The 112,770-nt window shown below is 51.5% G+C and overlaps 6 protein-coding genes across 13 annotated transcripts in view; 3 read left to right on the top strand and 3 right to left on the bottom strand.

The window, feature by feature from the left end:
- Baz1b (bromodomain adjacent to zinc finger domain 1B) overlaps positions 1-20,174 on the top strand; it is a 63,353-nt gene extending 43,179 nt beyond the window's left edge. The window contains exons 9-19 of the mRNA XM_070033663.1: positions 208-341; positions 2,875-2,980; positions 4,280-4,378; positions 5,672-5,849; positions 6,545-6,727; positions 12,515-12,662; positions 13,427-13,574; positions 15,313-15,440; positions 17,461-17,612; positions 18,373-18,476; positions 18,585-20,174. Of these exons, the coding sequence (XP_069889764.1) occupies positions 208-341; positions 2,875-2,980; positions 4,280-4,378; positions 5,672-5,849; positions 6,545-6,727; positions 12,515-12,662; positions 13,427-13,574; positions 15,313-15,440; positions 17,461-17,612; positions 18,373-18,476; positions 18,585-18,942 (1,738 nt within the window). The 3' untranslated portion in view covers positions 18,943-20,174. The remainder of the gene's footprint in view (positions 1-207; positions 342-2,874; positions 2,981-4,279; positions 4,379-5,671; positions 5,850-6,544; positions 6,728-12,514; positions 12,663-13,426; positions 13,575-15,312; positions 15,441-17,460; positions 17,613-18,372; positions 18,477-18,584) is intronic.
- A 2,897-nt stretch (positions 20,175-23,071) lies between these two features.
- Fzd9 (frizzled class receptor 9) lies at positions 23,072-25,149 on the bottom strand. The gene has a single exon (XM_070033118.1). The coding sequence runs from the start codon at positions 25,147-25,149 to the stop codon at positions 23,362-23,364; it is 1,788 nt and encodes a 595-aa protein (XP_069889219.1). The 3' UTR covers positions 23,072-23,361.
- Positions 25,150-48,042: 22,893 nt separating this feature from the next.
- Fkbp6 (FKBP prolyl isomerase family member 6 (inactive)) lies at positions 48,043-66,137 on the bottom strand. 5 transcript variants are annotated; one of them, XM_070033112.1, is made up of 9 exons: positions 65,814-66,137; positions 65,575-65,692; positions 64,714-64,803; positions 63,148-63,350; positions 61,799-61,918; positions 59,758-59,952; positions 59,546-59,655; positions 58,369-58,461; positions 48,043-48,402 (listed from the first exon to the last, which is right to left on the bottom strand). In XM_070033112.1, exons 1-8 carry the CDS (start codon positions 66,132-66,134, stop codon positions 58,371-58,373), a joined length of 1,248 nt encoding a protein of 415 aa, XP_069889213.1. In that variant the 5' UTR covers positions 66,135-66,137; the 3' UTR covers positions 48,043-48,402; positions 58,369-58,370. The 5 variants fall into 5 exon arrangements, with proteins under 5 accessions (XP_069889213.1, XP_069889216.1, XP_069889217.1 ...); XM_070033115.1 differs by having other exon boundaries at positions 59,546-59,625; XM_070033113.1 differs by lacking the exon at positions 48,043-48,402 and adding an exon at positions 57,235-57,269.
- Positions 66,138-69,124: 2,987 nt separating this feature from the next.
- On the top strand, positions 69,125-80,634 carry LOC138834617 (E3 ubiquitin-protein ligase TRIM50). The gene is made up of 7 exons (XM_070033111.1): positions 69,125-69,199; positions 70,405-70,816; positions 73,400-73,495; positions 75,759-75,989; positions 76,075-76,097; positions 77,451-77,575; positions 79,837-80,634. Exons 2-7 carry the CDS (start codon positions 70,418-70,420, stop codon positions 80,424-80,426), a joined length of 1,464 nt encoding a protein of 487 aa, XP_069889212.1. The 5' UTR covers positions 69,125-69,199; positions 70,405-70,417; the 3' UTR covers positions 80,427-80,634.
- A 1,279-nt stretch (positions 80,635-81,913) lies between these two features.
- On the top strand, positions 81,914-86,725 carry Nsun5 (NOP2/Sun RNA methyltransferase 5). Its single transcript, XM_070033662.1, has 10 exons — positions 81,914-82,006; positions 82,202-82,324; positions 82,686-82,860; positions 82,938-83,046; positions 84,562-84,700; positions 84,792-84,907; positions 85,125-85,303; positions 85,398-85,605; positions 85,693-85,833; positions 85,902-86,725. Exons 1-10 carry the CDS (start codon positions 81,914-81,916, stop codon positions 86,014-86,016), a joined length of 1,398 nt encoding a protein of 465 aa, XP_069889763.1. The 3' UTR covers positions 86,017-86,725.
- Pom121c (POM121 transmembrane nucleoporin C) lies at positions 86,149-108,272 on the bottom strand. 4 transcript variants are annotated; one of them, XM_070033658.1, is made up of 13 exons: positions 108,133-108,272; positions 100,825-101,040; positions 99,704-99,862; positions 97,361-97,441; positions 96,644-96,815; positions 93,764-93,855; positions 93,069-93,142; positions 92,632-92,756; positions 92,433-92,535; positions 92,023-92,238; positions 89,960-91,567; positions 88,077-88,199; positions 86,149-87,833 (listed from the first exon to the last, which is right to left on the bottom strand). In XM_070033658.1, exons 2-13 carry the CDS (start codon positions 100,887-100,889, stop codon positions 87,736-87,738), a joined length of 2,916 nt encoding a protein of 971 aa, XP_069889759.1. In that variant the 5' UTR covers positions 100,890-101,040; positions 108,133-108,272; the 3' UTR covers positions 86,149-87,735. The 4 variants fall into 4 exon arrangements, with proteins under 4 accessions (XP_069889759.1, XP_069889756.1, XP_069889757.1 ...); XM_070033655.1 differs by lacking the exon at positions 108,133-108,272 and adding an exon at positions 102,243-102,769; XM_070033656.1 differs by lacking the exon at positions 108,133-108,272 and adding an exon at positions 102,243-102,769 and having other exon boundaries at positions 92,632-92,750.
- Positions 108,273-112,770: the final 4,498 nt, after the last annotated feature.

Here is a 112,770-nt window from a genome sequence, read left to right as displayed (position 1 = left end):
TAAATATTAAGAGTTGTAAAATTACAGACATTTAATTTTATAATATCTTTCGCTTTGCCTTACAATTTGTCTGGAATTCTGAGCAAAGCAACTGTCAGTGTCTAGAAATGCTTATACATGCCTGAGTCAGTTTTTCGAGCAAATGAAATCATCTAGCAGTCCTGATCTAGTTCTTACTGTACTGTAATGCATGGCCGTGATTTGTAGATACTGGCTCTTCTCTGATGAAGTTCCTGGACTGTTCATTGAGAAAGGCTGGGTACATGACAGCATCGACTACCGATTCAACCATCGCCGCAGAGACCGTGCAGACTCTCCCGACAAGGATTACTGTCCGAGAAGTAAGTGGCTGGCTAGTACATGCTCCCCTCCACTTGCAGTGTGGTTGTGTCTTAATTAACCTGCATTGATTAATTAACCTTGTAACCTGTGTTACAAGGCATGGAGCAATACAGCACACTCAAGAATTGGTGTTTCTGCTTGTCATTGTGTGGCTGCCTGCTGCCCACCGGCCTACAAGATCACATTCCAAGTGGCTGTTCTGTATCTGAGTCTCTATCACTTTCATGATGCACAATTGGAAAGCTCAAAACATCTTTCTTTAAATTAGTAAGCATTAGTTGCACAAGGGGAGGTTTCATAAAGACATTTTCACTCATGGGTCTGGTCGACTCATTCTGTCTGTTAATCTCCCTTATCCCACTCCCCACTTTTTAAAACAGTTTCAGCAGGTTTCCTTATTCTACCATGTTGACCAAATTCATTCTCATTTATCATTTGTTAGCCCTTCTAAAGCTGAACTGCCTTAAGTAAAGAACTTGTTTCCTTTTTTTAGATAATATCTCATTTATGTAGCTCAGACAGCTTTGAATGCACAATCCTCATACCTTATGCTTTTTTGTTGTTGTTATTCTGATCCTGGGCCTTGAACTCGGGGCCTGGGTGGTGTCACTGAGCATTTTTGCTCAAGGCTAGTTCTCTACCACTTGAACCACAGTTCCAGTTCCAGATTCTTGGTGGTTAATTGGAGATAAGAATTTAAGAGTCTTGGGCTGGGAAGGTGGCTCAGTGGAAGAGCGCTTGCCTTGCATGCCTGAGGCCCTGGGTTCGATTCCTCAGCACCTCATAAGCAAAAAGAAAAAAGCCGGAAGTGGAGCTGTGGCTCAAGTGGTAGAGTGCTAGCCTTGAGCTGAAGAGCTGAGGGACAGCGCCCAGGCCCAGAGTTCAAGCCCCACGACCGGAACCAAAAAAAAAAAAAAGAATTTAACAGTCTTCTAAGAAGCACTGTGGCTCAAGTGGTAGAACGCTAGCCTTGAGCTGAAGAGCTCAGGGACAGCCCAGGCCCAGAGTTCAAGCCCCATGACCGACAGAAGGAAAAAAAAAGAATTTTAGTCTTTCCTGCCTGGGCTGGCTCTGAACCTTGGTTTTCAGATCTCAGCTTCTCAGTAGCTAGGATTACAGATGTAAGCCACAGGTGCCTGGCAAACTTGATGACAGCTGTTGGAAGTCAGATCTACACTAGCCCCCAAGAGGATTGGACCTAAATTCCTTTGCTTATAGAGCATCCCAGGGTTTGTTTTTGACACCAGGTCTTGCTCTAGCTCAGGCTACCAAACCTGATATGTAACTTAGCTTGGCCTTAATTCTTTTTTTTTTTTTTTTTTTTTTTTTTTGTCGGTCGTGGGGCTTGAACTCTGGGCCTGGGCGTTGTCCCTCAGCTCTTCAGCTCAAGGCGAGCGCTCTACCACTTGAGCTACAGCGCCACTTCCGGTTTTCTGGTGGTTTATTGGAGATAGGAGTCTCACGGTCTTTCCTGCCCGGGCTGGCTTTGAACCGCGATCCTCAGATCTCAGCCTCCTGAGTAGCTAGGATTACAGGCGTGAGCCACCAGCGCCCGGCAAGCTTGGCCTTAATTCTTAATTCTCCTGCTTTAGCTTCCTGAGGGGGCACTGGATGTTCTTTTTTGCATGTTTTCTCATGTTTCTGAATGGTATTGACTCTTCAGAATTATCTTATTGTACCAAAACAATTTAAGTAGACTGTGTGTATTAGTATTTTGAGGGAGCTGATTCAAGTTAAGGGGAAGAGAATAGAGGCAGAAGGGACAATCAGTTGTAATACTAGAGAAGGCCTCAAATATTATAATACCCCCAAAATAGCCTTTGATGTAATGGCTTAAGGTATGTCTGTTTTGAGGTCATGTGATGGGATACAGGAGCTGATTTACAAAATTATTAACAATATTCCTGACCCTCGGCACCTCCAGCATCTCTCTGGAACATATTGTGTATTTTGTTGGCTGTCAGTCACCTCAGGAAACTTAGCTGTTCATGTCATATAAAAGGAATAAACTCACTTGCTCCATTGTGTTATTTTATCAATATATTCTAAGGTGAAATATTCTCAAGAGTTGAGCTGAGGCAAAGAGATGCCTCAACTTTTTTTTTTGGGTCAGTCATGGGGCTTGAACTCTGGCCTGGGTGCTGTCCCTGAGCTCTTCAGCTCAAAGCAAGCGCTCTACCACTTGTGCCACAGTGCCACTTCCAGTTTTCTAGTGAATAATTGGAGATGAGTCTCATGGACTTTCCTGCCCAGGCTGACTTTGAACTGAGATCCTCAGATCTCAGCCTCCTAAGTGATTAGGATTACCGGCGTGAGCCACTTGTGCCTGGCTGCCTTTCATGTAGGTTATGTAACCTCCAAGTCAGGTCATGTGCTGTTCATGGGCTGTTCATGCAAACTTCAGAGACATTAGCACCGACTACATGGCATCCATGTTGCAGTAGGATCTGGGTCATAGTTGTTGGGCATGGCATGGCATATGGTCTGGGTTTGAACTAAACTACAGTCAACTGATGTTTGCGTTTTTCTTAGGTAAGAAAGCCAACTTAGGCAAAAACGCAAGCAGGAATCCTCATCACAGACCAGCAGCGGGTGCTGCTGTGGAGACCACCACACCCAAGCAAGGCCAGAACCTATGGTAACGTGAGCATCATTTTGGTTGCTCTTTCTTTGACTTCCAAGTATTAGGAAAACAAGTGTTGACTGTAAGGACCTTTTGTGTTACTTTGATTTTTTTGTTTGTCAACCCACTGCGTTAGCTAGTGGCTCACACCTGTAATCTTGACTACTCAGGAGACTGAGAGCTGAGAATCACAGTAAAAAGCCAGCCTGGGCAGAACAGTCCTCAATACTCCACCAGCTACAAAAGCTAGATAGTGAAATAAGGAGACTGGGTCTGTGCATCCCCTAAACAATTGGCCCTTGATTTCCCCTGATTGTTTCCCTAGATGTTTTAAGTGTCCTCATCTGGTTTGCTTTGCACATACATAAGACTTTTGTTGGGTTTGATTTCACATACCTTTTGTGGGTTTGGCCTTACATAAGCTTTGTGCTAGCTCCATTCAGGGCTGCTGGGCTTTGAGACATGAGTCCACCAGCAGTCCTTGACTCTCCAGTAAAGACTCATAATTTGACCTTGTAATTGGTGGCTTCTCTGTTTCCTGCTACTGAGTTTCCTTAAAACAACAGGCATGGCTTAAATAATAGAGTATTAGCTGAAGAAGCAAGTGGCCCTGACCAGTGTACCAATGAAGAAAACTCACTGCTGTAAGTGGGTACAGTAGATCACATCTGTAATCCCATCCACTTGAAAAGTAGAGATGAGCGGGTCATTGTTAAAGGCTAGTATAGATAAGAAGTTAGTACATCCCATCTCAAAGAATAAGCCAAGAGTGGTGGTTCATGTCTGTTAACTCCAGCCATATGGGAGGCAAGGGTAGGAGGATGGAGGTCTGAGGCTGCTGGCCCCAGGAAAAATGCAAGACCATATCTGAAAATTTAACTAAAGCAAAAGGGCAAGGGTAATTGGTGCTCGTGGCTTAGTGTCTGCTGTGTATTATAAAGTCTTTTATGTTATTAGAAAGGCTCTTGGATCATTTTCCTGAATTGAGTTTTATTAAAGTTTGGGAATTTAATCAATTGGTAAAGATGATATCTGCATTGTTTATTGTTTATTAATTAGTATTCCTTAGTTGAACTGGGTTCCTATAGCCATTGGCCCTTTGGGTACACTGCTGCTTCGAGCCAAGAGTGGAGGTCAGGGTCATTAGGCCTCATGGAAGTAGAAAAGCAGAAAACTATTCTTCTAATTAGAGCAATTAGACCACAAGTAGGTTTGGAATTCTTTACCCCTATCTTGCTATTGCCTGTTTATCCCTTACCTTGTGTTTCATTTTGATGATGGCTCAGAGGTGTAAGATCCATTTTGTCCTCACAGGTTTTTGTGTGATAGTCAGAAAGAGCTGGATGAATTGCTCAACTGTCTTCATCCTCAGGGAATTAGAGAAAGTCAGCTTAAAGACAGACTAGAGAAGAGGTAAGGATTTTCTTCTTGCCTGTCAGTCTTCAATGTAAGTACAAATAACTGAGCAATAGGTTTGGCTTCTGTTTATAAGCTATTACATAAAAACTTTAGCCAGCCGGTGGCTCATGCCTGCAATCCTAGCTACTTAGGGAAGCTGAGATCTGAGGATCGCTATTTCAAACCAGTCTGGGCAAAAAAGTTCATGAGACTTTTATCTCTAATAAACTACTCAGAAATAAACCACAAATAGCATTGTGGCTCAAGTGGTAGAGTACTAGTCTAGAGCACAAAGAGGCTCAGGGACAGCTCCCAGGCCCTGAGTTCAAGCTCCACAACTGACCAAGGGGAAAAAAAAATAAGCCAGATGCCAGTGGCTCACACTTGTCATCCTAGCTACCCAGGAGGCTAAGATCTGAGGATGAAGGTTTAAAGCCAGCCCATGCAAGAAAGTCTGGAGATCACATCTCCAAAATGGCCAGCAAAAAGAAAAAATGCAAACATAGCTCAAGGGTTACAGAACCGCCATAGCAAAACAAAACAGAGGACAACAGTGTGAGGCCCTGAGTTCAACAAAGAAGAAAAAACAAAAATCCTGCTTTCTGAAGGGATTGCTAGAGGCTTTAGCTGAAGCTGCACTCCTCCAGAGAACCCATATTTGCAAGTTGGTGCCAAGAAACTAGAGCCACTTGAACTTCTCTGCTTAGAGCTCTTCAGACACACAAAGAGGTGGACTGGGTATGAAGCCCACACCAACATCTTCAGAAAAGTAAAGATGAGTCCTTTGAATAACCTCACCTGTAGACCACAGACATCCGTACCAAATGCAGCCAAAGCTCAGGATCTCCAGCAGAGGCAGGGCTCCTTTTTCTTAGTAACAGATTTGCAGTATCACTTTGCTGGTCAGCTGGAGATGGGGATGACAAGTGTTTCTGTTGGGACACCTTGTGTAACTAATCCTTAGATTCTTGATCCCCAGATCTCAGACTACTAAGTACAATTACAGGCATGAGTCACTGGCACCTGGCTTAAGAAGCTGTTTCAGAATGAAGGAAATTTGATATTTTGTACAAGAAAAACCATACCAAGGGAAAACAAAGAGATTTCAGTTTACTAGAAACAAAACACATCATTCATCCAAGTAATAGAAAGTTGTTTTTCTGTCAGTATTGTTATTTGAAGTCAAGACCTTGTACTTGCTAGGCAGGTGCTTTGCATTTGAGTCATACCCCCAACCCCAAGTAATTGGGATTTCCTGAACACTTTGAAAGGTTTCTTCTCTCCTTTCCTTTGCCCAAACTCTTACAGGTACCACGATATTATTCACTCCATTCATTTGGCTCGGAAGCCAAATTTGGGTCTAAGATCCTGTGATGGCAACCAGGAGCTCTTGAACTTTCTCAGGAGTGATCTCATTGAAGTAGCGACAAGGCTGCAGAAGGGAGGCCTTGGATATGTAGAGGAAACAGCGGAGTTTGAAGCCCGGGTAAGCACAGCACCCTGTGGAGCACCGTCCCAGTGTCCTGTACGTGTATTGCTAGCAGTGTGCTGGTAGATGACATGATGCTGTCCCAAAACATATATGCGTACTTTTTTATTTATCTGGATATGTGCTAAAAATCCCACATCTTCTGATGTTCAGGGGTTTTTTGTTTGTATTTCTGTAAAGCAGTATTTTTTTAATTGGCAAACCTCATGGGACTGGCAGGATAGTATACAGTATTGAAGAGGCTGTTTTTAGCTGGAGGTGCTGCGTTCAAACCCACCCCCTGTCCCCACAAAGCCCCACGATTCTGATAACATGATTTAGCTGGCTCTTGTCTCAGAAAAAACATAATGTAGATGTGAGCCTTAGAGGGGGTCATGACTGCCTGTGAATGGAAAGGCAGTACGATTCCATTCTTCTCAGTCTGTGTGCATTCAGGCAGCCCCTTGCACATAGTAGGTACTCAAGTTCCTGAAGTGGACGGGATTTGTGAATTCTGTGACCTTTCTGTGAATTTTCCTTCACTGGGGAGGAGGAGGAATCAATGATTTTAACTGTGTTGTCCGTTTTGTGAGCTCAGGAATGCTAGTGAATGGCGCCATGGCCCTTTGAACCTGGCTAGAGACATTGCATTGAAAGCCAACCACTTTCGTCTTTCTCTTGGCTTCATCTAATGTTTAAACCATTTTCTGTAGGTCATTTCCTTAGAGAAGCTGAAGGATTTTGGTGAGTGTGTCATTGCCCTTCAGGCCAGTGTGATAAAGAAATTTCTACAAGGCTTCATGGCTCCCAAGCAGAAGAGAAGAAAACTCCAAAGTGAAGATTCTGCAAAAACTGAGGAATTGGATGAAGAGAAAAAAATGGTAGAAGAAGCAAAGGTATTTAGTCACCACTAGTTCATGATGGTGCAAAAGACTATGATTTGGTTTTCAATTGTTCTAACCCTCTGTATACTTCTTAGCTGCTTCTGAGCACTAAGCCCTGAGCCTTGAGTGGAAGAGTTGTGCTGGGATTTGAACTCAGGGCCTTGCACTTGGTAGGCAAGTGCTCTAACCTGATTTTTGCTTGTTTTTGAGATAGGGTTTCACTTGCTGCCCAGCTGTGCCTGGGCGCAGTCACCTGGTGTTATATTTTCCAGTAGCTGGAATAACTGTGTCCAGTTAAGAAAGCTTATGGACCGGGCACTGGTGGCTCACGCCTGTAACCCTAGCTACTCAGGAGGCTGAGATCTGAGGATCGCGGTTCAAAGCCAGCCCGGGCAGGAGAGACCGTGAGACTCCTATCTCCAATAAACCACCAGAAAACCGGAAGTGGCACTGTAGCTCAAGTGGTAGAGCGCTCGCCTTGAGCTGAAGAGCAGAAGGACAGCGCCCAGGCCCAGAGTTTAAGCCCCAGGACCGACAAAAAAAAAAAAAAGAAAGAAAGAAAGCTTATGGGGGCTGGGAAGGTGACTCAGTGGTAGAGTGCTTGCTTTGCATGCATGAGGTTCTGGGTTTGATTCCTCAGCACCACATAAACAGAAAAAGCTGGAAGTGGCACTGTGGCTCAAGTGCTAGAGTGCTAGACTTGAGCTAAAGAGCTGAGGGACAGTGTCCAGGCCCAGAGTTCAGGCCCCATGACCAACCAAAAAAACCAAAAAGGCTTATGGACTGTCTTTGAACCAAGTCATCTTATTCTCAGCCTGCTAAGTAGTTAGGTTTACAGGTGTGAGCCACCAGTGCTGACTGGTGTTTCTTTTTAAAGTATCGCTCTGTACTGAATTGATAGTTTTCAAACTGGTATGTATCTAGGGCTATGGGTCAGAGGACTATGCTGCCTCCCACATACACACTCACTCCTACACACCAGAGCCTATTTCTCTTCTAAAAGGTAGTGATGTGGTTTTTAAGTTATTTTGAAAGTTGTATGAAATACACATGATGTAGACTTTTCCTGTTGTGTGTGTAGTTCTATACATTAACTGTAGCACTGTGTTAGCAGTCTGTCTCTATGGCTTCCTTATCTTCCCACCCTGGAGCCTGCCCACACCGCTTCTGCTCTCGGGCAAATACCCTGGAGTGCTGACACTGTTGATTTTCCCGTCTTCCTGAGTGTGATTCAGGAAAAATCATGTCAGTTCAGAGGTAAGGCAGTGCAGAGAAGAAAAGTTCGGGAGACCTAGAGGTTTTGTTCTTAGCTGCCATTGTCTCTCCTTTTCCCCTCCCTGTGACCTGAGGGCTTTTAAGCACTGCTAACCTTTGGAGTGACATCAGATACTGTAGGATTATCTGTCTCCTTAGTCAAATCTTTTCCCCTTAGGCCTTTGGTTGTAGTCTTGTTACATCATCTTTTTTCTTAATGTGTATTTGCAAAGAGTTTCTTCTCTCACCATTTCCTGTAGTTTTCTTCTGAGAACTAATAGGTACAGGATGCCCATTAGCTCTTCTTGAGTACTGAACACCATAGCAAAGCATTCTTGGTGTAGGGAGGGAAATGTGGGCCTCCTGCAGGTCTAGACACCAGGAATGTAGAAATGGAAAATAAATTAGGTCCATCCAGCACCTCCAGTGTGTGTCTTCAGGAACCTGATATTCTGCTCTGCACACCCACAAGGTCAGCTCTGCCCCAGCTCAAATATTTCCCACTGTCCTCTGCTTTGAGAGTTTCCACTTAGCAGCAGTCCAGCTATTCAGCTGGCAGCAAGCTGCTCACAGAAGCCTTTCATTCAGGCTTCAGTTTTCTTTATAAAAATGGACTGAGCCGGGCGTCAGTTCCTCACGCCTATAATCCTAGCTACTCAGGAGGCTGAGATCTGAGGATTGCAGTTCAAAGCCAGCCCAGGCAGGAAAGTCCAAGAGACTCTTATCTCCAAAAAACCACCAGAAAACTGGAAGTGGCACTGTGGTTCAAGTGGTAGAGCGCTCGCCTTGAGCTGAAGAGCTGAGGGACAGCGCCCAGGCCTAGTTCAAGCCCCATGACTGACCCCCTCCCCCCAAAAAAGTAGACTGAGCCGGGCACTGGTTGCTCACTCATAATCCTAGCTACTCAGGAGGCTGAGATCTGAGGATCACGGTTCAAAGCCAGCCCAGACAGAAAAGTCTGTGAGACTCTGATCTCCAATAAACCACTAGAAAACCGGAAGTAGTGCTGTGGCTCAAGAGGTAGAGTGCTCGCCTTGAGCTGAAGAGCACAGGGACAGCGCCCAGGCTCAGAGTTCAAGCCCCACAAACAAACAAAATAAAAGACTGTCTGCATTTGTTCCCGACACCTCATTGGATTGTTTGTCGGTACCAGAACTTGAACTCAGAGCTTGGACACAGTGCTTTAGTATTTTTACTTAAGGCTTGCGCTCTATCACTTGAGCCATGCCTTCCACCAGATTTTTTGCTCATTAATTAGAAATCAAGTCTCATAGACTTCTGTTCAGGCTGGCTTTTGAACCTTGATTCTCCAAATCTCCTGAGTGAGCCACCAGCATCCAGCCTTTTTTATTTTTTCTCCTCTTACTTACTGAACTGTTTGGATTATTGTGCAATGAGAGAAGTGTTGAGTGTGTACTATAACAAGGTATTAAAAATGACCCATTATGTATAATGCCAATGGTATTGGCTTGCAAATCTTGAGACCTGGCCCAGAGTTGGTGTGAAAACTTGAACAGACTTTGTTCCCTGTAAAGTACCAAGGGAACCCTACATGTGATCTTTCAGCAACCACAACATGGAAACACCCAAGTGTTGGCAAAAGAACAAAGAAAATGCACACAATGTGTGGTAAAATCTTATTTTCGGTAAAGTAGAATAAACCACTGTTACCCACCTTGTGAATGAACATAAAAAGGGTGCTCTGGAGAGAAGCCCCTGTTCATAGCCCACATTTTCTTCAAGTTCCTAAAAATAACAACAATGAAATTGAATGAGTTCTAGGATGCCCACATATTTTAATGGATAGGAAATGATTAGGAAGTAAAAAGCACACGGTGTGTATGCCTATAAAGGACTTTTTCAGTGTACACTACCACAGCTGTCCATTAGAGGGCAGAAAAGCCTGACTTTCATCCCTAAAATTCTTTTCCTTTTCTCCTTCCGGTCCTAGGGCTTAAACTCAGGGCCTGAGCACTGTTCTTGAGCCTCTCTGTGTGTGCTCAAGGCTAGCACTCTACCACTTGAGCCACAGCACAACTTCAGGCTCTTTCTGTTTATGTGGCACTGAGGAATTGAACCCAGGGCTTTACGCATGTTAGGCAAGCATACTACCACTAAGCCACATTCCCAGCCCCTAAAATCCTTAAATCTGTATGCTCTTGAAAAGATCTTGGGACTGTGTGGCTCAAGTTGTAAAGAAGGAAAGATGGATTTGGGGTCTGCAACCCTGGGAAGGCAAGTGAGGCAGTTGTCCCTGTGAACGCATTGCACTCAAGAGTTGTAAACAGAAAAGGAAGGAAATTGTGCTTGCTTCCAAAGCTGATCTCCAGCCAGGCACCATCTATAATCCCACCTACTCAGGAGACTGAGATCTGAGGATCACAATTAGAAGCCAGCTCCTCCAGGAAAGTCCATGAGACATTTATCTCCCATTAACCAGAAAAAGACTGGAACTGGAGCAGTGGCTTAAGTGGTAGTGTGTGGCCTTAAAAGAGCCAAGTGAGGATTTAAGGCCTTGAATCCCAGTTCCAGCGCACACGCATGCACGCACACACACAGTTTCACAATGAAACAACATTTGTGTTCCCTCAAAATGTACATTTTGTAGAGGAGAATGTGCTGTTAGTTGCTGAAATCGCCTTTCCCTGTTGTGTTTATGTGGTTGTCTTGGGGTGGGAGGAGACACAGAATGTGTCCTGCTGATGAATTAAAGCTGGCAGAAGGCTTTGTAGATACTATTATACCATTTCTGGGTCCTGGGAGCTTGGGTTGTGTGTGGCACAGATTCATGCTGCAATGGCCCTTGTTTGAACCCAGATTCTGTTAGCTGTGCAATATTGTTGTATAAATAGCACACAGAAGTCCCTACATTTAACTTTTTTTTAGTGGGGGGGTCCGGTCGTGGGGCCTGAACTCTGGGCCTGGGTGCTATCCCTCAGCTCTTCAGCTCAAGGCTAGTGCTATACCACTTGAGCCACAGCGCCACTTCTGGCTTTTTTCTTTTTGCTTATGTGGTGCTGAGGAATTGAACCCAGGGCCTCATGCATGCAAGGCAAGTACTCTACCACTGAGCCACCTTCCCAGCCCCACATTTAACTTTTTTTTTTAATTTATTTATGTGGTACTAAGGAATTGAACCCCTGGCCTTATGCATGCTAGGCAAGCACTCTACCACTAAGCCACACTCCCCAGCCCCATAACTGTGTTTTTAAGTGATGGTCCTTCATCTCCTCCCTCCCCTCAGTGTTGGAGTAGTAGTCTTGAACAAGTCCTTTGTTCTTGGGAGCCATGATTATTGCCATTTCTGGGGTTTGAATCTCAGCATTGAGCTTGCTAGGCAAGTAGGCTATCACATGAGCCATGCCTTCAGCTCTTTTTTAGATTTTTTAAATTGTTACCATAAAGGTGATGTACAGAGGGGTTACAGTTAAATAAGTCAGGTAAAGGGTTTTTTTTTAAGACAGTGTCACCCATTCCCTCCCTCTCTCCTGTTTTTCCCTCCCACCTCCACCACAACTTGTGTAAGTTCATTTCCAACATAGTGTCTAGTGAGTACCACTGCTGCATTTGGTTACCCTTTTTTCCTCCATTTTTGTGCATGTACACTCCCTTCCCCAAAGACAGATAAACAAGACAGAAAGAAATGATAACAAAACAGAAGAAAAGGCCTCTTGTTTCCATTTCCTGGGGTTTGTTTTAGATTTCCCCCTCCCCACCCCAAGCTGAGAACCAAACTCAAGGCCTTGTACTTGCCAGGCAAGTGCTCTTCCAGTGAGGCAAATGCCTAACCCCTTGATTTTTTTTTTTTAATAGGTTCTATGTTTGTCTCAGGGCTAGCTCACCTAGACTATGATTTACTGTGATTATTTACACTTCCTGTGTAGCTGGGATGATGGGCATAGGCCACCATGCCCAGCTTTAATCTCATGATAAACACCCCTGCTAGCCTCAACACCACACCCATACCTTCCTCCCCCCCCCCCCCCCAATCCCCAGATGAATGGGTGGATTTGTGCTACTCTGTTTTTGTTTGTTTGTTTGCTTGCTTTGGGGTTCCGGTTGTGGGGTCTGAACTCTTAGCCTGGGTGCTGTCCCTCAGCTCAAGGCTAGGGCTCTACCACTTAAGCCACAGCCCCACTTCCGGCTTTTTGTCTTTTTGCTTATGTGGTGCTGAGGAATCCAACCCATGGCTTCATGCATGCAAGGCAAGCGCTCTACCTCTGAGCCACCTTACCAGCCCCAAGGATTTGTGCTACTCTGGAAGGCAGTTGTCCTCAGAATTATTTCTACCCTGGGGGTGGGGGGAGGATTGGGTGTGGGGGCGAGGGAAGGCTGGGAAGGGATGGGAAGGGGAAACAAAGGAGGAAGCTACAATGCTTGATAAGAAATATACTCATTATCTTGCCCATGTAATTGTAACCCCTCTGTACAGTATGTTCACAATAAAAAGTTAAAAAATTAAAAAAAAAGAATTATTTCTACCCCTTTCTAGTCTTAAGTGTTCTCTCATTGGAGTAACACTGGCCTGCTTTGCTCTCTGTTTAGGTTGCATCTGCACTGGAAAAATGGAAGACAGCAATCCGTGAAGCTCAGACATTTTCCAGAATGCACGTTTTACTCGGGATGCTCGATGCCTGCATCAAATGGGATATGTCAGCAGAAAATGCTCGATGCAAAGTTTGTCGAAAGAAAGGTATGTTTTGATCAGATTGGTTCATCTGAGTCTATTACAGGGATGGGATTTCTGGTCTCAATTCTTGCCTCTAAATGGGTTGTGGAGCAGTTTCTCCTTCCTGAGGATCTGTCAGGTACCAGTCCACAGACCCTCCTGGGGGATAGAGAGGTCTTGGTTCCTCAGTGTGCAGCAGGATCAGCTGCTCCCTTCAGTCCAGATTGCCTAGAGACCAAAACTATTTCGTCTAAAATTGGTATTTTTCTTAAAATCTCAGCATGTTGGTCATCCCTAAGGTGAAGTGGTGATCCTCCAGCAGGGGGCAGTGTTTGTACATCATGACAGATCCAGGCCGAGTGCTGGTACCAAGCAGGCTGGGATGGGAAGGAGGTCTGTAGAGCAGTTGCGGACACTGATATAGAGGGAAGGTTAGCCCAAGACTGGCCTACCCCAGGAAATTGATGAGCTTGGTGGCTTGGCATATGGGAGCCATGCCTGACACCCCAGGGGTGGACAGGGGAGAAGACTGCACAGTTCCTTGCCATCATTCACTGTTGTCTTGTCCTACTCTTGAGTAGATTTGGAGAAGTTAGGAAGTGTGGGAAATGCTCATCCTACATTCCCTGGTGGTAGTTGGGTTTACGCCACATCTCTTTTCAAAAGATGGACTTGACAAAAAGATCTGCCGCCGTAGGGCAGCCCCTGTGCAGCATGCTTGTCCTGCTGCTTTGGCTCAGTGGCCCTTGCTGCGCTGCCGCGGGCTCACAGCTTTTATCTCTCTGCAGGTGAGGATGACAAACTGATCTTGTGTGACGAGTGTAATAAAGCCTTCCACCTGTTTTGTCTGAGGCCAGCCCTCTATGAAGTACCAGATGGTGAGTGGCAGTGCCCAGCCTGCCAGCCTGCCACTGCCAGGCGCAATTCCCGGGGCAGGTGAGACTTCCTTCTTTCCAAAATAAGTAAGCTTCTGTTACTCCAGCTAAGTGATTGTGAGGAGCTTGGCATTCTCCTTTGAAGTTCCCGGCCCACTGATTAATGGTGCAGTGGTAGGGCTCCTAGTGCATGCTCTAATTTTGGATGAATTACTGACATTCACGTTGGCCACATGGCTGGTCTTCTTGACCATACTGCCTTTTCCCCCTCCCTTCTGCCTCCATGCTGCCTCCTCTTTCTTCTTCATAGTTACTTTGTAACCAGTCACTCCTTCCCTCCCCACCCCCACCTCAGCTCTGCTTTGAACTCTACTCTTTCCTGCATGTCAGCTAACCTGCCTAGCATCCTCCATCCCACATGAGTGAGTGAGTCACCTTTACTGCTTGCCATCCCTCCACCTCTGCCCCTTACCCAGGTCCTGCATGCCCCTCCAGTTGCCCTTCCTGCCTCCTACCCGCCTGTCTCACTTATCCCAGCGCTTGTGGCCACAGAGTGCCAGGCAGAGAGCACAGATGAGGTTTGGTTTTTATTTATTCCTTTCGGTTTCAGGGCTTGAACTCAGGGCCTGGGCATTGTCCCCAAGCCTATTTGTGCTCAAGGCTAGTGTTCTACCACTGGAGCCACAGTGCCACTTCCAGTTTTTGAGTGGTTAATTGGAGATAAGAGTCTCACAAGGACTTTCTGCCTTGGCTGGCTTCAAACCATGATCCTCAGATCTCAGCCTCTTGAGTAGCTAGGAATTACAGGCGTGAGCCACTGGCAAGCAGCTCACAGATGAGTTTTTCTACAGTTTCTAGAGTTTCAGGGCCTGGGCTGTGCTGGGTATGCTCATTGCAGGTGACTTACTGTTCACACGCTCTGGGGCTTTGCTCCATCCTGGAATAGTGCCTCAGCCCAGCACTCCCCTACCGCCTTGTGAGCTGCCACCCCCCAGCCTGGCTAGGAAGGTCAGTCCTCATCTCTGCCCAGACTGCCCTCCTGCACCAGCTGAGGGCTCATCTCCAAAGCAGATCATGGCGGCCATCATTCACAGTCACACTGGCCCCAGAGACTGCAGCCAGTTCCAAGAAGAGGCAGAGCCCAATCTGCACTTGATGTGGCCACACACAGGGCCTTGGGAGAAGAGAGACACCCAATGTTTGCCAAGTGTGAGCCTTGTTTTCCACACCACAGATGAAGGTTATGAAAGGGCGGCCCAGAGGCGCCTTGATCCTCCAGGAAGGACGGGTCCCTTTGATCCTGCCCCCCCCCCCCCCCCCCCCTTGCAGGGTCCTGGGTTTTCTCACTCCATTCCAGCTCCCCTCAGATGAGGCCTGCTGCTCTTGGTGGCGGGGCTCAGTTGGGGCAGCTGTTCTGGGCTGGGATTACCATTGCTTTGATGTCTGGTCATCTGCAAGCTGTCTCCACTCCTGGCTGGCAGCCATCAAGGTAGAGGAACACCTGTCCGCATGCATGCATCCCTCCACTCTCACAGAGCCTGAAATGCCACCCACTGGGGCTCTTCTGTGAGACAGTGGTTATGTTCTATATGATTTTGTGGGGGTGTAGGTTTGCATTTTGGTCTTGATTTCTATGGAGCAACATGCTTGAGGCCTCCTGTCTTGGGACCTTATCTCTTCTGGCATCAGCTCTGTCAAGCCTGTGATGAGTGAGTCTTTCTAGGACCCCTGTAGGATGGTGGCCCTTTTCAGGCCTGCTTTGTGCAAACTGTGTTCTGACCTGCTTTTCCTCCTCACAGGAACTACACGGAGGAGTCCACCTCCGGGGACAGTGATGACGCAGAGAGCAATTCAGAGGTGGAGGAGGAAGAAGAGGAGGAGGGGGAGGAGGAAGAGGAGGAGGACTACGAGGTGGCTGGCTTGCGGCGTAAGTGTGGAGTTGTGTGGTTGCCTCCCAGTCTCCAGGCTAAGCTGCCCATGGCTAGTCCCTTAGCTCTGTGTGTGTGTCTGTGTGTCTGTCCATCTCCTGAAGCTTGAACTCGACCTGAATGCCTGTCCTTGAGCTTTTGTACTCAAGGCTAGTGTTCTACCAGAGCTCCCTCCACTTCCAGCTTCTTGGTAGTTTATTGAAAATAAATCTCACAGACTTTACTGCCCAGGCTGGCTGGCTTTGAACCACAATCCTCAGATCTCAGCCTCTTGAGCAGTTGGGATTTCAGCTGTGAGCCACGGGTGCCCAGCCTCACTGTCTTCCTTTATTCTGGGGCTGTGGGCTCACAACTGCAATGGCTCAGAAGACATTCAGGATGCCACTGTCAGCACCTGCCTCCGTGGGGTGCAGTGGCATGTGGGCATGAGCTTGCAGTCTATGCATGGGGAAGTCTGGGCCCTTGCCATGTCCATCTTGTGCCATGGTTCAGGGTGGTGCTGCTTTTAGAGTCTTTTGCCTACCTCATCTTTCTGGAGTGGCGAGTCTGCCCCTAGCTGAGGGCAGGAGGATGTGGGGTGTGTGGGGTAGGAGGAGGAGGAGGCTGAGGTCTGGGTGCTATCAGGAGGAGATGGCTTCGCCCTGTGAGTATGCCACGTGGTACATGGGTGTTAGTGATGAGTCCTGTTGGCCTGGTTGACCTCCAGTCCAGCCTTTCTGAGCCCACTGTCAGCAGCTGACCACACGAATTACCCTCACAGTTCTGAGGCAACCCCAGTGCCCACCCTGTATGGCTTTCGGTGAGGCCAGCCGTGGCGCTTCAGGTTCTGCCTTCTCTAGGCCGTGGGCATCTACAGCAGACAGTGTGTAACAGTGCTGCTGCCACCACTGCTGCTTTTCCAGCCAGGGATTGCTCTTTTTCAGAGAAGCACTTTGCTTTCTTCTCCAGACTTCTTGGCTCTGTCTTCCAAAGGTATGGGGATATTTGGTGCTTACGTATAGTCCAGAAGTAGAGTGGGCAGCTGCCTGTGGGCTCTATGCTGCGGTGCCTTGAGCATCCTTGCTGCACACCACCCTGGGGTGCCCTGAGGAATGTTGGGCACCTGCCGTCTAGCACCTGGCGCACACCGGACACAAATGTCCTCGGTGAGGCCCTGTGGGGATGATGAATGTGCCTGGCACCCTGTCTAGTGCTCAGAATGCAAGAAAACACTGGAGCCAGGCCTGGCCTTCCGGAAGATCTTTGCCAGCTTTTCTCTAAAAAAAGGTACCAGTGGCTTATGCCTCTAATCCCACCTACTCAGGATGCTCAGATCTGAAAACCGAAGACTAAAGTTTCACACCAGCCTGGGCAGGAAAGTCCATGAGATTCTTACCTCCAGTTAACTAGCGAGAAGTGGAGCTGGGCCTCAAATGGTAGAGCTCAGAGTCCCAGCCCTACCACCAGCAAGGAGAAGGAAAAAGGACGAAGTGGTGGGTGGGGTCGATGAAGCTATGAGACAGGGCCAGCATCACCACACCATATAGCTCCCCTCTCGGAGAGCACACTGAGGCTGGGCTTGGCAGCAGGAGTCCGGCTGCCATGGTGAGTGGGTTACAGTGGACTCTGCAGGTTCCTCATTTGGTGGAGTTCATTTGAGCAGGGAGGCTCAGAGGCAGCCTTCAGAAAGGGCTTCGGGTGCTCCATCCACTGGTTGCTTTCTTTTGGCAATACTGAGGTTTGAACTCAGGGCTGTATGTTTGTAGGCTGGCACAGCACCTCTGAGCCACACCCTGGTTGTGTTTTTGCTGGTTATTTTTAGGATAGGGTCTTGCTTCCTGCAGTGCACAGACCTAAGCCAAGATCCACCTATTTTAAGCTGATAGAGTCCAGCTTCCATTCCATGGAGACAAGGCTCTGAGGAATTCTCTGCCTGGGGTAGCCTGCTGCCTGACCTCTTGCTGCCTGTATGTGGTGGGGAGCATGAGCCCCACGGGGCTCCCTCCTGGTCCAGCCTTACTTACTCCTTGTTTCCTTCAGTGAGGCCTCGAAAGCTCATCCGGGGCCGGCAGTGTGTCATCCCTACCACAGCCCGGCCTGGGCGGCCACCCGGCAAAAAATCACATACCACCAGGAGACCACGGCCCAGGGGAGCCCCTGTCCCTGCCGATGACTCTGAGCTGGACGAGCTGGTGAGTGAATGCTCCCTGCCCTCCCGCTGTTCAGCGATACCCAAGGCAGCAACAGGTGGAGGCCCGAGGCTGCTGCTGCCTCCTTCTCCTCCTTCCCCCCCCCCCCCTGCTGCTGCTGCTGCTGCTCCTCCTCCTCCTCCTCTTCCTCACAGTGCTGTCATCTCCCCCCCCCCCCCCCCCCCACACACACACACAGGCAAGCTGCTGCGCTGGCTCTGCTAGTTGGGGGCCGCCTGCCGCTTGTCAAGGATTTAAAATAGTCTGCATGTGTCTGTGGTGGGCCCAGAGGGGCGGCCCCGGAATGCCAGCAATGCGGGTGCTGCCCACAGTTGTCAGGGAGGGGAGAGTGCTGCACCCGGCACGGTATGTTTAGCAGTTCTTAGATCTCACTTTGAACAACAAGAAGCATACTCTTGAGAACCCTCTTGTTTTCCCAGATCAAATTAGGATTGGGCTGTAAAAGAGGCCAGGGGATTAAAGACACCCTCCTGTGCCTGGCCCTCTTGCTGGAAGGCAGAGCTGCTCTTCTTAGCCCCAGGGAGACATGAAGCGCCACCATCCCAGGCCCCAAGGTTGGCTCTGGGTCCAGCACCCACCCAGCTGTGTGCAGCATGGCTGGATTATGGGCCCATCTACTCCACAGGGCCGGCATCCTGGCCACACTTTTGTTCCCAGCCTAGTGCATCTTGATCCGTGTCACCCCTTCTTCCATTGGTGACATCCTCATCATGCCTGCCCACACTCACTCCTTCCACACTAGGTGCTTCAGAGCAAGCGCAGCTCACGGAGGCAGAGCCTGGAGCTGCAGAAGTGCGAGGAGATCTTGCAGAAGATCATCAAGTACCGCTTCAGCTGGCCCTTCCGGTGAGCCACCTTGCCCAGCCTTCCCATCAGGCCTCCCTGCCCAGCCCAGCAGCGGGCACCGCGTACCGTGCCTCCCCGGCCGTGCGCTCCATTGGCTTTTCTCCCCAGGGAGCCGGTGACAAGGGATGAGGCAGAGGACTACTACGAGGTGATCACACAGCCCATGGACTTCCAGACGATGCAGAGCAAGTGTGCATGCGGTGGCTACGGCTCTGTGCAGGAGTTCCTCGCCGACATGAAGCAGGTGTTCACCAACGCTGAGCTGTATAACTGCCGCGGCAGCCACGTGCTCAGCTGCACAGCCAAGACGGAGCAGTGCCTGCTGGCGTTGCTGCGCAAGCACCTGCCTGGGCACCCATACGTGCGCAGGAAGCGCCGCAAGGGCCCCGAACCGCCTGCCGACGAGCCAGAGGACAGCGATCCTGAGCCCGGTGCAAATGCCCGGGGCCGGAGGCAAAGGAAATAGAGGCCAGGCTGGCCTTGGTAAGGGAGTGGAGGTGGGAGGATGGAGGACTGGTGGGGGAGACCACCAGGGGGGGAGCACAAGACAAGGGAGGAGGATTTGAAGAAGTGATGGAGAGCGTCAGACATGCCTGCAACCCCCACCCCACCCCACACAGGGCTGACTTAAGCAAAGCCCTTGGGGAGTCTGGGGTCCTGCTGGCAGTCACTGGGTAGAAAGGGGCCAGCCCTGTGGTCTGAGCACCCCCAGGAGGAGCCCTGTGCACCCCTCCCTGGGGCCCCTACGCCCTTTCCTCCTCCTCTCAGTGAGGGTGCCGGGGAACACAGTGGAGTCCCATGCGCACCAGCATCACGGGATGACAGCAGTCTTCTGAGGACATCTTGTGGAGTAGAGAGACATTTCCTGGAGCCATTCCTCAGCACCTCTCCTTTGTGAGCCCCCTCGCTGCCTCCGGAAACAAAGCTAAGGCACTTCCCCAGACTGCGGTCCTGCTTGTGATCACACCTACCTTCCCACTGGTCGCCTGGCCGCCAAGCAGCAGATGCCCGGAGCAGAGCGCTGAGTTGTTCAGAGGACTTTTCTAGTTGTTACCTTGCTTGTTTCTCGGCACACTGTATAAAGAGCACCTGTCTGCTCCTCCCACCTCAGCGCGCAGGTTTCTACGCGTGCATTGTTCCCTGCCTGCTCCTCCACAGAAACCGCTGGGGTGCCAGCAAGCAGTGGGGTGCAGTGAGGTCCCCACCTGCCCTGCTGCACCTCCTGTTCCCTGGCCCCATCCTGGCTACGCTGTGTTTGTGGGTGTCCACAGGTGGGGGAACCCAAGCCCCACAGCTGGTCCAGCCTGGGCACAGCCCTGAGAGCGCGTTTGTAGTCTCTCCCTTTTACTGCAGATTTTGATAAAAGTACAAGACAGGGTTTCATTTTCTTTTCTACCAACTCTGGGTTTAGAAAACATGGGCACCTGGGCTCTTCTGTGCCTGTCCGAAGGGAAAGCAGCCTGCGTGGGGATCTCCATTCAGGCGACTGGGTAGAGCCCGTGGACCGGAACTTGCAGGGGGGTCCCTGCCACCCCAGGTCTCCCTCTCTTCCCAAGTCTGCTGGGAGTGCGGACCCCAAGTGGCAGCCCAGCCCCCACCATTGCCCCATTCCTTTACATGGCTCAGGAGGAAGGCAGGCGGGGGCTTGTCATAAGTTGGAATTTCAAATAAACATTATGTACTTGTGTTTCTAAAGAAGCAGCAACATGGGCCGCGCCTCCTTTCGTGACGAGTGAGGCCTGGCCTCAGCCTCCCCCCATTCCACCTGGCACCAGAGGAAGTTAAGATGTGTTCCAGATAAAACTGACAATTTGTGGGGTCCTTTAACTTTGGAGCAGTTCCTAACATTCCAAAGTTATTTCCACGGAAAGTTTCAGAAAGGTGCTCATTAGTCCTACATGCTCACCCTCCACCAGCACTTGGCTTGTGGGCATGCGTATTATTGAAACCGCAGGATTTGTGGGTGCACTGCTGGGTTTTGAGGGGCCACTGGTGTGAGCACCAGCTGGCAAGCAGAGCCGCCTGGCATGGCAAGGCGAATATCAGGCTAAAGGCATATGGTAGGTAGGCCTGGTGCAGGCTCAGCCTCTGGCTGTGGTAGTGGTGCCATTTCGGCAGGGCCTGCACCTGGTTCTGTGAGCACCTGTGGTGGAACCACTCCTCACCCCACAGGCAGCTATGGGCACAGGTCCTACCCTGGCCGAAGGCCCCTGACCCCCTCTATCCCTACAGGGCTGTAACCTCACATGTCCTGGGATGGCAATGAGGCAACATTCATGTTCCACAGTACCCAGCACTTGAGCCTCCCTGGATTGAGGGCCCCAGGAAGGGGTTGAGTGAGAAATGCACACAGCCAGCCCTGAGCCTTAATAGTGGTTCACACCCAAGCCCCGTCCCACAAGAACAACATTGGGGAGTGAGCACCCCTATCCCCTCCAGCTCCAGGTTGGTCAGGTCTGAGACCTGAACCTTGGTCCAAGCTCAGCCCACAGGGATGGACAGAAGGGGTAGGCCCTTGATGCTCATGCTGCTGGCCCTCATTTCTGGCGTATTTGCTTGTTCCATTTGTAGGGAAGTCCAGTTGCAGGAGGGTATCGGTTTTCTCCCCACTTGCCTTGCCCAGCTCCTCTAGACACAGCCTCCAAAGTTCCGACCCATAGTAGAAATCCCAAGTACTAAGGAGACAGGCACCATCCCGCCCCCAACAGGCTGTGATGCCTCCCCACCAGCCAACTCTCCTTCCCTGCACCAACCATAAGTGGAGCCCCTTGGACCCTTCTCTGCCTGCCTCATGTTCTCCAAACCCTCCTTGTCTACTTGGCAAGGAAGAGGGATGCACCTATCCTCTGATGCTCAGCCTCACGCCTCTTGATTGCAAGATGTAGCTGCTCCCTTAAGACCTGGAGCCATCCTGGTACAGCACCCTCCCATACCCTCCCACTTCTGGAGGTAGGGTGGGCCAGGGCTCCTTGATGCCTCCAGGAAACTCAATCAACAAAGGCCCCGACCATGTGGGCAGCAAAGGAAGATGAAGCCATTTGCCTGCAGCTCCCTGGGCAGATGAAGTGCGAGGCTACTGGATTCCCTATTGAGTGGGCCTCTAAATGGCCTGAGACCTTGAGTTTGAGATGGTCTGGTTGGCACGAAGTTGTGGGCTGCCAGCATAAGAGCTTCCTCTCCTAGGTTGGGTGAGATGGCTCATGTCTGTAATCCCATTTAGGATAGAGTTTTGAGACCAGCCAAGTAAAAAGCTAGGAAGATCATCTCAAGCAGTAAATTGGGCATGGCAATGTGAGTCTAACCCAAAGTACAGGGCCCTGAGTTTAAACTCCAGCACTACCAGGAAGCCAAGCTCTGGTGGTTCACACCTGTAAGCCTAGCTACTCAAGAGTCTGAGATCTGAGGTTCATGGTTTGAACCAGCCTGGTCAAGAAAGTCTTGAGTTCTTGTCTCCAATGAACCATCAAACAGGCAGAGATGCCAGGATCGTACCCTGGACTTTGACTGCAAGTGGCAAGGTCCTTACAAGCACCACGGGGCAGCCTCAGCCTTCCCCAGCATGCTCTGTGTGTGTGTGTGTGTGTGTGTGTCTGTCTGTCTGTCTGTCTGTCTGTCTGTGTCTGTGTCTGTCTCTTTCTCTCTCTCTCTCTGTCATATACACACACACACACACACACCTCTGGCACCCTCTCCGCCCCATCTTTATGGCTCCCATCAGCACAAGTCCTTGGTCTCAATTTGCACTGAACTCCCATTTTCAGGTCCTCTTCTGCATTCCCAAGATACCCCATCTTCCCCTCCACCTAGGGATGTGAGGGGCATGGGAGCACCCTCACGAGGGCCGAGGGACCAAAGTGGACACACCAGCATCTTGTGTCTCCATCTCTTGGCCGCACTGAGGTTCACATTCAGCACCTCCTTGCTGAGCAATTGTTCCACCACTTAAGCCATGTGCACAACCCTGTATTTTTCAGATAAGGTCTCTTGGCTTTTGCCAAAGGTCAGCCTCATACAACAATCCTCCTCGTAACAGTCTCCCCATGGCTGGGGTTATGAGTATACACCTGGTTGAGATGGGATCTGACTTTGCCAAACTATTCTTAGTAGCTGGGATTACAGCTGGGAGCCCTGGTGCCTGGCCAGCACCAGTAATCCAACAAGGACAGTAGTCCTCTAGCTCCAGGCCTGGTCCCCAGGGAGGGGACAGAGACAAGCTGGAGACAGGCTGACGCCCTCATTTTCAACACAAACGAGGAAAGCAAAGTGTGAGAAAGGAAAAACTTACCCATGGTCCCAAACAGGCCTGACGCCCCAAGGCCAGAGGTGGCGATGTCATCTCAGGGATCTCCCCCACCCACACACACCCCTTTCCTGGCAGGCATCCCACTCCCACTTCAGAGCCCCGGGAGACACTCCCGCACATGCCATCCGGGATGCACACAAAACACGGCTGCTCACAGGGGAGCTTCCTCTTGATTGCTGGGTCCAGGGGATGAGCCCACCCCACCTGCAGATCGGCTTAGGGAGTGGGAGACCCCACAGGGCCCCCTCCCAAGTCCCCTTCCTTCCCCAGCCCAGAGTGGACTCTGCAGTAACACACAGGGGTTTATTCCAGTCACAGCTTGCAGAGAAACGCAACAATAAATTACATCATTAAATAAATGCTCTGATGGACCATGCCCTCCTCTGTCCCTTCTTCTGACCTTTTGGGGGTCGCAGCCAGACTCCTACCTCCAATTAGGGAGCATAGGAGTGTGAGTTTCACCAGGTCCCCACCCTGGTCCTCAGCCCCCTGGCTGTGCCTGACCTTGACAGCTGGGTGCTGCTAGTCAGCTGTCTCTTGGGGGGGGGGGGGCGCGCACAGCAGAGAGCCAGGCCTGTGTCGCTAGAGGTGCGTGGGGTTCTCCAGGGAGGGGTCCGTCTTAGTCATGTGCAAGACCACCGTGGGGGCCTTATAGTGGCAGTGGATGCCCCGTCCATAGCCCCCAGGGGCTCTGCAGGCCTTGGCCCGGGCCCGGCCGGCTGCCATCTTACGATGGCACAGGCTCTGCCAGGTCTGGAAAGTTTTGGAGCTCCACACCCAGACACCACTGGTGATGCCCACCACCAGAGACATGAAGATTTTGAGCATAAAGACAGCCACGGTGGGTACGGAGCCCCCCGGCAGGGAGCAGTCCCTGCGGCCCCCGGGCACCGACGCGCCAGTGCACGGCTGCTCTGCGGCCCGGAGCCGCCAGAAGTCCATGTTGAGGCGCTCGTAGGCGTAGCACACGATGACGCAGGTGGCGGGCACCGTGTAGAGGATGGAGAAGACGCCGATCTTGACCATGAGCTTCTCCAGCTTCTCGGTGTTGGTGCCCCCCGTCTTCATGATCTTGCGGATGTGGAACAGAGCCACGAAGCCCGTGAGGAGGAAGCTGGTGCCCAGCACCAGGTAGCCAGCCAGGGGCACCAGCACGAAGCCCGTGAGTGCTGCGGCGTCCATGCTGGCCACGTAGCAGAGGCCGGTCAGCTCGTCCCCGGCCACCTTGCGCAGGGTCAGGACCACGATGGTCTTGAGCGCCGGGAGGCCCCAGGCCGCCATGTGGAAGTAGCTGCCGTGGGCCTCGATGGCCTCGTGGCCCCACTTCTTGCCGGCCGCCAGGAACCAGGTGAGCGTGAGGACCACCCACCACAGGGAGCTGGCCATGCCGAAGTAGTAGAGCAGGAGGAAGACGAGGGTGCAGCCGGTGTTCTCCAGGCCCTCCTGGATCACGTAGAGCGCGCCCGCCTCCTGGTCGCAGGCCACACTCTGCGCGCCGGCCACGGCTCGGATGAGGAAGGCCAGCGAGTAGACGTTGTAGCACATGGAGAGGAAGATGATGGGGCGCTCGGGGTACTGGAAGCGGTGCGGCTCCAGCAGGAAGGTGAGCACGGTGAAGGCGGTGGAGAAGAAGCACAGCGCCGACCACACGGCCATCCAGACCAGCGCGAAGTCCTTGTCGCGCCGGGACCAGAGCACCTCGACGCCGGGCCCGCAGCGCGGCGCGCACGCGCGGCTCTTCTCCACGTACTGGAACTTCTCCGGGTTCTGGCAGGAGCCGGGGCCCTGGCCGGGGCCGGCGGGGCCCGGGGCTGGCGCGGGGGGCGGCCGCGGCGCCACGGGCAGCATGCCCAGGCCCCGGTGCGGCTCGGCGGGGCCGGCCGTGGCGTTCTCGGGCGCCTCCATGCACAGCGCGTGCGGGTCGTTGCGCGTGGGCAGCCGGCCGCAGTCGAGCGCGTCGGGCCAGCCGAAGTGGAAGCGCTCCATGACGGGCGCGCAGCGCAGGCGCGCCTGCTCGCACATGGGCCGGCAGGCGGGGATGGGCGCCGACACCTGGTGCGTGCACATGGGCGCGTACAGCGAGCACAGCACGAAGCGCAGGTGGCCGTGGCAGCCGTACTGCACCAGCGGCGCGAACTCCGCCAGCTCGGCCGCCGCCTCGCCCTGCGACGTGTGGCCCAGCAGGTTGGGCATGCGGGTCAGGTTGTAGCCGATGCCGTGGCACATAGGGATCTCCACCGCCTGGCACGGCGCCGGCCCGCGCCCGCGCTCGGGGTCGAAGCGCCCGATCTCCAGCGCCGCGACGCCCGCCGCCAGCAGCGGCCACAGCAGCGGCAGCGGCGGCGCCCGGCGCGGCGGCGCCTCAGCCATCGCGGGCGGCTCACTCGGGCCGCGCGGCCCCGCGCTCCCCTGCCCGCCCGCCGCGGCGCGGGGCGCGAGCCATCGCCGGGACGCCCGCGTGTGTCCGGGAGGGCCGCGCCGAGCCGGCCGAGCAGCCGCCGCCGAGCGGGAGCCGCAGCGCGAGTGGAGCCCGAGCAGGAGCGGGAGCCGGAGCGGAGCCCGCGGCGCTGGGCCCGTGCCGCGGCTACAAGCCCGGGGGCGTGGCTATGGGACACGCCCGGGGGCGGGGACTCACCAGGACACGCCCTCGCCCGGAGTTAAAGGCGCCGAGGCTCGCCGAGGAGCTCGGGCCGCCCCACGGCCGGAGCGCTTGGGACACGCCTCGCTTTACCACCAGGTTCCTCCCCTTCCCCTACGTCCCACCCTTTCCCCGCGACGGTGGTCTGTTCCTCATACTTTCTTGCTGCAAAAGATCATGGGCAAGACCTCGCAGGGGAAAGGCCCAGCTTGGGACCCAGAGACAGTTCAAGTACAGCTTCGGCCTCTGCACTGGACACATATGACTTCGGACTCCTCTCCAAGCCTCCCCTGCCCTGGTGTGGCCCTCAGGATATCTTCTCAGCAGTCTGGAGGTTACACTGGTCCTCTTTCCCAGGTGGGGAAACTGAGGCTCAAAGAGTGACGTACTCCAGGGCACAAGGTCACAAATTCTGCACTCCAGTCACGGGCCACCCTCTGTAGGGGCTCGGGAGCCCACTGAGATCTGCTCCAAATCTGCCAATGCTCCTGATGCCTCTGCTTATGAAACCCAGGGCCACCCCGTTCTGGGATCTCTTACAGACTGTCCCCACTGTCCACCTGTCCACCTCATCCCCCGCCCCCCGGCCTAGGAACACCCAGACAGCTGGGGCTCCGGCTGTGTGAGCCCCCAGCCCAGGGTCAGGCTCTACAGCCAGTGCTCAGGGACCTAAATGACTGAGTGACAGAGGATCAGACACTGCACAAGTGTGTGCCCAGAGCCACGGGAGTCCCCAGTGAGGTGCTGCCCCTTCATCTTCCAACTCCGAGAACCATCCTAAATCAGTCCTGCATCCACCTTCCAGGACAGTTGTGAGACCCAGAAAATAAGCTACCTCTGAGGCCAGCGGAGAGACGGTGCCACCCATCCCAAGGGAGCCTGCCCAGGTGTGGCTGCCCAGCGTACCCCACAGCTGCCCGCTGTGCAGCTTGGTGCAGCCATGGTGGTGTGGTGAGAAAGTGGAGCTGTGGTTCCCACACATGCTTGTCGTTAGTGCTCAGCACCCCTTACAATTGTACTGGAGCCAGAAGGGACAAAGGCAGGCAGATGCTGCCCCTGGCCTGCGCCCAGCCCTCTTGTCTGATGGGAGAGGCTGGGGGTGATGCACAGCCCTAGGCTAGGCTTGCCCTGCTGGGGTACCACTGTGAGACTCCAGCTTCCCAAGGAAAGGAAGGGAGGGCAGGGGTGTGGTCCCTTTGAAAAAAACAAAACAAAACAAATAATCCAGTTTAGTGGGAGCCTGTGACTCATGCCTATAATCCTAGCTACTCAGGAGGCTGAGCTGTGTAGATCAAGGGTCCATTGAATCCAGCCCAGGCAGGAAGGTCTGTGAGACTCTTAAGTCCAATTAACCAGCAAAAAGCCACAAGTGGGATTGTGAGTCAAGTAGTAGAGTACCAAACCTAGAGAGAAAAAGCTAAGGGACAGTGCCCAGGCCCAGAGTTCGAGCACCAGGACAGATGTGTGTGTGTGTGTGTGTGTGTGTGTGCGTGTGTATATGTGTGTGCGCAGGTACACACACACAATCACAGGCCAAAAACAAAAACATTTTTAAAAAAACACAAAAAAAACCTCATCAACTTTAAGTACAGCTTTCAAAATACCAGCAGCAGCTCCCCATCACACAGCCCTGGTGAGGAACCCCCTTCCCTGGCCCTCCTCTGGAGCCCGAGGCTGGAAGCCCTGGTGGCCTCTCCCTTCTTGTTTTTCCCTCACACCATCTCAGGGCAGGCCTGAGACTTGTGCAGCTCTGGATAGAGCTGCAGGCTTTGCTTGGGGGCCCAGGGTCCTTGCCCACACCCCTGGTCCATCCATCCATTCATCTGTCCGTCCATCCATCTTTCATTCCTAATTCTAGCAGCTGCTAGCTGATTGTGGATGGCCGCTCTGGCTGGAGCAGCATGGATGACAGTGAGATTCAGCTCCATTTCCTGAGTCCCCACCCTACTGGCCATCGCGGTGTCTGGGGGGGCGGGGGGAGCATCTGGGCTGCCAGGATGTCCCACAAGGACTGGCCTGGGAGCCAGGGTTTTGTGGGTTCCTGCCTCGCTCCTGGGTGAGGAGGAGCAGGGGGCTCTGTGTAGCAGCCGAGGAGGGGAGGGTGCCCCAGGGCCGTGGGATGCCAGCCCCGTCGCTAAGGCAACCGCTGGCTCCTGGGAAGCCGGAGCCGGAGGAGCAGCCGTGCCCCGCGCTGAGGAGAGAAGAGGCCTCTTGGGCCGTCTGCCCACCCACCGGGCTTTGTCACTGGATCTCGGCTTTACAAAGGCCAACAATGCCCCGGGTTTTCTCTGAAAGGGACACTATGAGGACGGGGACGGGAGGAGGTCTCATCAATGCCCACCCCCCACCAGGAGCCTCTTGGCTCCTCCTTCCTGCAAGATGCCAGCTTTTCCTGGGGACAATGGGGGAGGGGGGAGGACACCCTTCTGCCCTGCATTCCTCCTATCCTCCCTTCCCACCCTCCCTTCTTAGCCCCACCCCCTCAAGAGTCAGCTCTGATACTGATGCCCCCCCACTCCTGCTGATGCCCATCTTTCCAGGAGCCTAGGGGACCTGGGAGGTGGGTCTGCACCAGGCCCCCCACCTCCACATCAGGGTCTTGGTACCTGGTTTGGGATAGGTTACCATAAATGCCTGCAGTGGAGAAGGAATGTTGGATTGGAGAATTGGGGATTCTCCTGGGCTTCCCACTCCCAGCCCTCTTGTTTGGATTTCCTTTCTGAGATAGTCTTGCTGACTGCCCAGGATGGCCTCCAATGTGAATTTGGCCTCCTGAGTAGCTGGGCAAACAGGTGTTCTCAACCCCGTGTGGTTTCAGTAGTCTGGGCAAGTTATAAATTGTCCAACTTCTCCCCTCTGGACAGGCTCCTGGGGAAAGGGGCACCAGGAGGGGTGGAGGCATCAGTATCAGAGCTGACACAGGGCACCACTCACCCTTGAGGGGGTGGGGCTAGGGAGAGTGGGGAGGGAGGGCAGGTGGAATATGATCTGTGTGGCTGTCCCACACAGACACAGCAGCAATGTATGCATCTTCATCCATCTTCATCTGTAGCCATCAGATCCGCTCTGGCCCACTGCTTGTTACTGCAAATAAAGTTTTATTGGAACACAGCCATGTTCATGCCCGTTGGTTTATAGTCCACAGTGCATAGCTGACTTCAAGCAACAGCGGTAGATCTGCACCACTGTTGGGGAGAGCACCACCTGTGAGGCTCCAGGTATTTTCTCTCTGAACAGCAAGGCTGCCCTCCACAGAAGACTGCCGAGTCCCACATGAATCTGGCCTATTTTTCTTTTTCCCAGAGGGGACAATGTTGAGGCAATACCGAAGCTTGCTTCATGAGCATGTTACTGCTTGAGCCATGCATGCTCCCAGCCTTTCTACTGAAGTTGTTTTTCAGATAGGATCTTGAGTCTGCCTGGGGCTGACATAGCTGGGTCTATAGATGTGTACTGTTATGCCCAGACATACATGTGGGGGGGGGGTGGACCTGCCAGTGCTGGGGTTTGAACTCAAGGCCTGAGTGGTGCCCCTGAGCTTTCTCACTCAAGGCTGGCACTCTTGCATTTGAGCCACAGCTTCGTTTCTGGTTTTCTGGTGGTTAATTGGTATCTCACAGACTTTTGTGCCCAGGCTGGCTCTATATCATGATCCTCAGAATTCAGCCTCCTTTGTAGTAGGATTACAGGTTTGAGCTTGGGGTTTTTGTTTGTTGTTGTTTGTTTTAAATAAGAGTCTTGCCTGATCTGGTTGGTCTCCAACTGCAGTTTTCCCATATTCCCTTTGACAGTAGCTGGGATTGCAGGCCTAAGTCACCACAAATGGCTTCATCTGAGTTTTTAATACTAAGCCTTTAATTGAGCACATACCCTGTGCTGGGCAGGGGAGTCCAGCCCCCTCTCCGCCATGGCACTGGGGACCCTGGCTCTCCCAGGCCAGCTGTTGCTGTCTGCCAGGAGAGCAGGGAGTGAGAGAAGTCTGGGCTGGGCTGAATCTCAAAGCCACATGGGAGCCAGCGGGGAGAGAAGGAAGGGTGCTCTGGGGAGGGGACCAGCCTTTGCAAAGGTACTGGTGAAGAAACAGATGCAGCCAGCCAGGGCTCCCATGGCATCTGCCTGGCTGAGGCTGAGGGGCAGTGGGAGCCACGCGGGTGGAGGGGAGGGCGTGCTCTCTGGGATCGAAGCAGGGCACTGTGGGAGCAAGGCCGAGCGTGGTGGGCAGCCCCCCGTGGGGCAGGCTGGATCCCGGGCTGGGCTGGGCCTCATGGAGGCCCAGGGCAGCCTGGCTGGGTTTGGGGAGCCCCAGCCACCCGGGCCAGGCGGGAGGCTCCGCTGCTGAAAGCAGCTTTTGTGTGGCTCAGGGCAGCTGAGCTCCCGTTTCGTTGTCGTTGGAACCTGCTGCTTATTTACCCAGCTCCAGAAATTCAGCGGCAGAAGGGGAAAAAAAAAAAATCACCTCAGCTGCCCAGAAGCGGGGAGTGGGGAGGAGCGTGCCCCACCCTCCGCAGCCCTGCCCGGCCCAGCGGCAGGGACCCCCCCCCACCCTTTCTGCTGGGCCACCTTGAGTGGGGGCCTGGCCTGTGCAGCCAGGCTCTGCAGAGCCCCTGGCTCTGGGCCTCACCCCCCTCCCAGGGGCTGAGGGCAGAGCCCAGGGGGAGCATCCGAGGTGCAGGGGTGACCTTTACCCAAAGCACAGGGTGTCCTCCCAGGCTGGGGCAGACATGCCCAGGACAGAGTGGGCCTCCCAGCCGCCGGGGAGGAGCCTGCTCTCCTCCAGGCCTCCCGCAGGGCAGCAGGAGGGGCCCACGGGTGCCCTCTGCCAAGCTAGTGCACACTGCAAGGTCACAAGCCCAGCCCAGGTTCTTGACCTACACAGCCTCCAGAACCATATGCTTGGGAAAAAAAACCTCTATTCTTTATAAATTACCCACACAGTGGTGTTTCGTTATAGCCACAGGAGGAGAGAGAAGAGCACCGCACCCCCAGAACAGCACCGCACCCCAGCTACTCAGGAGGCTGAGGTACTCTCCATCCTAGGCCTCTGTGGAAAGAAAGGTAGCAAGATCGAATCTCAGAATCGGACTGGGTGTGGTGGTGCATAGCTGTAATCTCAAATCCTTAGGATATAGCAATAGGAAGAGCAAAATTTAAGACTGACCCTGGCAATGCCTGTAGCTCATGCCGGAATCCTAGCTACTCAAGAGGCTGAGATCTGAGAATCTCGGTTCAAAGCCAACCAGGGCAGGAAAGTGTGTGCGACTCTTATCTCCAATTAACCACCAAAAAGCTGGAAATGGAGATGTGGTTCAAATGCCAGCCTTGAGCAAAATAGTGCAGGCCCAGAGTTCAAACTCCAGGACTGGCAAAGAAAGAAGGAAGGAAGGAAGGGAGGGAGGGAGGAAGGAAGGAAGAAAGAAAGAAGGAAAGAAAGAAAGAAAGAAAGAAAGAAAGAAAGAAAGAAAGAAAGAAAGAAAGAAAGAAAGAAAGAAAGAGAAAGAAGGAAAGAAAGAAAGGGAAAGAAAGAGAGTGGGAGGGAGGGGAAGGGAAGGGAAGGGAGGGAAGAAAGAAAGAAAGAGAAAGGAGGGAGGGGAGGGAAGGAAAGGAAAGAAAGGAAGAAAAGAAAGAAAGAAAAAGAGAGAGAAAGGCGGGGAGGGAAGGAAGGGGAGGGAGGAGGGGGAGGAGGAAGAGGAGAAGACTGACCCAGGCAAAAGGGAGAGACCTTACTTGAAAAACAAACTAAAGGGCTGGGAAGGTGGCTCAGTGGTAGAGCACTTGCCTTGCAATGCATGAGGCCCTGGGTTCAATTCCTTAGCACTACATAAGCAAAAAGAAAAAAGCTGGAAGTAGCACTGTGGCTCAAGGGCTAGAGCGCTAGCCTTGAGCTGAAGAGCTGAGGGACAGTGCCCAGGCCCAGAGTTCAGGCCCCACGACCAGACCCCAAAAAAAATAAAACTAAAAATAAACTAAAGACAAAAGGGTGCGGCTCAAGCGGAAGAGCATCTATTTTAGCAAATGGGAGGTCCTGAGTTCAAGCCCCATACAGACAGATGCTCAAGCGGAAGAGCATCTGTTTTAGCAAATGGGAGGTCCTGAGTTCAAGCCCCATACAGACAGAAAATAAATTTAAAAGGTAACAGATGTGCTAGGTGCCTAGCAGCACACCTGTCATCCTAGCTATTCAGGAGGCTGAGATCTGAGGATCGCGGTTCAAAGCCAGCCTGGGCAGAAAAGTTCCCCCCTCAGACTTACCCTCAATTAACCACCAAAAACCAGATATAGAGCTGTGGCTCAAGTGGAAGAGTGCCAACCTTGAGCTAAAAAATTCAGGGACAGTGCCTAGGCCCTGAGTTCAAGTCCCATGACCCAAAAAAAAAAAAAAAAAAAGTAGCAGATGCTTGTCTCCCAATCACCCACCTGGAGCTCAGCCTCAAGCCACACCTCCCCATGGTCTCCCTGGCAAAGGGGTCCCAAGATCCAGCAGAATTGCCTGCTTTTAGCCTCTTAGGCTTCCCTTCCTCTCCTGGCCTTTCCTAGTTTTCCTTGAATATCAGACCCCATTCACAGCTCCCTCCCCTTCGAGATGCTGGGCCTACTGGGTTATATCAACAATCTTTGTGTCCTGTGAGGCTCTTTCATACATGTTTGACCCATTCCACAGGTAGAAACTGAGGCCTGAAGTGAAGCTGGGCCTGGAGCATCTGGACTTTCTCCAGCCTTGGGCCCTTTTGTTTCTCTAAGCATATATAGTCTTCTATTAAAAAGAATTGAAAATTACATAGTAAGAGGGCATTAGAGGATGGGTGTAGTGGTGCACATCTGTAATCCCAGCACTTGGAGGCTGAGGCAGGAGGATCCAAAGTTTGAGGCCAATCTAGGCTTCCTAGCAAGACCCTGTCCCCCAAAACCAAAGGCCAAGTGTGTGGATTGGTTGGTAAAGCACTTGCTGAGCATGCTTGAGGCCCTAGATTCCATCCCCACCAACACACACACACACACACACACACAAGTGACAAATCAACTAATAATCCATATGAAAACACGTGACAGAAAAGTCAGTCCACATGATTTGCTTTCTTTCTGATTTTCAAATGACATGGAGACACTGGAGGGTACCCTTTCTAGATCCCTGGGCCCAGTGCTGAGGGCCCCCGAGGAGGCCTGTCCCCTCCCCGGGGTCCTGCTTCTTCCACACGGATGACACAGGGACACCCACACACCAGCGTGCTCTCCTGCCTTCTTTTCTTTCTGGAATGACTTCCACCCCGAGCCTGGCACCGGAAAGGGAGCTTCCTCTTATAAACATGGCCCAATCTACTAAGGACTGACCCTCTGTAATGGAAAGAGCGGAAAGACATCTTTCTTCCCTCTCCCTCTGTCATGCTATCACCTCTTTCCCGTGGGTCCTGGGCTTGAACTAAGGACCTTTTGCTCTGCTCAGCTTTTTTTTTTACACAAGACTCGTGGTCTACCACGTGAACCACAGCTCTGCTTCTGGCTTTTTGCTAGTTAACTAGAGGTTAAGAGTTTCTTGGAAAGGGCTGGGATGTAGCTCAGTGGCAAAGCGCTTGCCTAGCAAGTGCAACGTCCTGGGTTCGATCCCCGGTACCAAAAAAGAAAAGACAAAAAAAATACAGTTAAAAAAAAAAACCCAAACAAAAAAAAGAGTTTCTTGGATGATCCTCGGATCTCAGACTCCTAAGTAGCTTGGGGTTATAGGCGTGAGTCACTGGTGCCCAGCTCTTTCTCTGTTGTGTCACTGAGTATCTCAGGCTGGCCCAGAGTTTGAGATCCTCCCACCTCAGCTTCCCAGTTGCTGGGATTACAGGCATGAGCCACCATTCCTCCCACCTTCCCTCCCTCTTTCCCTTCCTTCCTTCTTCTCTCCATCCTCTGTCTGTTAGTACAGTACTGAGTTTGAACTCATGTCCTTGCACTTGCTAGACTGGCCCTACACAATGTGAGCCACACCTCCAGCTTTCTCTCTTTTTTGTTATTGTTGTTTGTTATTTGTTTTTGATAGGGTGTTTTGCCCAGTCTGGCCTGAAACTCACCACCCTCCTCTCTCCATTTCTGCAGTCTATGGGACAATCTTCACTGGAAGGCAGAGTCCACGGTGAGGACCCCTTTGTGGCCTGGTGGGTGCCACCCCTCCTCTCCCCACGCTTTGTCCCCAGAGCCACTCAGTCCAGGCTGTCAGACAGTGGAGGGAAAGGGCACCGCAAAGCTGTACCCAGAAAGTGGCAAGAAGAGCCGGGTGCCGGTGGCTCATGCCTGTAATCCTAGCTACTCAGGAGGCTGAGATCTGAGGATCGCGGTTCAAAGCCAGCCAGGGCAGGAAACTCCGTGAGACTTTTTATCTCCAATAAACCACTAGAAAACTGGAAGTGGCGCTGTGGCTCAAGCGGTAGAGCACTGGCCTTGAGCTGAAGAGTGTGGGGACAGTGCCCAAGCCCAGAGTTCAAACCCCATGACCGACAAAAAAAAAAAAAAAGAAAGTGGCAGGAAGTCTCTGGAAGCCTTAGAGACACAGGTGACATCATCAGAGTGCTACTGAGTTCTCTGGCAAGGCAGGTGGGAGGACACTGGGGAGGGGACTGTGGTCCACCTTCCAGCAAGCTTCGGCTGAACAACCACTCGAGGGTGATCCTGAATGAATGACCAGCCTATCTGGGCACCACCTGTGGGCACAGAAAAGTCCATGCTTAAGGCCAGCCCCGCCCAGGTGGTCACTCAGTAACATCAAGTTCACAGGGCCTGGCTGGCATAGAACTCTGGCCCTAGCACAACACCACCATCAACCTCCAGGCCAGGCATCCTGAGGTGGACTGCCAGGCTGGGCCTGGGAAGAGGCTCAGGGCAAGGCGCCCCACGAAGCACAGGGATCTGGTTGGCTGGAAGCTGGGGTCCTAGGGCAGGCTGGTGCCTGATGAGCTTCAGCCCCACCCAGGGCCTGCCATCCCAGCCCCTGCCCGCACTCCCGCTGCCTCTGTCCAGTGGGCCGGGGGGAGGGGGGGGGAGGAGGGAAGCAGCCCTGACCCCACACAGAAGCTCTTTCACTGGTGGGCTGTCTGGGACGTTGGCATCCCCTCTGCCCCTCTGCCTGCGCCTCTTTCCTGCTGGGCCCCTGCACAGCTCCCCTCCCAGGGCCCTGAGGCAGGCCCAGGGTGGGGAATGGAGCATAAAGTGGCGCCTTGTTCCCGCTGGCCTCTGGAATTGGCCCACTTCCTGGCTGGGCTGCAGCCTTTTCCAAGGTAAATAAACAAATACGGAGAAGTTGAGGCCTGGGGCTGAGAGGGGAGCATTGGGGGTTTCCTTCCCTCTACCCCACCCATAGCTGCTCTGTAGCCACAGAGGCACCCACCCCACCCCCAAGCGGAAGCCCAGGAGCCCCAACCAGGCAGGAATTCCTGAGCTGGGAGCAGGCGCAGCTGCTGACAGGCTTCCACAGGGCCCTGGGGCAGGCGGCAAGGCCCTGGGCTCCAGGCCCAGCTGTGCCACCTTGGAAAGCTGTGATTTCAGGAAGGAAATGATGGCCCTCCAGCTGGGGACCTGGGCTCTCTACAGCCCCTCACCCCCCCCCCCTCCAGCTAGGACTTGGTTTCTGCAGCCTCAGAATAGAGGCCTGACCTCTTCATGTGTGGCGAGAGACAAGCTGTAAGCCCTTGAGGCCCCCTGGAATTTGGGAGTGGGAGACCATTCTGCCCCAGAGAAAGCCTGGAACGTGTGTGTGTGTGTGTGTGTGTGTGTGTGTGTGTGTACATGCATGTCCATGTATATGCCAGTTCTTCGAAGGTCCTAGGCACTGTCCCTTAGCTTTCTTACCCAAGGCTGGAGTTCTGTGATGGTAGTCACAGCTCCACTTCCAGCTTTTTGGTGGTTAATTGGAGAGGAGTCTCATGGACTTCAAACTTGAATTCTCAGATCTTAGCCTCTGCGTAATGAGGATTACAGGTGTGACTTACCAGTGTCCAGCTAAGACTTTGTTTCCTTCAAGGTTCAAGTGTGGACGAAGTATCCCCACTCCATCTTTGCCCAGACCCAGCCACAATTCAGCTGTAGCTGAGCCTGTCCTGGATTGCTGCTATGGAAGGGGGCATAGAATGGGAGTGTAGTATAGAAAAAAATCTGTCCTTCTCTCTTCCCTCTTCCCAACTTCCCATTACTCTCTGCTCCCCTAGAGATACAACCATCCATCATCCACCCATCATCCCTTGTCTATCCATCTCCAGTTATCCATCATGCACTTATTATCTGATATTTACCCATTATCATCTATCATCTATCACACACATATCATCCGCCCATCATGTGTCTATCATCATCCACCCATCATCATTGTCTATCCATCATCCATCGTTTTGTTTTTTTTTTTTTGGTCCGGTTGTGGGGCCTGAACTCTGGGCCTGGGCCCTGACCCTCAGCTCTTCAGCTCAAGGCTAGTGCTCTACCACTTGAGCCACAGCGCCACTTCCGGTTTCTTTCTTTTTTGCTTATGTGGTGCTGAGGAATCGAACCCAGGGCCTCATGCATGCAAGGCAAGCACTCTACCACTGAGCCACCTTCCCAGCCCCATCATCCATCATTGTCCATCATCCATCCATTTTTACTATCTATCTTTCATATCTAACATCCAATCATCATCTACCATTCATCCATTGTCCATTCACTATCATCCATTACCCTACCATCTAGCCTCTTTCCTTCATTATCCTTTTTCCATGGTCAGCTGTCATCCATTCATTGTCCATGTCCATCATCATCCATTGTCCACCTACTCTCCATCTATCCACCTTACCCTTGTCTGTAGGCACTTCTTAGCCAACAAATGTTGTTTCTACCACCCCATCCAACACCCCACTTATTCACTTTCTGTCAACTTGTGCTTGCTTGATCTTGGACTGTGTGCACAGAAATGGTCTCTGTCTTGCGGGGAGAAAGGAAGGGGAATCTGGCTGTGTGGGGATGGCTGATATGTTCAAAGAAATCTCCAAATTTCTTTAAATATTTAATATTAAGTACTTAAATATTTAATATTAATTTCAGTGATAAAATTGTGTGGGTTTTCATTTTGGAGACTGAATATCAATATGTATTCCAGGCTGGCCCTGAAGATTCTCCTGCCTCAGCTTCCTGAGTGCTGGTATTACAGGCATGTACCTCCATGCCCAGCTCAGTGATAGTTGTTTTATTTTGTTTTTGTTTGCCAGTCCCAAGGCTTGAATTCAGGGCCTGAGCACTGTCCCTGAGCTATTTCCAAGTAGAGTCTACAGGAAGGCAGGTAAATCATTGGAAAGAGGAAACTTTTTCCCAACCTGCCACCTCTCCCTCCTGTCCTTGAAGGACGTGTGTCCCAAACTTCAAAGCTAGGCCGGCACTGCCTCCAGCCTGGATTCCTAAGGTCTGAAAATCTGAGTCACACTGAGCTGGGTCAGGTGAGCAAGGACACTGTGTGGAGGAGGGCAGGGACAGGGGGGGCTGGAAGGTACCACGCGGGACAGGGCAGGCACGAGCAAGTGTGGGGCCAGGTGTATTTATAACCCGGCCCTCTCCCATAAATCACCCCGCTTCCTCGCAGGATAAAAATAGCCTAGAGTCCTGCGTCACTGTGTGGTGTGGACAGAGCCTGCTGCCCCCAGGCCCACCTCCTGTCCTAACCGCCAGACCTGCGTTCCCACCCCACTCTCCTCACCAGGCCTTTTGTCTCCCAAGTGGGGGTGGGGGTGAGAACAGCTGCCGGGATTTGCTGAGGAAGGGGGCCAGGACAAGAGACTGGGGGCTTGGAGGGGCAGGTCAAAGGGACAGGCACAAAGTGATGGCCGCAGCCCAGTGAGCAGCGGAACGGGCTTGTGCATGACAAGCCTCCTGTGAGCTGACAGCAGGGAAACTGAGACAGAAGGGGCCTGAGGATGCTGGGACTGGCCCCAGCCAGGATTCAGATGGGAGGAGCCCCATAGCCAGAGCCCCTGGAAAGGCTTGTAAGGTCTGTGGCAAGGTCATTTGGGGGAAAACCTTATAATGAAGGCTCAGGGTCCACCCAGGGCCCTCTAAGATGCTGAGGGGCTGATTTATATGAGTGTGTTGCTGGGGAACTGACCCCAGAGTCTCATGCAGGCTCATTTCCTCAGGGTCTATGTCTCTCAGGCTAGCCTTAAACTGTGATCCCCCCCTGCTTTAGCCTCCCAAGTTCTGGGATTACAAGGGTATACTTCTGTACTGGTTTAGAGCTTTGTTTAAAATAAACAGCTCTGGGAGCCATAGCCTCAAGGCCAGGCTTTCCCATCCCATTCCACTGCACAGGACTCAGAGACTGGAGGGCAGGGAGGTGAGAGGCAGGCAGGGTCAAGGCCGCCCTTCCCTCCCTCTACCCTCCCCCTCCACCCTCCCTCCCTCCCAGCCAAGGACAGGACAATTTTCCATCTGTCTCTTGGTCAGTGGCTATGGGAAAAAGTGACCAGTTAGAAAAGTGACCTATTTGGGGTCACCTCTGGCAGCCGGGCCCCTCCAGTACCCCAGCCTCTCTCTGGGGACCAGGACAGCTGGCCCTGCTGGGGGACAAGGCCCTGGGGCTGGGTCTTGGAGGAGGCACAGGGGAAATGCTGTGTTCCCCGCACTCCACATGGGGCTGGGAACCCACGTGGTCTAAGCGCAGTGGAAAACCCTGCCTTCTCCTCAGGGCCCATGCTGGCATGGCCACAGAGCTGCCTGCCGCTCTCCCTGGGCAATGGCAGGATGTGGGCGTCCAGCCACGCTCGGCCGGGGTGCCAGGCGCCTCCCCACCCTCCTTCCCAGGCAGCGGCTCTGCCCGGCCCAGCCTCCTGTGCCTGCGCCAATGCTCCCACCACACCCCTGGGGGCCACTGGGCCTCCTTCGGGGACCCATGTCTAGGAGCCCCGCAGGCCTCCCTGCGCCAGCTCTGGGCAGAGGGCAGAGGCTCCTGGGGCTGGGGAAGGCCTCGCAGGGATGCTGGGAGGATGCGGAAGGCCAGCAGCCTCCCCCGAACCCCCTACCTTCTTTCATTTTTAAGTTGGAACAGTTTACCTGGTTTTAAACTTAGAGGGACTGGTCCTTACTGTATTAAATTTAAAGGGGGCAATCCTCACTGGGCCAAAAAGTCAGAAGTGCAGCTGTGGCTCTGGTGGTACAGTGGTAGCCTTGAGTGAGAAAGCTAGGGGACAATGCCCAGGCCCTGAGGTCAAGCCCCAGTACCAGTACAAAAAAGTTAATAAAGAAATGGAAGAAGAACTAAGGCTGGATGTGATTGTACACACCTGTAATTCCATCTATTTAGGAGACAGAGACTAGGAAGATCAAAGTTCGAGGCTAGCCAGAGCAAAACTAGATAACAAGACCCCATCTCAAGTAAAAATCTTGGGGTGATGGTATGTGTCTATAACCCCAGCAACGTGGGAGGCCTAAGAAGTTGTAGATCTGAGGGCTAGCCCCAGATAAGACATCAGATGGGAGCCTATTTGAAAAATATCTAAAGTGAAAATCTCTAGAGGCACTGGTTGAGTGCTATGACACCCGATGGGCAAGTCTGAGGCCCCGAGTTCAAATCCCAGTACTGTGACATCCAAATAAAGGAAGGAAAACCTTGGGATCTGTTAATAACAGTTCTGAGGTTGCTGTGTCCCGGATCATCCCTTAGACTGTGGAGAAGTGTGGAGAAGCGTAAGAGAAGGATGAGCACTATGACACGAAGAGGATGATTACTACAGGGAGCACTGTGATAGGATGAGGCTTATGACAGGAGGAGGAGCACTATGATAGGATAAGGAGCACCATGATAGAATGAGGAGCACTATGATAGGATGAGGGGCACTATGATAGGATGAGGAGCACTATGATAGGATAAGGAGCACCATGATAGAATGAGGAGCACTATGATAGAATGAGGAGCACTATGATAGGATGAGGGGCACTATGATAGGATGAGGAGCACTATGATAGGATGAGGAGCATCATGATAGAATGAGGAGCACTATGATAGGATGAGGAGCACCATGATAGAATGAGGAGCACTATGATAGGATAAGGAGCACCATGATAGAATGAGGAGCACTATGATAGAATGAGGAGCACTATGACAGGATGAGGGGCACTATGATAAGACAGTGAGGAGCACTATGATAGGATGAGGAGCACTATGATAGGATGAGGAGCACTATGATAGGATGAGGGGCACTATGATAGGATGAGGGGCACTATGATAAGACAGTGAGGAGCACTATGATAGAATGAGGAGCACTATGATAGGATGAGGAGCACTATGATAGGATGAGGAGCACCATGATAGGATGAGGAGCATCATGATAGAATGAGGAGCACTATGATAGGATGAGGGGCACTGTGATAAGACAGTGAGGAGCACTATGATAGGATGAGGAGCACTATGATAGAATGAGGAGCACTATGATAGAATGAGGAGCACTATGATAGGATGAGGGGCACTATGACAGGATGAGGAGCACCATGATAGAATGAGGAGCACTATGATAGAATGAGGAGCACTATGATAGGATGAGGGGCACTATGACAGGATGAGGAGCACTATGATAGGATGAGGAGCACTATGATAAGATGAGGGGCACTATGATAAGACAGTGAGGAGCACTATGATAGAATGAGGAGCACTATGATAGGATGAGGAGCACCATGATAGAATGAGGAGCACCATGATAGAATGAGGAGCACTATGATAGAATGAGGAGCACCATGATAGAATGAGGAGCACTATGATAGGATGAGGAGCACCATGATAGAATGAGGAGCACTATGATAGGATGAGGGGCACTATGATAAGACAATGAGGAGCACTAAGATAGTCTCCAGAGCATTGCTTACTCCACAGCCATCCCCCATACTTGTTGGAAACGTTAATTCTCAGCCAGGAGCAGCAAGGCACCCCTATAATCCTGCATTTGGGAGGCTCAGGCAGGAGTGAAAGTTCAAGACCGGCCTGTGCTACATAGAGAGACCCTGTCCCAAAATGAAAAAATAAATTACAGAAAGCAAAGGGGACTTTGTGTACCCTCTACTCCCTCCCCCCCCGCCCCCCCCCCGTTGGAAATGGCCCCAGGGCATATAGAGAGGTGAACAAACATTTATTCAAGAGAATCCACTGAGATGGTGAGGGGAGAGGGAGGGTTCCTGTGGTTTCTGAACTGTGCCCACTCCCTGTGCTGCATCAAGTTCCACTCCAGACCCTGAAGCCAACACCGTGCTCCCCTCCCTCCTCTCCTTTCCCTCCTCCCACCCAGGAGGGAGAGGAAACCAGAATTTCTCATTCTGCCCCCAGCCACTGGTTTCGTGCCTGTTTTTCTGCGTACATGTGGCCAGCGGGCCTCTACTCTACCCTGTGTACCCCATCACTGAGAACATGGGGTCCTTGTCAGACAGAGGCTCCACATGGGACAGGAAAGAACCCAAGCCTGAGCTCCTCAAAGCTCTGAGCTTCCAGATAGGATAGAAGGGTAGGTCCGGACATGCCTGGCTCCAGGGCCATGGTGCCGATTTTTCCCAGAAACCAAGACCGGCCAGAGAGCAGAGAGCTCAGAACCTTCAAGGAACCAACTTCATTTGCAATGAAGTGCAGTGGGTGAGGAGCGGGGTATGGTGGTGCACACCTATCCCCCCAGCACCAGGAGGCTGAAGCAGGAGGTTGGTAAAGCCCAGGGCAGCCTGTGTACAGAGACTGGGTCTGGTCTTGGGCTTGAACTCAAGGCCTAGGTGCTGTCCCCGCCCCTGGAGAACTGGGAGTGCGGTGTAGTTGGGCATGACAGAGGACCCTTTCATCACGGCTGCAGGCTGCGTGCCCAGCACGGCTGCCAACACAAACGCAGCAGGAACCGAACCCGCAGAGCGGCAGCCTGCCCCAGGCCAAGGCCCCAGGCTGGCGTCCAGCCGGGTTTCCGCTCTGCTGACTCTGGAATTATAGCAGCCCATGATGGGAGGTGGGGGAGGGGGCTAGACGGGTGGAGGCAGGCCCTGGGCTCTGCCTGGCCCCAGGACTCAGGCTGCCTCCCCTTGGAAAGGCCTCCCACGGTGGGCTACCTACTGGTTATTGTTCATGTTGGGGAATTTCTTTTTCAATTTGCTTCTGTGTGTGTGTGTGTGTCTCCCTGTTAGTTCCAGATTGACCTCAAACTCTTGGTCCTTCTGCCTCAGCCTCCCTACCACACCCTGGCATTGCAGGAGTGCCCTTACCAGGTCCCGCACTGGGAAAGCTCCCAGTGAGTATAAGGAATAACTTTCCAGTCTAGCAAATAAACAAATGGTGGGTGCCAGTGGCTCACATCTGTCATCCTAGCTACTCAGGCAGCTGAGATCTGAGGGCTGCAGTTCAAAGCCAGCCTAAGCAGCAAAGTCCATGAGACTCTGATCTCCAACGAACCAGCATAAAGCCAGAAGTAGCTGTAAACTCAAGTGGTAAAGCACTAGCCCAGAGTGACAAAGCTAAGAGACGGCGCCTATGTCCCAGGTCTGATGTGCATGTACACACACACACACACACACACACACACACACACACACACACACACACACACACACACACACACACACACACACACACACACACACACTATCCTAAAATGCATGGAGAAACATAAGAACTAGGAACTGTATTTTTTCTTTTCTTTTCTTTTCTTTTTTGCCTGTCTTGGGGCTTGAACTAAGGGCCTTGGCACTCTCTGAACTGCTTTGCTCAAGGTTAGTGCTCCACCACTTGAGCCACAGCACCACTTCCGGCCTTTTCAGTTTATGTGGTGCTAGGAGTGCTAAGGGCCTCAAGCACGTGAGGCAGACACTACCACTGAGCCACGTTCCCAGCTCCTAGGATCTATATTTTCAAGAAGCAAATGAATAAAATAGAGGAGACATGGGGGCCTCAGAGGAGAAATGGGTGCCAGCACCTCTGGGAGGGGAGGAGGCACCCACCCTTCCCACCTTGGGGCTCCAGGGAGGAAGTGAGGCTGGGAACAGATCTGAAAGAAGCAGGGGTGAGGAAAAGGCTTTGGGAGGGCGGGAGGATGGACTCGCTGTTACCTGGGGGAAGGAAAGCCCGCCGAAGCCCATCCTGGGTCTGGCCAGGACCGAGGCAAGGCAGGGGAGCACAGGGATGTGATCTCAAAGGACCCGGTGACACAGAGAGGAGCGGGTGACGCAGAGAGGAGCGGGTGACGCAGAGAGGAGCGGGTGACGCAGAGAGGAGCGGGTGACGCAGGTACGCACCAGGGCTGAGCTGGCTTGGAAACACATTTAGTGGTTTCACATCTATCATGCAGAGCGTGAGAGAGAGACTGTGTGTGTGCCTGAAACACTGTGCCATTGATGGCCAGTTCCAGCAGGCATCCACCTTACCCTCCCACTGCTACCAAGCATTTGAGTAGGGTACATGGCCCGCAAGGAGTGCCAGCAGTGAGGGCCCCTGGTGTGAAGCAGCTAAGGTGACAGACACTGTTGATGGCTTTGCGTGTGCGCCAATTCTGGCGCTTAAACTCAGGGTGTGGGCACTTCTCCTGAGTTTCTTGGCTCAATGCTGGTACTCTAGCTGGTACTCTTCTGGCAATTTTCAGGGGGTGGTTACTTGGATATGAATCTCATGGAGTTCCCTGCCTGGCCAGGCTGGCTTCCATCTGTGATCCTCAGATCTCAGCCTCCTGAGTGGCGGGGATTACAGGTGTGAGCCACCTGGCTTATTGCTGTGACCTGTGAAGCTCAACATTGAGGACATCATCAGCTTTTTGTTTTGTTGGTCGTGGGGCTTGAACTCTGGGCCTGGGCGCTGTCCCTCAGCTCTTCAGCTCAAGGCAAATGCTCTACCACTTGAGCCACAGTATCACTTCTGGTTTTCTGATGGTTAATTGGAGATGAGTACCATGAACCTTCCTGCCTGGGCTGGCTTTGAACCGTGATCCTCAGATCTCAGCCTGCTGAGTAGCTAGAATTACAGGCATGGGCCACCAATGCCACCATCAGCTTTGACACCAAAGGCCAGCTCAGAGGCAATGTGTCACAGTGGAGAAACAAGCCACAGAACTGGACTTCTTGTCATGTGCCCTCTGGGCACTTCCTGGAAATGGGGACTGCCCACTGCCCACCTCTGGGGATGAGCTCACTCAGCCCAGCTCATCAATAATATTTGACCTTCAGGCTGGGAAGGTGGCTCAGTGGTAGAGTGCTTGCCTTGCATACATGAGGCCCTGGGTTCAATTCCTCAGCACCACATAAGCAGAAAAAGCTAGAAGTGGTGCTGTGGCTTAAGTGGTAGAGTGCTCGCCTTGTGTTGAAGAGCTGAGGGACAGGGCCGAGTTCAGGCCCCACAACCAGCTCCCCCCTCCAAAATAATAATAATACTTGACCTTCATCTCCTTGGTGCAGCTGATGGTGGGGACCTGTCTGGGCTGCCTGCCTGCACTGCCCCTCAGCCCTGCCCATGAAGAGGCTGTGTGTGGGCCAGGAGCCCAACCCAAAGTCTATCATTAGGCATTAGGTTCAGATTTGACCAGCATCGCAAGTACCCCTGTGGGCCTTCCAGAGTGTAGCTCCTCCTTTCCACCCATTCCATCTTTCCCAAACCTGGCATTTGTCTGCAAGCCCATCTCCTGGGGCTGCTCTTGTCTTCTAAAGACCTCAAGGCCCCATCATCCCCAGGCTCATCTCCTGTTTCAGGGTGAAGTCCTACATCTGATGCTGTCCCATGGAGTCGGCAGTTCAGATGCACACACTTGGAGAGCTGACAGAAGGCAGGGATGGGGGGGTGATCGTGAGGCCTTTCCCTCCCCAGCTTTCCTTAGCTTACAAACTTGTAAACTAAGAGGGTCATACTTTGGGCTGGAAAGGTAGCTCAGTGGTAGAGTGCTTGCCTAGCATGCATGAGGCCCTGGATTTGATTTGATTCCTCAGTACCACATAAATAGAAAAAGCTGGAAATGGTGCTGAGGCTCAAGTGGTAAAGCATTAGCCTTGAGCAGAGAGACTCAGAGATAGAGCCCAGGCCCTCCGGAGTTCAAGCCACAGGACCAGCAAAAAAAAAAAAACCAAAAAAAGAGGTTCACACTTGGGAACTGAAGCATGGCTCAAGTTTAGGGCACTTGCCTAGCAAGCTCAGAATCCTAACTTCAGTACTGCAAAGGGACTCTTTGTAAGGTAAAGGAAAGGAACAAGACATCTGTGGCTCACTCCTGTAATCCTGCTCCGGAGGCTGAGATCTGAGGATCATGTTTCAAAGCCAGAGCAGGCAGGAGTCTATGAAATTAAATTATCTCCAATTAACCAGCCAAAAGCCAGAAGCTGTGGCTCAAGTGGTAATGTACCAGCCTTAAGCAGAAAAGGACAGTGCCCAGGTCTTGAATTTAAGCCCTAGAACCTGCAGTTTTGGGTTTTGTTGTTTTGTTGTTGTTGTTGTTTTTAAAGAATAAACATTTCGGGGACTGGGAAGTTGGCTCAGTGGTACAGTGCTTGCCTCACATGCATGAGGTCCTGGGTTTGATTCCTCAGCACCACATAAGCAGAATAAAGGTGGAAGTGGCGCTATGGCTCGAGTGGTAGAGCGCTAGCCTTGAGCTAACGTGCTGAGGGACAGCGCCCAGGCCCAGAGTTCACGCCCCACAACCGACAAAAATAAATAAATAAATAAAAATTGGTTGATTCCAATATTTGCACGGCTTTATGTGGCCATGTATCTGCTGACTTTTTCTGGTGTCCTGGGTCATCAGTGTGTAGCTCTTCCTTCCTGCAACCCATCTGCCTGGGTCTAACTGTGTGTGTGTGTGTGTGTGTGTGTGTGTGTGTGTGTGTGTGTGTGTGTGTGTGTGTGTGTGTGTGTGTGTGTGTGTGTGTGTGTGTGTGTGTGTGTGTGTGTGTGTGTGTGTGTGTGCGTGCGTGTGTGTGTGTGTGTCCCCGTTGTGGGGCCTGAGCTCTGGGCCTTGATGCTGTCCTTCAGCTCTTTAGCTCAAGGCTAGCGCTCTACCACTTGAACCACATCACCACTTCTGGCTTTTTCTGCTTATGTGGTGCTGAGGAATGGAACCCAGGGCCTCATGCATGTGCAAGGCAAGCACTCTACCACCGAGACACCTTTCCAGTCCCATGGGTCTAACTCTTGACTCTTAACTCTGACACTGAGCATTGCAGCACCGCAGCACCCAGGCAAAAACATCTGAGGTAAGCCAGGGCCAATGGCTCATGCCTGTAATCCTAGCTACTCAGGAGGCTGAATGAGGATCGTGGTTCAAAGCCAGCCCAGGCAGGAAAGTCCTGAGGTTCTGATCTCCAATGAACCACCAGAAAACCAGAAGTGGTGCTATGGCTCAAAGTGGTAAAATGCTAGTCATGAACAAAAGTGCTCAGGGACAGTGCCCAGGCCCTGAGTTCAAGCTCCATGACCGACCCTCCCCCCAAAAAAAAAGAAAAGAAAATCAGGTCTAAAAAGATCAGGGGCCAGGCCAAGCGAAGCAGAACAGCCACCCAGCTCTGGAGCTGGTGGGAGAATGAAACCCAGCAGGTTCCAGGGAAGAAGAGACACAAAGTGTGTGGGTACATGAACAGAGGGGCCCCCAGCCCTACCCTTCATTCTCAACACTGCTGGGTCCCCTTCACCAGACCTTTCCAACTATCACCCCGCCTCCCTCAACCCACTTGACTGGGCTGATTGTACATGGGCCAGGCAGGGGCTGGGAAGTTGGCTCAGTGGTAGAGTGCTTGCCTCACATGCATGAGGCCCTGGGTTCAATTTCTCAGCACCTTACAAGCCGAAAAAGCCGGAAATACACTTATGGCTCAAGTGGAAGAGTGTTAGCCTAGAGCTGAAGAGCTGAGGGACAGCGCCCAGGCCCAGAGTTCAGGCAAGGCAGCTAAGTGCTGGTCCCACAGTGAGGTGTTGAGGTGGCTGGTGAGCCCCGGGACGACAGCATGAAGTGGGTTTTGGCGCCACCTACTGCCTGATGTGCTCAGCAGGAGCCAGCTGGGCTCTGCTGGCCAGCCAGGAAGCCTGCTTGCCCTCAGTTCCCTCCTGTCACCTGGGCAAGCTCTCCTTTTCCAAATTAGTCACAAGTCAGAACCCTCCTGGTCCTACCTCAATAGCGCCAGCCTCTGGGGAAACACGGATTTTTAAACGGGGACACTTCATATGCACACCTACGCAGTGCGCCCTTCTGGTCAGTCCATAGGCATCACGGCTCCTGGAGCGCTCCAGAGCAGTGGTATGTAGTTACTTTCAGCATTTGCCCATCGCCATGGGCGGTGACACCAGGCTCTACCAGAGCTCCTTTGGCAGCTCTCTGCCAAGACAAAACCAGTGATGGACAGAGGGTGGGTGGCCATTGGGGTTCTATGCACACCATGCATAAGGTTCCGGCACGTGAATGCTTCAGGGTAGAAAATGGAGATGGGGTTGGGGACAGGGAGTCCAGGAGCAAGCACTGACACTGACTTTCTGGGTACTGACACAGACTTTCTGGGTACATGTAGCTTAGAGCGACTTAGAGGCTTTGAGGAAGGAGGATCATTTGAGCCCAGGAGTTTGAGGCCAGCTGGGCAGCAGAGCAAGACCCCAACTCAAATGAAAGCGCTGTGGTGGAGGGAGAGAAGGTGACCACTGATGGGAGAGCACAGGTCTTCAGGTCTGGAGGTAGGTGGGGACCCTCAGCATGGGTCTCAGGATGTCTGCAGAAAATAACTGCTGTGGGGCTGGAGACCCTGGGAGGCCTCAGAAGGCCTGGCCTCTCCTCCAGGTGGCAGCCAGCAAGGACAAGGTTCCCCTGCAGCTGGTTCTGGCACTTGGGCAGAGGCACAACCGGGCTTCCAGGTGGGCAGCCACAGCCCTGGGCCAGGGAATGTTCTCTGAGGTGGAGGGTAGACAATGACAAGAGGGGGCACAGATGGGGCTCATCCCCATCTGTGAGGCAGGAATCCTCACAAGCTTGGGGTCGGGATGGTGGTGTTCTCCGGGCAGGATGAAGTACAGGGAGCAAGCATGGGGAGTAGTCAGGTCTGGGGACAAGGCAATGCTGCCTGCACTGCACTACCCCATGGGCCAGTGGAGAATGTTGGAGGAGGATCTCAAACAGAGGGTGGAGAGGGGAGGCAGAGACCTCTGGAAGAAGGGTACCAAGAGAGGGATGGGGCTGGTGGGGGCAAAAGAGGTGACTGGGAGGGGACAGAGCCCAGGAGGGACACCTGCATCCCAACCCCAAGAGGGGACAACAGAGACACAGAGACCAACATGGGAGCAGCGCCCTGCCCAGAGGGGGGCAGGGAGCCTCCGGGCTCCAAGAACAGGGCGACCAACTGGCTCTGTTTCCAGTGGTTTTTCTGGAAAACAGCTCCCCATAGGAGGGGTACACTGCAGGGACCTCAAATCCAGGCACACATTTTATTGTTCCTCCAAACAAACCTAAGTCCCCCCCCCTCCCCGCCAGCCCAATTCCCAGTCCTGCCAGTCCTCAAGCCCCATTCCTGCCAGTCCCACCCCTGCCATTCCCCAGTGCCACCCCTGCCTGTCCTTGGGGGGTTTCTCTCCACCTCACCTATGCCCCCAAGTCAGCTGAACTCACATCATTTACATGGGCTCTTCCGAGAACAAGGAAGTGTTTTATTTACAACAAAAACATTTGTAACCAAATTCTCCCTTCAAAACATAGAACCCAACAAAACACACAAAGCAATCTCTATCTGCATTAACCCAGGGACCAGAGCAGCGGAAGGGGGACTGGGACTGGGAGAAGTGCCAAGGGCTAATTCCATTTGCAAAAAACAAGAAACTGCTTTTTCAAAAGCCCACTTTGCTCCTTTTCATAGCTGCCTTTCCTGTTCCAGGGGGAAAACATGGCAGCCAGGTGAGGGGAGGGGCAGAGTGGACAGGAGGACATGGGTGAGGGGTGAAGGCTTCTGTATTCCTCTGCACCTGGAGGCTCCATCCATCCCCTGCCCAGCCATGACCAGAACTCGGGGCTGCTGCTCTGGCTTGAGGTTAGTGGAAGAATCTAGGGTCAAACAACAAACAGAACAGTAAAGATACACGGCAAACTCTACAGTCTCTGTGAGCAGCTATAAGTGGTGTGAGGGGAGCCAGGCCCAGGGCATTGCCCACCTGGGAAGAGGCCTGGCCAATGGCAGACAAGGATGAGCAGGCATTGCCCACTGTCCCCTGTTGGCTTCAGGAGATGGCTGCCTGTGGACACAGTGACTCTGAAACTTCAACTCATCATTGGCCCCAATCTCAGAAAACCAGGGTCAAGATGGGCACCAGTTGCTCACACCTGTAATCCTAGCTACACAGAAGGCTGAGATCAGAGGAACACAATTCAAAGCCAGCCCAGGCAGAAAAACTTGAGACTTTTTTTTGGGGGGGGCGGGAGGGGTGCAGTCCTGGGGCTTGAACTCAGGGTCTGAGCACTGTCCCTGAGCTTCTCTTGCTCAAGGCTAGCACGCTACCGCTTGACCCACAGCACCACTTCCAGCTTTTTCTGTGTATGTGGTACTGAGAAATTGAACACTCTACTACTGAGCCACATTCCCAGTCTCTCTTATCTCTTCTCTCCAATTAACCATCAGAAAACCGAAAGTGTAGCTGTGAGTCAAAGTGGTAGAGCGCTAGCCTTGAGCAACAGAGCTCAGGACAGCGCCCAGGCTGAGTTCAAGCCCAATAACCGACAAAGAAAAGGAAACCAGTGTCAAAAAGATGCCAAGGGATCATTTAGTTTTTTCAGACGAGGCCCCTAAACTCTGTGTCCAGCAGGACTTAAATCCATTGCTTTTCCCCATCTACTCCTAGGGATCGCTGGGAGAAGACTATGCCAGCTGCTTTCCAGACAGACCATGAATCCCTGGGGTGGGTCAGGCCACCCTGTGTAATGAAGTGCTGGGGCACTTACATTAACCCTGTAGTTGCTTTCCTCCTTCCCATGGGCTTCGCTTTGTACTACATAGAAAGTCAACACAAACCTGCTGACTGCAGACAGCCGGTGTGGCAGAGCTGATCTAGATCTCAACCTGGCTTTTGCTCTTGCCCCATTATTTCCTGCTGCATCATCCCTGTCTGTTCAGTGCACAGGGCAAGAGCTGGACTACTGGGAGTGCACAGCACCGCTGTCCAAGGAAGGGAATGCCCTGTTCTAGCACCTGTGTGTGGTTCCTAATGGGGCTTACTTGTGCTAGGGCCCAGCAGTGACTAAACCGAGCCCCAGACTCTACGCACCTGCAGTGAGGACGGGGCCCAATGCACACACAGCCCAGCCTTCTCCAAGCCAGGCCCCAGCCGACATCACACCAGCCTACATGACACCAGCCTACATGACACCATCTGGCACTCACCCCCCTCTCAGTCACCTTCCTGGAACACTTGCTTGGCTGCTTCCTGCCCTTGACTCATCCTCAAGGCTTGGTGGTTTGATTCCAAGCCAGGCCACTGAGGAGAGACAACCTCCTCAGCCTTAGCCGCTCTCTCCTTCCTGGTAGACACTGGGAACAGCTGGGATGACCGTGTCTGAGCTGAGGAAGATTCTGCAGACACTGCTGGTCATTGCCCTAAGAGTGAAGCCAGATAGAAGACAGCACCCTGGGCACCCAAGATGGCATGCTCAAGTGCCACCAGGTGTTAGGGGATGGTGTAAGCAGGGTTCCAGAGTGGCAGGGTGGAGCTGGACCGAGCATGTGATATAGAGGGCAGAAATGTCAGGTCTCTCTTGTCTGGCCAGAGCAGAGTGAGCGACACGACATCTCAGTAGAAGGGACAGCAAATACACTGTCTTCTATCAATGACTGTTAAAAATATCAATCTGAATCGCCGGGCGCTGGTGGCTCACGCCTGTAATCCTAGCTACTCAGGAGGCTGAGATCTGAGGATCGCGGTTCAAAGCCAGCCCGGGCAGGAGAGACCGTGAGACTCCTATCTCCAATAAACCACCAGAAAACCGGAAGTGGCACTGTAGCTCAAGTGGTAGAGTGCTCGCCTTGAGCTGAAGAGCTGAGGGACAGCGCCCAGGCCCAGAGTTCAAGCCCCACGACCGACAAAAAAAAAAAAAATATCAATCTGAGTTGGATGCTGGTAGCTCATGCCTGCAATCCTAGCTACTCCGGAGGCTGAGGTCTGAGGATTGTGGTTCAGAGCCAGGCTAGGCAGGAAAGTCCGTGAGACTCTTATCTCCAATAAATCAGAAAACGAAGTGGCACTGTAGCTCAAGTGGTAGAGTGCTCACCTTGAGCTGAAGAGCTGAGGGACAGTGCCCAGGCACAGAGTTCAAACCCCATGACCGACCAAAAATAAGAATCATCTGATATACATCTGAAATGTAAGCTAAAGCAAAAACAACTGTGCTGAAGTGGTTAATGAACAGTCTAGCAAGTGGATGGCCCTGAGTTCAGTCCCTAGTACTGCCAAAATCAAACAAGAAAAATCTTTCAAGTATAAAATGTGTAATTCTGTTTGTGGAGACCATATACCAACATCTTCGAATATTTCCTTTAAAAAAAAAAAACAAAACTTCAAGCCAGGCACTGGTGGCTCATGCCTATAATCCTAACTACTCAGGAGGCTGAGGTTTGAAGACTGCTGTTTAAAGCCAACCCTAGGCAAGAAAGTCTATGAGACCCTTACCTCCAATATAACCACCAGAAAACCAGAAGTGGTGCTGTGGCTCAAAGTAGTAGAGCGCTAGCCTTGCGCGAAATAGCTCAGGGACAGTCTCCAGGCCCTGAGTTCAAGCCCCACAGCTGACCATGGGGGGCTGTCACCTGTGCAGAGCGAGCTGGGGGCTGGGGACACACTGCTCTTTCTTTGTTGGTTTAAACTATAAACATGCAGCACTTTTATGATTTAAATAAGAGGAAAGAGCAGCAGAAATCTGGTAACTGTCAAACCAGGTTCTGATACATGGTAAGCAAATACCAGGCAAAATGCCTTTACTTCTGGACAGGTTTGAAAATGTTCACTGTAAGGCTTTGTGATAACCAAGTGAAAACAGAAAAATCCTTTTAATATGATATGTGCCCCATGAAGTGACTTCACAAAGCAACCTTGCATCCTGTCCATACCAAGCATGATGCGACAGCATGAGAAACTTCAGGGCCACCTCAGACACTGCTCTTACAAGGTTGAATTTACAAACTAGAGCCAATAAAAAGTTAATACCTTAAGCATGAAAGAGAATACTTCAAAACAGAAAAGCTCACATTTCAATTTGAAAGCCCAATATACACAGCTAGCAGAGACACAAAGTGAGAGAAAGCTGGCGTATCTGTGGCTGGAGGAAAGATAAGCTCAGAGACTGGCAAAGACAATGGCAATCCGTCTGGGGGAGGAACACAGAGAATACTAACAAGCTGCTTCCCACGGCCTCCGGAAAAGGCTCAGTGCACATGAAATCCACACTGAGCAAGGAGACACTGGTGTCCGCAGTAACTGAAGAAGAGTATGAAGATGTAACAGAGGGCACAGAAGAGTGATGTCATCCTGGAACCAAGAGCCTGGGATATTCATGTCGGAAATCAGAAGACAAAGAGCTGAGGGGCAGGACAGAGACACAGGGCAGGAAGGCAGCGCATAGGAGTACATCAAAAAAGCCTCTGGAACCTCTCAAGGTCACACAGCCCTTTGAAATCACAAGTGAAAGCTAAGGGGCACTCCTTTCATTCCCAGAATGACATTGCACATAATCATGGGAAGATGCACAGGCCTTGCTGCACCTAATTGGTCCCCTTTCCCAAAGTGCCGTCCTAACCACCCACATAATGCTGAGTTTGGTGCATCCTTGCTCTCTGGCATCATGCTTGCCCTCCACCACCATCCCACAGCTGTGTTCTGGCCTCTGGTCCTGCAGCAGACTATTCCCACTGCACCCCCTTGCCTGCCTCCCCACTGACGTGCACTTCATCCTAACACCATCACAGTTCCACAGGCCGGAGCCTCTGCTCCCTCTCAGAGCCAGGAACAGCCCTATTGGGCTTCAGCTGCACAGGTGAGCAGCTGCAGGTGTCTCCCCTAGAACCACCCTGCCTCAGTTCCCCCAGCTGCAGCTCAGGGTCAGCCCTACGGCCACCAGGCTGTTCCACGAGGCCCACATGGGACACATTTCCAGTTGCTATCCACTATTCCCTCTTTTTCTTGAGCAAGTGTGAGCCCCTCCCCATCACTGGGCAAACTGGACCCCTGGTGGCTAACAGAAGCATCTCTGCACTGTTTCCATCCCCTCTGCACTGTTTCCAGCCTCTCTGCCCTATTTCCCCTCCCCCCCCTCCCCCCCCCCCCCCCCCCCCCCGCAAAGCAACAGGAAACTGGCCTGGCAGGTTTTGTTGCTGTCATCACATTCAGTTCATCTACAAAGGTGGAACCCTGCATTGTGGGGGTGAACCAGCCCTGCCTAGAGGGAGGCTTTCTTACTGCCTCTGCTGTTCAGACTGTGATAGCTGGGACTGCTCTGGCCACAGCATGATAGATGCTTCCTCTCCTTCTTCCAACAGGGCTGGCATCCATGTCAGAAAGAACTTCTGTTCACAGCTCTTTACTCCTTGTTCATTACATGTGAAAACCTTTCTGCGGTGCTGACTCCCTTGGGCTCACCGATTCCTCTCTGCTTCTTGCTGGTCTGTGACTTGGAGGGTAAGGGAGTATGGAAATCATGAGGGCTGGGATGTGCCCAGTGGTGGAGGGCTTGCCCAGTACATGGGAGTTTCTGAGTCAATCCCCAGTTCCACAAAAATAAATTAAAAAAAAAAAAAAAAAAAAGCTGGCCTGGCTAACTCCAGCTACTTGGAAGGTGGAAAATGGAGTGGAGATTCACAGCCTGAGGTCCACCAAAGCAAAAGTTAGACTCCCATCTCAACTAATAAACTGAGTAGTGGTGGTTCAACCCTGTAATTCCAGCTATCAGGGAGGGAGAGAGAGAATTGCAATCCAAGGCCAGCATGGGCAAAAACACAAATCTGGAAACTAAAACAAACAAAAAAAAGAAGCATGGCTCAAAGTGGTTCAAGTGGTAGAGTGCTTGCCTAGCAAGTTTGAGGCTCTGAGTTCAAAATCTAATCCTGCCCCTTTCCCTTGAAAGTTATGTCAGCAATGGCAAAGTCACAAGGGCTCAGTCCATGCCCCTAAGGAACTAGAAGGAGGCAGTCAGTAATCTAGGCAGAGGCCAGACAGGCCCTCAGACACCTGGTATTAAATCCCTACTATTCAGACTCACTGTTCCCACTGTTTGGCTGGGCGCTTATTCATCTACCTTGGTGGCCAGGGGCCCCTGCTTGGATGCAGGGCTTATATAGTTAAGAGTGAACCCAAGAAATTAAAACCAGATCAAGCCAACATCTGATGGACCCAGGAATACAATCTAAAGGAATATGACAGATGCTGATACCGAGGCCCAGAAGCTGCATACATAGTCACAGCTGGAGTAAGGGTGGGTGCCTCCTGACAACTGGCTTGAAGATCAGGAAGGGAAGCCATATATCTATGCCCTGAACAACCAGTGCTGGGGCCATCACTGCTCCCTTGCCCACCAAGCACGGACTCCACTGGGGCAGGTCTCAGTGGGAAGCAGGCTTTGGGCCCATTACAGCTGCAAGAGCGGATGTGAGGAGGTGAGGGGCCAGAGAGACTCCACAGGAAGGGGCACACTGAAAAGGAGCAAGCTAAGGGAGGTATTTGTGGTCAGATAACAGAAGGTGACTTCAGTGACAACTTCTATGAGAGGAAAGGCACTTCACCGCCAGGATCCACACCAAGAGCCTAAGTCAGCTCTGTCTGCATGCTCAGAAGGGCCGGCCCTCACCTGTTAATAAGCCTTGCTGCTTGGCCAGTGACCTGCAGAAAATACGATCCTGGCTTCATCAGAAAAATCTCAGTGGGGAGGGGGAGACAGAAGAATGAACCACATACTAACTCACAAACATGCCTTTAAACAAATGGTGTTATTTGTTCAGCATGTAGATGAATTTAGCAGGTTGCATAGACCCAGTATTAGATATAAGGGCTTCCTCTCTTAATCTCTTTAGGAACAAGCAGATAAAATAGATTCCCTGTCCGATCCAGGCACATTTTGTGAGAGAAGATGATCCGCTCTGGCAACTGGACAAGAGCCCAGACACCGGAAGGCCATTCTGCATCAAGGGAGCCCAGGGTTCACCCCAGACCATGAAAGACTGCTGCTCCTGTGTGCATACTCACCAGCTGTGAACCAGGCCCAAATTCCAGGACCGGAGCTTCCAAGAGTAGACTCTCCATGGCTGGTCTTATTCCACTGGGGCCTCCTGGGAGCTGCTTTAACTTCTCAGGAGACAATCTTTTAAAAAGCCAGTCGGGGGGCTGGGAAGGTGGCTCAGTGGCAGAGTGGCACGCCTTGCATGCATGAAGCCCTGGGTTCGATTCCTCAGCACCACATAAGCAGAAAAAGCCAGAAGTGGTGTTGTGGCTCAAGTGGTAGAGCGCTAGCCTTGAGCTGAAGAGCTGAGGCACAGCATCCAGGCCCAGAGTTCAGGCATCCAGATTTCAGGCCCCACACCGACCAAAAAAATAAATAAATAAAATAAAACAAAAAATAAAATAAAAAGCCAGTCGGGCACTGTCTCCATCGTCTTCTTCCTACCCCAGCGGCTTCAGCTTCCCTTACGTATGGGAAGCATGGAGGAGGGGACCTTCTAAACAGCTAAGAGAACAGAAACCTATGGCTGCACAGGGCAGGCTCTATAAGAACTAGAGGCTAGATCTATTTAAAGCTCCACACGTGTTTCAAGTGCAACAAAGGTGGTCACTGAGAGCCCATACAGACACCACCAGAAAATGTCTTTGTTCCTTAAGCTTCTTCCCTCCCTGACCTATAAATGAGAAATAATATGAGGCTGGGGAGGCTGGCTGGCCTCAGGAAGAGCTGTGTGAACACCTTTACCCCAGGACTCCTGTCTTACTCCTTCAGGTATACCATCCACACCCCATTCTGGGACCACAGAGGAACGGTGATGCACCAGACCATGTAAACCCAAAATGCATTGAGAACTGGGGGAGGACACCCTCATACACAAGGATTCTTCCAGTGACAGACAAAATACCACAAGGGAAGCAGGGGCAGAGCATCTCAATATCAATATATAACTTGCAGAAAAACCACAGGTGGCCAGTAAATACAAAAACCAATGCTCTACCAGAAAGTGGCCAATCATAGACATGACTGTTCCTGTCACTGTCATCTGCAACAGCAGGACTCAATGACAGCAGAGAGGGTGGGGATAGCTCAGCACCAGCATGGGGTCTTCTTATCTCCACAGCCAGTCCTGCCCACCTCTCCCAGCAGGCCAGGTTCGCCCCAAGGACTTCTAAGACAGGGGCTGTGGTTGGCAGAAGAGGAGGAAGTTGTGAGGAAAAGTTGAGGACATGGGTGCCTGAGCCCTGCTTCCAAAGGGGAAGCTGCAGCAGTGGAGAGGCTGCAGTACCCCAGGCCCTCAGATCTGTGAGGTCTTTACTTGTCAAGTACTGTGTACACTTCCACTTAAGACTCTGGGGGCATCCCTTAAGATCGTATCAGTGAACCCATTTTGGCTGATGCTAAAGTATGGATTTCTGTCATGGTTAATAACATGGATCTGACTGCCTGGGAAGGAGTTAAAGTGTGGGGTATCCAAGTTAAGGTATGGGGTATCTTGGCAGTTTAGACTGACCCAGTCACCACTTATCAAGCACCAGGCAAAGTTCTCAGTGCTGGAAAATGCAAGGATGAAGATGACAAGGTCTCCAATCTCAAGTCTCCAATCTCAAGTCACCAAGCCAGAGCACCTAGCCCATCTAGTCACTTGGCCAGAGCACCTCTGAGCCGTAGGGCTAACACCAAAGACCTTACAACGGACAATGGTCCTGATTCAAATTATCAAGTAGGTCAAATTTCTTTTAAGTGATAACCCTGCCACAAGCAAGCAGAAGCAAGGGGCCAGGACAGCATCACAGAGCTACACATGTTCTAACTTTAACAGCAGCAGGCAGATTCCACATGCCATTTCCAGTGCAATCATTGCTGTTGCTCACATGACCATGGCAGGCTGGGACTACAGAACATGCCACCACCTCCAGCCTAGAGCCAGGGAAGCTGGCAGGCACAGAGGATGAAGAGGAAGCCTGGCTGACTTTCCCAACACCTGGATCTAGATGGGCTAGAACCTCACTGAAAAATGGTTAAAAATGCTGAAAAATGTCGTGCAAACAGCCAGCCCCATGTGTCTACCAGACACCAGCAGAAACCAAGGGCAATCCCTGTTTGCAGTACAGTTCACAAGGCCTGCAGTGCAGCCTCAGGTACAGTTCCAAGGAGACCATGGTGAGGGGAGACCATGTATACTCAGGCTGCAGAGTTCAGTATTCTCAAATGACACAAATTTCCCTACACCATGCACACAGCAGGCCTGGACATTTCTCCTGGAACCTACAGGTAGTAGGCTACATTGCTACCATGGAAATGACTTGTATTCACTGCTCACCCCAAACTCTCATTTCATATTCTTCACAAACTGAAGGTGACTCACTCGCTGACTCACACCACCACCTGATGGTGGGTAGAGAACATCACCTGTAACCAATCTACTTTTCACCTTTGCACTTCAACTAAGTATATGACTCACTGCTCTGTGGTTTGGGAGGATCACTACAACTTCTATCTTGCTTTTGAGGAGAAAGATTTTGCCAAGATTAAGGGCAGGGAAATGCTGCAGCTCACACACTAATTTAGCACAACGGCTTGTCCTATGGGACTAAGAGCCACTCTCGTCAGCAAAGTGGCTGAGTTTGGTCAAAACCTCATGTGACAAAGGAGAGGGTAACAATGGACAAGAAATGTAGTCATTACCTTACTCATGTAACTGTAACCCATCTGTTCAGCATCTTTACAAAAAACAAAAACAAAAAACAAAAAACCCTTGTGTGACAAACCGAAGGCAGACCAGTTTGCGGTACCCCACATCCCACAGACCTGCAGGCTGGGGTGGGGAGTCACATCAGCCAGGAAGGAGGCCTCAGGTCACTAGGCCTCTCCTCTCCTGCCCCTCCCCCAAGCCGCTCTGTAGACATGGAGGGCACTTCAAAGGTGGAACTCGTTGCCAGGAGGCCACTGAGCAGCTGTTTTCTTGTTCCTGTTTAACTTCTCTCAAGAGAGCCAACTTATCTGCTCAGCAAAGCAGGTGTTTTGTGTTCTTACGAGCTGAGCCGAGTAGAGCAGACTGGAAGGTTATCTCGCATACTTCTGGGGGCACCTTGTCCTGCCAGGGCCCGCTGGAGTGCCAGCCTGGCACCCTCAGCTCTCCAATTCTAGGTGCAGCCTGGCCCTACCCATAGCCTGGACACTGGGATCTTATCATCTTGTTAACACGTTACAGGTAAAATGAGGAAAGTTTTCAGGTTCTTAGGAAAGACCAGACTAAGTGCCTGCATCTCCACTTCAACACGCTGCTAGATCATCCCACTAATGACTACATCCCACATCTAACCCACTGTTACATATGAGCGTTTAACATAAAACACACAAAAACAGTTTTAAAAATGTGAAAGCTCACTGGGCACTGGTGGCTCATTCCTCTAATTCTAGCAACAAGCTGAGGTCTGAGGATTGTGGTTCAAAGCCAGCCCAGGCAGGAAAGTCCATGAGACTCTTTAATAAACCACCAAAAAGCCAGAAGTAGAGCTGTGGCTCAAGTGGTAGAACACCAGACTTAAATGAATTAACTAAGGGACAGAGCCCAGGCCCTGAGTTCAAGCCCCAGGACCATCATAAAACAAAACAACCAAACAAACAAAAATTCTCAAAGCTCAAGATAGTTTTTGTGGACAATCACTGTGCCATTACCCCATATAGAGGGGCAGTCCTGCTCTCCCTCCTCTCCTCAGCTTGCATGGCCACTAGTCAGCAAAGCTGGGTGAACAGTGTACTTCTCTCCCTTCCTGAACAGTCTTACCATCCCCCAAATGCCCTGCCAGCCCTCCTTACCTTCAGTCTCCTCCCACCATGGAGCCATCTTCACAAGCAGCAAACATCCGGTGGCACATTTCTTTCTCCTTGTCCATGTAGTCTTTGTAACAGCTGCAGAGAAACAGGAGGGGACATGCAATAGCTCAGGTGCAGACACTGAAAACCCAGCAGGCTTTAGCCTGAGCCAGGAAGGGGTGAAGGGATGCTGGGAGACAAAGAGACAAGCAAGGCTCCAGCCTGCTCAGGAAGATTCTTACACAGTGTCCTTTGAAAAGATGGTGGCCACTGTCAGTGAACTTCAGGCCATGTTTTGCCCAGTGACCCTCTCACTCTCAATATCTCCAACTTTCTTGCTAAGGAATAGTCAGTTTCCCACCCTCCACACTTACCATGAGAGGAAACTATTCCACACCAGAGGAAATGCCTAGATAGCACGAGAGGTCACAATGCTGCAACTGGACCCAAATAGAAGGGGTGCACACACTCATACCTTAGAGCCCAGAAACCTTTAACTAGAGCTTCAGATCCCATCTTTAAAGATGAAGAGGCCAAGAATGTCACTGATACACTGCAGGAAGATACTACTTACTAGAAGACCACTCATAGAAGGGCACTTGGTTTTGTACAACGGACATATAACCTTTTGAGAAAGGATTCAATTTCTACAAGACTAATGATAGTTAGGCCTGGCAGGCCCATTTGGCATCCTGCCAAGACCTACTGGGCACCATAGTCAATTGGAGGCAAGCAATGGAAGTGGGTGGAGAGTCTTAAGCACGAGACCTTTTTTTTTTTTTTTTTTTTTGGGTCCAGTTGTGGGGCCTGAACTCTGGGCCTGGGCACTGTCCCTCAGCTCTTCAATTCAAGGCTAGCGCTCTACCACTAGAGCCATAGCGCCACTTCCGGCTTTTTTCTTTTTGCTTATGTGGTGCTGAGGAATTGAACCCAGGGCCTCTGGCATGCAAGGCAAGCGCTCTACCACTAAGCCACCTTCCCAGCCCTGTACACGAGACCTTTTTAAGAATCTCATGGGCCCACCGCTCCAGATGGCACAGATTTGTAGGGTGACACAAAGGGAGGCAGGAAGTGCCACTATAGGGCCTTGAGCACTTTTGCCTCGGGGCAGGTTCTGGGCCACACCCTAGCCAGTCCTCTCCCCAAGCTGACAGGTCTGTCCTAAGGTCTTGGAACTCACCTGGCCAGCTTCCTAAGCTCATTGTTAATGTCCTGATTGAGGGGCTGCTCCTTCTGAGCCCGAACCAGAAAGTCCCGAGCCTGTTGGTACTCAGTCAAGAGGAGACAAGCCTGTCATGAAAGAAGGCCTTCAGAGGCTGGGGAGACAGCGGCTTGGCAGTGGCTGGGCTGAGCACCACTGCTCGCTGCCTGGGCATGGATCCTACAGCTCACCTGTCCACACCTGAAGAGGGCCTTGGCATTCCTTTGGTCAATGGTCAGAGCCTGCTGTCCAAAGCGCAAGGCAGCCGCTGGGCGGTCTAACTTCAGATACACGAGGGACAGGTTAAGGAAAACAAGAAGCTTGGCGGCCTCCACCAGGTGCTGCTCCTCAGGAGGAGCTAATCGCCGATGGAGAAGCAGCAAAGCCTGAGGAGAAGGAGGGAGAGCAGAGGCCCCATTAATTGCTCCATGCATATATAAAACACACTCATATGTCACACACACATTGAAAAAAAACTGTTAAGGGAAGCACCCAATTCAGCAGCTGGGCAATGAGGTGCACACCTGTGATGCAGAGACTGAGGTAGGAAGATCACAGGTTCCACACCAACCTTAATCAAATGGCCAGGCCCTACCTCAAAAGAAACCAACTTTACTCAGATTGCAGACCATAATACATAAAAGTCATGAAACTTCTGACATCAAAGGGCATGCAAACCCAATGTCTGCTTGAGTGAGACAAACAACAGTCATCCTGTACTCTCTCCTAACTCTAAAGGAAAAAGGCTGACTGGACTCCAACTGAGCAGAGGAAATAAAAAACAACCCATGTGTGGGAGTGGGAGTGGGTGGCAGTGTGACAAGCCCTTGAGCAACTCAGAGCCTGACACGGGAAGGGAATGGACAGAGAATAAGAGCCAGGAAGGCCTGAGGAGCAGGAGGGAAGGCAGAGGCCCCAAGTAACAATTCCATACATATATAAAACACATACAAATCTATTAAAGGAAGACACTAAAGAGTAAGGCCCTAGTTCAATCCTCACTCCTACCCAACAAAAAATATGTAAAGGTACAAACACAGGATCAATAAGGGACTGGGAATGTGGCTTAGTGATAGAGTACTTGCCTAGCATGCAGGATGCCCTGGGTTCAATTCAGTACCATGTAAACAAAAAAAGCTAGAAGTGGCACTGTGGCTCAAGTCGTAGAGGGCTGGCCTTGAGAAAAAACAGTTCAACCCCCAGGTCTTGCACACACAAAAAATAGGGTCAATGAATTTTCACAATCTAAACATGCTCAACGTAACCACACAACACTGCTATGCATCCCCGTGTCTCTCTCCAAGTCATTACTATATGGCATGAGGTTTTTTTGGGGGGGGGGAGGAGGTTGGTTGTGGAGCTAGAGCTTGAGGCCTGGGCATTGTCCCTGAGCTCTTTTGCTCAAGGCTAGCACTCTATCACTTTGAGCCAAAGCTCCACTTCTGGTTTTCTGGTGATTAATTAGAGATAAGAGTCTCACAGACTTTCCTGCCTGGACTGGTTTTGAACCATGATCCTCAGATCTCAGCTTCCTTATTAGGATTACAGGCATTTTAAGATTCTGTTTTCCTTTTGAAGTAAGAATCTCCCTGTGCACTGCTGGCTGGTCTGGAATTCTTGATACTCCTGTCAGCTGAGTGCTGGGATTAAGAAGTATGCTACTATACCCAGCATAATGAGACTTTTTGTAATGGTTTCCTATAGAGAGTAAGCAGAGCTGGGCACTGGTGGCTCAGGCCTGTAAGCCCAAATACTCAGGAGGCTGAGCTCTGAGGATCAAAGGCAGACTGGGCAGGAAAGTCTTATCTCCAATTAGCCACAAAAGCTAAAAGTGGAGCTGTGGCTTAAGAGGTAGAACTCTAGCCTTAAGTAAAAAAAAGTTCAGGGAGGGCTGGGAAGGTGGCTCAGTGGAAAAGTACTTGCCTTGCATGCATGAGGCACTGGGTTTGATTCCTCAGCACCACATAAGCAGAAAAAGCCAGAAGTGGAGCTGTGGCTCAAGCGGTAGAGCACTAACCTTGAGCTGAAGAGCTGAGGAAAAGCATCCAGGCCCAGAGTTCAAACCGCATGACCAAAAAAAAAAAAAAGCTCAGGGACAGCCCCCAGGCTGAGTTCAAGCCCCAGGACTAACACAAAAAGAAAAGAAAAATGAGTATGGAGAGATACAGCGTGTCTTTGAAGCAAAGAAGTTTTCTGAAGTGCACGTATACCTCACTGTCAGAGCATCCTTACCCGTTTATACCTCACTTTGGCATCATAGAAGCGGTTTTGGCGGAAAAGGTAATTTCCAAACTCCCTTACAGTTGCTGCCACCTTGAGGACCTTCTGAAGTGGAAACTGGTCTTGTTCCTCCTGCAGAGCAAAGACAAGAACATCTGGAAATGAAGCTGGGAGCCTATGGGCTGGAGGGGGGTTTCCCCCTTGCAGACTAAAACTTCTGCCTGTGTGTACAGAGACCATGTGCCTCCCTGCTGAGGCTGTCCCTGGACTTGAAACTGAGGAAGCTGGCTAAGCCTAGAACTAAGAGTTCACAACCACCACATGGTACAAGCACTTCTCAGGCCGTTGGTCCAGAGCCCTTGTGGTCTTTATTGTCCTGGTGCTCTACCCTGGACTATGTGGAAGAATCTTCTGCTAAGCCTCTTTTGTCCTGGTCCCAATCAGAACCTCAAGCTTCATGAGACTGAAGAAAAGTTGAGACACCTCTGGGAGTGGAGGCCCAAAATCCTGGGCTCACCTAGGGTACAGGCACCCAGTATGAATCTCTGATGAGATTACAAGCCCTGTCCATGCAGGTATTGTAAAGGGCTTTAAAGAAAAAGCAAGAGTGGGGGGTAGGGGGTGGTGGTGGTAAGAGGGTGTGGGGGCAGGGGGTAGAGAAGGGAAGGGATGGTATGGGGAAACAAAGGAGGAGGCAACAATGCTTGATAAGAAATGTACTCACTATCTTGCCCACGTAATTGTAACCCCTCTGTATGGCATTTTCACAATAATAAAAAATATATAAATGAATAAAATAAAACTAAGTTAATAACTGAAAAAAAAAGAAAAGAAAAAGCAAGATAGTCAAGATCACTTGCTACATGTTGAGAAAGACATATACACTTCTTCTTGCCCTTGGCCTGTCCACCTTAGTGGTAATTTTGTATGGCCTACAATGATGTTATAATAGCCAAATGGTCCTTGTTAAGAGGACAGTGACCGTATATAGTGGTCCAGCTTATACCTGAAGTCCTGGGTGAGCTATCCAGTCAGCAGCCCTTCACTCTCCAAGGCCTGGCTGCACGATGTTATACAGGGGCCCTGATTCTGTGCTACCAATGGCTAATCTGCTGAAAAGCCAATGCTCACTGTCTAGCAGAGAGAAATGACAAGGGGTGACTGGCCTGCTCAAACTGCTCATTTAGAATCAATACAGACTCCACATTCCCCAGCACATTTACCCAGGACAGAGAGACCCTCCATCATCACTGATCAGGCTTGGTTATCATTAGCAGAGCAGGTGATCTAGAGCACCCCAACCCAAACCCAAACCCACCCCTTTCTTGGGAAATGCCAATGCTCCTAGCTCTGGGACTTACAGCCGATAAGGCATAAAACTTGTCTGACTCAGCGGAGTCCAGGAAGTCGAGAAGCTCAATCTCAAATAGAACGGTGCTGTTGGGGGGGATAAGAGGCGGACACCCCAGTGTGCCATAGGCATATGTCGGCTTGAACAGGAACCTGGCCAGCTCTCCTCTCCGCATGCTCAGAAGGCCCAGCTCCATGCCCCAGAGTGTAATATCTGGAAGAACAGGTAAAGAAGTTGTTGGAGTGCACCCAGTAGTTTTCTCAATGCTGGTCAATCTTCTCCCCCTTCCCTATGCAAGCCTCTCCAGGTGCTACCCAGGCTTTCTGCACCATGGTCCCAACCCACTGCTCAGGCAGCCCTGCCTCCCACACTCCCCACCGCCCCCAAAATCCACTTTCTCCAGGCTCAGCAGGATTCCATCTCCATATCTCACCACATGCTGGCTGCTACCCTGACACACATCTGATTCATACTTCAGGGCTCACATTGAGTCCCCTCTTTCATGAAACCTACCATGACTTTCCCAGCTGGAACCAATTGTGACTGTACTGTGGAAACACACAACACTACTTATTCCTCCCCTGTACTCAGTCTCCACCATCCCTTCCTTAAGGGAAGGGGTGTTTTAATCAAGACCGAGCACTCTCATCTCAGCAGGCCTGGGTAGATGGCTACTTTACACATGAACAAAGACAAACATCCAGTAGGTGAGCCAAGATGTAAGACAACCTGGCCAGGTGGGCCTTGAGAAAGTACACTGGTGCTTCCCCCAAATACCAACCCTACTTTGTGGGAGGAGATGCAGGAAGAGGACTATTGAGAGTTTGAGGGCAGCCAAGGCAGTTATTGAGATTCTATTTTTAAAAACAGACCACCACCCCCCAAAAGAAAAACAGAAAGTAAAACAGGCTGGGATGGGGGAGTGATGGGTGACCATGGGCTCGAGAGGAAAGAGGACAACAGGCAGAATGATGAGGATGAATGTGGTTAGAGGCAGTCTGCTTATACAAAAACAATGAAACCTGTTGACATTGCTTTAAAGGGGAGATAGGGAGAGTGATGGAGAAAAGATACATCGTTTATATGTATGAGAATATCATACACTAACACATTAATGTATATTAAGTTTTTTGGTTTTTTTTTGTTGGTCGTGGGGCTTGAACTCTGGGCTTAGGTGCTGTCACTCAGCTCTTCAGCTCAAGGCTAGTGCTCTACCGCTTGAGCCACAGGCCACTTCCAGTTTTCTAGTGGTTTATTGGAGTTAAAGAGTCTCACAGACTTTCCTGTCTGGGCTGGCTTTGAACTGTGATCCTCAGATCTCAGCCTACTGAGTAGCTAAGAGTACAGGCATGAGCCACCAGCATCCAGTTAATAAGTTTGTTTTATTTTTTGAGGACTGGAAATGTGGTTCCAGTAGTATCTACTCCTGCACAAGGCATTGGGTTCAATCCTCAGTAGCACAAAACAAAACCAATCAACTCAGATCTGTGCTCTGGACCATCTTCCAACCCCCAAACGCTGTGCCTTCCCACTTCCCCAAACAATCCTTTCTTTTCCAGCTGTAGTCTGAATTTACCCTCTCCAAGCTTCATCAGTCGAGGAGTTTTTCTATAGCAATTTGAATCAAAAGGTTTGTCCATGTGTTCCAGGTAACCAGAAAATTTCACTAGGACAGAGAACAGAAAAAAAATGTGAGAATACACACACCAAAGAGTTGCTCATCAGTGGCTCATACCACTAATCCTAACTACTCAGGAGGCTGAGATATGAGAATCCTGGTTCCCATCCAGCTTGAATAGTAAAGTGCATGAGTCATTTATGTCCAATAAACTACAAAAAAATCTGGATGTAGAACTGTGGCTCAACTTAAGTGGTAGTGTAGCCTTGAGCAAAAAAGCTGAAGGACAGCACCTAGGCACTGAGTTCAAGCCCAAGGACCAGTGCGCACATGTGCATGCACAAGCATGAATACACACCAATAATTTACAGACTGGATCACAGTCAGTCCTGGAAACAAGGTACTAGAAACTGAGTACTGACTGGATACCTGCCTGAGGGTCTCAAGTCCAAGGGCTCTGTGTCTGTAGATGTATTTTGCACCCAGCAAAGGGGAGACAGGGGAACCTCTCCTTCCTCTGAAAAACTCCAATTTAAAAGAAGCTTTTCCAGCTGGATGTGGGGGCATCTGCCTGTCATGCTAGCTACTTAGGAGGAGGCAAAGAGTAAGAAGATCACAGCTCAAGGCCAGCCCCAGAAAAAAAAAAAAAAAAAGTTAGCGGGACCCCATCTTAAAACAATTCAGGCATGGTGGTGCACACCAGCTAAAACCAAACTGTATTCATATTTCCAGTCCCACAAAAACCAATTTCCCTTGCCCCAAAGAAAGTGAAAGTATGCAATTCCCAGAGAATAGAACCAAAGTGAGCTGCTGCCATACCCAGCACCAAGGCGTCGGGTGCCACCAGATCTCCAGCACCCTCTCGGATGATATCCTTCAGCACACCCCGGTCCCCGGAAACGTCCAGCATCCTCTGACTCAACCGCTCGTATGGAGACTGGTGAAGAGAAAGTCCAGAGCTCACAGCCCAGGCCCCACAGCTCCAGAGCCGGCCCGCGCCCCACCTCCCCGTCCCCCCCCCCCCCGCGTGGGCCCCTTGTCAGGTGTCATGGCCGCACCTGACCGGGGACTTCGTCCCTCTCGAGGACTACCAGGTTCCCAGAGCCTCCTCCCGCGGCCTCGCTGCTCGAGCTCCGGACTGCGTGCGCCCTGGGCCCGCCCCGGCCTCCTCGGCCGCTCGGGGGGCTGGGACTCTGGGGGGTTCTGAGGGCGCGGCCTGCTCCCCTCTGTGCCCAGCAGTTCGCTCCCGTGGGCGGCATTCCATTCTGGGACCTGGTGACATTGCTCATTTCACTGTGGCCCCAACCGCCACCACCTGGCTGGACTCGCTGGGTGGGAGACACTGGAAAGCGCCCTCCAGGCACGAGCCAGGGACGCATGGCGACCCGGCACCCAGCGTGGCGCACGTGAGCAGACACGCGGAGCCTTGTGGGTAACTGCGCAGGCGGGCTGGAGGGCGTGAGGAGACGCGCAGAGCCTTATGGGTAAACTCGTGACAGGGGCCAGGCGAGCGTGGGCTGTGAGGCAGCGCGCAAAGCATGGTGGGCCGTGAGACAACGCAGGTGCGTGGGGCCTGCAAGTGCCAGTCACGGTGGAGCGAGGCGGGGGAGGGGGCACATATGGAAAATTCCAGAAGGGGGGAGGGGCACACGGAAACCAGAAAGAGTGCTGGGCCCAGAATGATCCTTCAGCAGGAGACCCTCTTCCTTCCCACCTCCAGTGAGCGCTGGAGAGACTGAGGCCTGCAGCAGCCACATGCAGAACTGCCGAGGCTGGAGGGGAGATGTTCTTCGTTGGTCTCCCATTGTAGAAGAACGAACGTCCTCGACAAGATCACCGTCTCCGGGTCCTCCTCTTGCCTGGACACTGACTTGTCTTTCTAAAACCCAGGCTTAGCTGGATAGCGGTGGCTCATGCCTAGCTACTCAGGAGACTGAGATCTGATGATCGCGGTTCAAAGCCAGCCCGGGGAAGGAAAGTCGGTGAGACTCTTATTTTCCATTAACTACCAGAAAACCGGAACTGGCGCTGTGGCTCAAAGTGGTAGAGCGCTTGCCTTGAGCTGAAGAGCTGGCTGAAGAGCTGATGGACAACAGCACGCAGGTCCAGAGTGCAAGCCCCACGACCAACCAAAAAAGAAAAACAGGCTTGAAAGCGTCTGTCCCTGTTTGTGTCCACTGTCTGCCTCCTTCCTGCCACAAGTTGCCTGGGCATGTTTGGGACTAGCTTCACCAGAGGGTGGCTGGGAAGGTTTTCTCTGCTACTGTCCCCCTGTGGTCTCTTAGCTTCTGTTTAGGTTTGGTTTGGTTGTGCCCAGCTGGAGCTCTACCAGTCTATCCTCCTCGCTTCCACTACAAGGTTTTTGGTGGTTAATTGGAGATTAAGAGTCTCACGGACTTTACTGCATGGACCAGCTTTGAGTTGTCCTCAGATCTCAGCCTCCTGAGTAGCTAGGATGACAGGTGTGAGCCACCAATGCATCTACTCTACCAGGCTTTGTTGTATTCTGTAATGCAACAAATTACTACAAAGCTAGGGGCTTCAAGCAACACTTCTTAGCTCATTGTGGAATAGGTTAGAAGTTCAATGGGCTAAGATGAAGAGGTCCAAAAAGCCTTATTATTGACTAGATGCCCTGGGAAGAATCAGCTTCCAAGTTCATTCATATCGTTGACAGACTCCAGATCCCTAAAGTTTTAGTCCCTGTCTCCCAGCTGGCTGGCAGCTGGGGAGCTCTTTAAGCTGCTAGTGGTCCCCACATCTCAGAAGCAGAAACACAACTGTGGATTTATGTTTGTTTTGTTTTTTTTTTTTTTTTTTTTGGGGGGGGGGGTCTGGTCGTGGGGCCTGAGCTCTGGGCCTGGGTGCTGTCCCAGAATATCATTGAATTTCTAAGCCACAAGATTTCCCATTTTGATTTTGTTCCTGGGGTACTGGGGATTGATTCCAGGACCTTGTGTGTACTAAGCAAGCACTCTGCCATGGAACCATACCCCCAGCCCACAGTTTCACACTTTAAAACTCTGTAATTTAATGAAGTTGAGTGAAAGAAGACAGACACAAAAAGCGAACATTGCACAATTCTATTTACAAGAAATTCAAGCCAGGCACTGGTGGCTCATACCTGTAATTCTAGCTACTAGGAAGCTAAGATCTGAAGATCATGGTTCAAAGCCAGCCTGGGCAGGAAAGTCTGTGAGACTCTTATCTCCAATTAACCACCAGAAAACTGGAAGTGGCGCTGTGGCTCAAGTGGTAGAGTGCTAGCCTTGAGCTGAAGAGCGGAGGGACAGCGTCCAGGCTGAGTTCAAGGAGAAGGAGGAGGAGGGGGGAAGGAAGGAAGGAAGGAAGGAAGGAAGAGAAAGGAAAAGGAAAAGGAAAAATTCAAAACCAGGTTCCATGAATCCCATTCAGGATGGGGCTATCTCAGAGGCATGGACTCTGGGGAGACACAAGGGTTGCAACTAGATCTTGGAGTGGGGATGAATACCCATGGGAGATGTATAGCACATGCTGTGGTCCTTACTTGTGCATATGTTGAGCTAGCCCTCAATTGAAAGATCTACCTGATTTAAAATAGCTTCAGAGGGCTGGGAAGGTGGCTCAGTGGTAGAGTGCTTGCCTTGCATGCTTGAGGCCCTGGGTTCGATTCCTCAGCACCACATAAGCAAAAAGAAAAAAGCCGGAAGTGGCGCTGTAGCTCAAGTGGTAGAGTTCTGGCCTTGAGCTGAAGAGCTGAGGGACAGGGCCCAGGCCCAGAGTTCAGGCCCCACGACCGGACCCAAAAAATAAAAATAAATAAAAATAAATAAAATAAAATAGCTTCAGAGCCGGGCACTGGTGGTTCATGCCTATAATCCTAGCTACTCAGGAGGCTGAGATCTGAGGATCAGGGTTCAAAGCTAGCCTAGTTAGGAAAGTCTGTGAGACTTTTATCTCTAATAAACCACCAGAAAACCAGAAATGGCACTGTGACTCAAAGTGGTAGAGTGCTTGCCTTTGAGCTGAAGAGCTGAGGAACAGTGCCCAAGTCAGAGTTCAAGCCCCACGACTGACCAAAAAAAAAAAAAAAAAAATAGCTTCAGGATTCTAGATCAAATCCAGAAAGCAGTGTCAGAGCACATGTCTGCTCCCTTTTGGAGCCAGAAGTGTAGACACTACACTCAGTCCGCTCCACCCCCATCCAGGCCAAGGCCACCACGTGATGCTGAGCTTATCAGAGGGGGCCAGTCCCGTGACATGACCCAGTTTCCACCTGACACTAGGTGACCTTGGGGGACACAGGTGTTATTGGGAAAGGGGAGGAGGGGTGGGTGGAGAGAGGCAGTGGAGCAGGTGGAACTGTGGTCTCTGGTTTGCTTCCCCACTGGGGGAAGGAAGTCTGATCAGATCTGGACAGCCAGGCCGGTTTGAAGTCCTAGTGGGAATCTCTTTGGGAAACCAGGTAATATGGATGTTGGGGGTCCTTCTCTGGTCTGCTGCTGGCTTCAGCCTGGGGCTTCTCTCCTCTCTAACACCTAGTTTCTGTAGAGAAGCAGAGACCTTCTGTTCCAGGCCCAGCAACAGTGATCTGGGACAGAACTCTGCTTTAGAATTGCCTGGGGGATGTCTGTTTATATTAAAGATTTCTGGGTCTCATTGGAAACCCCACTCCATAACAGAATCCCTGAGGGTGGGAGGCAGGAAACTGTAGGATAGCTGAAAGTTCCAAAACTGATCTAGAGGCTGGGAAGGAACTTAACTCATGTTTGCAATGCTGGTCAAGGTGCAAATATCTGCTCAGCTTGGGCCTGCATTTTGGGGATCCTTCATATGACCCGAATATGGCCCTTTCTGTGTTTACTCCAAATCTGGGCAAAAGACAGAATCAAGCAGGGTACAGTGAGTCATACCTATAATCCCAGTTATGAAGAAGACATAGGTAGGAAGATGGAAGTCCTAGACAAAGAAAACCACTTTTGAGACCCTATCTGAAAAGTATAGCAAAAAGGGTTGAGGGTGTAGAGCCCTTTTTTGAGGCCTGGATTCAAACCCTACCACTGGAAAAGAAAAAAAAGTAGTGCCAGGCTATGGTGGCTCAGATCTATAATCTTAGCTACTCAGGTGGCTGAGATCTGAGGATCACAATTCGAAATCAGCCTTGGAAGAAAAGTCCATGAGACTTTTTTGACTTCAATTAACTAGCAAAGAGCCAGATGGCTCAAGTGTTAGAGCATCAGCCTTGAGTGGAAAATGCCAGGCAAGAGCATGAAACTCTTGAGTTAGAGACCCACACCACTACACACATATACATATATATAAAGGAGAGCCATACAGCTTATTTGCTTGCTTTTTGCATCACAGGGCCATATACATACTAGAAAAGTACTTTTACAACGGACCCACATCCCCAGCTCTGGAGCGATCAGTTTTCCTATTATTTATTTACTTATTTATTTAATGTTTGTGGCAGTCCTGGGGTTTGAAATTGGGGCCTAGGTGCTGAGATCAGTTTTTTACTCAAGTGTTTTACAAATAGGGAAACGGAGGGCAGGGTCTTAGTGAGACTGGAAGGGGGGGGCGCGCCTCCTGCCCTCTCTGTCCAGCAGCGTGTGGCGGGGAGTGGTGGGCCGGTGGGAGGCGGGATTGACACGGGCATCTGTGTTGCAGCCGGGCTGCAGGCATGGCCTGGCAGGTGAGCCCGCCCGGGCTGCACGACCAGCTCCAGTGTCCCATCTGCCTGGAGGTCTTCAAAGAGCCCCTGGTCCTGCCGTGCGGCCACTCCTACTGCAAGGCCTGCCTGCTGTCCCTGTCCTGCCACCTGGCCTCGGAGCTGCGCTGCCCCGTGTGCCGCCGCGCGGTGGACGGCAGCAGCTCCCCGCCCAACGTGTCCCTGGCCCGGGTGATCGAAGCCCTGCGGCTGCCGGGGGACCCGGAGCCCACGGTCTGCGCGCACCACCGAAACCCCCTCAGCCTCTTCTGCGAGAAGGACCAGGAGCTCATCTGTGGGCTCTGCGGCCTGTTGGGCTCCCACCAGCACCACCCGGTCACCCCGGTCTCCACGGTCTACAGCCGCATGAAGGTGCCGGGCTGGGGTGGGGGGGCGGTTGGGGTCCTGGCACCGAGGGGGCGGGAAAGCGGACTGGCGCAGGGGCGTGTCTGGAAAGGTGGTGGGCGGGGCGGGGTTCCAGCTTTGGGGCCGCTGCTGCGTTCTCGGGCGCCACCACCTGGTACGCAGGGGTCTCACAACCAGGTCTCAATTTCCTTCCAGCTCTCTCTTGCAGCATGCATGTATGCATGCCCTTATTCATTCATCATTCCTTCACTCATTCATCGTTTTGAGCAGCCACTCGGGGGATTGCAGTGATGTGCACGTCTCTTGCATCCCCTTCTTCCACTGTTATTTTGAATCCCCTGGTTTGAGCAACCTGGTTTGTTTCCTGGCAGGCAGGAGCTCAAGTAGAGGATTTGGTGTGTTCTGTGGTGTGTATGCCAAAGCCGTGAATGCATTCGTTGAATCGACAAATTCCTGGCTCGATGGAGCACAGCTGGGAGCAGCAGATGGTCACTGGGGATGAATCATGGCAGCAGTCTTTAGTTACTATGTTTGCAGCAGTCTTTGGTTACTGTGTTGGGCTCTGGGAAGCAGCTTCTTCTACACGATTCCACTTGCTTTATAGAAAAGTTCTGTTGTGTTTTGCAAATGTGGAAACCCATTCTCTGAGAAGGGAAGGACTGACAGCCGGACACAAGGCTTTCCTGGGTGCTAGTCAAGCATCTACCACTGAGCTTCAGGCTGTAGCCCAAGTAGCCTGTCATCTCTGGCCTCAGGTCAAGGAAGGGCAGGGAGGAGGATATTTACTTGCATAGTGGCTATGAAAGTGAGGAATAGCAGAAATCAGGTGAGGGGGTGGTTGGTATAGGAAAGGCCGATCCTGTCATCTGCTGGCTGGCCACTCTGGACAACATTTCCTCCTTGGGAGACAAGTAGGGAATATGCACACAACTGTCCCCATACTCCTCATATGTGCCAGGCCCAGTGCTGGTCTGCTTCACCAGTGGCACTGGCTGTGCCTGGGGAGGGCACCATATGGGCTCTAAGGAGAAGTAGCAGGGACCACTGTCAAGGTTCAGTGCTGGGAACGGAGAGATGGTTCAGAACATGGATCCTGTCCATCTCAGGTAGTCAGGGAAGGCTGCTAAGTTAAGAGCTGGCTGGATCCAAGGCTGCTTGGGATGGACACTGGGTTCTTTCTTTTTGGGGGGACACTGGGTTCAACCTAGGCTACTGTATGCAGAATTAGAACTCATTGTCATAATTTTCTTTTTTTCCCCAGTACTGGGAACTTAAGGCTTCCCACTCTTCCTTGGTTCTTTTCTCTCATGGCTAGTGCTCAACCAGTTGAGCCACGCCTCTAGTTCTAGCTTATTGCAGGTTAATTGGCAATAAAAGTCTCTTAGAGTTGTCTGCCCAGGCTGGCTTCAAACATTGATCCTGAGATCTCAGTTTCCTGAGTAGCTAAGATTATGAGTGTGAGCTACCAACATCTGATTCGAACCCAAATTAAAAAAAAATTATTATAAAGATGCTATACAAAGAGGTTACAGTTGCATAAGTCAGGTAAAAAGTACATTTCTTTTTGGACAGTATAACCCTTTCTCTCCCCCCCCTAATTTTTCCCTTAATCCCCACCCACAAGGTATATAGTTCATTTTTCACATAGTGTCTAGTGAGTACCATGTTGTATTTGTTCACCCTTTGTCCCTCCATTTCTGTGCTTCCTTTACCCCCCAAAGACAGATAAACACAAAAAAACAAAAAAAGGAAAAAAAACAACAAAAAAGAAAAAAAATCTCATTTTCATTTCCTGGAATTCATTTTGATAAATATTTTATATGGTCAGATGCATTGTGCTTTGGTATTCCTCCCTAATGACTATCCTTTCCAACCCAGCTTTTTGATGGTTATTTTGGAGATGGAGTCTAGTAATCTTATCTAGCTGGGCTGGCCTTGAACAGCAATCCTCCAGATCTCAGTCTTCTCAGTACCTAGAATTATACAGATAAGCTGCCAGCACCGTGTTTGTAATGACTTGATTAAACACTTATTAATTTGGGACTTAGTGAAAAGTCAAAGGTTCCCTGGTGGCATTCAGTACAAGAAGCATTGGCTTGGGGCTGGGAAGGTGGCTCAGTGGTAGAGTGCTTGCCTTGTATGCATGAGGCCCTGGGTTCTATTCCTCGGCACCACATAAACAGAAAAAAAGCTGGAAGTGGCACTGTGGCTCAAGTGATAGTGCACTAGCCTTGAGCTGAAGAGTTGAGGGACAGTGCCCAGGCCCAGAGTCCAGGTCCCAGGACTGACAAAAAAAAAAAAAAAGAAGACGAAGCTTTGACTTCCGGTTGCAATCTGGACATGCAGATGTCAGGAGGTGATGTCTGTGGAGCTCTAGCCCTGCTTTGCATGTCCTGGAGAAGGGTAAAGATGTCAGGACCCTCATCCTGCCATTTCACACTGCCATCAGTGTGAAATATTCTTGAATCCTCATGGCCTGTTTAGGGGTCACAGGCATCTGGTCCACTGCATGTGGCTGGTGGGACAGAGGCCCAGTGCAGTGTAGGGCAGAGGCTGAGGGCAGCTGCTCATGGGAGGGTGTTGATGCAGGAGGAGCTTGCGGCCTTCCTCTCTGACCTGAAGCAGGAGCAGAAGGAGGTGGATGAGCACATCGCCAAACTGGAGAACAACAGGACACGCATTGTTGTGAGTGCCTGGGGCTTCCTCACCCTCTCTCTTTTCCTTTTCATTATTACCATTTTGTTTCCTTTTTTTTTTTTTTTTTGGTTGGTCATGGGGCTTGAACTCTGGGCCTGGGCGCTGACCCTCATCTCTTCAGCTCAAGGCTAGCGCTCTACCATTTGAGCCACAGTGCCACTTCTGGTTTTTTTGGTGGTTAATTGAAGATAAGGGTCTCATGGACTTTCCTGCTCAGGCTGGCTTTGAACTGCAACTCTCAGATCTCAGCCTCCAGAGTAGCTAGGATTACAGGCGTGAGCCACCAGTGCCCAGCTTTTCTTTCCTTTTTGTGCCAGTTCTAGGCACTGTCACTGAGCTTCTTTTGCTCAATGCCAGCACTCTATCCATTGAGCCACAGCGCCACTTCCAGCTGTTCTGAGTAGTGTTTTAGAAAGATGAGTCCCGCAGACTTCCCTTCCTGAACTGACTTCAAACTATGATCCTCGGATCTCAGCCTCCTGAGTAGCTAGAATTACAGGCAAGAGCCACCAGTGCTGGGCTACTTTTCATTATTTTATATGTACATTTTTTCAGTGCTGAGAATGGAAACCAGGGCCTCATGTATGCTAGGTAAACACCCTACCACTAAGTCCTGCCCCAAGCCCAAACATGCTGAGTTTTGATGGTTGATTTCTTATCAAGGCATTCCTGGTGCATGCTAAGCATGGACTGTGCTCTACCACTGAGCCACCCTCCACCCCCCTCTGCCCCCCTCCACCCCAGCAAGCCAAGCTTTCTCTTGTCCTTCAGAGAAAACCATGCCTTAGACAAAGCCAAGTCTAAAGCGTTTCAGGGCAGGTGGAGAAAGGGCTGTCCTCCCAGAAAATTCCGCCTGGTGGTCAGGACTGGCTCCACCCTGAGTCCTGGGTGTCCTTGGGGGACTGAGATAACCCAGGATTTGAGGCCCAGAGATAAACAGCCAACCTGAAACACGACAGACACGATTCTACCTCCCCACCCTATCCCCCCTCCCCCCAGTGCCTCAAGTATCTGTGTGACCTTGTGAGGTATGGGGCTTCCCAGTACAGTGAGCGGAGGCCTGGAGAGGAAGCCCTCTAGGCTCCAGGACAGTGTACGCAGGGTCAGCTCTCCTTACCCAGGAAAGGTGACCTTTGCCCTCTCTCATGGCTGCAGGAATTGGGTCCTGCTGGGAGTCCTGGACTCTCTCCCTCCTCCCAAACCCACTCTCCTACAGTCTTGCAGACATTTTTTTTTTTCAGTTTGCCTCAGGGATTCAAATGAAGTCATATGTCCCTATGTAGGAGTTAAAAGAGGCAAAAGCAGCTGGACATTGTTGCTCACACCTGTAATCCCAGCAACTCAGGAGGTTGAAACCTGAGGATCCTGGTTTGAAGCCAGCATGAGCAGGAAAGTCCATCAGACTCTTACCCCCAACTGACTCAAAACAAAACAAACTGGAATTGGCTCAAGTGATAGAGCACTAGCTTGGAGTGAAAAACCCAAGTGAGAGCCTGAGGCCCTGAGTTTCAAACCACAGTACTTGTTCACATTGAAAAAAAGAAAAAAGAGGCAAAAGCAGGCAGGGATGTATTTCAGCATGCCCAACAATCTGGGTGCATTCTCAGCACTGGAAAAAAAGGGGGAGGCGCAAAAGAATGTCTGAAATGGGAGCTGGGAGACAAGTATGATGTCTTTCTTACATCTGCAGAGATTAGGAGGATCACAGTTTGCAACTAACCCAAACAAAAAGTGACTCCCATCTCTGCAGACAAGCTGGACCTGGTAAAACGTGCTGGTGTGGAGGTGTAAACAGGATCTCAGCCCAAGCCAGCCTGGCTAAAAAGTGAAGCCCTAACATTTAGCTCAAGTGGGCTGGGAAGGTGGCTCAGTGGTAGAGCGCTTGCCTTGCATGCATGAGGCCCTGGGTTTGATTCCTCAGCACCACATAAGCAAAAAGAAAAAAAGCCAGAAGTTGCGCTGTGGCTCAAGTGGTAGAGCACTAGCCTTGAGCTGAAGAGCTGAGGGACAGAGCCCAGGCCCAGAGTTCAGGCCCCACAACTGGACCAAAAAAAAAAAAAAAAAAAGACAACAACATTTAGCTCAAGTATCAGAGCATATACATGAGGCCCTGAGTTCAAGCCCCTGTACTACCAAAAAGAGAAAGACGCACAGCCACAGCCCTTGTCATGAAGGCGCTGGGCTGGGGAGGCTGAAGGGGCCTGGCAAAGCCAGGCTGTGTCTGTGCCTTGACCTGCTCTCTGTCTCCTAGAATGAGTCGGATGTGTTCAGCTGGGTGATCCGTCGCGAGTTCCAGGAGCTGCACCGCCTGGTAGACGAGGAGAAGGCCCGCTGCCTGGAGGGCATCCAGGGCCACACTCGAGGCCTGCTGGCCTCCTTGGGCCTGCAGCTAGCCCAGGCCCAGGGCGCTCGCGAACGGCTGGCCCAGGCTGCACGTGTGCAGGAGCAGCTGGGAGGGGCGAGCCAGCTTGAGTTCATTCGGGTGAGTGCCAGGGGAGTGGGCGTGGCCTCGGGGGTGGAAACACCACCAGTCTTAGGTGTAGCTTTGATCCTTTCTTGTCTTCCAGAAATACCACCATTTGGCCTCCAGGTAACAAGCTCCTACGGCTGCTGGGGACCGGCGGGTGCAGGCTCCTCATCTCTGGCTCTACCTTGGGTTTAACCAGTGCTCCAGAGCAAGTCACCCAGGACAAGCAGTTGGGGCCGTGTCTCTGCCCTCAGGGGTCTCGCAGAGCAGAGGGTAGGGAGGCAAACTAGCTCCATTGCCATGGGGACCTAGGACGACAGATGGTCCCTCATTGATGGAACCCCCACCACCACCTCGGTGTGAGTGATTGGAGGAGGACCGGTGGAGACGGATGTACCAGGTGTGCCAGGCAGGCAGGTGGGCGGCAGTCCTGAGAGACAGAGTGCCATGCATGCTGTGCAGACTGGGGTGCTGTGAGTCCAGTATTCTGGGGTGGGGGGTTGTATGGTCCACCACGAGGAAGGGCAGTTGTGGGGAAAGGCAGATTCTGGCCTGTTTAGGGTCCTTAGCTCGGCTGGGGAGAGTAACTCCATGCTTAGTCCCCATAAACCCCATAGTTATGAAGAAACAGGCCCTTCCTCAGCCACTGTTTAAGGAGGTCCAGATTCCTTAGCTCTCCTTTAGTCATGGGAGGCTTAGCTTCAATGAATGTAAAGAGGGATGAATGAACATGGCAACATATACCTTAAACCCAGCTATGTAGGGGGTGGAGGTAGGAGGATCGTAATCCAACGTCCTCTCTAGACTAAAGTGTGAAGCCATATCTGAAACAAAAACTAAAGCAAGGGACTGGGAAGGTGGCTCAGTGGTAGAGAGCTTGCCTTTCATGCATGGCCCTGGGTTCGATTCTCAGCACCACATAAGCAGAAAAAGCCGGAAGTAATACTGTGGCTCAAGTGGTAGAGTGCTAGCCTTGAGCTGAAGAGCTGAGGGACAGCACCCAGGCCCAAAGTTCTGGCCCCATGACTAGCCAAAAAACAAACAAACAAAAAACCCTAAAGCAAAAGAGCTGGAATAGGGGCTCTAGTGGTAAAATGCCTGCTGGTCAATACTGCTAAAAAAAGGGGAGGGGGGGAATAGGGAGAATGGCAGAGAATCCACTTCAGCTGTGGCTTGACAGGGACTGGACTTCAATGTACCTAAGACCCAGCTGGAAGGTGGCATGATACAGATTATCTGCCTTGCCCATTAATCAGTTTAGTAGATCTAGGGTGGGGGCCCAGGAATCTGCATTTGCAGTAAGATCCCAGGTGATATGAAGTTAATCTGAATACCACCGCAATGGTGGGTCGCTTTGTAGGAGGGAAACAGGGCCAGGAGGGACATCCAGGCCATGCAGCTCAAGCCATGGGTGGCTTCCCTCAGTGGCTTTCCACTGAGGGAAGGTGCACTCTTCTCGATGTTCACTGCATGCAGAGCAGAGCTCCAGCAGGCCAGGCCCTGGGAAGGTGCATTCAGCCCCATCTCCTTCAAGCCAGCCCTCCACCAGGCGGATATCAAGCTGACTGTGTGGAAAAGGCTGTTCCGGAAAGTTCTGCCAGGTGAGCTCCTCCCCCCCCCCCCCCCTTCCTGAGGGCTGCAGCCAGGGCCAGCAGCTGTGGCACCAGAGGGCTTTTAGGTTCTAGAGAACATGGGATCACAGTGAGCATGTGCAGCTCTGTTCAGCCTGTGATGAGGCGTGAAAAGAAGAGCTTTGAGCTCCCAGCTACGCTGTGAGGAAGAAGTCCAGCTGGCTGGGCTGCAGTTTGCATACATGCACGAGTGTTGTGGTCTCCTGTTTAATCCATGTTAGTTAGTTAGCTCTTGCCCTCTGAAAAAGAGCCCAGACCCTTTCATTTGTTCCTGTATTCTAGTATGCTGTTTGTCCATGAGGGTGGGCAGCTGGTACATTGATCTCATCTGCCAAGGCCAAAGCCAGATCAGAGTGAAGGGCAGGAGAGCCAGAGGGGCTTGAGCTGGGGGGAGGGGGGAGGAGGGAGGAACTCCTTCCCACATCTTTGGAAACAACAAATTAGTCTTTAGTTAGCTAAAACACGATGAGCAGGAATAACTTGTCCTCAGGCCTGTAGCTGATGCCAGCAAACCAAATAGATGTCTGCCTGTAGGGCCACAAGTGTAGCTCAGTGGTCCAGTGAATGATTTCCTAGCACATAGGAGGTTCTGGATTCAATCCTCCACAGCAAAAAGAAAAACAAATTGCCTTTGTCAGGATTTCCTCAGGAAGCCTTAGAGGGTTGGGCTATGAGCTTGCCTACCAGGCAGTCTTCTAGGTCATTCTATCAGCACCTCTACTTACAGCAGATAGGCTGGCCTGCATCTCCTCTTTACTAGAGTCCCTCAGCTAATAGGGTGTTACATCCTTCAGGGGTGTCCATCCATCCATTTATCCACCTGTCCATCATCCAATCATCCATCATCCAATATCCAATCATCCATCTTTCCATTATCCATCTTTGTGTGTGTGTGTGTGTGTGTGTGTGTGTGTGTGTGTGTGTGTGTGTGTGTGTGTGTGTGTGTGTGTGTGTGTGTGTGTGTGTGTGCGCGCGCGCTGGTCCTGGAGCTTGAATTCAGGGCCTGGGCACTGTCCCTAAGCTTTTTTTTTTTTTTTGGTCGGTCGTGGGGCTTGAACTCTGGGCCTGGGCACTGTCCCTCAGCTCTTCAGCTCAAGGCGAGCGCTCTACCACTTGAGCCACAGCGCCACTTCTGGTTTTCTGGTGGTTTATTAGAGATAGGAGTCTCACAGTCTTTCCTGCCTGGGCTGGCTTTGAACCACGATCCTTAGATCTCAGCCTCTGAGTAGCTAGGATTATAGGCATGAGCCACTGGCGCCCGGCCCTAAACTTTTTTTTTTTTTTTTTTTTTTTTTTGCCAGTCCTGGGGCTTGAACTCAGGGCTTAGGCATTATATTATTCCTGAGCTTCTTTTGCTCAAGGCTAGCACTCTACCACTCGAGCCACAGCACCACTTTGGCTTTTTCTGTTTATGTGGTACTGAGGAACTGAACTTCATGCATGCTAGGCAAACACTCTGCTACTATACTACTGCACATTCCCAGACCTTAGCTTTTTTATTCTTTTTTGTTGTTGTTGTAGTTAGTCATGGGGCTTGAACTCTGGGCCTGGGCGCTGTCCCTTAGCTCTTCAGCTCAAGGCGAGCACTCTACCACTTGAGCCACAGCGCCACTTCCGGTTTTCTAGTGGTTACTTGGTGATAAGAGTCTCATGGACTTTCCTGCCCAGGCTGGCTTTGAACCCCGATCCTCAGATCTCAGCTTCCTGAGTAGCTAGGATTACAGGTATGAGCTAAGCTTTTTTATTCAAAGCTAGCACCCTACCATTTGAGCCACAGCTCCACTTCTGGCTGTGTGTGTGTGTGTGTGTGTGTGTGTGTGTGTGTGTGTGTGTGTGTGTGTGTGTGTGTGTGTGTGTGTGTGTGTGTGTGTGTGTGTGTGTGTGTGTGTGTAATTGGAGATGAGTCTCATGGACTTTCCTGCTCAGACTGGCTTTGAACTTCAATCTTAACATCTCAGCCTCCTAAGCATCTAGGATTATAGGTGTGAGCCACCAGCACCCAGCATCCATCATCCACCCACGTATCCATCCATCCATCAGCCATCCACCACCCATCCATCCACCACTGGCAGACAGCCCTGTCTGCCCCTTCCAGACCCTAGGTCACACAGCTTGCCTGGCATGCCTCCTCTGCTTGAGCACCTCAGAGCCCTCTGTCCCCCTCCTGGGGCAGGGTGGGGTCTGGTGTTTTCTGTGTGGCTTAATCACATGTGGGTCACTGCCCTTTCTAGCCCCGGAGTGTCTCAGGCTGGACCCTGCCACAGCCCACCCCCTGCTGGAGCTATCCAAGGGTGACACCGTGGTACAGTGTGGCCTCTTGGCCCAGCGGCGTGCCAGCCAGCCTGAGCGTTTCGACTACAATACGTGTGTCTTGGCCAGTCGGGGATTCTCCTGCGGCCGCCACTACTGGGAGGTGGCGGTGGGCAGCAAGAGTGACTGGCGTCTGGGCATCATTAAGGGCACGGCCAGCCGCAAGGGCAAGCTGAGCAAGTCCCCAGAGCACGGTGTGTGGCTGATTGGCTTGAAGGAAGGGCGCGTGTACGAGGCCTTTGGCTGCCCCAGAGTGCCACTGCCTGTGGCAGGCCACCCGCACCGCATCGGAGTCTACCTGCATTACGAGCAAGGTGAGCTCACCTTCTTCAACGCCGACCGCCCTGATGACCTGCGGCCACTCTACACCTTCCAGGCTGACTTCCAGGGCAAGCTCTACCCCATCCTGGACATGTGTTGGCATGAGAGGGGCAGCAACTCACTGCCCTTGGTGCTGCCCCCACCTACTGGGCCTGGCCACCTCCCTTCCCCACAGCCCACCAAGCTATAGGCTGCCTGGTGGTGCCAAGCACTGGGACTCCGGTACTGCTGGGACCCGCAGTGTCATGTATGACAGAAGGAGCTCCTCCTCCACTCGCCACAGTTCCTTGAGGCCTGGCCCTTCCGACTGCACCCTGTGCACTCCAGCTTCCAGCAGAGCCCAAAACTGTTCCCATCTGTCCTTCCTTGTCACAGAGACTTTAACTCTGTAGGAAAATAAACTTGACATTGATTCTTTCTCTTTTGCTTAAATGACAGTTGCTATATGAATTTGCTATTTAATATTGTAGTGTTGGAGTCGTGTGTGTGTGTGTGTGTGTGTGTGTGTGTACACGTGCACGCTGAGGGTGGAACCCAAGGCCTTGCACGGGCTAGGTAAACTGTTTACATGAGCCACATCTCCAGCCCTGTACTTAAGTAGTTTTTACTTTTTTGGTGGTACTGCAGTTTGAACTTAAGGCTCCACTATTTGAGCTACATCCCTTTTTCCCTTTTGGCTTTCGTTTGAAGGGTCTTATGCTTTTGCCTAGTTGGCCTCAGTCTTCAATCCTCCACCTTGACTTTCCATCTAGCTGGGATTACAGATGCGCACCTCCACACCTGGCCCCCATGCTTAAGTCTTTAAAAGCGGCTCTGATCTGTGATGGAATCCGATCTCTCTCACCCTGTCACCCCCATCATGGCACCCCCACTGGAGTTCTGGGATTCCTCCAGGTGAGCTGGACCTGAGAACAGAGTGCTACTTCTTTTTTCTTTGTCAGTCGTGGGGCCTGACCTTTGGGCCTGGGCGCTGTCCCTCAGCTCTTCAGCTCAAGGCTAGCTCTCTACCACTTGAGCCACAGTGCTACTTCTGGCTTTTTCTGCTTATGTGGTGCTGAGGAATTGAACCCAGGGCCTCATGCATGCAAGGCAAGCACTCTACCACTGAGCCACCTTCCCAGCCCCCGAGTGCTACTTCTAATTGAGCAGAACCGGGCATGGGACCCCTAACCTGTCTGTAACTGGTGTCTGCACCAAAGGCCACACAATCTTTCTCAGCAGAGGGTGACATGTTTTCTTTTTGGTGAGTACATGGGTTTGCAAGAGGGTGCTCTACCTCCCGAGCCATGCTCCCGTCCTTTGTGCTTTATTTTTCTAACCCTGCTATTCACGCCCGGCTTGTGGCTGGGATGGCAGGAGTGCTGGTGGTGATGGGATCTAATTTCCTCGCCGGGGCAGGCCATGAACGTGATCTTCCCTCACCTCCCGAGCAGCGAGGACTGCAGTGAGAAGCCGCCGCGCCAGGACGTGTGCTGTTTAACTGGGGGGGGGGGGGGGGGGGAAATGGCTCACAGGGCAGGCGCGCTGGACTCGAACCCGCGGATCGGAGCCGATTTTGTTGTATACGCTAGTTGGCTGACGGCGGCCCGGTCTCGACGTAACGCGCGCCCTCTGACCCCGGAAGTGCGGGAGGGCACAAAGCCGGTTTCGCGACAGAGCCGTAAAGGCGCACGGAGCATGGCGCTGTACGCGGCGGCCGCCTCGGTGCTGGCGGGCGTGGAGGAGCGCCGGGGCTCTGTCCGGGCGCTGGTGTATTCCAGCGGCTTCCAGGTAGCGGGCGGAGGATCGGGGCTGGCGAGAGTCCCGGAAGGCGCAGGCGGGGAGCGGGGGGGGGGGGAGCGGGGGGGTCTCGGGCGGGGGATCTCGGAGGTCCCGGGCGGATCTCGGGGTCCCGGGGGCGATGGCGCGACGGTGCCATGCTGGGGGCCTGTCGCCCACGTCGCGCGTCTCCCCTCGGCCTCGCAGAATGTGAAGCCGCTGTACGCGCTGGTGTGCGAGACGCAGCGCTTCGCTGCTGTGCTGGACGCCGTGATCGCCCGCGCAGGCCTGCTCCGCGCCGAGAAGAAGCTGCGGCCGCACCTGGCCAAGGTGAGCGGGGGGGGGGGGGGGGGGGGGGCAGGGGGCGGCCTCACCTGCAGCCGCTGGCGGTCTGGTCTGTCTGGTTCGTGCTCCCAGATCCGATTCTCTGTATTGGCTTTTTTTTTTGGGGGGGGGAGGGAAGGGCTTGAACTCAGCGCTGAGCCTTTTTTCTTTTTGCTCGAGGCTAGCTAGTCTACCTCTTGAGCCACAGCTCCACTTCTGGCTTTTTGGTGGTCGGAGAAAAGAGCCTCACACGGACTTGGGCCACGAACCGCGATGCTCAGATCTCAGCCTCCTAATTAGCCGGGATTACAGGCAAGAACCACCGTTCGCCCGGTTCTTTATTGAGCCCAAGTCGTTAATGCTTCAGGTGTTGGTGTACGAGTTGCTGCTGGGGAAGGGCTTCCGAGGCGGTGGGGGCCGATGGAAGGCCCTGATGGACCGGCACCAGGCTAGGCTCAAGGCTGAATTAGCCCGGCTCAAGGTTCAGCGGCATGTGAGCCGCAATGAGGACCTTTTGGAAGCAGAGTCCAAGCCTGGCTTAGGTGAGCCGAGGGAATTGAGGGGGTTGGCAATGGCCATCATCTAGGACCCGTGCCCCCTAAATGCTGTTGCTCCTTAGCTCCCAAGGTGCCACGGTACGTGCGGGTGAACACACTCAAGACCTGCACTGACGATGCAGTAGATTATTTCAAGAGAAAAGGTTTCTCCTACCAGGGCCGGGCTTCCAGGTGAGAGCTCAGCATCCTGCCTGCTTTTGCTTGGCTTGGGAGATGTCCGGGGCACTGGTGAGGCAGGGATCCCTGGGTCACGCTGGCTGACAGATCGCTCTCTGGGTTTTCTTCCTGCATTTCTGGCACTCTCCCATCTTTCCCTACCTCTTTTTTTTTTTGTGGGGGGGATGTCAGTCATGAGGCCTGAACTCTGGGCCTGGGCACTGTTCCTGAGCTCTTCAGCTCAAGACTAGCGCTCTACCACTTGAGCCACAGGCCACTTCTGGCTTTTTCTGCTTATGTGGTGCTGAGGAATCGAACCCAGGGCCTCAGGCATGCAAGGCAAGCGCTCTACCACTGAGCCACCTTCCCAGCCCTCCCCACCTCTTTAAAAGGCATCACACACCTGGGACTTGTTCCACCTTGCTTTTTGTCTTGTTGAGATAGAGGATCTCACTAGCTCTGGCTGGACACAAACTCACCATGAGGCCCATTGCTTAGAACTTGGCAATCCTCCTGTCAGCCTTTGAGTGCTGGAACTACATGGTTCCTGATTTTTGTTTTTGTGCTATCCTAGAACTTGTACTAAGGGCCTGAGTGCTGTCCCTGTGCTGCTTTTCCTGAAGGCTAATGCTCTACCTCTTGAGCCACAGCAACACTTCTGGCACTTTCTGAGATTGGAGATAAGCATCTCCTGGATTTGCCTGCCCAGGCTGGCTTTGAACTGCAGTGCTCAGATCTCAGCCTTCTGAGTAGCTAGGATTAACACCTTTCAGCCACTGGCATCTCTGGCTGATTTGTCTTGACAAATTCTGGGAAGTTGCTTCTGCAGCTGCATCCTTCCCTTGCCTCTGTTTTAGCGTAGCTGTTACTCTGTGGAATGTTGCTTGGAGAGCAAATGGAAGTCAAGATCAGTTCTTATAAGTGCGCCTTGCACTGTAATCTGTTTTATGTTTTCTCTCTCCACCCCCCCCCCCCCCATACTCTGGAAGCTCAGTTCTTCCAGAAAGCATTAATAGTGATGGCTTAAACTTACCAAGTGTTTTGAGTATTAACTTGTTTCATCTTCATATCTGCCATTATATAGAGGTGAACACCAAGGCCCAGAGTTAAGTCCCTTGCTTGCACTCTTGGTAAATAGTAGAGGTAGGATTTGATGCCCAATTGTACAACTTAAAACCCAGCCTTTACTGATTGGGTTTGGCTGTCCCCCTCCCCCCTTTTTTCACCGATGCCAGGCTATAAACTCAGGAGCTTCACTCACTTAGCTTGCTTACATGTGAATATGTGGTAGTCTACCTCTTGAGCCATGCCTTTAGCTGGACTTTTTGGTAGTCATTTGGAGATGGAGTCTTGAGAGCTTCTCTGCCTGGGCTGCCTGTGACCTGCTGGACCTCAGACCCGAGCCTGTGCATGCTAGGCAAGAGTGTTTCTACACTACATCCATTGTTATGGCTCTTGCACATACTTGTTGGATCCATTATGGGATCCCTCAGCACCGAGATCAGAAATGTTGACAGTTCTTTCCCACAGCCTGGAGGACTTAAGGGCCCTTGAGGGAAAGCACTTTCTTCTGGATCCTTTGTTGCCTGAGCTGCTTGTGTTTCCCGCCCAGACAGACTTACATGATCACCCGCTGTACCTTGCTGGACACCTCCTCCTGCAGGATAAGGTCAGGGGTCACTAGAGGGAGCGGGGGAGAGGGGGGAACTGCTGGGTGGGCAGGCTCACTCTGTTCAAGAACATGGTGCTCTGTCCCCCAGGCCAGCTGCCTCCCAGCCATGCTGCTGGCTCCACCTCCAGGCTCTCAAGTCATGGATGCCTGTGCTGCCCCTGGCAACAAGACAAGTCACTTAGCAGCTCTCCTGAAAAACCAGGGGTGAGCTGGGGTCAAGACGCAGAGCAGGGGTGGGCCTGGGCCTGGAAGTTGCAGGAAGAGGTAGAATTCTTCAAGGGAGGTACTCAGGGGTCCTTAGATCCTCAGGTCAGGTGTGTGACATGGGTCCCAAGAGGCCACCTGAATGCTATTTCTGTGACTTGATGACACCGATGGTGGGGTCAGAACTGCAACTTCACCCAAACCTCCTCTTCCCTAGGAAGATCTTTGCCTTTGATCTGGATGCCAAGCGCCTAGCAACCATGGCTACGCTGCTGGCTCGGGCTGGAGTCTCCTGTTGTGAGTTAGCAGAGGGTGACTTCCTGGCGGTGTCCCCTTCTGACCCTCGGTATGCACAGGTCCAGTACATCTTGCTGGACCCTTCCTGCAGTGGCTCAGGTGAGGGTTGACAGCCAAGGCTGCTGGCCTACCTCTGTGGGAATGTCCGAGGGCCACTACAGCCTGAAGGCTTCATTGAGGATTCTCCTGGTAGGGATGTTGAGCCGGCAGCTAGAGGACCCAGCGGTGGCACCCAGCGAAGAGCGCCTGCGCGCCCTAGCGGGCTTCCAGCTGCGCGCCCTGCGCCACGCACTAAAGTTCCCTGCCTTGCAGCGCCTCGTCTATTCTACCTGCTCCCTCTGCCAAGAGGAGAATGAAGATGTAGTCCAAGAAGCCCTGCAGGAGAGCTCAGGGGCCTTCAGGTGATGGTTCCCCCCACCCTCCTGGGCCATGGGGGTCCCAACTGTCCTGGTGCCCCCTTCCTAGATCTGAGCTGGCTTTCCTTGCAGGCTGGCTCCCACCCTACCCTCCTGGCCCCACCGAGGCCTCAATACGTTTCCAGGGGCTGAGCACTGCCTCCGGGCTTCCCCAGAGACCACACTTACTGGCGGCTTCTTCATTGCCGTCATTGAACGGGCAGAGGTGGCAAGGTGAGGGGTCTGGGCACTGCCTGGAGGGGCTGGTTGCTCGGGCATGCCTGACCTGGTAGTTCTTTCAGCTCAGCTCCACGGGATGAAGCACTGGCACAACTCACTCCTAGCTCAGCTGCAAGAAGGAAGAAGCGGCGGAAAGCAGCCTCTGGCCCTGGCCTCTATCTACTGCCATGCTCATAGAGGTGTGGGGCAATGCCTCTCTATGGCCAGGCCTCCCTGTGGCACTGGGGGCTCCAAGTCCCACCCCAATGGCTCCACAGTGTCTGTCCCAGGAGTCATGCTTCTGGCACAAATAAGAGTCAGGACAGAGTCTATGACAGGTCACAGTTTTTATTCTTAATGACATAGCAAGGAGAAAAATCTCACATTCATACTAAAAACCCCACTTGGCAGGAATGAGTTCTAGTGGGAAGCCCCAGCCACCTCTAGTTTGGTGCTGGCAGGACCAATGTGTGTATACCTGGGCAATGCCAGAACCCAAGAGCCTGTCTTGACCTGAGGTGCAGGGGAGCCTCAGGTCTAGCTCATAACTGCTCCCCAACAGATGTTGGGCCCTTGAGGGCCAGGCTCCTTCCTCAGTTGCATGTGGCCAAGCCTAAGCAGTCAGCTGCCAGCTAATGGGAGAGGGACACAGATGGGCAGTGCCTTCATACAACACTCAACCCTGGTCACCAGGGGAGGGGACTGTCACAGCTACAGCACATCGTCTATGACACAACTACATTTCCATGTGTCCAGAGGTGCTTGGGCCCTCCACCCAGGCAGAAGAACTACACCAACTAAACGGCTAGACAGCATTTATACTGAACCACCTCAGTGAACCAAGCTTGAAGGAATTTAAAAGGCAATTTAGCTTAAATACAAAAATAAATTTATCTTGTTAAAAAAATGTTTAAATATTTTTTTTTCTTTTAATTTAGACACACGCATTCATACTTCTTGCAAAGAGGTTGGCAGGGCAGCAAGGCTGTGGGGGTGGGGGAAGGGGTTTGGGCAGGGCCCACAGACCTCTTCAGGGAAGGAAGGAGGCTGAGGAAGGAGAGGAGCAACAGAAGTCTTCACTTCCCGGGCCCCAAGCCCAGCTGCCAGCCCAAGTGAAAACCCCATTGGAAATTCACGAAGTCAGCACTGTAGGCGTCAAGGGCGCCACTTTCCACATTCAGTAAGCCCTGGGGGCTGAAGACAGTTAATTCCGGCACTACCAAAATGCCGCCATACATACAACTCAGTTCTTCCTCCAAACTCGATTCAAAGAGCAACACACAAGCATCAGACTAACACAAGACAAAGCTTGAACAAACAATCCCAGAGAGGCAGACGTGGGGGGGGGGGGGTGGGGGCTGGGAGTAGTGATAGGTGTCCTGCCTACCCAGGAGCTGCTCTCCCAGAGCAGGGCTCGCCCCTGGCTCTAACAGGCTTAACAGTCTTGAGCCACCAAGCTTTTAGGAAGCCAAACTGGCAGAGACTAGAGATGAAACAAGGGGGTGGGACAGGAGGCAGCAAAGCCAGACTCATGGATTCCCCCCGCCAACCCCCGGCTTGGGGAATCGGGGAGGACCAAGCAGCAAGACATGGGAAGTCCAGGGGTCATCCTTGTCCCCATTCCACAGCAGTGGGGTGGGAGCTGCCTGACCACATGATGTCATAGTCAGGGAAGGGACCGCACGGTATGTACATGTCCTTTAGTTTACCAGCCTCACCTGTTGGACTGTTCAGGTTAAGGTACTGGGCTAGTGCCCTGCCGCCTCCTCCAGCAGTGCCAGCCTCCTCTCGGGCTCCTCCCTGGCTGCTGGAGCCAGAGATCCAGGCTGGGTTTGCTTTATGGAATTCTGAGGCTCTTCCTAGCAAGTGCTGAGGTCCAGATGTAGGTAGGGGTGGGGTCCCGGGGCAGGGGCAGGGCTACTTCTTGCGAGTATGCTGCCTTCGGGCCTGCAGTCGCTGTCGAGCCCCTGGAGTCTTGGATCCCGCACCGATGGAAAATGAAGGTGTCGCCGATCCTGTAAAGATGCAACAAGATCTTACCAGGGCCACGGCTGGTGCTCAGCTCTGGACAGTCAGCCAAGGCAGGAAGGGATACCTTTCACCTGCTTCCCTAAGTGTGCTGGCACTGTCTATGCAAACTCCAAACCAGAGCCCCACTCACAGGCTGAACCCCATGAACCTGACCTTCACAGGGCCCAGAGTGCCAGTAGCCTGCCATTCTACCCCTTTTCCTTGCTGGTCAGAGGGGAGATGCTTACCAAAAGGCCCAACTCCAGTGAAGCCTTGGGTGGGTGTTGAGGAGGTCCCAAAGGAGAGGCTGCTGCCTGCTGAGCCCACTCCAGGAGCAAGGGTGCTCTGGCCAAAGGTGGGGGTAGAGGTGCCTAGAACAAAGGAACCCAACAATGAGGATAGAGGTATGCAGCAGAGAAACTGAGTAGCAGCTGTGCTCTCAGCCTGTCAGCCCTAATGCCTGGAGCTTGGGCACCCACTGTGTCCCTTGATACTGAAGCCCTGGGGGGCCTGATCAAGAGACCTGCCTGCCATCAGGACCCAGCTTGTTACCTTCTAGCCTTGGTCTCTGGGCCTTTCCACACAGCAGCCTTTCTGAGGTACCCTGAGCTGCTCTGGGGAGAGCTAGGGGCTCACCTGCCAGCCAAGGCTGCTTCCTACATGGCTTCCAAACTATTTCTCTTCTGCCTCCTTTAAACACCTAACAATTTCATATTTTTCCGAGACAGAATCTTGCTTTGTGGCCAGGTGGGGCTCAGTCTTTGAGTGCTGGGATTACAGAAAGGCACCATTGTTGCAATCCAGCACAAGTTCAGATCAGTGTTAGTTGTGGTGGTGGATCTTTGCAGAGAACCCCTGGGCTACTTCCCTTTGCCATCCTCATCTCTTTTATCAGTGGATGGCTCATGAACTCCTCAAGAGCCACAACCACCTCTCTTCTTGCCCTCAATGCATTCCTTCCTTCACTCCTGTGACATCAGGCCCTGTCCCAGCTCCCATAAGGGCTGAAGGCCCTACTTTCGCTTTGACCTCTTCCCATAGCTCCTCCTTTCTGCCATGAGACTCCACAGTTGGGGTTTAGTGCCTGATTTCAAGGGCCATCTCAACCCCTGGATGCAAGGAAAACACAATCCAACTGGCCACACTTGAAATTTACCATCAGTCCTCTAGCCGGCAAGTCTACACATTCTCTTCTCCCATTCCGTTCCTCCTCATTGAGCAGAGCTCAACATAAATGGCCCTCCTTGCCCCATGCCACCCTCATACACCCCAAGAACTTCAGCCGTATTCAATGAGGAAGCTCTCAGAACAAGGTTATTCCTCTTGGGGCTGGGAAGGTGGCTCAGTGGTAGAGCGCTTGCCTTGCATGCATGAGGCCCTGGGTTTGATTCCTCAGCACCACATAAGCAAAAAAAAAAAAAGCCAGAAGTGGTGCTGTGGCTCAAGTGGTAGAGCGCTAGCCTTGAGCTGAAGAGCTGAGGGACAGCGCCCAGGCCCAGAGTTCAGGCCCTACAACCAGACCTCCCCCCCCCCCCCCCCCGCCCCAAATAAAGATTATTCCTCTGTCTGACATCCTACAGTGTTTTTTTTTCCTCCAGGAACATTCTTCTTTTCTGCCTGCCTCAAGGCCTTCAACCTTCTGACACTCTTGCCTGCGTAGGTGCACATTCGTGCCTCCCTCTACCAGCTGGCCACGAATCTGCTCTGAGCCAGCTGGCACACACTTACAATCCCAGTACTAGAGGAAATGAAGCAGAAGGCTCAGTTTCAAACTAAGCCTGAGCAACATAGTAAAAAACAAATAGACCAAAAGAACAAGCACCCTCAGGCTCCACATGGAAACCATAGTTGTTCCCTCCTCATTACATCTGTTTCTAGTTGACTTTTCAATTTTTTTTTTTTTTTGGTGACAGTCCTGAGGCTTGAACTCAGGGGCTGGGTGCTGTCCCTAAGCTTTTTTGCATTAAGCCTAGCACCCTGCTATCTGAGCTGCAGTTCCACTGCGGGCATTTTTAGTGGTTAACTGGAAATAAGTCTCATGGATGGCTGGCTTCAAACCATGATCCTCACATCTCAGCACAAGCACTTGACATAGTGCTGGGCCCAGCAGTCATGTGGCTCCTAAGCTTACCTCCAAACACAGGCTTGCTCTCAGGTGTGCCTGCCACGTTGAAAACGAAGGATGTGTTCTGGCCGGCCGTGCCCAGGGTGTTCTGACTCAAGCCACCACCGAAGGCGGTGGATGTGCCCGTGGTCCCACCCTGTCCAGCTCCAAAAGCAAAGGCTCCAGAGCTGGAGCTTGGGGTTGCCACACCGATCCCAAAGCCCCCACTGCCAGCTGGGGTGCCGGAGCTCCCAAAAGTGAACGGGGCCGGGGTGGAGCTGCCAAACACAGAGCTGGTGGTCCCAGTGCTGGTGGTCTGGGTGGTGGCTGTCCCAAAGGAGAAAACGGTGGTGGTGCTGCCGAAGGCGGGCTGTGTGCTGGCTGGGGCGCCAAAGGCGGACGTTGTGCCTTTCAGAGCACCAAAAGCTGGGAGCACAGAAGTCCCAAAGGCTGCAGGGGCCAGTGCAGGGGTGGGTGCTGGCACCGCTGCTGGGGCCGCAGAGGTCCCAAAGGTGAAGGCGCTGCCAAAGCTAGGGGCAAGGGCGGGCTTGGTGGTCCCTGGAGGCTGCCCCTCAGTGGCCCCAAATGCTGGCTGGGTACTAGCGCCTGGGTATGGTGGGAGTGCCGCCTTGGTGCCGGAACCAAAGGGAATGTTGAAGGTGGGGGTGGTGGTGCTGAAGGTGAGGCTGGGCTGGCTGGTGGTGGCTGTGGCTGTGGTGGTGAGTCCGCTGCCGAAGCCGCTGAAGCCAGTGGAGCCACTGCTGTTGGCCGGGAGAGCTGTGGCATTGGATGGCAGCTGCCCGAAGGTGTTGGGTGCCGGGGTCAGTGGGGTTGGAGCCTTGCCAAACTGGAACACGGGGCCCCCAGGTGTGGGGAAGCTGCTGGCAGAGGCGGGGGTTGCCCCAAAGAGAAACGGCTGTGAGCTACAGGTACCAGGCTCGGTGCCCGTGGTGCTGGCCGCACTGGGTGTGACGAAGCCAAACACTGGCTTTGCGACAGAGTCTACAGATGAGCTGGTGGTGCTGGAGGTGGTGGTAGCCGTAGGCAGGCTGGCAAAGGCAGGGGTGGTGGCCGCTGTGGTCGTGGTTGCAGTTGTGGTGGGTTTCAAGAATGGGGGGGCTGAGGACACGGAGGCTGGCAGCCCCATGCTACCAAAAATCGGCTTGAAAGCCTGGGCAGCCGTGCTGTCATCAGAGAGCACAGGTGGCGAGGGGCCAGTGCCCTCACTTTTAGGAGTGGCCAGAAAAATGGGCTTGAACATAGGAGAAGCTACAGTAGTGGCTGGCGCTGGAGCAGCCATGGTGGCGGCAGTGGTGGCGGCAGTGGTGGCAGTGGCGGTGGCTGTGGTGGCAGCCATGGTGGTGGAGGAAGAAGAGGAGATGGAGGTGGAGGAGGATGCAGCAACAGGGCTAGGAAGTGAGCTGCTGGGCACCCCGCCCAACACACTGGACTTGGGGGTAGGAGATGGGGCAGGAGCGCCTTGGGTGGTGACTGGCAGCTCAGGGACAGAGGCGAGAGGTGACTTGGTGTCCTTGGCCGGGGCCAGTTCAGGGAAGGTGGCTGCAGGCGGTGTGGGGCCAGGGCTGGCCGTCTTGGGAGGTGAAGGGGCGGAAGAGACCGCTGCCCTCACAGACTCTGGAAGGTGAGAGGAAGGTGAGGTCTGTGGACATCCATAGGACAGTCCCCAACTTGTGTCCCCCGGTGCCCACCATGCTAGGGACCCAAAGCCAAGAAATGTGGCCCACACAACAGCTCAAGGTGTTCATGTCCGCACCCAACACGGCCTGGTGTGAACACTGCCTTGGGCATCGAGGATGGAGGAGTGCACAGATGCAGGACTGCTGAGCGAACACTCGCCCTGCCTGGTGAGCTCAAGGGGCTGTCCACTCTGCTGCCCTCCAACCCTCCCTCCCACCACCAAGCACAGCAGCACAGCTAGGTGCTGCTCATTCACACTGACCACCACGGGGCCATGATGGCAGCCAGCACATGGGGCTCCGGGAAAGGCGACACCTGGCCTCTGGGCTAGGGAACTTGGGGGGCCTGAAGAAGCTGTCCCACGTCCATTTAGGCAGAGGGCCTGCACTCACCTGGGAAGGCTGGCAGCACTGGGGAGCCCTGCATCTTCTTCAAGCTCTCCAACAGTGGGTTAGCAGAGGGGGCTGGGAGGGAGGCCAGGGGAGAGGCCAGGAGGGGGGCTGAAGGGGAGGCTGCTGAAGAAGCTGGGGTCACAGCAGGCAGGGAGAAAGTAAAGGAGGGCTGGGCTGATGCTGGCGGGGTCTCGGTGACAGAGGTGGAGGAGTTATCTAAGGAGGAAACACAAGACGCCATGGTAGCCGGGCATGCTCACCTTGATTGCTTCCTCCCATGCTTCTGGGGTTAGGCAGTGTAGAGCCACCCATGAGGGAGGAACTCTCCACATTAGGCCTTAAAGTACACAAATGTCAAAATAACCTCCAAGGCTGAACAAGGCGGCCCTCTGCAAACCTGTAGGCCTTACCGGTTGCATCCTCCAGGGCCTTGTTAAACCACTGCAGCGATGCCTTCTTCTCCATATCCAGGTCCTCGGCAGTGATGGAATAGCCAAGCTGAGGTGGTGGAGGCTGTGGGAGAGCAGAGCAGAGGTCAGACCACTGAACAGAGCCAAGCCTAGAGTTCAGCCTTCCTGTGGCAGGGAAAGTGGGGTGCAGCAGACATACCAAGGTCAGCTGGTCCCCCCGCCTGGAAGGCAGCAGTGGTGTCTTCCGTTTCCGCTTCCCAGAGGTGTTTGGTGTGGCGGGGGAGGGACTGGGGCCCTGCTTCGTCCGTGTGGCCACATCTGCAACTGAACAAAGCGCGGGCTGGCACCCCTTCCTCCTGAAGGAACACCCAGAGCCAACGCCGTACGACCCTGACACACTCTTCTGTATGAAGAGCAGTGCTCCAAGTGCATGTGCACACCTCTAGTGTGTGAGCACAGCTGCGTGACTCCAGCAGTCACACAGAGATCACACCGATGTGCCTGTTACCACACCCTTGGCACACCACTGTTTCGTATCCACCACATCCCAGACAGAGCATCGCTCAACCCTGTGCACTCAGCCCCATGTATCTACAGTTTCTATCAACGTGGCTCCCACCGCAGCTGTCTGCTCACCCCTTTCTCCCTGCGACTCTGTGTCTGTCACCAGTGGAGGTGAGGAGCTGGAGTGATGACACGGCACATCTTCTCTGTAGGAAATTTGAAAGGGCAAAATTTAATTGAGAAAGCACCTTTTTTTTTTTTTTTGGTCAGTCGTGGGGCTTGAACTCTGGGCCTGAGCACTGTCTCGGAGCTTTTCTGTTAAAGACCAGCACTCTACCACTTTAAGCCACTTCCAGTTTCCTAGAGGTTCATTAGAGATTAGAGTCTCATGAACTTTCCTGCCCAGGTTAGCTTTGAAGCACAATCTCAGATCTCAGCCTCCTGAGTAGTTAGGGTTACAGGATAAGCCACCCAGCTAGAGAAAGAACTTTTATGTATGCGATGATTACCTTAATTCCCCCCTAACCATCAAATAGCTAAAATGTAGGACACCACAAGATCTCAGTAGGCTGGGGCATTGAAGGTCACAAGACGACCCTAATAATTCATGGAGGGCATGAGAAACCACAAAACAGTCACCTTCAAACCACAGCCTGCCAATACTGGGGGTGTGGTGGTGGGGGGGGGTCCTAGACACATCTATACCTGACGGGAGCTCCAGTGACTAAACTACCAGGCCAGTGGGACTCCAAGACCAGAGCAGTCCCAGTGGGATTTAAGTTCTACCCCCTGCACACAGCATAAGGGGGCTGGAGAATGGGGAATACCTTGTTTTCTTAGCCGGCCTTTCGGGGGTCTGGGAGCGTGAGGAGGCTGGGCTGGAAAAGGGGGATGACGTGGGACCACTCCTCTTCCACAGCTGAAAGAAAAACAAAGCAACATGACTGAACTTATTAAATATGGCTACATGTACAAAAATCCTAAAGCATATACAGCGGAGTATCTGGAATTTAGCTAATTTTCAGAATACAAATGTTTCTGTATTTCCACATACCAGCAAGACAATCACATCTTAAAGGTATGATCTATAACAGTATAAAAAACATGTAACTAGGGCTGGGAAGGTGGCTCAGTGGTAGAGCGCTTGCCTTGCATGCCAGAGGCCCTGGGTTCGATCCCTCAGCACCACATAAGCAAAAAGAAAAAAGCCGGAAGTGGTGCTGTGGCTCAAGTGGTAGAGCGCTAGCCTTGAACTGAAGAGCTAAGGGACAGCGCCCAGGCCCAGAGTTCAGGCCCCACGACCGGACCCCCCCCCAAACAAACAAACAAAACAACAACAAAAAAAAACCATGTAACTGCTGGGTGCTAGGGACTCAGGCCTGTAATCCTAGCCTAACTCCACAGCACAGGGAAAGGACAATCCTATCAATAAAGGTCGCTGAAAGGAATGAATATTACGGGGAAAGGGGCAGAATTTGCTCTCTATAGCACACCTCATACAAAGATGAGGTTCAGGCAGCTTTAACTATAGAGCAAAAAACAATAAAGCTTCCAAAAGACAGCATAGGAGAAAATCCTCATAATCTTAGGTAGGTTGAGATTTCCTGAATAGCACAACTACATACACTATCGCAGCAAAGTGGTAAAGCACTGAGAACTCAGGTCAATTGACTGAAGGCTTTCATTGAAACCATATGAAGAAGGCTGATAATGTAGCTTAGTGATAAAGTGCATGCCTAACATGCATGAAGCTCTGGGTTTGATTTCTCAGTACCACATAAACAGAAAAAGCCAGAAGTTGGCTCAAATGGTAGAGCACTAGCCTTGAGCACAGAGATCCTCAGGGACAGTGTCCAGGACCTAAATTCAAGCCCCAGAATTAGCAAAACAAAAAACAAACAAAAAAATTCCACAAAACAAAAAACAAAACATGGGGCTGAGAAGGTGGCTCAGTGGTACAGTGCTTGCCTTCCATTCATGAGGCCCTGGGTTCAATTCCTCAGCACCACATCGACAGAAAAAGCCGAAAGTGGCACTGTGGCTCAAGTGGTAGAGGATTAGTCTTGAGCTGAAGAGGTGAAGGACAGTGGCCAGGCCCAGAGCTCAGGTGTGCATGCATGCGCACCACGCACACACGCGCGCGCACGCTTTAATTTGCATTCCTGAGTACTATCGATATGTTTATTGGTTATTGTTATATCTGTGTGTGTATGTGTAGGGCCTGTTCCTGTGGCTTGAATGTGCAGTCTGAGTTTCTTTTCCTCAAGGTTAGTACCCTACCACTTGTGTCACAGACCTCCACTTCCAGCTTCTTTTGGTGGTTAGTTAGAAATAAAAGACTAGCCAGGTGCCAGTGGCTCATGCCTATAATCCTAGCTACTTAGGAGGCTGAGATCTGGGGATCATGCTTCCAAGCCGGCTCAGGAAGGAAAGGCCATGAGACTTTTTTTTTTTTTTTTGTCGGTCGTGGGGCTTGAACTCTGGGCCTGGGCGCTGTCTTTCAGCTCTTCAGCTCAAGGCGAGCGCTCTACCACTTGAGCTACAGCGCCACTTCCGGTTTTCTGGTGGTTTATTTGAGATAGGAGTCTCACGGCCTCGTCTCTCCTGCCCAGGCTGGCTTTGAACCGCGATCCTCAGATCTCAGCCTCCTGAGTAGCTAGGATTACAGGCGTGAGCCACCAGCGCCCGGCTGAGACTCTTTTATCTCCAATAAACCACTCAGAAAACCAGAAATGGCACTGTGGCTCAAGTGGTAGAACACTCACCTTGAGCTGAAGAGCTGAGGGACAGTGCCCAGGCCCAGAGTTCAAGCCCCATGACAAAAAAAAAAAAAAAAAAAGACTTTGCTGCCTAGGCTGGCTTTAAACTGTGATCCTCAGATCTCACCGCCCAGTACTGTATTTTCTTTGAAGAAGTATCTGTCTATGTTTTATTGCTCATTTTGCATAGATTATCTTTGCTAGGATTATACGCATGAGCCACCGGCGCCTGGCCAGTCTTTTATTTCTAACTAACCACCAAAAGAAGTCCTAGTACTTGAACTCAGGGCCTGGACATTGTCCTTTAGTTTTTTGGCTGAAGGCTGGCACTCATCACTTGAGCTATGCCTCCACTTTCAGCTTTTGATGTGGTGAATTGGAGTTTCTTGGTGGCAGACACCAGTGGCTCACAACTGTAATCCTAGCTAACTCAGGAGGCTGAGATTTTTGGATCTCAATTCAAAAGCATCTGGGGCAAGAAAAGTCTGTGAGACTCTTATCTCTAATTAAGCATGAAAAAAATCAAGTAGAGCTGTGGCTTAGGTGGTAGAATGCTAGCCTTGAGCAATAAAGCTCAGAGGCAGTGCCCAGGCCCTGAATTCAAACCCCAGGATGAAAAGTCTTACAGATCTGGTTGCTCTGGCTGACTTCCAACCGGGATCCTCAAGTCTCAGCCTCTTAAGCAGCTAGGATTACAGGCCTGAGCCACAAGTGCCCAGTTACGTTACTTTAAAACACAGTTTTAGTATGTCCCTACTATTCACAGAGCTATTTATAAGGACAACTCAAATCACATGACTTGTTGTGTGTGAGGACAGTACTGAGGTTAAAACTCAGTACCTATAGCTTAGAGCATTCCCACGTGGGAGTGACAGCCAAAAAGTGGTTGGTAATCACCTGCTCAACAATTAATTCTGGGAAGCCCTAACCTCTGCTGCTGGTGTATACCTGAGACACGCCTCGGGAAGAGCTGTAAGAGCTGGTGATGGCGTTGCGGCTGGAGCTCAGGATGCCCCCTGTGCATGTGCTCGTCAGGGAGCTCACAGAAGAGGTGCGTGACCGCTTATTTAAGTGGTCATCTGTGCTCTGGGAAGTGAGGCCTCTCTTCAGAGATCCAGGCCTAAGGAAGGGAAACAGGCAAGACATTATCACAGGAAGCATTCTCTTATAGTTTCATCAGAGTTCCAACACCTTTCTTACTAAAGCCAAAGGGAAAATGACAGATAATACTCTAAATCTGCAATAAGTTTTTGGCTACATATAACTGACACAAGCCAAATATTGAAAACTGAAATGTGATCCCATGAATGCAATATTAGAAGATGCTCAATGGTCTATGATGGGGGTGGTGTGTGTGTGTTTGTGTATGTGTGCTCCTGGGGTGGGCTGGCTTGGGGATGATGAATGGCAATAGATGCACTAATCATCCTGTGATGGATTCATGTTAACTTTAAATAGATAATACCCTCTACACCAATTATGCCCAAATAAAGCTGTTTCGTGGTGCACACATGTAATGCTAGCAATGAGAAGCTGAGGCAGGAGCTTGGGTTCCAGGCCAGTCTGAACTACACAGTGAGATGAGAGCCTGTCTCCCCAAGAAGCAAACAGCCATATTCAGACTTGTTCATGGCAACTATTTCCCCGAGAAGCACCCTCACTTACTTAGGAACAAAAGAGGCTGGGATGCCATTGGCCACAAGAGGTTCAAATGCTGAATGTCCACTTCCACTGCTATCATGGCGCCTGTGAGAAAACCAAAATTCTCCCATTAAAGCACATTTTTGTATTCCTGGGACCTCATGTGATCTCTGCCCGAGGATAGGTTCTGTCCTTAACTACATTTCAAATATCCGTGCTTCTGGCCAGGCGCCAGTGCCTCATGCCTGTAATCCTAGCTACTCAGGAGGCTGAGATCTGAGGATCATGGTTCAAAGCCAGCCCGGAGGAAAGTTTGTGAGATTTTTAGCTCCAATTAACAACCAGAAAAACTGTGGCTCAAGTGGTAGAGTGCTATCCTTGAGCTGAAGAGCTGAGAGGAGCATGCAGACCCAGAGTTCAAGCTCCACAACCGACAAAAATAAAAAAAAAATCCACACTTCTGAATGGCAAATCTAATCTAAGGTTGTTTTGGGTAGTGAAGGGCAGAGCACCTTCAGTACTTCTATCTCACTGGAACACCCGACTATATTATGATCCTGAGAAAGCGCGACACTATTCAGAGAACCAGCCTGTTCCCCACAGTGCTCGGGGTGACAGGTCACAGTGCCAAGCCACACAGGGCATGTGACTGCTGCTGATCTCAGCCTCAGGGAAGAGTACCCATCCTGTCACAGTAGACCTCTGAGATCAGCACACACCTCCCTGACCCTAGAGCCTTCTACTTCTTCCCACCCAGCCATTCCTGCTTGGCTGGATGACACTGTAGACCCTGTCTGTGGTCACTTTTGTTGAGCCTCCCATATGCAGATACTTGCCCACTTAGCATTTCCCAAACTCAGCTTTGTCATGTAGCACCAAGGATGGCAACCATGACACTAGCAGAAATGAACAGCTTGGTGGAGGACATAGGGCACTGGTAGTGTTTCAGGTGTGGGTCATCTCCTCACAGTGCTCAGCCGTGATCCTTTATATAAACAGGCTGTGCCCATTACCCCTAATTCCTTTTCCTTATCCCAGTTACTTTATTTTACCACTAAAAAAAACTGCCACTGGGCACCAGTAGCTCACACATATAATCCTAGCTACTCAGGAGGCTGAGAATTGAAGATCACGGTGGGAAGCCAGCCTGGACAGGAAAATCTGTGACTCTTTATCTCTAATAAACTGCTGCCAGAAGTAGAGATGTGGCTCAAGTGGTAGAGTACTAGCATTGAATGAAAATGAAGCTCAAGGGCAATGCCCAGAACCTTAGTGCAAGACCCAGAACAGGCATCAAAATACACAAAAATCCTATTTCTCAGAGGTAGGGGATTCTGCCATCTTTGGAACTGGGTACACAGAGGTGATGATGAGTATCTGTAAAGTGGAAGTGAGGTGCTGGTGACTCACACATGTAAAACTAGGTACTGAGAAAGGGGAGATATAGAGGATTGCATTTGAAGCCAGTCTTGGCAGCAAAGTCTGAGACTCCATCTCCAAAAATAACAAAAAGCAGGGCTGGAGGTATGGCTCAAGTGGTAGAACACCAGACAAGCAAGCATAAAACCTGAGTTCAAACCACTGTACTGCCACACTCATATGTGTGTGCACACACACACGTACTCACGGACACGTGCACAGAGTGTTAGGCCAGGTTGTCTGAGGCTTGGTGGCAGTGCTTGTCCCAATGAGGATCTGTGTTCTATCCCAGCACTGGCAGAGTAAAAGTGGACTTTTTTCTTCTTTCTTTTTGGTCGGTTGTGGCGCCTGAACTCTGGCCCTTGGCGCTGACCCTCAGCTCTACCATTTGAGCCACAGCGCCACTTCCAGATTTTTCTGCTTATGTGGTACTGAGAAATCGAACCCAGGGCCTCATGCATGCAAGGCAAGCACTCTCCTTCCCAGCCCCAAGGTGGGCTCTTTAAATGACTCTTTGAAAACCACAAATAGTCCTGAGCCTCCACTACCTCCTCTGCCCTTCCCCCACTTCCATTCTCAGGAACCTGTTACTCCACTTCCCAAAGAACTCCATGGGAGCCCAGAGAGGCACTGATTCTCCTCCAGCCCTGAGAAGCCTGCCATAAAGAGAAAAGTATTCACTTTCCTTTCACAAGAATTTCCTTCAGATTGACATTTTGATTGGTAGTTAACTCACAATTGTGTAGGGAACACTGAGCAACCTGACTTGAAAAAAAAAATTTAAAGTTTCTGTGCTAAAACAGGGAGACAAACAGTAAGAGCTATAAAATGTATCTAGTTGGATGGCATGGACCAGCCCCTTACCAGGCTGTTCCATATGAGCCTGAGAAGGGGCCAAGTGAGGTCACACACTGCAGCTGCATTTTACAGTCCCACTGGGTTTATTACCGTCTCTTGTTTTCCTGTCCATCAGCAAAGATTTGGTCTTCTTCCTCCACAGCTCTTTTCTTCCTCTCTTTGAGGGCGTTCAGGACGGTCTCCTTTGCACATGGGTCTGGGGCATTTCTGGTTGGTGAGGACAGTGCTGCGTTCACTACCTGCTCTGGTCTGTAATGAAAGACAAAATTCTAGCAGGAAGAGATTCTGAACCACCTCATACCACATAGTATAGTCTTCAGTAATTGGAAATGAAACGAAACAAAACAAAAAACCCAAAAGCAAATTTATCCACTCACTGAAACTGCCATTAATTAGCTATGAAAAAAATGCACAGACCAAAAATCCTAACTTGAACTAGAATTTGAGGTTTTACTTTCAAATAATCAACCACTTCTTTTTTTTTTTTTTGGTTGGGTGGTTTGTGGGGCTTTGAACTCGGGGCCTGTGCTCTGTCCCTGAGCTTTTCTGGTGGGTAATTGGAGACAAAAATCTCATAGACTTTACTGTCTGGGCTGGCTTCAAATCACAATCCTCAGATCTCAGTCTCCTGAGTAGCTAGGATTATAGATATGACCCACTGATGCCCAGCTCCCTTTTTAAAATTTTATAGGTGCTTTGTGATTCTTTTGTTGTTGTTGTTTTTTTTTTTTTTAATGCTGCTACAGAGGCTGGAACTCAGGGTTTCAAACTCTTACTGGTTTTTGTGCACAGCTGGTACTCTACCCCTTAAGCCATGCCTCCAATCCAGCATTTTTCTAGTTAACCAGATAGAGATGGGAGTCTGCCCAACCTGGCTTCAAACTGTGGTCCTCCAGGTCTCTCAGCTTCAGAGTACCCTTCTTACAGCTGTTTGGTCAGAGGAATGGCTGGGAATAAGAGTTGAGGGGGCTGGGAATGTGGCTTACAGGTAGAGTGCTTGTCTAGCATGTATGAAGCCTTGTTTTCAATTTCTCAGAACCAATAAACAGAAAAAATTGGAATTGGTGCTGTGGCTCAAGTGGTAGAGTACTAGCCTTGAGCAAAAGAAACTCAGGGACAGTGCCCAGGCCATGAGTTCAAGACCCAGGATTGCAAAAAAAAAAAAAAGGAAAAGAATGGATACAAAGTGAGCATGCTCCAACAATACTCACACTGGAGAACGCATCAGTTTGCTGTTGGGAGGGGCAATTCTCACGGTCACTGGGCTGCACACCATCCTCGAGTTCCGTGCAGAGAGCACAGTCTTCTTATGACAACCATTCCAGCACACTGTGGGCAGCACTCCCAGCAAGGAGTACTGGGCCTGCTGGATTGGGTAGCGTCTGCGAGGTGTTATTACAAAACGGTTGGATGAGGACCCACTGTCCCTGCAGAGAATGGGACGGCAGACCAGGGAACCAAAGAGAATGAAAAGAATGTTAGAAAATTTAAATGGCTAGAGAATCACAGAAGTTCACTTACACATTTTCCAGATAGTTTCAATCTCTTTCTAAAGAGCACAGACCGCAGTTTTATGACTATATTCCCTATTCCATGTAAGGAGTAAGTGACAGCTTATTACTTAGCGACCACTAAATCCAACAGTTTTGGAGGAAGCTTGGAAGAGTCATGCAACCGTTTCTGGTAAATCATCAGCACAGAAAACCAAACTTCTTGTTGTTGTTTGTGCCTGTGCTGGGACTGAATTCAGGGCCTCATGCTCTTACTCAGCTTTTCTGCTCACGACTGGCATTAGCATTTTTCTGGTTTTTTTCCCTCCCCAGTACAAGGGTTTGAACTCACCACCTTGTGATTATTTGATCTGCTGAGGCTCTACCACCTAAACCACACCACCATCCTGGTTTTCTGCTGGTTAATCTGTTGATAAGTCTCTTACAAATTTTTCCATCAAAGCTGGCTTCGAAGTCATATTCTCCAGATCTCAGCCTCCTAAGTAGTATTACTGAACTAGCTCAAAGATTTTTAAGCTCATCCTCTACATTTATTAAGAATTCAAGACAAGAGTGGTGGTGCACACCTATAATACCAGACTCAGAAAATAGAAAAAGGACGATCACTAAGGTTCAAGGCCAATTTGGACAAAGGTATTCAGAAGTTTCTCTCAGAAACCAAAGGACAAAATGAAAAGGATCAGAAGTTTAGTTCCCATGACGGGAACTGAAGTGCTTGGGGTCCAATTTCCAGTATAAGGAAAGAAATGTGTAACTTGATCAACTTTATCAACAAAATTTTCAAGGAGCTATTTCCTGTGATGCCTCTTTGAGTTCTGATGACAAAATTTCCTTAACTTGTCCAAAGGCAAAACAGGGCCAAACTAACTGTATGACTGAACTCGAAGAAAAGGCCTTTCCCATCTTACGATCTTTTCGTGTCTTAGTAATCGCTCCACTGTCTAGATCATTCTAACTTTCAGGCAGTTCCAGGACCTGCCAAGAAGGGAAGCGCTCCGGCCACACTTCTCACTCAAGAGTCAGAGGGTGGGAGGCGGCCCACAAGAAAATTTCGGATGTTAAAATCAAGCCCCCAGCCAGATCCTACCGGGGCGGGTGGGCTGATCGGCCCGTCTTACCGCTGGAAAGGCCTCCTGGAGGGCCCGAGGAGCTGCGTGGAGAGCGGGGAGCGGACAGGGTGGAGGCGCGGGCCCGGCGGCGGAGAGCGAGCGGACGGCGGGGGGCGCAGGCCTAGCCTGTCGGGGGCGGGCGGGGGCGGTGGGCCCGGCTTGCCCAGGTAGCTGCCCATAAGGAGCAGTTCGGCGGGGTCAGGTCCTTCGAGTAGGCTTCGCGACTCCGGAACGCCTCCGTTCGCCGCCGCCTTGGAAGGAGGTGTGACGAGCAACGTCCTCGGGCGCCGCGCGAAACGCGCGGACGAGGCGCGCGGACCTCGGGGCTCGCGGGTCAGCCCCCACCAGGCCGCGGTGGCCCCCACTGCCAGCCAGGCCAGCGCCGCCGCCGCGGGCACCAGGCACAGCACCAGGCCGAGCAGCGCCAGACCCAGCAGCAGCGCCCCGGCCGGCCCGCCACGAAGCCGGCCCCGGCCCTCCCCGGCACTCGAGATGGGACGCCGCCGCTCGCCTACTCCGGCCGCCGGAGACATCGCGGCTCCGCGCCGCGGAGAAGACTTGCGTCTCCCAACATGCACCGCGCCGCGTGCGCCATCGCGCCGTCGACGTCACCGCGCGGCGCCTGCGTCACTGCGCGCGCGACTCGGACGCTCGGGCCCGGCGACGCTAGGAGCGGTTCTCTACTTGAGAACGTGGGCGCAGCCCGGGGGAATCATCGCCTGAGCCCGTCCTGCCGCCCGGTGCCGTCGACTTTTCTCCTGTGGCCTCCGATGGCGGGGGGGAGGTAAGCTCGGACGGGAGCTGGTCCTAATGCGCTGCGGGTCAGACCTGACCGCTGCTCGCAGTCTGAGCTCCTGCAGTATGAATGGATGATCACTTGTGACTATCAAAGCTACCAAAATGGCCCATGTGATCTAGATTTAGGGGTACATTGAGGATTTGTGGTCGGTTTAATGTTAAATTTAGAGGCTTGTGAAGATGAGTTGTTGTCGGGGACTGGGTTAAAGAGAGCTAAAGGTTGCAAGTCTTTTGTGACGGTAAAAATGTTTTTAAAAATTTGCAATGCCACAGTAACGCAAAATTTTAATTTAAATAAAATAAAAACAAAAACTTAATGTAAATGAAATTGCATTTTTTTTACACAGTCTAGTGAATTGTAGAGTATCATAAGAAGCAACTTAAAAGGTGCCTTTTCTGGGCTTGTGGATTAACTTAAACCAGGGCATCCGGTCCTCCATTTTGCATCAGCTGTTTGGTCTGAGCTATTCCCAAAGGCAGTCAATTTACAATCACCTAAAGCTCTGGGATTAGACATTATTATCTTGTGACTAAAGGCAAACTGCCCCTCAAACAGCAAAGCTACTGTCTTAAAAGACAATAGCCAAGTGAGAGCTTGAGACCCTGAGTTCAAGCCACAGGACCAGCAAACAGATGTACAGACCAAAATGGAAAGTCTAGAATGAACTCATGGGCATACTGACATATGGACTTGAAGTAGAGAAACCAGAATGCCAAGAGCACTGAATGGGGGAAAGGACAGACAACCCAATGAGGATGTTGGAAAAGACTTCCACTGCAGAAGCATTGAACTCAAAGTGGATTACAGATCTACATTTATGTTCTGGAGCAAGAGATACTAGAGAAAATAGAGAAGGAGCTTCTTGTCATTGGATAAGGACACTACCGGACTGCACAGTGAACTGCAACTTAAAGAATGGGAGAACATCTTTACAAGTCACATCAGGTAAAGAATAAACACCTAGAATACATCAAGAACTCCTGTAAGGGCTGGGAAGGTGGCTCAGTGGTAGAGCACTTGCCTTGCATGCTCGAGGCCCTGGTTCGATTCCTCAGCACCACATAAGAAAAAAGCCAGAAGTAGAGCTGTAGCTGAAGTGGTAGAGTGCTAGCCTTGAGCTGAAGAGCTGAGGGACAGCGCCCAGGCCTAGAGTTCAGGCCCCATGACCGGACCCCCCCCCAAAAAAAAAAAGAACTCCTATAATTGATTGAAAAAAAAATCAAATAGTGAGCAAAAGTCTTTTTTTTTTGGCGGTTGTGGGGCTTGAACTCTGGGCCTGGGCGCTTGTCCCTCAGCTCTTGAGCTCAAGGCGAGTGCTCTACCACTTGAGCTACAGTGCCACTTCCGGTTTTCTAGTGGTTTATTGGAGATAGGAGTCTCACGGTCTCTCCTGCCCAGGCTGGCTTTGAACCGAGATCCTCAGATCTCAGCCTCCTGAGTAGCTAGGATTACAGGTGTGAGCCACCGGCATCCGGCTGAGCAAGTCTTGACAGTTCTCCAAGATGATACAACCTGGAAAGACGCTCAATGTCACTCACTGATCATGAAAAGAAATCTAACACCCATTAAGATGGTGCCTGTCAAAAGCTAGGAAACAAGATTTGACAAGGTCATGGAGTGAATGGAAACTTGTCTTGAACTGGTGGTGGCACTGCTGTACAATCACTACAGAAAACAAGTTAACAGGCTGTGCAGGGGGAAAAGATGAAAACATTGCAGAGATTTGTCTTACAATGTGAATATCCCAACACTACTGAAATATATGTAAGCTTGTGCATTAGTCCAGGTTTTGTCACTGGCCAAATAACTGGGAAAAATAATTGAAAGAAGGAAGGCTTTATTTCAGTCTGTCATGGTAGGTAGGGCAGGGCAGAGCAGCTGACATCTGGAGCTAAGAAACTGAGGAATTTGCCTGTGTTAGGCCTTTCTCCTCTCCCTGCAGTCCATCCAGCCCCCAACATGTGGGATGGAACTGCCCACATTCCTTGCCAGTCCTCCTTAATCCTCTCTGGAAAATCCATCACAAACAAGTCAGAAATGTGCTTTATTAATCTTTCTCAAATTGGTCAAGATTAAACATGCATCCAAGCTCTTGTGGTTCACACCTGTAATCCCAATTATCCAAGTGAGATCTGAGAATTCCAGTTGAAACTAGCTCTAAGGGAGGAAAGTCCATTAGACTTCATATCCAGTTAACCAGCAAAAAACTGGAAGTAGAGCAGTGGCTCAAGTGGTAGAGCACCAGCTTTGAGCAGAAAGTAAGGACAGTGCCCAGGCCCTGAGTTCAAGCCTTAATATTGGCATGCATGTGCATACAGAGTTGAAACATCGTATATAATAAATTTTATGTTGCTTAAAAAAATAATAGCTGGGCGCTGGTAGCTCAATCCTATAAGGAGGCTGAGATCTAAGGATCACAGTTCAAAGCCAGCCTGAGCGGGAAAGTCTATGAGACTCTTTTTTTTTTTTGGTCCGGTCGTGGGGCCTGAACTCTGGGCCTGGGCACTGTCCCTCAGCTCTTCAGCTCAAGGCTAGCACTCTACCACTTGAGCCACAGTGCCACTTCCGGCTTATTATTTTTTTTTTCTTTTTTAAAAAATTTTTGGGTCTGGTCTTAGGGCCTGAACTCTGGGCCTGGGCGCTCTCCCCTCAGCTCTTCAGCTCAAGGCTAGCACTCTACCACTTGAGCCACAGCGCCACTTCCGGCTTTTTTCTTTTTGCTTATGTGGTGCTGAGGAATTGAACCCAGGGCCTCAGGCATGCAAGGCAAGCGCTCTACCACTGAGCCACCTTCCCAGCCGGCTTTTTTCTTTTTGCTTATATGGTGCTGAGAAATTGAACCCAGGGCCTCAGGCATGCAAGGCAAGCGCTCTACCACTGAGCCACCTTCCCAGCCCAGTTCATGAGACTCTTATCTCCAATTAACCACCAGAAAACCAGAAGTGGTGTTGTGGCTCAAGTGGTAGAGTGTTGTCCTTGAGCTGAAGAACTGAGGGACAGCGCCCAGGCCCAGAGTTTAATTCTCACAACCAACCAAAAACAACCCCAAAACAACATAATAAAAAACAGCAATGTATTGTGGAATAATCTGGTATACAAATTTTTAAAAAGCCGAGTGCTGGTGGTTCATGCTTGTAATCCTAGCTACTGAGGAGGCTGAGATCTGAGGATCGAAGTTCAAAGCCAGCCCAGGCAGGAAAGTTTGTGAGACTCTTATCTCCAGAAAACCGAAAGTGGCACTGTGGCTCGCTCAGGTGGTAGAGAGCTCACCTTCAGCTGAAGAGCTGAGACAGTGCCCAGGCCCAGAGTTCAAGCCACCTGATGGACAAAAAAATAATAATAAAATAATAAAAATAGCACAAATGCCAGAAGGGTAGAAATGAGAGGATGGTATAAAGTTCTTATGCCACATATGACATACTTTAAGGTAGGTCCTCATGACTTAAAAATCTACATTATAAACTGACCACTACAACAACAGAAATGCTAATGCACTGTCAACAAAGGGAACCAGGATAAAAAGTTTCTCCCACTAGAGGGCAGCCTAAATCTTGTGTATAATGGCACAGTTCTTTCTCAATTAGAAAGGACAAAAACCCAAGCTACCTAAAGCTTGTGTTTATAATTCCTATTTCTTCACCCTTTCTATTTCAGAGGTAGAATGAAATATTAACAATCACTGCTTGGAAGTAAAAATGTGTCAGCTGGATGAGTGCTGGTGGCTCATGCCTGTAATTCTAGCTTCTGAAAAGTCTGAGATCTGAAAATCAAGGTTTGAAACCAGTGCCATCAGGAAATTCCATGAGATTCTTATCTCCAACTAACTAGCAAAAAGCCAGGAGTAGAACATGGCTCAAGTGATAGAGCTGTAGCCTTGGTGAGGTGGGAGAGGGGAAGGTTCTGATCTCAAGCCCTAGGACCAGTACAAAAAGAAAAAGAAAAAAAGTCTGGTACTGGTGGCTCACACCTAGCTATTCAGGAGACTGACATCTGAGGGTTGTGGTTCGAAGCCAGCCTGGTCAGGGAAGCCCATTATCTATAATAAACTTCCAAAGCCAGACGTGGAGCTGTGGCTCAAGTGGTTGAGAGCTAGCCTTGAGCAAGAAAGCTCAGGTCCAACAGTCCAGGCCAAGACTGGTCCATAACACATACAAAGAGGAGTAACCTGGGCTTAAAGGAACCAAGGACCTGGCAGGACAAGCTGGAGCAATTGCAATGCCGTCTCTAAATGCTGTCCCCTGAAACTCAGAGCCTGCCTCCTGCTTATGACTGGTTCAGCACCATAAAACTATGCTGCTAAATTTGACTTGTGAAGGTAGGAATGTGTTTGTGACTGTAAATATCACTATTCTACATTACTGTGAAACTTGTGAAATTTATGTAATCACTTAATCTCAAAAAAAATAATTAAAGGGCTGGGAAGGTGGTTCAGTGGTTGAGTGCTTGCCTCCCATGCATGAGGCCCGGGGTTTGATTTCTCAGCACCATATAAACAGAAAAAGCCGGAAGTGGCACTATGGCTTGACTCAAGTGGTAGATCGCTAGCTAGCCTTGAGTTGAAGAGATGAAGGACAGTGCCCAGGCCCATAGTTCAACCTACGACCAACAAAAACAAAAACAAAACACGCCACCATAGTGCTGGGAAAGTGCCTCAGTGGTAGAGTGCTTGCCTTGCATGCATGAGGCCCTGGATTCGATTCCTCAGCACCACATAAACAAAAGGCTGGAAGTGGTGCTGTGGCTCAAGTGGTAGAGTGCTAACCTTGAGCTGAAGAGCTCAGGGACAGTGCTCAGGCCTAGAGTTCAAGCCCCAGGACCGACCAAACAAAACAAAACGCTGCCAGCAAGGCATTTTGCTGGTTTACAGGAAATGTAATCGCTTGGCTTTTTCTGGCCTTGAACAGCAATCCTCTGAATCTCACTCTCCAGTGTAGCTAGGCATAGTTTTATTGTTGGTTTTTGTTTTCCTTTGTGATGCGATTCCCGCCAAAACCCAGGCGCGCGGTATTTGGTGTCTACCGAGTAATCTACTTGGATTTTTCCGGAGCCAAAACTGTGGAACAGAGGCCTAGCAAGCCTGAAGGCGCAGCTGGGACTTACCAATGGGGGCCTCCACCAGGCGGGCCCCCGGAGGGTGGTGGCCCCGCCACGGCTGCGTCTGTCCAGCCCAGGCGGTTGAGGCCCACAAAGCCTGGACTTGCACCAGTCCTCGCCTGGAGGACCCCTGCCCGGTTTTCTCTGCCTGCCGCCCGCCAGGGCGCAAAGGCCCTACCACTGAAGGCGGCAAAGCCTCGTGGTCCTGACGTGCACCGCACGTGTGACGTCACTGCGGGCACTGCCGGCGAGAGGCAGGGGCGGCTGGTTGCCAAGCAACAAGGGCCAGTCAGAGGCCACAGCGCGGCCTGCGCCGGAAGAGGAGCAAGGGGTCTGTGGTGGGCGCTTGTCCGTCGCCTCCCACCGGGAAACCCAGTTCGCTCCTCATTTCTGCAGGCTGGGGCTGTAGTTCTGTCCGGGGTCACCTGCTCTCCCAGGGTCAGTGACTTTCTACAGGCTTTAGAACTCTGAGGGCCTTGGATCAGACGGTGGTTTTTCCAGGCCCCGTGGGAACAGAGCGCCTGCGCAGAGTGGCACGTTCGAAATTTTCCATTCCACAGTTTGTGGTATGGATTTGAATTTTGTTTTTCTTGTTGTTTAGGTGAACTGGGGTTTGAACTCACGACCTTGACATGTGCTGTACTAGTTTGTGTGTGTGTGTGTGTGTGGTTTTAACTCAGGGCCTCCTACTTGGTACAAAGATACTGCTACATGAGCCAGGCTCATAACCTTGAGTTTGTTTTTCAGATAGCCTTGCTCTTATACCTGGGTGGTCTCTGGGAGATTCTTCTGCTTCTGTCGCCATCTAGCTGTGTTTATAGAAGTCAGTCACCACGCCCAGTTTGTTGGTTGAAATGGTTGTCTCAATAAATTTTCTCAGGTGCTGGCCTCAAACCTCGATCCTCTGGTGTCTGCTTTCTAAACACTGGGATTCAGTGTGAGCCTGGCCCTGTTTTTGTTATTTATTTATTTATTTTTTGGGGGTCCGGTCGTGGGGCCTGAACTCGCCCTGGGCGCTGTCCTTCAGCTCTTCAGCTTAAGGGTAGTGCTCTACCACTTAAGCCACAGCGCCACTTCCGGCTTTTTTCTTTTTGCTTATGTGGTGCTGAGGAATTGAACCCAGGGCCTCAGGCATGCAAGGCAAGCGCTCTACCACTGAGCCAACTTCCCAGCCCCCTGTTTTTGTTTTTTGTTTTTGTTGCTTAAAAGCTATTCCAATTATAAAGACTACTTGGAAAACTGCAGTTACATTTACATTGAAGCCACACCCTGCAGGTATTTAATTATATATTTATTTATTTACGGACTCACATTTGTCAAGGAGTGATAGCATGGGTCTTTGCTTTTCTTCAGCAATGTATGTAGTCTCTGTGGAAATGACACAAGCTGGATAAAACGCCTGAGTTAGCTACTGTGTCTCAGGTTTGGCCAACACTGTATGGCTAAAACATGTTCTACTTCTCTGAGCATCCAAGAAAAGCTGTTTATGTCCTGAGTACCAGTGTCTCATGCCTGTAATCCTAGCTACCAAGGAGACTAAGGTCTGAGAAACATGGTTCCAAGCCAGCCCAGGAAGAAAAGTCTGTGAGACTCTTATCTCCAATTAACCATTCAAAAGAAGGCAGAAGTAGAGAGCTGTGGTTCAAGTGGTAAAAAACACCAGCCTGGAGCACAAAAACACCTAGATTCTGAATTCAAGCCCCAGTATGGGCACAAAACAAAAAACGTTTGTTGAATTGACATGAATTAAGAACGTTTAACTTGTGATATCTGCTATTTAATTACGGGCATCATGAAGAACTGAGGTTTTACTCTTCTTTTACATGTAGCTTACATCATAAAGAGGTGATTTCTATGCCAGTCAATCTCACCGTCTCTCTCACTTTCCTTTACCCTCCTGAGTGGAAGTTTTAAAGTGTAGTTTGGACAGAACTTTGATATGAAACTTATAATTTTATACTTTTTTTTTCCCCAAGTGGGATGGTATATGCCTGTAATGCTGCCACTGGGGAGGTTGACTGGGGAGGTTGAAGCAGGAATATCAAGAGTTCTAGGCTGGCCTGGGCTACACAGTAAGATGCTGTCTAAAATACAGGGGAAGGGGCTGGGAAGGTGGCTCAGTGGTAGAGCGCTTGCCTTGCATGCCTGAGGCCCTGGGTTCGGTTCCTCAGCACCACATAAGCAAAAAGAAAAAAGCCGGAAGTGGCACTGTGGCTCAAGAAGCGGCAGAACGAGCTCAAGGACAGCGCCCAAGCCCAAAGTTCAAGCCCCATGACCGACCAAAGAAAAAGAAAAAGAAAAAGGCCAAGTGACAGGGAGAAGGGAGGGCAGGATGTGGACATGCAGCTCAGTGCTGAGTGCTAGGCTGGCTTGCATTAGGCCCAGGGTTCCAGTCCCCAGCATTGTATCTGGTCTGTCTGTCACGATGTGGAAGATCTGGGTAGCGTCAATGTCATGGGGGGAAGTGGAATGAGAGTCAGGTCTGATAGCTACCTGAGCCATCCCAACCTCTGCCTTCTCCACAGTCTGTGCTGTGGACTAGATGCCAGAAGCCATTTGAAGCTCACTTCATCCTCAGTGTAGTGAGGCTGGGAGCTATCAGGGGAGTTGGCTCATGAGTGTGGGGGCCCTGGTGGAGAGGATTGGTGCACTCCTGAAACAGGATGGGTAATGTCTCCCATGTGGACACAGCAGGAATGAAGCTCAGCTCTGAACTCCTGGCTGCTTCCAGAGCCCACCAACAAATGACTGAAGGATCCCTTGCCTTACGCTTTTTTCCTCCTTCACAGTGACTGGAAGGAGCCTCGACTTTGCACATGCTAGGTAAGTGCCCTAACCAGACTACACCAGCCCTTAACATTTTCTTTGTTGTGGACACAACTTAGCCTTTTCAACTTTATCTCCCCTTTTTTTTTTTTTTTTTTTTTTGGTCCAGTCATGGGGCCTGAACTCTGGGCCTGGGCGCTGTCCCTCAGCTCTTCAGCTCAAGGCTAGCGCTCTACCACTTGAGCCACAGCGCCACTTCCGGCTTTTTTTCTTTTTGCTTATGTGGTGCTGGGGAATCGAACCCAGGGCCTCATGCATGCAAGGCAAGCGCTCTACCACTGAGCCACCTTCCCAGCCCTTATCTCCCCTTTTTGATGATATAGTTTATACTCTAACCAGGGTATAGACACATTCCTAACTTGTTGCTTCCTGTTGATTTTTTTTTCTTTTTCTTTCTTTTTGGCAGTACTAGGGTTGAATTTAGTCTGTTTTTGCTAGGTAACTACTCTACCACTTGAGCCTCATCTGCTTTTTGCTTTTAGTTTGTCTTTCAGATAGAGTCTCATGCTTTTGTCCAGGCCAACTCCAGATGGAGATCTTCCACCTATACCTTATCAGTATCTCGGATTACAGGCATGCACCACCAGGCCCAGTCCCTGGCTGACCTGCCTGCCTCTCTCTCTCTGCCTCTGTCTCTTCTTTCTTGTCTTGGAGTTTGAACTCAGGGCCTGGACAGTCCCTGAGCTTCTTTTGCTCAAAAGCTAGCACTCTACCACTTATGCCACAGCACTACTTCTGGCTTTTTCATTTTATGTGGTACTGAGGGATCAAACCCAGGGCTTCATGCATGCTAAGCAAGCACTCTACCACTAAGCCACATTTCCTGGCCTTTCTTGATGAGTCCTTTGTGCATGTTAGAATTTGAATCTAATATCACCCAAAGGCTCATGTATAAAGGACTTAGTTGGCAGCTGGTGGGTCTTTGAGAAGTGACTGAATCCTGAGCACTGAGTTCATCAACAGATCCACTGAGCTTGGAGCTGCACTGTTCTGTGGCTGGGGTTGATTAAAGAAAGTCATAGGGATGCCCTTGAAGTACTTACCTTGTTCCTAACCCCTGTCTCTGCCTCTGCTTCCTGGCAACCATGAGAGTATCTCTCCCCTGCCACAATGCTCTGTTGTGCCACATCCCGTCATGAACTGAGGACTCTGGAACCCTGAGCCAACATGTCTTTCCTTGCTTAAATTGTTTCTCAGGTGTTTTTCATGGTGACAAAACACGCTGCACACAGGACAGCTCTCACCAACCCCAAGTTTTCCCTACCTGAAAAGCCCCCTGGCTCCCACACTGGCAGCATCAGACTGCAGCCAGCCCTGCTGTGAGACCCCTATGCAGCTCAATGCCCACACAGCCCTGGAGGCTGGGGCTGTATTGCTGTGAGCACAATCCATATATCAGTGTCTAGTAGTTCTTATTTGCATCTCTAGGTCTGAGTCCTCTGACTTCATGTAGAAACCTGGCCTTCTAGAGAAATCCCAGCAGTGATCACTTTGGCCTTTTTGGGATGATTTGTACAAAGATGGAGCTTGTTTACTAAATGCAACTTTTTTTTTTAAGTACTGAATTTGAGATCTGGGTCACTTGCAGATGACTTGCTAGGCAGTTGCTTCACCACCTGAGCCATGCTTGCAGGCCTTTTATGGTTTGTTAATCTTCAGACAGTTCAGTTTTTCACTGGGCTAGTCTCAGAACAAGACCCTCTTAATGCCTCCTTGAGTAGCTGAAATTACAGGCAGAAACCTCCATGGCCAGCTTATTGGTTGACATGGGGATCTCACTATAGGCCTGGGCTAGCCCTAGACCAGTTCTGATTTCCA

This window comes from Dipodomys merriami, unplaced genomic scaffold, assembly GCF_024711535.1.
Source record: "Dipodomys merriami isolate MVZ:Mamm:240054 unplaced genomic scaffold, mDipMer1.0.p SCAF_22, whole genome shotgun sequence".
In the NCBI taxonomy this organism is placed as follows: Eukaryota; Metazoa; Chordata; class Mammalia; order Rodentia; family Heteromyidae; genus Dipodomys; species Dipodomys merriami.
The sequence above is the reverse complement of the archived record's forward strand: the minus strand, read 5'-3'. Positions and strand labels throughout refer to the sequence as shown.

Excerpts from the sequence above, each read along its gene's own strand:
- Pom121c (XM_070033655.1), bottom strand. The coding sequence starts at position 102,766 with ATGTCTCCGGCGGCCGGAGTAGGCGAGCGGCGGCGTCCCATCTCGAGT. Across the intron at positions 93,856-96,643 it reads CTTCCCGAGGCGTGTCTCAG|CTGTGGAAGAGGAGTGGTCC; the intron begins GTATACACCAGC and ends TTTTTCTTTCAG. Across the intron at positions 91,568-92,022 it reads AGTGCTGCCAGCCTTCCCAG|AGTCTGTGAGGGCAGCGGTC; the intron begins GTGAGTGCAGGC and ends CTCACCTTCCAG.
- LOC138834617 (XM_070033111.1), top strand. The coding sequence starts at position 70,418 with ATGGCCTGGCAGGTGAGCCCGCCCGGGCTGCACGACCAGCTCCAGTGT. Across the intron at positions 73,496-75,758 it reads ACAACAGGACACGCATTGTT|AATGAGTCGGATGTGTTCAG; the intron begins GTGAGTGCCTGG and ends TCTGTCTCCTAG. Across the intron at positions 75,990-76,074 it reads GCCAGCTTGAGTTCATTCGG|AAATACCACCATTTGGCCTC; the intron begins GTGAGTGCCAGG and ends CTTGTCTTCCAG.
- Fzd9 (XM_070033118.1), bottom strand. The coding sequence starts at position 25,149 with ATGGCTGAGGCGCCGCCGCGCCGGGCGCCGCCGCTGCCGCTGCTGTGG.
- Fkbp6 (XM_070033112.1), bottom strand. The coding sequence starts at position 66,134 with ATGCGTCCCTGGCTCGTGCCTGGAGGGCGCTTTCCAGTGTCTCCCACC. Across the intron at positions 63,351-64,713 it reads ACTGATGAAGCTTGGAGAGG|ATATTACACTCTGGGGCATG; the intron begins GTAAATTCAGAC and ends CTGTTCTTCCAG. Across the intron at positions 59,656-59,757 it reads CCCTCTTCAGGTGTGGACAG|GCTTGTCTCCTCTTGACTGA; the intron begins GTGAGCTGTAGG and ends CTTTCATGACAG.
- Nsun5 (XM_070033662.1), top strand. The coding sequence starts at position 81,914 with ATGGCGCTGTACGCGGCGGCCGCCTCGGTGCTGGCGGGCGTGGAGGAG. Across the intron at positions 82,325-82,685 it reads TGCGGCCGCACCTGGCCAAG|GTGTTGGTGTACGAGTTGCT; the intron begins GTGAGCGGGGGG and ends TTAATGCTTCAG. Across the intron at positions 84,701-84,791 it reads ACCTCCTCCTGCAGGATAAG|GCCAGCTGCCTCCCAGCCAT; the intron begins GTCAGGGGTCAC and ends TCTGTCCCCCAG.